Raw genomic sequence first — 114088 nt, 5'->3', positions numbered from 1 at the left:
ATAGGCTTCAAATGCTGGTTAAGTAGTTATTAAAAAGTATAACAATGAACTATATTTTGTTGTTCAACAATACAGGATTAAATAAGTTTTGTATTGTATAAAAACAGGTTTGTTGTCTGATTGGGAGAGGGGGTGGGATTAGGGAAACTTTCTGCAGGCCTTATTTTCTGCATTGCTACTTTAGACCATTCACAAGTTCTGTGGCATTTGTCCTCATCACACTAAATGTAGGTGACGTCCTCAGAGTGCAGCTGTTGAAAACACAGTGAACTGTCTTTGTGGGGTGTTTCCATTGACTTCTGTATTACTGTATGTACATGCTGCTCTGCCTTCAATGAACCCCAAATCTAAACTCATTAAATGAAAGAATATCAGATTCTTTTATTCTTCAAATGAAACAATGCCCCCCCCCACACACACCCCACTGGAGTGTTAACAGAAAATACTCCAAAGTGTATATAAAACGGAGCTAAGGTTTGCAGTAAAATCAGAGACCACCCTTCTTTTATTTCATTTACCTTTAAAAAGGCCAATAAAAACAAGTTATTAGTTTTCAGAACCAGTAAAAAAAAAGTACAGAGAACATTTAACAAAAAATTTCCAAAGGGCTGAACATTTATTCCATTTTTTGGGAGATTTACTTTCCTGCTGATTTCTCTGAAAAATGTTTTTCCACACCTCCAAAGTTCAGTTTTAGAAGCTGTAATCCCAAACACATTCAGTGATGTTGAGATCTGGACTCTGGGGCGGTCAGTCCACTGTTCTGAGAGCACCAGCAGCTTCTTAAATTTCCTTTTCTCCGTAAGGGCTTCTTGACAGCTACACATTGCACTGAAGTGTCTTCTCACAGGGGAGGATGGACGGAAACACCTGTGGATTTTTTTAGATTTAAAGCAAAAGAGTAGCTGGGCTTTCTCCTCTCTTAAAGATAAAAGCTGAGGGTGAAAGTGTTTGGTGGTCTACCAGGTCTGCTCTTCATCTTTCACAATGTTTTTCTACTCTAGTTTTGGAAATTCGTTTTTTTCCCCACTCATTTCCCTTTGGCTTTCCCTCTCCTTACGCAAGATAATCCTATCTCCTATCTTCTGAATAAATTAATAACTTGAAATTAAATAAATGGTCTCTACTTTTCCACATGACTGTAAATTATACTGAAAAATATCTGCAAAAATTATACCAAAAATTTTAAAGATAAAAACTGTACTGTGAAAGTGAAAATATGTACTGTGTCAAAATATTAAAAGTATGGAGCCAAAAATTATACTTAAACATTTACAACATATCATGGAAAACTGAATTTCCTTCACTATTCTGAAATGAGAGTTTGATGCAGTGATCATTAATAAAATGTACATATCTAAATTTTAACTTTATCATTCACTCTGCAAAAACAGCTTGTTCCCTATTCATTGTTTTTAATACAGCCCCACCCACCCACACTGAGGTTATGTGTGTTGTTTCAGCCTGGTCTGCTTTTTGAATGAGGCACAATACAGTAAAGCCAACCAGAACAGAGCTAATTTAAATATATCAGTCTTAAAGGCACATTAACAAAAAAATGCCATTTAGTTGTAGGGGAAAAGAGAGGTTTGAAAACGGTCATGTAAAAATTAATGACAGTTTTTGCCACATAAAGTGAACCTTGCATGAAAAAAATAAAACTGTAAGACATCATTTAACAACTGAAATTAAAAGTCTTCTTTGTTTGGTGGTACAAGGACTACTGAGTGGTACTAGTCCTCACACAAAGACACATTTTAATAGCTTTGGGAGATCATTTCACACTGAGTTTGGTTGAATGTTTTTAAATAAAACTAGTAAGTTAAAATGTGTGGGAATCTGACTGATTGGCAAGAAAAACAGACACAAAATCTGGCCTTCGAGATTTGTAACCAGTACTTTGAAAGTGTAAATGAAAACATAAAAAGTATGAAATGTCAATTTTGATCCAACTGGAGTAAGTACAAATATTCCAAAATAACACAAGTTCATTACTTAAATACAGTACTTAAGTACAGTTACTCAAGCCTTTTTCCAACCTTGATTATACTGTAATCAAGATTATGATTATTCTGCGTCTGGGAAACTCATACAAGGGGAAAAAAGACGATTCTGAGGATTAGAAGAAAGAACTTTTTTATATTTGTTGTGAAGCTACAAAACATTCTTGTGCTGGTGACATATTTACAATTTTTGTTGACAGTACAGTGTTGATGATAAAATTCACAGCTTTCATAAGTCTCACAAGAAAAGAAAAACAGCACACCCAAATCACAAAAGTGCAATAAATACATGCTGTATTTCTCCAATCGCCTCTGTGGAAAGACCCAGTTCTTCTTCCATCAGCACTGAAACATCCGATTTAAAAAATAATCAAAATACAACGCTCTGAAAACAAGAATCCTATTGTAAGTCTACATGAACAACAAATCATTTATGACTACCAGCATCAGTTACTGACGGTGATCCTTTTTTTTTCCTCCTCTCTTATGGTTATTTGAAGCAAGTCCTACATGATTTTCACATGATTACAATGACTGCACAGTCAACAGGAAATCAACAGATACAGAAGGTTAGATAAGTGTATTGTGTCAGAGCCTTGGATGCGACATTAAAAGAGCACCTAGTCGATCATAACGCTCGTCTCGATCGCGTCCCGCTTACGGTGTGACTTCTGAATCGCGTGCCCTCTTCCAGTTTACTAGAAAGAAACTACAGTGTAGTGTTTCCATGTAACAATTCACATTCAGTGCACATTGTTTAAAGGGTCTCGTCACATTGTTATTCCTGTTCAAACAGATGGACAATATACATTTTATAAAAAAAAGAAAAAGAAAAAAAAGAAAGGGTTTCTGAAAGACTCCAGTTTAATGGTTTAAATTGTACCATTGTTAACGGCCCCCTGGGTCAAATGTGCAGTCGTTAGCTTCATGAACTGACCAGGGATCTGGGGTTGCCTACAAATTAGACTACCACACTCAGCGTTTGGCATTAGAACTTGATCTAACCTACAATGTGTGACGGAAAAGGACAGAACAGAATGCCAACCAAGGATTAATGGGGTTCCAAGCAGCTTGGGCCTATTCTCTGAAACATCATCTAGCTAGGAGAGCCAACATCGAGCTAGGAGATGAAAAATGTAGAAAGATGCTGCATAACGCAGCTGAGAAAGCTGGTATTCATTTAAAAAATGCATTAGATATTTGGTTAAAAGTAAAGCTTCCGACTGAGTCTCCACTGGGGGCTTAATGTACAGGTCTGTAATAGTCCGCTATTTGGAATAGAAAGGTGCTGACTAGGACAGTCATTGCTGGTTTTGTCATCTATCTCAAGGTGCAAGGCAAATAACAGTGTAGTGGGGGGGGGTATTAAGAAGTGAATTTCGGAGTTCAAGGCACGTGTCCAGCTCTTTCAAAAGTCACCCAGGGAGAGCTGAGGGGTTGTAACACATACACACATGCACGCTCATGCCACTGGGTGGAGCAAATTAACCGTCAGGTGCCACATGCACGTGTGAACAACACTGGAACAAACCGAAGGTCTTTGGATTTGTCTTGTCGCATTTTTAAACGGGCTGGTGCTGATTCATGCTGTGTCAAGAATGGTTATTTATGTAATTTGCCCAACAGTGTGGCTGGAGTCTTAAAACACGTGCCGAGTGCTCATTACTGCAACCGCTCATTAGTGCTCAAAGGAGACGTGGGGAACCCACCGCCTGGATTATCACGGAGAAAAAGTTGGGTAAATTATCAGGCTGAACCAGCAGGGGGAGCTCAATTCTATGTAGTGTAGTTTCATGTACATAACTTGTAGTGAGTTTTTGTATAACATACTTCATCCTAGAGTGGTTTAGATACAAGAGATGTTTAAACATTGTAAATGAACGTAATAAATAAACATCTATAACTGTACTGTTAAGTACTAAAAACTGAGATGGGTAGGAGATACAGTAAGTGTCACTGTTAAAGGGGAATTCCGACTATTTTGCTAAATTTCTACATAATACTAGCTAAGATATAAACAAAGTCATTCAGAGTGGTTTGATGTGAAATACTGCATTCATACAGTGGGGGTGACAGAAACTAGACATCTGAAGCATTTATTGCCTCACAAAGCACCACAGAAAGCTATTATAAGAAGCAGTTATGAATAAGCTACCTGATGCACCTAAAATGCGTTTGTTTTTTTTAAACTATTCACGTAAGGAACAAATAGTTCCCAAGGGAACATATTTTTTTCAGATTTACTATTACTTTACCATGATCAAGATTACATATTAAACACAGAAGACATGTGTTTTAGGGATGCACTGAAAGTTCAGCAACTGAAACATCCCGCTCGATACACAGAACAAAATAATAGAAGCAGAAAGTCCCCACTAACATAACATCTGTAGTCACAGTTTTTGAAAGTTCTTAAAAATCCCCAAATGGCAGTGGCACATGCAAAGTGTAACTAAAAAACATAATGGAATCATTTGCCTTGGATGATCAAACATCCTCTTTTGTTGAAGACGTAATAAATTATTTTTTAATAATTTATTTGATTGTTTTTACTGTTTTATTTATTTTTAGCTTTTTTTTATCTGTGTCAGAATTTTTGGCTAGATATTCATTACGGTGCATCACTATAGCAATAACATCTGTTTGTGGATACTGCGACCCCTGGATCCTATCACCACCAATGTAAAGAAATCAGAGCTGGCAGGTTTCACTACAGTGCACCATTTCAAATCAAGCTACCCTGAATGACTGTTTTCAACTCAATAACTGAATTATGTAGAATTTTCAAAAAGTCAGTCCCTTTTAAAATTAGTGGTTAGGACCCAAAATCACATTTTGTTCTGGGCCTCACAGAAAGTGCTTCATTCAGACAAGCATTTCCCTTTGGCCAAAGCTGAAAAAGGGTCTGAATGACTGAGCATTTGCTAACATTCATAGTCGACTGGTGTCAAAACACTGACGTGTACATGTGAATGTGCAATCCCCACTTGGCTGAAAGACCAGGACTGAGCTGAACATTCAGTATGAGAATTCAGGTTGCAGCAGGGGGCATGTCAGAAAGGATAAACACAGCTATGGGTTACATAACAGGCTTGCTATGCATTATTAAGCGTTTGCAGGGGAAAGCGGGCGAGTAGCTCTGCAGCATCAAGCGCTCAAGTTCGGCTCTGACGTTTTGCCACGCCGAATGATCTCGTTCCATATTTCATTAACTGTGACATCACGGTCCTCCTCTGCAGGATGTGCGCCATGTGCCGAGACTACAGCTGCACTTCAGCCAGAAAGCTCTGTGCAGCATTTTGAATGTGTTGGGAGGAGGTGGGAATTACACAACTGATTAGGACATGATTAGCCATGAACTGGACTGGCTACTCAGCATGTTCAGAATTCTTAAAAGCAATCTGGAATAAAATAATTAAACCAAAAACAATTTCCTGGAAAAGGTCTTTGGAGTAAATCAAGCATTCTGGGTGAAAGGGAACCAAAATAATAATGAACCAAAAATCAGCTTGGTTCACAAACGTTTCTAAGGGGACACAAGAGCTCACAAATTAAGTTCAGTTCCAGGGCAAGGAGAGATGGAGACATGCATTAGGCCTTCATGTGCTCGCGAGTTACAATGTGCCATGACAGCGTTCCCCGCTCTCTGATTACTATTAAAGTGCATGAACTAGCCGAGATTCTACCTGAGAGGCTGTGGGACTAAGTGCAGTTTCTACTTAATTGCTGAGACTGTGGCCACTCGTTTATGTGCTGCGCCTTGTGGACAATCGCGTATACTTGTGCATTCATCAAAGTGAACACTGGGAACCAGCTGGCATTGATGCTGTAGCGAGTTACAACTAGCTACCCATTAGCTAGCTACATGTAAAACTGTTCTGGGCTACAGTTATTCGTACTTTCATTCATTTCTATGTCTGCTAATGTTAGCAATATTTTGTACATATCGTTAAGGTTATAAAAATAAGAGCCAATCTTCCTCTTGGCAAAAGCATGTGTGACTAGCATGTGCTTGCATGTGTTGAGACATCACTGGCAGAGCCGATTTTTCACCCACACTGACATAACCTCCAAATAGTGATTTCCAAACCCTTGTGCTATGAATCATAAAAGTACCATAAGGATCTGTATTCACATCATCGAGTTACAGTAAGCGGTCTTGTCCAATTAACAGAGCAACTGTTTTACCCTCGTCTTTTTTAAAAAATAACACACTGGTGTTTTGGAATGATCATCTACCACAAAAAATACCTAATACAGATACCAATATACAATTATTAGTAACAGAAAAACATTGCTATGAATAGCAAAAAAATAAAAAACAAAACGCTGTTGTTGGTACTAGCTAAAAAAAGGAAAACAAAAATCTACAGATTTTCAATTGAGAGCTAAAACCCAGTGTTTTAAAATGACGTTCTCCTACTGAACAGACACTTTTTTATCTGCATAATTCTTCATAATACCACCAGAGGTCAGCTTCTTCTTCAATGAAACAGCAGTTAAGACTCAGAAATACTTTAGATCCTCTATACATCGTCAGCCGGTAGGTCAGGAACGCTTATTTTTGCCCGGGTGAAGAATGCCATCTTCTCTCTAGGAATGCAGAAAAAAGGAAAGACGAACCCAAACAGAAATATAAATCTGCCTGATTATTCATAATGGATTTCAACAATCAATAAGGGCAAGATTAAAGAAACATTTCAACCGAAAGATGCTCATGAGAGTAAGCAACTAGCTTACTTTCACTGCTAGTTGGGTTAGTAATTCTGTAATGGAAAGTTAAATGATTTGGAAACGTTCTAGTGACCGACCCTGTCCTAGAGAAACTATGTACTATTAACACCTCACATTAGCATTTGTTTTTAGTGATCGGATCACGTTCAGTTGACCCTGTAAAATATCAGATGTAAACACCTAGGATGCATTATGATTGGTCATAATCGGATCACTCAAACCACATTTTAAAATGGTCAGAGATACTTATTTTCACATACAAAATCAACAAAATATGTAATTTGACCAGGGATGCTCAAACTTTTGCAAACCGCTGCATGTGTTGATTTGCTTTTTACGTATCAATGGAATCTCATCTGGTTACACTGGTTACTGTGGACGCAATTTAAGTATTTCCTGATACTATCCAATAAAAAAAATAAATAAACACATTAATACAAGGTGTAATAAAGCTTTATGTAACGTTCACCTGAAGGACTGGACTTCAGGCCCCTCTTTACGGCTCTGCCCTCGAATCTTGTGCACTTCCTTAGCTGCCGCCCGCATCATCTTCTCCACTCTTTGCTCCTGCAGTTGCTCCTCTTGAGTCTGCCAACATCAAGAAAGCACAGCACAGATGATAAACATGGACCCCAATAGAAATACTTTCACTGGATAAAAAATAGCCAGTAATTTTTAATTACTCTTCAAATGCATAATTCAAAAGTAAATTAGACAAGATCACAGCGATTCCACAACTGAATTTGATAAAGGATCGTCTCAAACATGTTACATATGCAAAATATTACTAAGTGACGATCATCTCTGTGGCTGCTATTTCTGAAGTGACCTTTCAAAAATCCTTCAGATTTTCTTGTCACTGATCCCACTGGTCCAAACACAGCAAGTTTGATCATGTGGGCTCAAATGGAGACATTTACATTGTGTTACTAACAGAAACTGCAGACATGACAAAGTCTGGGAAAAATCTTAATTACACCACCTTTAAATGGAAAGAAATGACGACACGAATTGTGTAATCTTTTAGAATGCTTTACAGATTAAAGTGTTAAGCTTCTAATGAGTAATCTGTACTGGAACACATTTTGAAAGCAACCTTCTCGACCCTGGCAGAACATTTGACTCGTTGCACACCAAGAACAGTGGGTGCCAGATATGCTGGTTGTGTATGTGCAATTGCAGTGCCTCACCTGTTTTTCGGCTTGTCTGAGCAGCAGACGAAAACGTTCATCCTCCTGTACCCAGGCAGGGAGGCTGTGCTGGCCCTGCTGCCGAGCGCTCTCCAGCTGCTCCTTCAGCTGCCGCAGCACACGCAGCTCCTCGCTCAGCCGGTTGTGACGTGTCCGTGACACTTGCAACTCCAGCTCCAGGTCCAGAGGGGTCCGCAGAACACCGTCCAGCCCACGTACCTGCATTGGAGGCTGGAGGGGGGTGGTGGGGGAGAGTGTAGGGGAGGGGGTGGACGGTGGGAGGGAGAAAAAGGCAGATCTTAGTTTTATATTTATAGACCTCAGTACACAGTTCATTTCTTTTTCATACCACAACAGCAGCATAGGGGTTTTAAGACAACCATAACAGCAGAGGGGTCTAAATAAATCAACTGACAGCTCTTAGCTTGTCTCTGAACTTTTATGCACTCTAACTTCATATGAATGGAAAACACTGTTCAGAGCTATGAGAATTTGATATGAAGATATATGATTATCCTGTGAATTACGAATGCATATTTTAATGAACTTGCCAAAAATGTTTAGAAAAAAAAAAAAATAAATAATAATATATATATATATATATATATATATATATATATATACCTATTAGCTTATGTTTCAGCTTAACAAAACCTATCAAATGTAACAGTAGTTAAGTTGTTTTTATGCCATTCAACATTTCACAACTTTCTCTGTTAGCTCAAATTTAGATGCTCAAGCCATGACTGATTCCTGTGTGTGTGCGCATGAAAGGGTGATGTTTATTACAAACAGCCAATCCAAAAAACATGAGGAGTTAACCAGCTTATTTTCCAATAAAAATGAATGCTACTATGTAAATATGCAGAAAGTAAAGCATTTATAACAATAAAAAGCATTTATAACACTAAAAAGCAAGGCTGTCACTCCTGGCGCTGTGAGAGTTGGCCCAAAATGGACCAGTGGGGTCTGCCTCCATCAGAAAACTGTCCCTGATTGGAGTTGTTTATGATATGAAATCCCGACCCTGCCACGGGGCAGCTTACACATGCAGCTTACACATGCAGTTTAAGTTGCTATAGTACTGTAACCTAGTTAAAAAGTGGCCGATCATCTCGAGACAGAAAATACAGTGGTTAAATTGAATTAACCACTGTATTTGTTACTTAACCAAGAAAGCAAGAAATCCTGCTTTATGAGACAGATCCAGACCACTGGTTTCAAGGTATTTCTACTGCAATGTGTTTTGTATGGCAAACTAGTCAAACTATTTTACTGTTTAAGGTACGTTGGCATGTCTCGGCTATAGGTACTGAATTAGCGATGCCATTTTCATCAAGCACAAATGCTTCTTTATACTTGTGCTCTCAATAAGCTTCCTTAAATTCCTTAATGAACTTCATCATCTAACAGCGCAGTCAAGAGTGAACTTGACCTTTCCAGAGTGCCTGGGAAGCCACACAGGGGGCCGGCACACCTACTTCCTCTGAGGCAGCTGGCACTTCATTAACACTGACCTTGGGTCAGTCAGGAAATGTCAGCATTAAATATTAAACTGCTGATCACATATTCACCTTCTCTTTTCGGAGAACAAAATTCTTTTGGTCTTTCAGGAAGGAAAACAGGTGTGGTGTTTCTCTGAAATAATAAAATGCCAGCTATGACTGTGCAAATTTGTACTTAAAGTCTTCAGGTTCGTAATGCAGTGGGTGTTTCATAGGAAACTGCAGTTCTGATAATTAGTGAGGAAGGTGCTGTTGGGAGGAAATGCTAATGTGACTGTGGGAAGTGTGAAGTTTATGACTTACCTTTTTAATGCGGACGCTGCGTCTCTCTGAGGCATTCCGGACGAAGGGAGACTTCTTGGACAATGTGGAGCTGTCGCTGTCACTGCGGTTAATCTAAAGAAGAACATAAACAAGAAAGCGTGAGAATACACGTATATGTTAAACTGTAACCTACTGATGTTCTGGTTCTGGAGAACTCTCGCTGGTTGTATAAAAAACTAAGTTGAAATTTTGATTAAGACTACCCTTAAGTACTTCTTAAGGTTAAGTGTGTTGCACCAAGAAGCCTTAAGGGATACTTAAGCGTTTCCATTAGTGAAACTGTCACACACCCTTATATTTTTCCTTATGTATTGAAATTCCCTTAAGTATATCCTCAAGCATAAAGTTTTTAAACTTGTCAGTTCCCAGAAAACTTCAGGTAATTTCAGGTAAGGGAAAATGCTCCGTTAACATTATTAGGCAATGTAAGAAACTTAAAAACATGGCAGAGATTTTGGAGATGTTTCAAGACGATAATGTACACACGCAAGTTCTTAGCAATAAAGACAATTCTAAGTGCTAAACAGGACTGAATGTGGACAGATCAAGTCCATCGATAAATGTACGATATCACTTGTGAGCTGTAAGACGACCTTGACTGCCACACTGTAAAATTGGTAAATACCCTTTTTTTATATATATATAATTTTTTTGGATTTTTACCCAATTTTCTCCCCAATTTAGTCATTTCCAATTCCACCTGCTAGTTAGGACTCCCCCAGTCACACAATATTACCAAAGCTAGGAGGGTGAAGGCTAACACAGGCTTCCTCCAAGACCTGTGAAAACAGCCACCTCATCTTTTCGAACTGCCACTCACGCAACGTCATTGGACAGCCAAACGTGCTCGGAGGAAAGCGCCAACCGCCAGATCTGTTACATCAGCTAACAGATGCCTGCGCTGACTAGCATCGCGTTAAGTGATGGGGGGAGAAGGAGGGGCCATCCTACCCAGCCAGAGAGAGCGAGGCCAATTGTGCTCTCTTGGACTCCCGGCTACGGATGGCTGTAGCATCACCAGGGACCGAACTCGCGATCTCCTGATGACAGGGCCAACGCTTAGACAGTTGCGCCACTCGGGAGCCTTAAATACCCATTTTTGACACATTTCCACAACTTATACTAATAATGCACGTTTGTAGTGAATGCAGAAGTAAATTTTAAAAAGTAATTTAAATTTAACATATCAATAAATAAATATTTTTTGTTGACCCTAACAAAGCATTCAGGTGTTGTGAGTTGTGAAAAATAGTATATTTTCTATATAGTTCTATATTTGACTTAACTGGCAACAGCATATTATTTTTCTTTTCTGAAATAAATAAAGGTTGTTAGCAGCCATGTAACAATTCAACATATACCTTTGTTAGAAAAGAGTTTTTCTTTTAGGCTGTTTAAGAATATACTATATGGCTTTGCTCTGCTGTAGCTGTAGAGACATCATTGCTGAACTTGGCCAAACCCAGATAGTTTGACAGAAAGGGGACTGACTGACTTGCAAAACAGCCAACCAGTGTTTCTACATGACATGCAGGAGTAGGCAAATGTAGAGCCAATCAAAAACAAGGATAAAAACATATCTGCAAGAAGCAATTTGTAAATTGCTCAATTTTTATTCATATTTGTAATGGCTATATTTAAAACCATTCAAGTTCATTTCCAGTGGAGTATATATATATGTATATGCGCACTGACCCTGCAGATATACTGGCTCTGGGGACCTGGGGAGAAGGTCTTGGAGCGGATAATAGTGTTGCCCCTCATAAAAGGATTCTGTTGGTTGATTTCAGGCCGCCGCTCCTTAGGCCGGACCACAGAGGCAGAGCTAGGTAGGCCCTCCATGCTTGTCTCCTTATTCACCTGTCACATCCAAAAGATAATCATGAATCACAGATCCTTACAACAGCATATCTTCAAAATGACTTTTTAGTAAAACTTTTTCTGAATCAGCAACTACACAAAAAGCACAGAAGATTCCGACACACATTTGGCTCAGCCTTGGCTCATTACGAAGGTTTCCCAACCCCAGGTCTGGAGCCCCCTTGTGCTGTATATTTTTGTTTTTCCTTGCTCTAATACATCTGATTTACATATATCTCACTGTAAACTCCTTCTTGAGTTGAACTAGGTGTTTCAAGGCAGGATAAACACAGAAGTATGGAGTATACAGGGGGGATCCAAGACTGGTCTTGGGAAACACCACATTAGGATACAGTAACAAACAGCAAATGTCAGCAGCTCACAGCTCTAAAGAGCTTAAATGTCTGGGCGTTTTGGTAGAAACTGTGCCATATTGTCACATGATACAGTACTGTGCAAAAGCCAGAGACCACCTTTCCATTTATAGAATTTCCATCCAAAACAGACATTAGGTACAGATTATTCATTTTTCAGTGTCAGGGAAAAAGAAGAAAACATATATTTAACAGTTAGGAGACTTGCTTGCAGTTTTTTTTTTAAAATTATGCAGAGATATTTTTCCACATTTTCTAGGTTAGTTGCATTTTCTGCTTCAAGTAATCCCAATTAATTATAGTGTTATAGTGAAAATTTCTAATTCTCCTTTTGTCTATTTTTTTTCCTCAGTAATGGCTTCTTGACAGCTACACATCCTTTCAGACCAATAGCATTGAGTAGTTTTCTCACAGCAGAAGGATGGACAGAAACACCTCTGGATTTTTGCAGATCTGAAGCAAGAGAGGAGCTTGATGAATTGCACGATTGCTACGATTCCCATTTTTTTATATTTTTTGACTACAGTTAAAAAGTGGATTATGTTATATCTAATCTCTTCAGAAATATCTCAGACATTTAGATGCACATGTGAGAAACTGCAGGGCACCTACAGTGTTTTCAGGGAAGTGCTTGTGTGAAATGTGTGCATCTTTGAAGGGGAACATAATGTCATCATCTTTTTGGTAGGACACAGCTGTAACTCACCGATCAATCAAAGATTGGGAGGACAGAAGAGTTAAAGTGTGGTAAGATGCACACAAGTAAGGAGTGAACACATCATATATAGATAGATCTGATATTATACTTAGTGTTGGAGTTTTTTGTACAATTGCCTGTTGAATATATGTTTCCTGCTTTTTTTCCCTGACACTGAAACATTTGTACTTAATGGCCATTTCGACTGGAAACACAAAAAAGTGGTTACATAACTGTAAAGGATCTAAGTGTCTGGGGAAAATGTTTTGTAAGTAAGAAAGCAAACCTTTTCTGGGATAGCTGCTGCTGGAACAGGCTGGGCCACCTCCTCTTCATCCTCCTCTTCCACTTCCCACTGGCAACCTTCAGGGTAAAACTCTTCCCCCTCAATGTCACTGCCCACCCCATCCACAAAGACGTCACCCTCCAGAGGATCTGTGTGCCTGAAAACACAGAGCACAGAATAGCAGAAAACGCATCAATCAACACATTAATCAATCTAAAAATCTCAACGAAACCCAGAGAGCGCCTAAGCCTGATAAATGGATCAACCACAGCCCGTAATAAAGCTGCACACCATTAAACATCAATCTGTCGACAATAAACCATAAAGAATCTAATGTCAAAAAAACAAATACCACAGAGGGATGAGCAAGGAAGGGCGGAGCTGTTCTTTCGCTGTAGAATGCGGCTGGGCCACATTCCTTATCTATTCGAATTCTATGCGGAAAAGAGAGACCGTTTCAGCTGCTCGGAAAGCAGGTCATGGTTTTGAGTCATGCGGGGAATTACAGGAGTTAGGCCTGCATATTTTCCGAGTGCCGTTTCTGTGGCGTGAGATTCTGGTTCAGCCAAGCAAACGTAAGTAATGGGATAAAGTCTCACTGAGTTCTGGTGTGTCTGTAATTTCAAAAATCCCTTGAAGTGTAAATCAACCAAACTTGCTCACCAAACACAGGTTGACAAACATCCTCTTCAACTGTCAAATGGTTCATTTAACACAAAACTGATCCGAAACCTTGTTCCATGCAGTCATGTTTTTTTTTCCAGGTTTAGCAGTTTTTCCAGGTTTTAAGCAGAAAGCTGTTAGCTGGCTGCATAATGACTGCAGATATGAGTTTGCTTCTAAAAATGCAGATTTCCTCTTAAAAGCACCCAGGCTTCTTTGTTATAACAGTTTTGACGGGCACACCATCTGAACCAGTCTCTTGAAGGAGGAAAGAAAAGTGAGTAAGTTTTCTTTTGGGCCACCACGCTGTGGAAGCATCCCCATGAGAGCTCAGGTATTTTGCAGTGAGGACAAGCGGAGGTGCGAGTCGAAATTCAAACCAGTCTGTCTTTGTTTGGGCTTGGGGCTTGCAGGTGAGAGACAGGATGTAGCTGTAGCACGGCCTCTCCATTGACTGATGGAGCAAGGGCCACCTCGGCTGGGGAATACACTCATTATTCCCCTTCATTCCGGACAGACTCAGAAACAACTCCTATTGCTCTCTGCGCTAAGTTGTAATGTTCCTTGCGACTCTTTAGCATCAGGCTATGCTGGACATTTCAAGGTTACTTAGCTACTAACTAAAGGCAAAATGTGATTCATCACAGAACAGTGTTTAGTTTTAATAGTAACAGAGGGCCACTCACCAGTGTTCCTCAGGTGCATTCTGTAAGTTAGCTGCGGGGTTTTCTGCGGCGCTGGGTATCGTAGTCTAAAGGTGTGATGAACAGAAATACACTGTTGTCATTGGCAACACGATAGGATTTTAAATTAATTGAGACTGGAAACTCAGAAATTGCAATATACATATATACACACAATATCAATAAAACGATGTGCATTTTGTGTGTTCATAATTTTCTTACTAAATAATTTAATAAACATATGACGTATCATATTCTACAATACCTTATTTATGTAAATACATTTTCAGCGCATTAAAATGTATTTTAGGCTTCTGATCCTTCCAAAGTCAAAAACTGTCAAGCGGTGTGACTATTCTACCATATATGCATAATAAGTAAACTATTCAAAAGGTAATTTAGGCTATTCTAAATAACATTTCATCTATTCTAAATAAATTAGTTAAAAAAATAAATTTCTGTTACATAACATGTTGAAAAACATTTGTCCATACATTCAGATTTCCCTGAATGTCATGTGGCACAGCTGACAATGGATCTTTATTCTGACATATTTACAAAAAACGAATGGGCACAGTATTGCACCATAAAGACAACCACCAAGTGACCTTCATGGTGCAGTGCTAAGGTCTGTAGGTTTTTCAATAATATTTAATATTTAACATTTAGTACAAATAATAGATTCTATACATTTTCAACAGTGGTACATAATTTTAAAATATACACGGTTTTTATTAATGGGTGGTTGCACCACTGACATTTTCTGGGAGGTAAAATCAAATTTTTTTTTTACCTTCATAGAAGCTATGAAACAAATATCAATGATTTTAATACATTCTTGCAGCTACAAAAATGCACATTATGATGTTTGTAATAAGAATTTTTCACAATGATAATGCTCAAAGCCTTATTTGTCATTGGCCTGCACGTGTCTGTATGTTTATCACCTCCTCTGGCTGTGTGGAGGTCTCTGGCTCTTTGTGCTTGCCATCCATGTCTGCAATGTACATGTAGTTGAGGAGGTTATACCACTTGGTGCACCACTGTTCTGAACAGTCCACATCAGCCAAACTTATCTGAGCACCAGCCTTGAAAAGATAAAAAGCAGAATGAGAATTAAACAGACATTTAGTCTGGTAGGATGTGGATTATACATCACTAGTCCCAAAGGTACCACTAGCTGCTCCCTTTTCATAACTTCATAATATACATGAATGCTCCATCTATGATGAAAGCATTACCCAGGTCTTACTAGTTTTCAAGTCTATCCCTAAAGCCAGATTATTTAGCACAAGATTAAATGACTGAATAACCTTTGCTCAATCCAACCAGCTCCAAACCTTGACATACAGGCGTGTAGCAGACAGCTGTGAACTGAACCTAAAGCAGACCTACCAGGCACTCCTCTCTTCCAGGCTTGCTGGTGCTGCAGACATCAATGCGCAGGGTTTTCTGTCTAAGCACGGCAGGAGAGAGCTGCACACTAAACACTTCGTTCATCTCCACTGTGTCGTGGGGCAAGGAGCCACGGGTGCGGAACAGGCAGCGAGTGGCCTCTGGGCAGGGCAGTACCACCGCCCGAACATATCTGTGGAGGCGAGAAAACGGATCTGTGCCACAGTGCACTACTCAGCCATAGGGGGTTGAAATAAAAAGCCAGAGACCTGTAAGTAGGGTGGGTCTCAGAATATAATGCAGGGCAAAGCTTTGCTGTCTATAAATGTGCAATCATTAAGATATAAAAGGAAAAAGCAATGGTTCCTGATTATTAAGAGCTCACTCATACCCCAAGGTTAATAAATTATACCCATAATTTATAACCATTTTAAGTTGATGTTTTGCTTCTGGAGTTCAAAACTAAAGCTATAAGGCTAACATCTCTAACAAGAATGAAAAGCTAAAGCCCTTTCCCTTTGTATGACTGAACGTCTCCTTTAGAGTGTTGTAGAGTAAGCTTTTAAAACATAAAACGAGACTTTTGAGAAGGAGACTTTTCTGAGAAGGAAGCTTTAGCCGAATTTATGAACTGAGGCAAATTAAACTGAATACACATACAGAGTCTGACTTAACGGGCCATTTTCACTTCATATCATACATTTTCTGTGACAGTTAGCTCTAATTAACATCAAACTCAGAAATAAAAATTCTTAATGCTGCCCTAAGTTCTGCTCATTTCAAGCGAAATAGAGCTGGCTAAGAGAACCAGAGGGACATACATGTTCTGGCTGGCAGGCAGGGAGAGGGCACTGCAGTTGGTCAGCTGAACGATGAAGACAGCAAATCGCTTCTCTTTAACTTCGTACTTCAGGCCTAATCTGATCTGAGCACAGCTGGCCGATCCTCCATCATCATACCCCAGCAGCTGCTCTGTAGGGACTCCATGCCTGTGGAGATGTTTATCAGTTGTCAGCACACCTCAGTCTCTGTGTTACTATTTACTAGTAAATTACTATTTTTTTTCCCAATAGCATTGGTTAAGCAACTGTTTATTTGTTGGTTAACAGTTAATTGGTTAACCATTTACGTCCCAAAATAATGAGTGTTTTACAATTATTAGTGGGAGAAATATGTAATGTGAATTATGAATCAGCTGATAAAAGAAGCCTGTGAGTCAAGCTTACACATAATTCTGCATTCTGTATTATTCCAACATTACAGTGTTACCTTTTCTCTAAATGTCTGATGAGGCATCACTGTAGTAGCTGTAGCGCTAAACCAGCCATCTAAAGTGCAGACACCTGAGCTGTAAGCAATTTGACCTGGTCACCTACCTTTTCTCCGAGGCCTCATACACTCCACTGTCTCCTGCCACCGATTCATCAGACACGGCTGACGTTACGCCCACCTTCTTTGAGCCGGGCCCCAAAACCTTCGTTTGCGCAATAACATCTACAGACACAAGAGGTAAAGGAGAAACATGACACTGTGTCAGCCTTCATCGTATAGGTTGGGTGTTAGGTTGCAGTGCTGAGTTCACACAGTGGACTAAGTAGTAGCGATCTGTAACTCTATCTTCCTCCTGTAGCCATTCAGAACGCTTATCTGTAGTGTCAGGTGAAGTCCTAAAACACTTTCCAGACAGCCCACACTGGCTGCAAGGAGGAGGCAGAAGGCTCAAATTTATTGATTTATTAAAAGGTGGTTGTAAATTTTAGCACCAAAAATGGCAAGACCATTGATCAATGTTCCAACATACTAACACATTTCTACTCACATTCTTATATGTTTTACTGTCTGCCTCATTCGGTCTTGTCAAGCACAATTATTGTATTTGTTGGGCTTTAAGCCTACTTTTTCACTATTGTGCACTTCTGACTGCATTGTAATTTGAAATTGTACTGCACTGTCTGTGGGTCCATGTCTTAGTTACTTGTACTTTACAGACATTGAAAATAAGCTCAGTCTTGTATGAATGCTGCCATTCCATTGAAAACTCATCGTTGTATGCAAAAGTTTGAATACCTCTGGTCAAATTACATGTTTTGTTGATTTTCTAACTAAAAATAAGTTAATACATCCTCTAGATACATTTTAAATATGCCATTTTTCGCAAATCTTAATGCACACTTCATATTTTTTTGGTGAGCTCAACATGTTGGAATAAATAAATTAATAAACAGTGTCATTGCTTTTGTACAGGCCACAAATGTATATTTTAGTTTTTTTCCTAATACGTTAAATTCAACAAATAAACACTAATTATGCATTAAAATGTGCAGAAGTTTGTTGTCTTTTGAGGATGTGTTAACTTACTTGCCGAAACTTTTGCATATGACTGTATATGGGAGGGATGACAAAGTTCTCATTGACGTATACCCTTAAAGACCAGGGGTGGGGAACACTGCTCTAAGGACCTGTCGGAGGACTAGTCTTCTTCACTCATAACTATGTACCCTACATCAGAGGTTATCCCTGGTAAGCTGGAGTCCAGCACAGTTTGGTGATTTCCCTACTCAAACACAGAACTCGGGAGTTACTTACCAAGTTTACCAACTGTGTTTGAGCAAAGAAATCAGCAAACAGTTCTAGATACCAGCTCACCAGGACCACAACTGAACAATAAGCCTAGCGTTTAAGGTGTTCATGCAGTCTACAGTTCCATTTCCTAATTTCAGCAAAATGCAACACAATCCTTATACATGGTATTAGAAGTCTATGGTTTACATTGAGGTGTAAGTATTCAAGTATTCAGACACTTTTGTTTTTTGTTATTTAATGTACTTTCAGGGCACATATCCACATCAAATTTAGACACAATGTCTTTTGACTTTGTACTTACTTATATGAACAAAAAAGTGCGTATTCATAAGAATAAGCTAAGCTATGTTTAAAAAAACAAAATTGATGTGGAAAAAGTAGTACGTTTCTTCACTCATTCATGTTTCTTTCAATGATGTACAATGCTGTAGTACTATTTGCAGAGATGCAGCCTCGTATCATGTTATTAGAATCAAATGGATAACCTTCTTTTTCCTAACATGACTGAGTTTTTTTTTTTTTTTTTTGGGTTAGTTTTGTGTGGGCTGAGGTTGTAGAGATGATCGCTGCACTGTTCACTGCTTGTTGTTCTTTGTGTAACTGTCAATCATGCTGCTTTCAGTCATGCTTCAATGCTTTTCAAGTGACTGCAGGTTTCTCTCTTACACTTCTTATCATTAGTCCTAGAGCTGGCTGCTGAATCTTGTATGGCCTACCTGTCCGGGGACGATAAGTTGTGGATGTTTAAGGTCTTTGCTAGAGCTCTGTAGTTTTTTCTATTCAAGTGTTGTTTAACAGTGCTATCCCTGAGATACTGAGAAAGCCCCTTCACCATTGATTTTTTTTTGCACATACAAACTCAAAAAACATTATGTGCGTAAATTTGAAGCAGATATATATGCATTGAAGGTATATTAAATTAGAAAAATAAAAGTGTCTGAATACTTGTTTTCCTTCACTGCGCATGTCAACAATAACAAAAAAAGGTCACAATTTCTGAGCCAATAACCTGTTGCGTAAAAATCACTAGTTCTAAATCCCAGTCCTGGAGTAGCCCTGTCCTGCATATTTCAGTGTTTTTCACATTTTTCTTCTGCTTTCACACCCACTTCAAATCAGCCAATTATTAATCAGGTGTGTTAGAGATGGGAAAACACCAAAATATGCAGGAATGGGAAACACCAAAACCATAGCTGGTAACCACTGGTGTGAACAGAGCTTTTACATACCTTTAGCAGCCTCTCCAGCAGCTGTACTGGCGTCCTGTTTAGCATCGCGGTAAGCTAGCTGTGCCAGCTGTGCTAGTTGCTGTTCCCCCTCCAGCCGCAGCTCAGCAAGCCGGGCCTGCAGCTCCAGGTCAAGGTGTGAGGCCGGGCCCGGGAAGGCCTCTCCAGCCAAGAAGGAGGCGTCGGGGACAAGTGGTGAACAGGGTGGGGAGAGCGAGGACAGAGAGGAGCGTGGCGACAGGGAGCTCATGGAGCGCGGCGTCTCAGACAGACGCGAAATCAGCATTCGCTGGCCAGGGCCCAGGTTGCCACCTGCCGGCCCAGAGGACACCTCGTTTTCATGGATGGTAGTGATAGAGCTGGAGGGCCTGTAGCTGGACGAAGCGCCCTCCTGCAGCAGTGAGTCCAGCTTGACCTGGAAATCCGGGTCATTCAGCTCAGGCTGTTCCAGGTAGATGTCGGTGAAGCTGAGCGAAGAGGATGAGCCGAGACTAGAAGTAGCCAAAGAACCTCGGCTGGAGGTGAGCGAACCACGGCTGCTGCCTGAAGAACACGACAGGTTGCTGGCTGACAGGCTGGTGGCGAGAGACAGAGAGAGAGAGACAGAGACAGAGAGAGAGAGAGAGAGAGGGAGAGAGAGGGAGAGAGAGAAACAGAGAGAGAGGAAAACAGAACAGACAAGAGCAAAGGCAGCATTAAGAAGAGCAGACTTACACTTCAACCTTCCATTTCTATTTCTGTCTGGAAATCTCATTCACCCCTCCTTCCTCACTCTTCCACCACTCTACCCTAGTTCCTCTCTCTGCAACTTCAAATGCATTCTGCTCTAAAGCAAACATGCTAATTAAAGCATGGCAGGCTCATTAACGGAATGCGCCAGGGACTCTCTCCACACTTCCATGCCTTTGATGTGCATCAGCCAGAACCAAAGAATGAATTAGGCATGATTCAAGAACAAAAAGTGGTGACAAAAGCTATTGTTAAAGTTAGTCAGCAGTGTTGGGACTCCATAATTTTACATCTTCAAAAGGCAAAAGTCTCTGGTGAGTCCTGCAAAATGCCTTTAAGCGTACTTCAGAACAAATCTGTCTCGATTACACAGCTCTTACATCATCTTACATAACACTGATATCTCATGACGTGTAATTTTGGGAGAGAAAAAATTCTGCTAATATTTAAAGGGGGTAAGAATTCACAATGAATAAAGATCACAGCAAACAGTTTAGAAACAGCTGCCAACACTGATAAACTGCACTATCAGCATTTGCATTCACAAACTACAGCATTCAAAAAATATACTGCACTACATACACACACATATATATATATATACACACACACACACACACAATGTTACCTCTTCAGTTGTGTATGTAGTGAGGAAGCCTGCCTCACCACCTCCTCCAACTCCTTCACCAGTTTGTTCCTCTTGCAATGCAGCTTCAACCTGCAGGACAAAACAAGAGTGAGAAAAAAACTTGTTTTTTTTACATCACATATTCTGTATGACATGTCTAGTGCCTTTTACAGAACTTAAATATTTCAATCAAGCATGGGCAATATGGAAACGATATAACACTGCAATACTTGAAGATATTTTTGTGATATGTATTATGATATTTGGTTTTTCTAAAGTTTGCAAACAAGTTTGAATGGACAAAATGCAGCAAAAAAAAAGAAGTCCCACTTTTTTTTAAAAGGCTATAAAAAATGTCACATGCTGACAACCAGAGATGTTCACAAGTTGCAACGCGGGTCTGAGTCAAGTCTCAAGTCTTTAGTAGAAAAATCTTGTTTTGTTACTACATGTAGAATTGCAAAAAAACATACTAAAAACCTGTCAAGTTTGACTCAGCATCAAATAACAATAGTCAAAACAACTTTAAACGTCTGGTTAGTCTGTACTTTGTGTAGCAAGTGTGCTAGCTAACTAGCATAACAACTAATCCAGTTGAAATTTTGTTAAGTTCTAAATTAATGTGATTTGTAACTTACTAAAACTTCAGCTAGATGAGCTGACAACATCAATTAAATCAGCACTAGCTAGGATACTTGGTATCCAAAGGACCTGATAGCCGACTGGTTCAAGTGGTTTCGCCTCTTTTCTTTAAAACACCACATTTGCATGTAGCACTTCATTCCTTTCATCAGACTGAAAGTTTTCATCAACATTTGAGTCCATATCGAACCTGAAGCTGCTGCAAGCTGTAGAACAGCATTGCAGTAATGGCTGTACATGACTGTATCAAAACTGACAGGGAATGTTGGTGGACCTAATTTAATCAGGTTTGTTCATGTTTTTCCCCCCTCAGGCTGAAATTTCATGAGTCTTAAGTCCGCAGTTGAGTGGCCGAGTCACAAGTCATTTAAGGGCAAGATCGAATCGACCCAGTCTACATGCAACTCAAGTTGGAGTTGCTGACTCAAGCCCCCATCTCTGCTGACAGCCAATCAGCAACTTGTTGTAAGCAGTGTATGAATTACTATACACTGGCCGCTGTTGTTTACAGGCTGTTCTTGAAGTACTGACAGCACCCATTACATAACACATAGTGCATCGTAACATAATTTACCACAATAACATGATCATGTTGCCCATATCTACTTTCAACCACCGACCATGTTTTATTTTTCCATCATTCTATGTCAGATTATATTAATTTCACTGATTTCTTTTACACTTAAAAGGCTACCCTAACAACCCTTCATGTCTGAGTGAAGTTACAGCGGAATGCCGTGGAACACAAGGGCTGGAGAAGGCGCCCATTGTGCTCAACCTACATCCCCCTGCTTCGGCAGCTCAGGTTACAGGAAGAGTGCAGATGCCAAGCTCAATGAGGATACAGTATCTAGTGTGCAGAACAAGCGCCCTGTTCAAATAACTGAGGTGGTGGGGGGGGGGTTCGGGGGGTGGCTGAGAAAAGAGTGGAGAAAAGACTAGAAAGTAAAAGTCAGAAAGAAAGATGCAGAGAGAAAGATACAGGGAACGAAAAGAGCGAGGGACAGAGTGAAAGAACGAAAGAACAAAGAGGCCTAATTGCCATTCTCACCTAGGGAACCTGAGCTGAAGACGCAGGTGTCCTCACTCTAAGGGAGCCTTAGGGAGAAAAGACGGAGTACTGGTGCCTGGCACACGTCTACAATCTTATTCCTCCTCATTAGGAAGGATCAGCCTGATATGACACTATTCATTCTGCACACTGCTAAGTGCTACTATAAACTAGTGTGGCAGAATATGAACAAAATACACTTATATTTTTTACACAGAGCAACTGCAGCACACCCGCAGTTTATTAAAAATGCTTAGTGAATCAGCAATGTTGCACAGTTAAAGACTGGTCTCCATTATTTTAACCAAAACACAGAAAACAAAAAAACACTGCAATTGGTTAGGGGTGTCATTTGTATACTGCAGTGATAGCAACACTGTTTCACAAATGTATATTCGTTGTGTATTATATATGGCACTGCTTTTTTGCACAACACAAACTTACGGTAGCTTGGCTTTCCTTTTGTCATTATTGATGGCTGTGATGTCTTACTGCGACAAGATTTGACTAAGTATGTTTTACAAGCCTTGGAAATTTTATGCTCTGCTTCCTCAAGTTGCATGTGTAGCATCCCAACTGAGTTCGGTTTTCCACAAACAGCTGCTCCACTGAATTAACCTTGGGGACTGAAAACTTACACGCTGGTTTCAAAGCACCTGACCTAACTTTGCTATAACATTTCCATGTAACATTCTACTCAAGGCAAAGCTGAGAAAGAGCAGAAAAGAATCCGACTGATTCGATTGATTTGATTCATGCTTTTTTAGCTGTCATTTAGCACTACCCCCTTTAAAAGGGCTTGCTATGATTGGCAGCCTCACCTCTCAGTTAACGCTTTGCTCTGGTTATCACGCGCAGCCTGCAGGTCCTGCTCCAGCCGCTTCTTTTCGGTCTCAATCTTCTCTGCGTCATTGGGTGCACGCTTGCATGGCTTGACGTACTGCAGCTCCTTCAATAGTTCCTCTTTCTCGTTGATGAGGATCAGCCGGTCCCGCTCAGGATCCAGCAAGCCCGGCCATGCGTCACTGTCCAATTTGGCTATCTGGACCTTAATGTTAGCAATCCTGAATGAGGGAAAGCAGAGAGATGGATGTATATATGGACAGCTAAACAGCACAGGCAAAAACATTTCTATAATTAAATAGTTTAATGAGAAAAGTGAAGCAACAGTTGTTAAAGAGACAGTACCTCCTTTTCGCCTCTTCATACTTCAAGCTCAGTCGTACCTTCTCAGCCAGTTTATTGGAGCTTGAAACAAACTAGTTCATTGGGAAGATAGAGCAGAGATGCTTAGATTTCAAAGCAAAAAACATTCCCAAGAAGCCAATCATATTTAGGGCTTTTTCCCTCCAGACATGGATTAACTGAACTCTTGGACTAAATAACATTAGTAATTCAGGGCTGCAGGGTCAATCGTATTTTTATCGTTACCATGATTCGAGTTTCTCCAATAAACACATCATTGGCTGTGATGGTGCAACAGATCAAATTCTCTGACACGTGCAGCGCCACTGTGCTGTAATTAGTTTGCCATTTAAGGGCAAGTCCAAAGCCAGTCTACAAGCAACTCACGTTGGAGTTCTGAACCATGATCTCTTGCGTGGTGAGAAAGTAACTTAACCATTTAGCTGACTGAGCTGTGTATTTGTAATTGATTGGTCAAACTCTACTCTGAACTACTAACCTGTAAAAATGTAAGTGAATCTATTAACATGATTATTCACACTCAGTGTGTAAAATATGAGAAGCAACAATGGCTACTGTGACAAAACTTGTATCACTTAAGGAGATTTTTAAGGAAATAAACACACACACATACATACATGTATACAAAGACCTAATCTGAGTCCAGGAAACTAGTTTAAGCCAGTGGTTCCCAATCTGGTACTGGACATTTTTTGTCCTGAATATATTTAATTTTTCCCCCTGCTCTGACACACCTGATCCAACTAACCACCTAATTAACATGTTCCTGAATTTAAGTGTGTGTTAGAGCAGAGAAAACACTAAAGTATGGACAGCCGGGCTACTCCAGGACTAAGACTAAAACACACAGTTTTCAAGCACAAACTAAAGGTCTTAAAAACTTTTTTAAATTACTGCACCCAAAAATGCTAATGTTGCTAAAAATGAATTAAACTTAGTACAGACTAGTAACCATTACGCTAACTTCATTTATTCATTGTTAGCCATATTAAAACTTTTTGCGGGTCAAGTGTGCCTGTAACACCCTTACTTCAGCCGGTATGTCAGTCTGGGACTCTGCATCAGAGTAGAGGCGAGGAAGGGACAGGTTCGAATTAGCCAGGGAGGGGCTACTGGCCCACAGCTCAGATTGGGAGCCATAATCCAACTGGAAGCCGTCCTTTAGCACGGCTAGTTTCTGACAATGAAAAGAGGACTTACAGTTAGCCATGAATCAGTTAGTAAAGCATCATAATAAGACATTTGTGTGAAACTGGGTCAAACTAAACCTCCTGCAAAGTGCTTGAATTACTATTTTTCTTTATAATTGACAACAAACATCTTCTAATGTAGTGTTTATTTGTAAAAACGGAGTTTCTCAGCCAATTACTGGTATATTCTAATAATATCAGACATCTGGCACCTTAAAATAACCATGTCTATTTCATTAGCAAAGACTTAAAAACAATGTGCATCTTTTACTACCCACACTGGCCTAAAAATTCTCCCTGGTCCCCTTACACAGCCATTTCTTAAGTGCTGTTCTGTACTGTAAATGCATGAACAAAGTTTTGCATTTTACAACCAACTGCACAACGTGTCACGGGATACCGAGCACAGGTAATGAAGACAGATGAGGATTATTTTCTCGCATTTGAAGTTTTGAGGACACGTCCACCACTACAAAGGCACTACAAAGAGACACGCTTACTGTGGCTAATTAGGATGTATCACTCTCATTAGCACTGTCATTTAGTAGTGTCATTTCTAGCAACTGGTTACGAAAATAAACTCCCATATCATTCAGCACTTTGAATACAGAGGAGGCTATAAATTTACAATCTTTGCAGTGTCACTCCCATCCAATTCGGAGCACTAAAGTCAGAATAATCAAATTAAGCCATAAACAGACAGAGTCTACTGAAACAGCATGAAAACTGAAAAATCCAGGACGTTTTACACAACACACACAAAGATGTCCACCAGCTTGAAGAGTAAGACTGCGGCATGCATCATTTAAGCACTGCCCACCCTTCCATATGCTATCCTCAATAGTGTGAGGGTAATGTGGAAGACAGGAGAGGAAAAATAGACAGCTTGCAAAACTCTAAGCAATTTATCAAAAGACTATGAACCAACTCAGTAATATAATGGCACACTGCTGTTCCCTCTTATGCTGCCTACCCACTAGACAAAGCAAGAACCTGAGTGGCGGATACAAATCCATGTAGATGTTGTCCACCTTGGAAATGTGTACATGGTTGAAACAGGGGCGGCGTTTATACAGCTCAATTAAAACACCCTGCATGTACCTCTCCACTACAAATGAATTTTAAAAAGTATTTTATGCCTTATCTCAAAACTATTTTAAAACAATGTCTCGGACATCAGGAATCATACGCGTAACCATTTCATGCTTTTGTTAAGAGGGTATTTTCAGATGGCGTGCAAAAGTATGACATCAGCATTCTGCTATTCCATTAGATGCCTGCAATAACTCACACTGTTAGGAGCATTCTTGCTTTAATACTGGGCACATGCTAGAGGTATAGCTATGAGAGTGTGTATACGCTTAAGTGTATGCCTCACCCTGTTCAGGCAGCCACTCTGTCTTCTCACAGTCAACAGATTACCTCACCCTAACATTCATGAACTACTTAACCATGCCACACAGCCTCAGGTACGCACTTGCAATATCCATTCTGATCACTGCAACCTCACATCCCTGTGACCATAGAGTTCTTAGCCATTTTAAATAAACCTTAAGGCTACATTCTACCTCAGATCACATCAGAACTCAAAACGCTGACATAAATATATAATATATAAACAATATATAAAGAAAATACATATTCAAAATGTTCATACTGTCTGTGTCTAATTGCAGAAGTGAAATTAAATCTACCATATACTGGTCTGGGCTCATGCCGACAAACCTGACAGCAGTGTTTATAACTCAATTTGTAAGAGGAGACACTGATTAGCATTACCTGCATGAGCTCCTGCTTCTCCTTCTCTCCAGAGCTAATGGCATCTTTAATAGTCCTGACCTCCTTCAGGATGGCCTGGGCTTCAAGCTGCTTGTAGCCATATGATGTGTTAGACACTTTATGGTCAATTCTGAGGGGAGAGAAAGAACAAAGGTAGTCTGAGCACAGATGAAGTGACATGGGAGCATGTAATATTTGCAGTTACAGCCAGGAAAAGGTCATTTTCTCCCAAATACTGTTTGCCTATGGTACGAGGTGTTGGTCATGGCACTGTGGTTCTGTACAATGTTCTTGACTTTTAGATACCTTTGGAGAATGTACTACTAAGGGTTATATTCCTGCCGGAGGTGACTTTCAAACCGATGTTGAATAAACGAAGACTTCTGTTTACCACCAGCCTCAATGCTATCATGCCTAGAAAACATGACGCCAAACACAATGGCATGTTCTTCAGTTGAGCTCCTTAAGGTTGCACAAATGAGTGACTGGCTAGCAGGTCCTTTGAGGCACAGCAATTCTAAAATACCATGTGGAAATAGAAACTCTGTGAAAGGCTGTAGTGTATATCAGGGTGCACTCCACTTAGCAACGGCAAGTGGCGGCAAACGAAGACATCAGCGCGCCGCATGAACAACAGGTCTATCCACATTCTTTAGTGCAGGGGAGAGGGAGCGGGAGCGGGAGGCAGGGGAGCGCAAGCAAGTCAACAGAACAGCCTCCAAGAGCACTTTTCATGCGCCAGCGCTGCCAGTCACGTCAACTGGGGCTTCTTAACTCAAGTTTAACAGGGCAGATGGACAAATGGTGGAAAACAGGGCTGATCTGAGCCAACAGAGAGCGTCTTCTTGAGCCTGCCTGAGACCAGACAGCTCAAAGGAGAAGTTCTGAATGTTGTTGTAATGATAAACTGAGAAAAGTGTGTCACCAAGTTGACAGTGTATACCTTTCCTTTGTGACCTCTAAACATAACAGAGCTATAAAATTTGTCTTGATGTGCTTCTGATCGCTTATTTGTAAGCTGCATTTTGCTTATTTGTTAAATGACATCTGTCAAAGTTAAACATATCTTAAGGTACGATTTGTCAGTGACTTTTTATTGCAAACTACCACATGACCATGACACATACCATATGTGGGCCCACAATTCAATTCCTCACTTCACTAACTACATAACTTACTTATTAGTTTCATTGCACCCTCTCAGAAAAAAACACAACCTTTCATGGTATATATGCCGTCACTGTGGTGCCTCAGGGGAATGTCTTCAGTAGTCTTTCGGAGCTAGATGTGATCTCTCTAAAGAGAAGGTCTGGAGACATCCATGAGAAATTTTGTGCAGTGTTAGTGATTCTACAAGGGATACCTGCCATTTTGCTGCCAAACTATGCCCAGCCTGTGAGCAGCACAGCGCCGCCTGGGGCAGCAGGGAGGACAAGGGCACAACCAAGGATACCCCCATTAGTCCTGGGATTTGAACCCATGACCTTATGGTTGCTAGCTTCCTCTCCTACCATCAGGCTACCGGCCACCTCAATTGGGTAGGAACAAACTGGGTGTGAAATTTCTAAATTAATCCAAAACTTCATGAAAGCAAAGCTCAGAGTAAGCATAGGAGAAGGCTAGGAGTTAACTCATCTATATACCACAGGGGTGTCCATGGCCGGTGTGGATGCAAGATCTCATTTCAATCAAGCTGGTGCATGCACGATCACCTGTTTGAATACTGACACCTATTGATTAAACAAGTAGAATCAGATGTGCTGCAGCCACAACAGCCCTTTGTGGACACGATTTGGACACCCTTGATACAGTGAGTTAGCATGGCTGAAAACGTCCCCCAAAAACTCCAATTAAATATGTATATGTATGGTGTGTGTGGAGATAACGTGATAAAAATAAACATTATCGCTTTTATTTGCCAATGATAGCATCTCACTAGTTATTTTGCTTGTGTTACTGATTATTTTATTTACTGTTGTGTTTATCTTCTTTTTTTTATTTTTTAAAGAGATACAAATATGCCCCTCTACCCTAAGACAGCGAATGTAATGAACCCTTAAAACTTATTTAAGGTACACAACTGGACCGTAAAGACCATGTTGTGTCTTTGAGGGTATATGTACATTGCTTATACCTTGGGGGACAAAAATGTACCTGGACATTTCTCTTTATAGTGAAGTTACCAAATAATTTAAAACAGTTACTGAATAATAAGTCTTAAAATGAATAACAAGCAGTTTAAGCGGTTAATGAAGAAACAGGCCCATGTGATAAGAGGTCCCCTCTCAGGAGGTATTTGAAAGGCAGGAATTTGCTAAACACTAGAGCAGTGAAGCGCTTGCCTCGGTGGCAATTGTGTAACAAGGTCAGGTTGCACTTACTCTTTCAGCGTTTCAAACCCCTGCTCCTTATAAAGCAGTTCCTGCCTCATACAGGCCAGATCTCTCTTCAGCTTATTCACCTGAATAAAAGAGAGTGACAGAGAAGGAAATAGGGGGAGAAACAGAAAGAGCAGGACAAGCCAGGAGAAAGAGAGTCTTTAGTGACCAGCATTAACACATTCATAACGCATTCACACGACAACTCATTTGACTGCTAAATACTGCACATTGAACATGCTCACAATATAGACTAAATCGCATCACACTGACAATAAGAGCAAAAGATGAAATGTTTAACGTGATGAGGCATTCCTTACCCGACTTTTTGCAGTTACAATCTCTGCCTTGAGAATTTCAGGGTCATATTTACTGCTTGATGAGGATCTGGAATTTACTGCACAAAAGATAAGACATCAAAGGTAATTATCTTATCAGCGCTGTCTGGTCTGTCATAGCTATGCATAAGAACTGCAGACTCAGAGAAATTCAACAACTTTTACAACTTTGGAGCCACTAGTTTCATGTCAGAGTGTTCTAGTAGGCTCACTCGCCTGTCAGTGAGGTTGAATACTGGAGCAGAATGCACATGCACAAAAGAACATGTAAGCAAATGCATCAGTGAGGCATAAAGAGATACTTCACCCAATATTGCAAACACTATGTGTAATGTAGCATGGATCAGTTAGCATCAGCCCACTTGCATAATCATAAATGGGCCACTGAAACTTTCACCAATGGCACCATCAGCATTTTGGATTTTCACAGCAATCAATGACTCAAAAAACACTGCTGACGGAAACAGGAATTCTTCAGGGAGATAAAGTGATACAGTGGCAAAAATCAATGGAATAAAAGAGTCAGGACGCACAAATCGGAACAGGCAGTTAGAATACACTTTAGGTACAACCTTGTAACACTAGAAGAGCCAGAATTCCACAGCTACCAGAAAAGCCTTAGAGGTCATTTTGACGGTTAGAATTTTACATTCTTATTTATACCACAACACAGAATACTTCCAAGACAAACACCATATGTGTCTTAAGAAATGTGTGGAAGACAAATTTCAAATTAGTTTAAAATAATGTATCAATTAATCCAAAAGTGCCAGTATTAGTAGTAGAGGACAGAGGCTTTCTATGTTGCTGTGCAGTGAAAATCTTGCTTTTTTTATTTTTACATTTTGGCTAAACCAATTGACCATCACAAGAAATGTGATAAAATGTTTATATAACCTGCTTGAAAAAAACTAATCTGTGGTCATAAAACTAATAGTATGTTATTAAAATATTTTGATATAGTTAAGTATACAGTATTAAATTAATTCATAACATCGTTCTGCAGCAAATTGCACACTGTGTGGACTGATGCATAGCTAGAAGCTAGACTATAGCTGCGCCTTAACCCGAATACTACCAAACTGAACGCGAACGCGCGCACACACACACACACACACACACACATTTTCTGAGCCGCTTATTCTTCTATGTCACGGGGGGAGCTGGAGCCTATCCTAGCGGTCATCGGGCAGAGGGCGACCAAACTGAACAGTAAGCTAGAAATAGTGCATAGTACATAGAAATAGTACATCACCATTTTTACCCTGAATTCATTTAGTGTAGTATGTATAGTACAGTATGTGCTTTGTGACGCAGTCTATGTAAGACAATGAATGCAGGGCATGTTTGACGCATGATTGCTCTCACCCTCCTCACACATATCTTAACCATCTTTAGCACCTCACTCTCTCCTAACTGCTGCTCTAGCTTTCACAATTCATCGTTGTCCAGATACAGCACCTGATTCACCATATATTTGCAGTCAGCCAAGGCTTTATAATAAATCTGATGCATGTTATAGTTGATACTGTTTGATGTATTCCATTCTGTTGCTACTGTTTTGTTCTATTTGCAATCATGCTTTTTCAATCACAGGCTTATTACATACCAAGACTTATTATTTAGTAACTACAGGGACTTTAATGCAAACTGGAGGAGCTATTCTTTGGTTATAGAAGGGCGAAATAAAATTTTGGGCCGGCCAATGGACCCTGGTCATTTAAAGGGTTAACTAAACCTTGTAAACTGTGTAACTCCTCTGGCAGCAGATTTAAATGAGCAGCGGCCTTTTTTTTGGGAGGGGGGGGTGCACAGGCCCTAACAGTTTTAGGAGTTAATCAGAAATGAATTGTCCACTGATATATCCGGAATGGGAGGACAAATTATTAACAGACTGCCGCAGAACACACACACACACACATCTTACAGCTGGTCTGTGAGGAGGACTTGTCCCTCCAGGCATCATTGAGCTGCCGATATTCTAGCTGGGCCAAGCGGAGGCGCTCCTCTTTGACCTGGTAGATCTCCTTCTGGGCGCTCAGTGCATCCTTTGCCACACTGAGGTAGTCATGCAGCATTCGCTCCTGCTCACGCTGCCACTGCGCCCGTGGGTCTTCCAGCTGAGTGCTCTCTGAGCAAGAGAGAACAGAGTTAAGCTAAAGCACACAGACATGAGGGCAAAATACTCTGCCAGTCCTAAGCATTTTAAAATACAGACCACAGGCTGTCATATTATAAATACACTCCATACATTAATCACAAAAGACTAGCAAAGATGTTCACAAGTCTTGAGTCTCTGAAGCATGAGTCAGTTATGAACTTTAGATAAGTCTCAAATGATTAGAAATTAAGATAAACATACTAGATAACTTACACTGACTGTACTGCAATGCATACTCTAGCTGTTACAGCTTTGTATTATCTGTACATTGTCTATCTGCTATCTATCTAAAGCCATCTGTAAAATACATACATTTCTATTATTATAAGAGTACTTGTCAGTTTCTGTAACCACCACATTTAGCACATGTAGTGTTCTTTAGTTGTCCAACCGACTGAAGGTTTTTCCAATCAAAATAGGGCTGTATGATATGGTCATAAAATGTGCTATTCGATAAAACTGTTGAATATCACAATGTCGTTACGAGAAATAAATTATTAAAATAAAAATTTAAATTGTGCCTCTGATGCAAGTACAGACGTTTTTAGGATGTGTAAACAGAAATCTAACTAAACTCTACTTTAAGCCAACTGCAAAATACAAAATTATAAAACCACCATTTACTATTGTGCAAAATAAAAAGAAATGAAATAGGCTACTAAGAGCTATTTACATCAGAATTGCAAGAACATCTTTTGTACGCTGAAAGGCTGAGACAGTCAGCATTACCTCACCAGCTTTTTCTAAAAAGCTTACAAATACAAAAACATTTGCCTTTTTTAATGTAAGCACACAAGAACGAATACATATTGTTTGTTTATTTACTTTTTGTGTTTAGTTATCAAGTGTGTTTTTTTTGTGACAGTAGTCATTACTGCCTCGTACACTTAAAACACGTTATGGTTAAGTTACTCACCCCCCACATGGGAGGGCAGGGTTCAATCCCAGCACAGAGAAGCAGTCATTAGGTTTCTAACGGTTTGTGCCGGCAATGTAACGACATCTCTCTGGCGCTGAGTGTATGAGGTCATTTGGTCTGTCATCGCAGCTCTTAACTGTATGTTTATCATGGAAACTCATATCATAATAACAATAAAAATTCTATTTATCATGCAGCTCTAAACCAAAGGTTATATTAAAACACTCATTATTTTAAGAAACACTGAACCTGACAGGACAGAGCTCAGAGCTGTGATAGAATGGCATTATAGTAAATGACTGCATCAGGTTTTGTGCATGCTTTTTCTCAGACTGATATTTCATGACTCTTTAGTCTAGAGTCGAGTTGTGAGGCAGTCAACAATCCAATATTGGAAATATTTTCTTCTCAGAGAAAGAGCTCATCGAAGAGAGTTTCTGATGATCATATTGTCATACAGACAGGTGGAACATAACTCAGTAGATGTAACACTTCGAAAGGCCTCTAGAATAATAAATGTGTATAGTCTGCCCCAACTCACTTGTATTATGGTCAACATAATAGGCTCCAACTTTGGGATCATAGGCCTCCTCCCAGCCCACCGGCAACTCATCTCCAATACAGTCAGCGAAGGTCAGGGGCTTGGTCTGCCTGCAAAACCACAAACACCACTCAACAGTTAGCAGTCAGGGTTGATGGATGTCCAGCACTGCTGTGTTATCACCCATGCCTGGTAATCTTCTGTATAGTGGCTGTCACTCGTAGTCGCCACTATGAAGTGTGTACGTGTGTGTGTGTGTGTGTGTGTGTGTGTGTGTATGTGTGTGTGTGTGTGTGCGAAGGGGGGAGGGGCAGCGGAAGAATGTCTGCCTATTCACCTCTAGGGTGCTTGTCGAGCACAATAGCCGGAAACTGAGGCCTGGCATTCCACAAGTCCTGCTGACCCATCGCCTGGAGGTTTCTGAGGCAACACACTGTGGGCCTCCAAGCCCAGCGCTCAGGACCACAGTGCAGCGGTGAGGACGCGCACAGAGCACCACTCACACACTTTATTGGTACTGCCTGCCAGCTACGCTAACAAAGCACACTGGCAAACCTTCAAACACAAGCTAGCACCTTGCTGGAACTTTTGGGAACAACCAGCTGGGATACTTGATAACAGTGAAATAACCTGCTCATTAAGGTTTCAATGGTATGCAGATTACTCTCTGTGGATTTGCAGGTTTGACTGAAGACGCAGGAAACAGAACAGCAGACTCAAGAAAACGTGCTTCACATGTCCTTATTAAAGAAGGCCGAGAGGAAGACGTCCTGTTCCGAGACACATAAGCTGGACGTCCGTCCCACCGCCGTCTTTTAAAGATCAGAGCATAAACTTCGTCTCCTCTGCTGACCAGTTTCTGCTCCCGCCATGTTGAACGGTATAAACTTTTGCCGAAGCCAGTTTATGAGTTCTGTGCTTTTGATATGACGCGGCGCACATGTGCAGAACGTACTTACACGTTCTGATTGGAAATGTAATCCGATACAGGCGTTTACATGGCTATTATTCTTCTTTTTAACTGATTATTTACAGGATTACCCACCTGGTTCAATTGGATAGAAATTGTATTCCGAATGGCCTCAATCAGATTAGACTATTCCAATTGAAGTGTATACATGGACGTATTCTATTCCGATTGAGCTATTAGTTGGATTATTAATGGATTATGGACATGTGAATGTGCCTAGTGTTGATCTTACATTGTTACATACTCTGATTACAATATGCCTTGCAATCTACTAAAATCAGTGATGTACCAAAATGAAAATTTCTGGCCAAAACCAAAATTCAAGAAATAACTAAAAATCAAACACTGAAAAAAGTTAATTTGCTGTCTTACTTATGCTTGTGAACAAATGCACTAAACACAAAAGCTACAAAGTAATAATGAAAATACACTCTCTCATTGATAAAATTTGCTTTTAATAGGACAAAACTGATCTGGCAATAAATAATTTACACAAAATAAACATACTGTAATTATTAAAGTATGTAAGCTACAGAATGTTCCATGAAATCTAGCATCCTCCACAATAGAGAAGTCAATAGGCAGTTGGAAATGAATTCCACTAGTTTTTGATTATACTTTGCACTTTGGCTGCCCGTCTGCATTTTTATCCATTTTTTTCTTCATTTTAAAACCAGTGGCTACAGACGCCGTTGTGCTAGCGTGGACTTTCCTTTCTCCTTCTATTGTTTTGTTGTATTTTCTGTATTGAGATCAGGATGTCATGTTTTCATGTATGATCAAATCTGTAGCGGAGAAGTTTGAGCGTCGTACCCTCACATAATAGTACACATGAATATGTACACGTCCATCACAGAAAACGCAAAATAGTTCCACATGGCCAACTTTTCCACTTTTCATCTACTACATATACATATATATATATATATATATATATATATATATATATATATATATATATATATATATATATATATATATATATACACACACACACACACACATACATACACATAGTGACTGGTTAGAGACCTACTTTGCATATTGCAAAAGTGCCAATTTCACAATGATTAACAAATGATATATTGTGCAGCTTTAGAACGAAGCTAACCACAGTGCAGTACAGTAATGTTTTTTGGAGTGGATCTTCATATTCTTGGACAAAGAAGTTCTAGTGAGCACAAGTCTCAGGCTGGTGGCAGCGATGCAATTCTACCCTCAACTTCCCATTGAGAAAGCTGCTGTACACTGGATTAGATGTAAAATGGAGGACCTTGGCTAACCCCATGTGCTCTGGAACCCAGACCACTCATCACAGCAGGGCCTTACCAGCAGGCAAGCAAACCGTCTCTCTGGTCCAAACAACATAGGAGTCCTTTAAAGTTCCAAAAGTATTAAAAAAAAAAGCACTCTTCCCAACTACCTACCATCTTGCTTTCAACACCAGTAAGTTCTGTTACTATAGCAAATGCAGCAAATTAATGATTGCCAACACAGCATGAGGTGCAAAACAGGATATTTTCCTAAGCAAACTGCCACCTAAGCATATCAAGGCCTCCACTTTGCTCAGTATTCACTATATAATACAGAGGAGAATGAATCTGGCTTCTTCCTAATCCCCTTGACTTTTGCAGCAAGTTAGGAGATGTTGTCTTCCGCCTCGGCTCAGGACTTTTAGAGAGCATGAAACTGAACCGGCTCCTTTTTCTCTTTATGAATAATGAAACGGCATGCAGAGACCCCCATGGCCTGTTCTAAATTTAACTCGGGAGAGGAGGGAAAGCATCTGAGATGCTAACAAAGAAGGAGGCTTCCTAGCAGATCCCATTATTCTATTTTTTTATTTTTTTATCTCTCCACCGCACTGATGCAGAGCTGTGATCACGGCTGGCTCGGCAGCTGGTGGGTGCTGATAGCTGGCTCCAGATCTCATTAATCTCCAGGCTCTGATAGATATACGCTGCCTGGCTGACGTCTTAAATACAGAAAGATCAAAGGCAGTAAATCAGCAAAGCCTTCTCTGATAGGCCTTTCAGTATTAGACCATGATAGTTGGATAATTGCATCAAAACAATCACTTAGTAGTAATTTAGAATAATTGTCCACAAATAGGAATTTCCATTTTCAATTAAGAATGTAAGGTTTAGGCAACAGTTACATATACCACAAAATAAGGCTTACAGGGAGCATATTAGACAACAGTTTACATGATCTACACAATTTACCCCTTACTCCAAATGCAGTTAATCAGCCAAATGCTAATTGATAAAGTTTAAGCTGCCACTTAGCTACATTAGCCAGCGCAAATCTAAAATACAATTCAAATGAGAAAGACGTTTCGAAGCAAAACTACATGATTTTGGCCAAAATAACACCATTGTTTGTTTTCATTCGGTGTGTTGTGCACCAGCTGATAAACAGAACTCCTAAGCACCACATTGTTTGTTCTGATAACCCCCCCAACTGCCATTGGTCAACATGTCTTATGCGTTCCTCTGTCACTACATGACCGCCAATAACACAGACATCTTTAAGTATTATGTTTGGCAGCAGTTCAATTCTGCTTAGTTCTTTTGTCGTTTGAAGTACGCTGGCAGCTTAATGAGGCAAACCACAGACTGGGTTAGTACTCAGATAATTGATCGATACGCCAATGTTCAAATACTGAAATCATCTCACCATGGAAAGACAAAAACATACAAGCCAGCACTTCAGTGAAAAGCAACGGTTTTGCTCATATTTGCAAGTATGTACACAAGGTTACTCTAAAACACAAGTGTATGAACGTGGGGACATGGTCAAGCACAAACTGTTAAGGATGTAACTGAGAAGGCAATGATAGCGAGGCTGTATCACGTATGTGGTAAACTAGTCTAGCTGATGTTAGCTAATCCCATAATTAATGAAAATATATTTCTCTGACAATTAACATTTTGGCACATCGGAGACAACAAAGGCTATTCAGCATCTAACATGACATATGTTTGCTCTGTAACCTCATAAGCTCATCTGAATTGGCACTTATCCAATACAAAAACCTACCAAATCTTTCAGCTGTTTTTGAGCAATAAAACATGTTTACAGTGTATTTCACTGCATGCTGCTATAACAGTGTATTTCACCAATATTAAGTACATAGCTTTACACTGTTTTTGGCCAAAGTCAGTTTCTTTACTTGGCATTGTTTTCCTTCTCCACGGTTAACCACACATCTATTCATGAACTCTAAACAGATACTCAAATATCAAAGTTAGCTGGAATGCACATCCCTACTATGGACACCACCGTGTTTTGGCTGATCAGCTACATTTTCGATAAGGGTTATGTGAGGGTTGACAATCTGCTTCTAAATCTATGGTTATCAGGTTCAGTCCTAACCATTTGATTTATTTCTAAAACATAAATATGCAAACACTGGCCACAGGCTTCTTGCCAACAATTAAATGATAATCAGTAAAATGACTGCTGCACCAAAATGAATCATGGCCATTCACCCATGACACTATTAAGTGCTTGTGCACTGCAGTCAAAGAGCTCAGAAGTTCAAGATCAAGATCAATTCCTGCACTGTGGCTAGGGGACTGCTGATGAACACCGTCCTCCTCTTGTCTCCCCAAAAGCTGCAGCAGAATAGCACAGGGAACCCCTGTGAAGTCAAACACTCAGGGCCCGTGCTCTAATGCAAACTGACAAAGCGCGCGGCCGAGTGCAAACGCGGGGCATAGCTAAACGATGAGTCAGACACTTTCATTCAGCACACTCTATAAATTCCCCGCGTCATTTATGAGGCTCCAACTAGAGTTGTGCCGCGCTCAAGGTCCAACAATAAAAGGCCACTGCACCCCTGACGACGGCCCAGCTCCTATCAGAGCAGGAGATAACATTCCATTTACCTGAGCGAATGTTTTCAGTGTGTCACGGTGAGGGAAAATAAACAATACGGCCCTGTGTGGAATGTGAGTGCTACCCAGGGAAACGCTTTGTCTTGGGCGACTTGTCAAGTTGATAATTGTTCAGCTTATAATCATTTTTCATTCAGGAGCTGTTTCATTTGTTTGGAGGTTACTGCACTGCACCACGGCATGGCTGTGTAGTCTTATCATTCTCCCTCCAAAATACTTCGGACAGAGCCAGGCACTAACTGGCACAAGAAAGGCTTAGAAGAGGAGATGAAAACCAGTACAACCCAGGTGTGCCTTACACGAGGGAGTCACTAAGCAGGAATTCGCACTGCTCTTCATTCTGGAATCCAACTGTGTTTGAAATAAAGCAACCAAAGTCTTCTTTATATGAGCAAAAGAGTTTATACATCACTGCTGCACAGTAAAATGTTTTCATATTATATTTATAGCTAAGATCCTGGAGGAGTCTTCCTGACTTTGACACAACATCCAAGATCTACTTTTGCATTCAAAATCCCCATTTTCTACAACTCACTACAGACCCACTCAGGGTACAATACTACCCTGAAAAAGAAAAATGTAGACTTCAAAAACTACACTTTCAGGAGCTCAAGCTAAGACATAAAGTCAAGTTGAACCCATAAAAATGTTTAGAAATGTGGGACGGGGCAACACATATTCAAGAAAATGCATAGCAAACATTCTAAAGCAAACTTTACTGTTTAATCACACATGACTAAGGTCAACCTCTACTTCCTCACCTCTTCAGTGGAAGCTCAAGTAAGCTAATCATAAGAGTGCTCACAACAATGCCTGAGGATGTATCAAGTCAGCCAACTAGAGCCTCTGTGGCGATGTATTTTTCCAACCACAGCAAGGAACTGTCAAATGGGACCTCATTATTATCCAAAGGAGCTACGCTTATATGTGTGTTAAAGGAGAATGCACTAATTTTTCCAAATTTCTGCATAATTCATTCAATATGATTAATCATTTCAAAACAAAGTAACAGGGTCGTCTGAAGCAAAACAGTTCACTGAAGAGGAAATTACACAAATTTCTTTACAGTTGTGGTGACAGGAATTGTAAGTCACAATGTCAACGACACAAATATAGCTATTTTATTTACAAACCAAAATGACCGGTGAATCTACGCGGTTTTTAATTTTTCTTTAGGGCCAATTTTGCCTTACAATATCTGGCATGCACCTCTTCACACTGTATTTAAAAAATATGTTTTGAGCCAGAGTTTTTTACAAAAATATCATAAAAAAGGTATCACCTAACAATCATCTGTGCAAGAACTCTCTGTGAGGTAGCTTTTAGAGGCAGTAAATACTTAGAACATTCATCTCACCGCTGTTGTGGACAGTTTCTCTAAAATGGCTAGAGATGATATAATTATATAAGTGCCAACTTAAACATGAAATTTCCATAATTATACACATTGAGGCTTCGATAGTTATCCAAAAGTCTTTTCTGCTTGTCTTTCACCACTCACTAATTCTACCCATCCAAACACAATAGCACACTGCCCAGTCTAACATTAAGTCATTATGGAGTGTTTTTATGAAATAGGATAGCAGCTTGGCACAATGCTATGGGCAGAATAATGTTTTAACTGCTGCTTAGATGCTTGTAAGCCACTGATTAACTGTCTGTGAAAAACAGTACCACATGCAAACTACCTGCCCTCTATGGTTCAACTAGACTTTGCACTTTTTAAGCATAAACTGCAATTTTGATTACTTGTTGCACTCACATGTAAACTACACAATCAGATTTTCTTTTTTTGATGGGGCAGGAATTAGTGTGCATGGAAACGTGAACAGAATGCTCCAACTGTTGCTCAGCAGGGGAACATCAGCAGTGTCTACATGGGATGTGCTGAAGAGGTGGGAGATAGGCAGACGCACTGACAGATTTAGGTCAGGATTTGAAACGTTGGTAAATTTTAATCAGCTCCTTTGATGCAAGACGGTGTGCGCAGAGCCCAAGCGTCAACGCAATGGTTTGAAAGCCTTTTTCATTCAGCATTTCTGTGCGGATCCTTGTAGTTGGTGCATGACAGCTTTGCACAGTTCAAAGGGGATTCATTCATACTGACTCCATTTTGGCAGAAACAATCTATTTTTTAATTAAAAAAAATATCAAACTGAAGTCACACAGACGTGCTGGAACTCTTACATAGAAATTAGTGAATTTAGAATGGAACAAATGAACGCTCTGCTCTGATCTCTGAAGGCCTGAGCTCCGGCTCAGCGCCGCAGCGACTGGCTCTCAGACGGACAAGTAAAATGTGCATTTAGGCTGCTATTTACCCATCCTTGTTAACGTTTGCAGAGCTGTGTGGTGCACTTTGACCTTGTTGTGCACCTTGGCATGCAGTGAAAGGGATTTGGAAGAATCAGCCATCGCTTTTGCACGCCTCTATGGGCAGCGCTCATGCAGTACTTTTAGGAATGTGTCCTAGGTACTTGTTTACAAATTTCTGCCATCTTGGTTTCCTGGCTACAGCCAAACCTGTTGCACCACACAAAAGGAGAAATATGTGGTCTGATCGCTATCATGTTCCAATTCTATGAGACGAGAGGGCAAAATCAGCGAGGGGGGCGGGGTATAGCAGTAATCCAAAACAGAAAGGAAAAATATTCAGGGTACCCCTTCTGCAAAGCTACTTTGAGTCCATGCAACATGATCTGAGCCAGTGAAGCTTGAAAATTCTCTAATAATCTTAGGCATTCCGACAAAGATTTCGTGCCAAAGTCCAAGGAGACTTAAGTTGATGGCAAAAACTGCCACTCAGTGATTAGTGCTGAAAATTCAAGACAAAATACATCACTTGTGGTTAATTTCTTACAGCACAATACTGAAAGTAACTGCACAGTAAGAAACATAGTTAAGGAAAAGGGTGGTGTGACAAGAATGTGAGTGAGTTGTAGCATGATTCATGTATGACTGGACTAGACTAGACTAGAAAACTGGTCAGCACAACTAAAATAGGTTGCAGAAGCAGTCAGGAAATTCCAAACACCAAGAAACATAAAGTGAATCTACAACACATCTGAAATCCCCAAGACGTCTCTATATAAACACATCGTAGATCACCATACCTATCCCTTGGGTCAATCCAACTGGTGGTGTGATTGATATGGTCAATGTAGTAGACCTTCCCGTCAAAATCTCGGGCTTCTTCCCAACCCTCTGGCAATGGTAACTCCTTCCTTGGCATGACCAACTAGTCTCCATGTAATATGCCCTCCAAGTCTTCTAAATGAATTTGAAGGCGAACCATGTGTTGTAGGGATCCAACGCTAAAGCAGCGCTCAAGTGCCATTAACCGACGTGGAGCGCGTCGTGTCCGAGAATCTGAGGGTAATCCATCCCGGGTCGGAGTAATCCAGTCGAGTTCCTCAGTTTCTACAGCCTACAACGGAGCATCCTCGTCCACCATGCCGCACAAGTTCCCCGCCGTAGTTCTCCTTCTTGCCGCACACTTTGCACTGCAGTTGTGCATTATAAAACAGCGAGAACTCAGTTCATGTGGATGGGCGAGATTCGGCCATAGTGCACTCGCCTAAACATTTATAACAAACTCAGCTAACCAACTTCTAAAAGCAGACTGTCCACAGAAACTTAGTGTTTTTACAGAAGAGCGGTTACGGAGTTTAAACGGAGAACCGAATTCAACTAGGAGTTCCCAGAAATTATCAAAAAATAAAAATGAAATAATACACTAAACTACATTCGCTGTTCACCCAGCAAACGCGGAGAGAAAACCCTCAGAAAAAAAACACGCTGGAGTTTTCGCTCAGTGCCCGGCCACCATCTTTAGCTAACGTTAGCGACAGCTACGTTAGCCTGCTAGCTATCTGAGGGAAGACCTCGCTGATTAGGCTCGAGAACAGTTAGCTCCCTGCTCCTCACACGAGTACGCCGCGTCTGTTCCGTCTTCTCAGTGCCTTTGACCTAATATACTGGCTCTTCAAAACGACTTCCGAAAAATTCGCCGATTTCAATCGCATGTTTTTCCTCCAGTTCCCTCTTTCCCTTTAAGTGGCTCTGCTTCTCCCTCAGTTCCCAACCAAGCTCGGTCGCTATGCTGCGGTTGGATGAATGACGTCATACAGGTGACGACCGTATTTCTCCTAATAGCGGAGCCACTTTATGGAGAAACGCTACCTGCGCACAGTTCATTCTGACCCTTCTTACTTCAGCAGACAATCATTCATTATTAAAAGAGATGCTTCTTCAAAGGTTCTTTAGGAAAGTCAATATTTCTACATAAAACCATTAGTTATACAGAGAACCATTTCATGCTTAAATGGTCCTATGCATGGTAAAACGGGTTTTCAGACTGCTGAAAATTGTGTTGTATATGTTTATGTAACCTTTTTGAAAAAAACTTCTGTGGTCCTATATCAAAAAGAACCATCTTTTTTTTTAAGCGTGTATCCTAACTGGTTCTACCTAGCACCAAAAAAACAGTGTATGATTTCTGTCAGTAGCGGAACATATTTTATACATATTTTAAAAAGCTATACATATTTTAAAAAGGTTCTTAGGCTGGCCCATAGGCTACACAGTTTAACATGATGGTTCTTCAGGGGTTCTTTGGTAAGGAAAATCATTTTAAATAGAACCCTTTGCATGCCTAAAGGTTTCTTTGCATCATGAAAGAATTTTTCAGACTGATAGAAAATGTGTTGAATTTGGTTCTATATAAAACTTTTTGAAAAGGTTCTATATAAGTGGATAAAGAAGAAACATTTATGCATTCACGTGGTTCTTTAAATGCTTACGGTTTTATATAGAACAATTGCCTTTACCCAAGAACACTTAAAGAACCGTTTTAAAGGGGAGTATAATTCAGGGGTCACTATCCACAAAGGGCCGGTCAAGCGTTCTTTAGTAAAGGCAATGGTAGAACTGTGATGACTCAATAAACCATTTGCATGGTTAAAGTTATTCTCTACGATTGGGAACTTGTTGTTAAAGAACCTTGTTAAAATGTTTCCATATAGCACCAAAAAAGGTTCCACTATTGTCATTGTTAAGTCATAAAACATTTTTGTTACTAATCCATTTTTGATAAGAGTGACTGGTTGAAATGAATTAATCTGAAATTAATGAATTAATTTCAATAGCCTGCTTCTTACTTTTTTGTTGTATTTCTGCATATTTTTTGTGGGGATATTCATTCTTTCATATTTTCAAAATAGTACAAAATAGTACAAAAAGTAATAATGGCCAAATTAAATTATGTGTTTTGTTTGTGTTAACTGTTCTTCAACAAAACATGTCATTTGACCTGGGGTGCACAAACTTTTGCATATGGCTACGTGTACAAAACTACTTATTCATCTCATTTTTACATTGTCAGTGTATTTTCCCCAGTCACTGATCTTCCTCAGGCTGTGTAGTCAGAGGTCTGAGAATTGGCCCCACTGGTCCAGTCAGTAATGCATCCCTGCATTTTCGCATTTCTGCATTTTTTGAACGCCTTTACAAGAACAAGCCAGGTCACTGCTGCCTGACTCCCACAGCAACAGTTCACTTTGTCAATTTTTTAAAAGCTAGCATCAGCAAGTCTTGTAAGAGTTCAAATAGAATCTTGTTTTCTCTGTTGAAGCAGTTTTAAAAAACAATCGTGTACATTCCCAAAGCTGAATTAAAAATGCACAACGCCCTCCGATGGAGTAAGGGGTGAACAGCTAAAGTGCCAGATGGCCACAGGCTTGTACACATCACTAGTTACTGATGAGTTGAAATGGCTGTGTTAAAACAGAATTCCACAGATTTATCAAAGTTTCTGGATAATTGAATTGCTAAGATTTAAATAAAGTTGATTACAGTGGTGATAAGAACCAGATGTCTATGGTGTTAATGTCTCTAAAAGCTACAGTTATTGCATAAACTTGGTAATTAATCAGCTGCCTGATGTCAAAGACATGGTGTACAATAGTTTTGACAGAAGATTTTGTCATGACAGAGAACTACACGCAGGTTGTTATAGGGCACTCAGGGGATGTTTGAATTTGGAACCAATGAACATCCAACAAACAAACACTACTCAAATAAGCCATCATGGAAACTATTAATCAGATCTTCAACCGGCAGAAAACAGATTTGATTGAAAAAAGGACTGTTTTATTCTGTTTGAAGGTTTTGTTGATATTTCATAATGATAGAGAAGGAGTTCAGTTTCCAGTTGCCTCAGATGGAGATGTTGCACTTGGCTGGTCTCGAGAACAACTTCCGAGTTCACCTCACCCTGAGACCGAGACAAGCCTGCGTCCAAATGATGTTGAAAATGAGACCATTAATTTACGGCTTTGAGATCAAGACTGCAACTCTACTGTGCAGGACATGATCAGTTAGAACACTACCTGAAGGATTAGTCCAGGTCATTTTCCCTCTTTGGTGAAGACACCAGCCTTTCACAATTGCTCTTCTCAAATGTTATTACTTACACTTTGTGCTTTTTAGAGTGTATTTTTTACTGACATCTGATAAGTTGGAATAAACAAAGTAGTACCACCTTTAAAAATATGATCAAAAACTATGAATACAATGATTTGTGTTTAACATTTCACATGCCGTGCTGCCCAAATCCAATTAAATGGGACTAATTATGCTCTCTTTGTAGTTGTTCAGTGATTTTTTTAAGTCCTGACGATATCCATCACATTGTGACACTACTCATCATGGTAATGATAAATACTGTTATATTGCCCCACACTATTGGACTTTCTTGCACCATCATGATGAGCTGTTTCCTAAAAACCTCCTAATGAACAGCATTATGGACTTTACCACACTGAACTCTCTCCCTGTCCCATTTATTACCAAAACACAGCACATCTGATTTAACTAATCTGCCAAATCTTCACAAGTTGAATCATGTTAGAGCAAAGAAAACAACTACACAGGCCTTTAACTCCTCTTAGTGGTCAGTCCAGTAAGGCTCTCCTGAAGTAATTAAAGGGCGGATCTCCTTATCAAATCCATCATTATTACAGCTTCAGGAAACCATTAGGCTACTCCCCACCAGGATAACAACATTCTGGCTTCATGCTCTCAGACTTCTCTCTCACTTTTTTTAGTGACCAACTCAGGCCCGTGCACAGGGGCTCAGGGGAGAAAAGGGGCAACCTGAACAAGAAGACACATATTGCGAACACTCATCAATAGAGGCAGTCTAATTGTGTTTCAGAGGAAAATAAACACAGTGCTGTGAATTTTGTCCAAAAACAAAGCCTAAAATGTTGGTGTTATTACATGAGCAGAGATTTGAACCCTCACCTCCAGCCCACAGGGATGTAACATCACCCACTACCACTGTGAAATATGCCCTGGCATTCGAGGGGTCCCACGTTGGCTGGCTGCTAACTCACTCAACATAGTGGTCCTGATGCCCCCAGGACCCCCTGTATTTCGCACCTTGCTCACTATGTTATCTAATTAAGTCAGCAAGTGATAACCCTATTTAAAAGCTACACCGAGCACTGCACACATCTGCTTTTTTTACCCTTACAGATGACATTATGTTTGGTTGCTGTTCAGCTACGTTATCAATGGAGAGCATGACTATTAGAGCTAGGCTTTTAATTTGGGCCGTAAATGTCAAAACTTGGTGAAAACATGAGGAAAACCCCCACCTCTGCGATAATGCTAACTTATGGGATTCTAGTCATTTGTTAGCTCTTAGCTACCTTTTTTGGCAGTTCTACATTAATCACAGACATCTGAAGCTGCTAAAAGACACATTCCATGTTTACTTGAAGCTTGTGATAGATATAGTAGCATATATTTTACTTTGCAGCAGTGACTCTTGCAGTAGAGAAGCCTGGTATAGAGCTGTTGCCACTGTTTTTTCCATTTCTAACAAGGTTAGGTTGTTGTGCATATTCACAGTCAGTGATGTATCTAAAACGTCCAGAATCAAAATGATTGGTTGATTCCTCTGTCACTTCTTAATTATGCTGAAGGTTAATATAATGAGACATGCTTTCTTTTCAGCTCTTTAAGTCCTAACCAATGGCAGAAATTACTTAGCTATATCCACCTAGATACCACAGAGAAAAACAATTCCTGATTGGCCAATTTTCCACTGGGCGTTTCACTAATTTTACCCTTTTGTTTCCAACCAAAACATAAAAATGAAACGAGTAGTACAGTAATAATTGCAGAGTTGAGATATAAGTATGACTCTACTGAATATAAATGGGCTGAAAGTTGCAGTTGTATGCAGTTGCCTTCTCTGAAGAAGAATGAAATTACTGAGTTACTGAGGAAAAAAAAGTTTAGTTTTCATTTTTTCAGTCTGTTAATGAGAGTTTAGAAGCGGAACTTCAGTGTTTGGCTGTTTTTAAGGAAAGGAGCCGAGCTCAGCATTAATTTTAATCCATTCTTATCAAATACCTACTATCACAGCATTCATCATAATATAAATAAAACCCTGAAACTAAATAAAAACTAAACTAAAACTATTACTTTGCAGAAAATAAAAACAAAAATAAAACTATTAGGACGAACTGAAACTAAACTGAAATCACCAAAATGAAAAACTAGATAAAAATCAAAACTACTGAAAATTTTAAAAACTATAATAACCCTGGTTGACACAGCACCATATACTGTACAACCTATAATGTGCATAACTAAATAAATAAATTAAATGCAAAGAGCAGGGGCCAACCTTTAATCCTAAAGGTTTCTAATGGTCGAAGAGTTAAGATACAGAGGTAGGTTAAAACTCACATTAGGACTTTATTTTGTGTTTGGTCACCAGCAAAACCAGCTTATGTTGTGTTTTGAATGCTGCTATGCTGGTCAACCAGCATGGCCATGTTAGGTGATCAGCTAAACCAGCATCAGACCAGCATAAACCAGCATAAACCAGCTTAGACCAGTATGGAATTCATGCTGGTCTACGTTGATCTTTCAGCAGGGATTTGAAATGAATCTCAGATCATTTGAGTGGCGCATTAATGTTAACTGTTGCCAGCAAGTCGATAACAGCTAACTTGCTAAGTTAACTAATTTAAATTAGCATACTAGCATTAGCATGTTTCTGGTGTCGTATGGGTAAGTATGTTCACTCTGTATCTGCAGCTAGGTAGACACAATAGCTAAACTGGGCCCTGTTCCCTGAAAGCAGTATTAAGATCATCCTAACTTGTACAGAGTATTCAGTGTGATGCTCGCTGTTCCATTTCACAATCATTTATGTGCTTAGATGCTTTTGGGAAACCCGGCAACGATTTGTTATTCCATATCTGAATTCTTGAAAATGAAGTCAGATATGTTCAGCGGAAAAAGTTCAACGTCGGCCGCTCGTCTTTTGAACACGAAGGCAGCAAGAATTACTAATGAAGGACAAGTTCTGCTTCCTCTTTAATCATAGATTAAAACCACTGTATGTTTTGAGCGCTGCTGGTGTTGCTGTTGGCAAAAGTGAAGTTGTTCTTGATTTCAGTGCCAAGAACCCCCTGCCCTGCACAGTTTCAAGTACCCCATTCCCAACTTCCCAGCTCATGAAGGGCTTGATAATTACCTGAACAGCTGGATCAGGTGTGTTGATACAGAGATTAGCTGGTGTCCCCAGCACTGGAACTGAAAACCACAGCAATCATTAAGATGTAAACAAAGTCATTTAGAGTGGTTTGGTGTGTTCTAGAGAAACTTACAGAGTCAGAACTGTTCACAGTGATGGTGATAGGAACCAGACGTCTGAAGAGTTTAATGCCTTTACAAGCTCCCTCACAGAAAGTTATTATATGAAATAGTTACAAATACGTTGCCTGATGTCTTGTTTTACTTTTTTGTTTTATTTTAGTGATTTTATTTTAATCCAGGAGAGGCACATGCAAAGTGTTCTAAGGTGAAATAGTATCTAGAGAAAACTTTTTTTAAGGTTTACCTCTATTTTGCCATTATCAACATTACATATAAAACTCATGTGTCGGTTCACTGGACATTTTGAATAGTAAAAAAAGGTCGGTATATTTCTCTACAATGAAACATTTGAGATCAAACTACTCTGCATGACTGCATTCAATGATTGATTTATGCAAAATTTTGAAAATTCTGTGGAATTCCCCTTTAAACGTGGCACCTACTTGACTTGTGGCACAAGCCCTTAGAAACAGAGGCATTTCAGATAATTGTTTTGATTTTTCTCGATATAATGTGTAACCCTGTTCACAACAGCATTGTGCTTGTGCACTTTGCTTAAATCGCGTGAAATTAGAATGGAAACAATAGTTTATTACGTCCCATCACTAAGTGGAACTAGTTCAAAAGAATCAGTTCAGTGAAAATGAATGGTTCACTGCAAAATTACATTTACCGTTAACATTCAAATTTAATGTAATTGATCAGCCAATACACGTTTAATGTCCAAACTTTGCTTATTCGGGTCTGCAGTGTAGCCGTGAGGCAAATACAGCAGATGTGTGTGTCCCTCAAAAAAGATCAGCCATCATACGTTCATTATGTTTCAGCTACAGTATCGCAGCTTCAGTGCAAAAAATCAAACTTTAGACATCAAAAATGTCTTTGGCTGACCGACTCCGTGCTGGGTTAAGGGAAAAGTATGTAAGATGATCTATTCAGGGCGCTATATGCCTTAATCCCACATCAAAAGAGTCGGTAAACTGAATTGAACATCTTATAATTAAAAAGCGTAGATTCTGTATATTGACACGAACATCGAACCGATTGCTTAAAGAGTCGGTTCGGTAAACTCAATCAAACGTCTCATCACCAAGTAAAAAGGTACAGTTAACCAAATCCAGCATCACATTAGTAGGTAAAAATAGTTGGTTTGGTAAACTGAATTGAACGTCTTATCAGTTGTTATAAAAGAGTCGGTTCAGTAAACTGACTTGAATGCCGCTTATTAAGAGTCGGTTCGACAGATTGATTCAGTACGATTTACCGAATCTAACATCATATCAGTAGTTAAAAACAGCCGGTTCAGTAAATTGAATCGAACGTCTCATCACTTGTTACAAAGAGTCGGTTCGGTAAACTGAATTGAACGTCTTATCACTTGTTATAAAAGAGTCGGTTCAGTAAACTGACTTGAATGTCGCTTATTAAGAGTCGGTTCGATAGATTGAATCGGTACGGTTTACCGAATCTAATATGACATCAGTAGTTAAAAAAAGACGGTTCGGTAAACTGAATTGAACGTCTTATTACTTGTTATGAAGAGTCGGTTCGTCATACTGAATCAACCTCCCTGTCGCTCTTCCTCATCACCGGTGGCCGATTCCGTCTGTAGCCACGCCCCTCCTCCAGCCTCGGCGAATCAGGGAAGCAGAACCAGACGGGCGCTCCTCAACACAAAACAAGCGAGGCGGTCACGTGTGCTGGCAACCAGGCGCCGATCTCTCAGCAGCACAGCGCGGTTCTGCCAGCGGCGGCAGCAGCAGCAGAAGCGTTCATTCCACTCAGCCTCGCCCGGCCCGCATGGTTCTGCTCCGGCACATCTCCGTCGCCCTCACCGCCGCGGTGAGCGCCGTCGGAGCCGCTCTGTTCGTGGCCGTGAATTTGTTCTACAAGAGGCGGGTATGGACGCCGGAAGACTACTACGTGTTCAAGGAGGTGGGTTGTGTTTATTTTTCTTCTGAAGTAATCTCTCTCACCGCGCCATTGAGTTTCAGTCCCTGAGGGAGATAAAAGGTGGAGGTGAACTAGCCAGAAAATAAAAGAAACTTTTTCAGTTCCACATAATGGAGGTAAACAGTGAAGATAAGCTGCGTTCTCAGTTCATGTGTTATTAAAAATGTAATTGCATGTGGAAATGGCATTTACTGAAAAGCTGCGGTCAGTGGTTGTAAAGCTGTTGCTTGTCTGAGAAGTAGCATGAGAGCAGGCTCCATTCAGCAAAAACAGGAGGAGAAACAGCTCAACAGAAATGTCTGCTTCATTTTAACCGAATGGGAGTGAAACAGTGCAGGCGAGGGATGAACACTATAGGTTATTCTTGAAGTTCAGCTGTTGCATAATGTTATGCAAAGTTTATTTCAGTGACAGATGATAATTAAAATGATGTTCATTTATCAGATGAAATGAACATTGGCAGTAAAAGTGGCTACATTTTGCAAAAGAAACTGTTTAATTCAAATAACCCTCTGAATGTAAAGTGGCCTACTTGAAATAATGCAACAAAATTATACACCAAATAATATACACAAAATAATGCACCAGTTTAATATGGTAACATGGTTTATTCTTTGTGCATACTTACAAAGAACAGCAATATTGATATAGAAGTGTGTTATGTAGGGTTGGGCAGTATGGCAAAAATATCATATCACATTACTTCAAGACATTTTCACAATACATAATATGCATCATGATATTCAATTTTTCTAAGATTTAAAAAGTTGGAACAGACAAAATCAAACCTGTAGTGCCACATATACAAATACTGTAATAATCATAATAAATCTACAACCACAGTTATTTTTAACCTTACTCAGCTGTGCTGTGCTAAATCCAATAAAACAGGCCTAATTATGCTCACTTTATAATGAAACGTAGTTATTACTGATGATATTCACAATATGCTCAGAAAACCATATTGTGAAATAATGTATCAGAACGATATATTGTAATATTGCTCACCCCTAGTGTTATAAACAATAATAAATCCACAGTAAAATGAAAAAAATACACATTCACACATGCAAATTAATGTGACACTAACGAAACGTGTAGCTAACTTTGTGAAACGGAACGCATTATTAAAAGATTTGGCATCAGAATGTCAGACTACAAAATACTCTTTATTATTACTCAACCAAACTAATCCAAGATTGCAAGGCTCTGCATGATGCACATGGCTCAGAGACCACAGAACCTACTGTACTGTAATTGCTGCTCAGCAAAACTGCTCATGTGTTAACAAAATGTGCACACCTGCATAAGAGCATCTGAGTGTCTTTTCCGCTGTTCTTCTCCCAGTTCAGTTCAACTTTCTATAGCACTTCTTTCAGCAGACATTATCTCAAAACTGCTTTGCAGAAAACAGAGTCCAGACCCCTAGTGAGCGAGCTGAGGGCAACAGTGGCAGAAAAAAAAGGAAGAAAGAAATGAAAAAAAAAGGAAGAAAGAAATGGAAGAAATCTTGAGAGTAACCAAGACCTAAAAGAAACCCCATCCTCCTCTGGGTGAAATTATTAGAGTTTACATGTAAGATTAAACAGAGGCACTCGGATCAATGAAGGCCACACACATGTGAAGCCTGTCATTAAATCTTTCCGAACTGCTGGTCTTGCAGCATTATCAAGTGCCTCAGTATGCTCAGAGGAGAATGCTAATCACTCAGCCATGCAGGCCTGATTGGCTGGTGTGTTGCTTAGTGACAGCAAGAGAGAGACCATATTATTCTTCTTTGACAGAGAGGAGACCGCCAGTTACTGTCATGGGGACTCCTGGCACTTGACTGAAAAAAAAAAACCCAGCTATTATTGTTGTTACTGTCAGCTTTGTATTGTTTCAGTGTAATTACATTGTTGTATAAAGAATTTACATTCTGTGTTGACAGGTTCAACACTGCAGTTCTGGTTTTTCAGTTTGTTTTGATGTCAACAAATGACAAATACATGACAAAAATGTAGAGTAACAAGTACAAAACTGTACACACAACTGTACACATAGCTTTCCATCAAATTCAAATCGTAGTCAGGGTTACTGCTCTTTTTAGGAAATGACTTTCAGTACAAATTCCAGGACAATATCCATGACTTATATACACAACAGCTGTTGTTCACAAATTGGCGCCTTAAACTGATACACAACTGCCAACGTCCTTAACATTAAAGTCGACAACATGATGCCTAATTGAATAAGTCATGTACTGACACACTCAAACCATTCCTCAACTAAACCAGTTTGATCACAAGTTCAAAGGGAAGTTGGGATGCTATGCAAAATGTAAATGAAAATAAAATTCAATGATTATGTAAATCATTTAAACCCTGTAATTTTTTAGTTTGAAAAATACATGACCATTTCAAATTTGATCCCAACATGTGTCAAAAAAGTTGGGACAGGGCAACATAAGACATGATAAAGTTTGTTAATTGGCAACAGGACAGTAACATGATTGGGTGTAAAAAGAGCACCCCAGAGAATCTGAGTAAAGATGGGGAGGGGTTCACCACTCTGTGAAAGACTATGCAGGCAAATAGTTCAACAATTTTAAGAATAATGAGTCTCAATGTAAAACAGAGCTTGGTGATTTCATCATGTACATTACATAATATCATTTAAAGTTTCAGAGAATTCAGAAAAATCTCTGTATGCAAAGGACAAGGTCAAAAACCTATATTGCTCTCCACACTACTTTAAGACTGACATGATTCTGCAGTGGAAACCACTGCATGGGCTCAGAAACACTTCTAAAAACCACTGTCTGTGAACACAGTCTACAGTCCAGACCTGACAGCCACTGAAAACATTTGGCGCATTATAAAACAAAAAATCCTATATCAAACAAGAATAGGAAAACATTTCACTTTCAAAACTACAGTAATTGGTCTCCTCAGTTTCCAAACACAGAGTGTTGTTAAAAGAAGAGGCGGCGCAACACAGTGGTAAACATGCACCTGTCCCAACTTTTTTGAAACATATTGCTGGGATCAAATTCACAATGGCCACATATTTTCTAAAATAAACAATATCATTTCTCAATTTCAACGTTGGATTTGTTGTCTTTGTACTATTCTCAAATAAATATAGGATTTAAGTGATTTGCACATCATATACATTTTGCACAGCATCCCAAGTTTTTTGGAAATAAGGTTGTACCAAAAGCTTGTATATGTTAATGTTGCCTTGCTGTACCAGGCATTCTGACACAGTGTCCACTTTCCACATGTGGCATTGTAGCATTCCAAACAACGATAGGTATAAATTGACACTCAAACTGAGCATTAACAGCTTAAAATATGCAAGAAAGAATATGTTAAAGTATACAATTTTGGTGGCTTTACAATTTTATAGGACTAATATTTCCAGGACAGTTTATCAATTTTCGTACTTTTCAGGTATTTCCATAACTGTATCTATACATTCGAGGTTTTCTAGGATGTGTGGGAACACTGATAGTATAATATCTCATACTACTAGAAACACAATGTGGTATTGATTTAAAGTTAAAAATCTGCTCCTATGGTATAACAGTGGCACAGTTAGCTGCTTATGAGAGGCTGACATACTCAATCAATATATATTCACATGGGGCACCTTCACCAACTGGCTATCTGTAACTTAAAGGTCAACCTATTAATTCAGTGTTATAAACTGGCCATGGCAGTGTCCCTTTTACTCTCTGTTTTGTAAGTGAAATGATTCCTTTCTTTTTTGTGTTTAAACTTTCAATTAAATGTTTATTACAAAAATGAATCTGCTTCCAACCCAACGGATTTTCTACACTTTTTCATTTAGCTGCAAATAAAAAGTAATTAGTATTGAATTAGTCTTTTGTTATCACCAGCAATAACGGCACTGAAAGGGTTAATCAATTAGCTAACTTTCTTTTTACTTGCTCCTCTTCTTATGTGAAACTGTGGTCTTAGGAGGAGGAAGAGCAGAGGGAAAGGCAGGTGTTAGTCCTTGGCTTGGACGGTGCTGGAAAGAGCAGCGTTCTGCAGGGGCTGAGTGGAGTGCCCAACAAGAGACGATGCAAACCCACCCGTGGCTTCAACTTTATCCGACTCCACACTCCTGCCTGCCAGCTGGATTTTCTAGAAAGTATGCATCAGATGCGGACTTATACATGCATATGCCATCTTCGTTAATAATTCTGCTGGCCAGCTAGTGCTGTCCTCAAACTGTCACATTATTCATGAAGTAATCAATTAAGCTGCTTTGCTCAAAGACACAAGTGTCCCTCATACTGCCATCAAAGACTCCTTTCTATAGCCGTTCTATATTTATCAAGTACTGAGCAAAGCCCCTATTTTGTGTATGGAAACAGACATCTCTTGTTCCCTTGTTAATTTGCTAATGTCAAACTTGTTTGTTTATTGACTAGAACTTTAAGGGCCAGTTACTTAGGCACAGATAAACTTGAATCCTGAATAAAGAAGTAGTTAATGGAAAACCATTGAGGACAGTGTATATTAGCCCTACTCTTGGTCTAGTCTGTATCTTATAAACAAGCTACAATCTAACCGTACAGGCTATGGAAAAAAAATATCATGTGACTGTCATGTTCTTCTTGTCAGTTGGAGGCGGTGAGGACTTGCGTGTGTACTGGGCCGATTTCCTGAGGAGAACACACATCTTGTTGTATGTAGTGGACTCCTCAGACCGAAGTCGATTCCCACTGGCTAAGGACGAGCTCCACCGTTTGCTCAGGGTTGACACTCAACTCCCAGTAGTAATCCTGGGAAACAAACAGGTGAGCAAGAGACACTGTAGATTATTTCCTAGAACTATTCTTAGTCGCCAGCACAATGGTGTACACTGAATTGCCAGTTTATTATGTACACATACCATATGCAGTATGTTTCATAAGTCAGATCCCCCTTAATTTGTTTTAATTTCAAGCCAAACAAGCCTACAGTTGTTCACTGTTGGGGGAAAAAACATATTATGTATAACACAAGATTACTGACAAGCCTCTATGACTAAATATGAAATTTTTCAGTGTTTAGTGTTTCCATTCTTTGCTTTTATTACAGCTTTTCTTTTTGGGAGACTTGCTTTCAGTTTTTCGAAGAAATCTGCGGTGATATTTTTTGTTGAGGTTTCAGCTCTGGCGTGGCTCCTTCAGTGACGCTGTTGCGCTTAGAAAGCTCAGCATCGATCACACACACACATTTACATAATACTACCATGTTGATGTCACTGTTGTGCTGATTATGGCCCACCACCCAAACTACACTATATAGACAAAAGTATTGGGACACCCCTCCTAATTGTTGAGTTCAGGTGTTTCAGCCACACCCATTGCTAACAGGTGTATAAAGGTAAGCACATAACCTTGTAGTCTCGATAAGCAAACACTGGCAGTATAATGAGTCATACTTACAAGGTCAGTGACTTTAAACATGGCACTGTCATAGGATGCCACCTCTGCCACAAGTCAGTTTGTGAAATTTCTATCCTGCTAATTTCTGTCCTGCCCCAGTCAACTGTAAGTAAAGGGTGTAAAGCACACCGCCACTGGACTCTGGTGCAGTGGAAACATTCTGTGGAGTGGTGAATCACACGTCTCTATCTGGCAGTCTGAAGGACGAGTCTGGGTTTGGCGAATGCCAGGAGAATGTTATCTGCCTGACTGCATTGTGCCAACTGTAAAGTTTGGTGGAGGAGGGATAATGATATGGGGTGTTTTTTTAGGGGTTGGCCTAGACCCCTTAGTTCCAGTGAAGGGGAATCCTAATGCTTCCTCATACCAAGACATTTTGGACAATTGTGTGCTTCCAACTTGGGAACAGGGAACAGTTTGGGGAAAGGCCTTTTTCCATTCCAGCATAACTGAGCCCCAGTGCACAAAGCAAGGCCCATAAAAGCATGGCTGGGTGAGTTTGGTGTGGAAGAACTTGACTGGCCCGCACAGAGCCCTGACCTCAACCCCGCAGAACATCTTTGGCATGAACCAACATCAGTGTCTGACCTCACAAATGCTTTTCTGGGTGAATGGGCAAAGATTCCCACAGATACACTCTAAAATCTTGTAGAAAGCTTCCCAGAAGAGTGAAAGCTGTTATAGCAGCAAAAGTGGGGACCAACTCCATATCAATACCTATGAATTTAGAATGGGATGTCATAAAAGCTTAGCGGCAGTTCTATGGTGGGCCTTTCTACTAGGCTGGTAAATTGCGCAGCAAAGGACGCACTACAGCATATAGTAATTAATGAAGTACACATTAAGAAACACTACAGGCAAGATCACCATATTGGAAATTTCTCATGCCCAGCTTAAACCTAATCCTCTAAAGTAATCCTAGTCTGTTTGTTACACTATGACTGCTCTTTGTCTTCATCGTGTTTCCTTTCAGGACAAGCCAAATGCGGTTAGCGTCCCTGAACTGCGTGACGCTCTTTCTCTGAGCTCATTGGCGGATCAGAGGAAGCTCTTCCTCCTGTCCCTCCAGCTGAGCTCTGTGGGAGCTACAGCGGCCTGCAGCCTCCAGTGTCTCCAGGATCTCCTGTTAAAACTGGCGTGAGGTCAGGGTTCAAGCAAGCTTGTGACTGTAAATACTGAGAAAGGGATCATTATCAAAGAGGAAGTCTGAGATAATGATAACGATAAAGACTCACCCGAGGTGGACTTAGTATGGAAAAAAGCACAATGCAATCAAAAGGATTGTTGGTGTACAAACACTTGCTGTGTTGCTCGTCAACACTGCAAAGCACATAAGGGTAGCATCCATGACGCCACTTAGAATATACAGTGGCTTATGTTCTGTTGTCATAAATTATTCTACCTTTATTTTTGCATAGGTTTTCCAGTTTCCAGGAGTTTGTTACAACTTGTGATAGGATATATTTTGCCTACTTCAATGACCGTAATGATTGTTTGCAATTTTAGAAAGGCGTATTGAATGTCATCCGTGCATGCATGTACTTCTGTTATTTTGGTAGTTTTTCATGTTTCTGGTTCATCATTGAATGCTTAGGTTTGCCTCAAGCATGCTGCACTGAGTTAAGCTGTAGCCAACAGTTGATACCTCAGACATCTTTGAAGTAACATTAACCTGAATGTGATATAGATTTCAGACACTGTGCACAATTGACAACAGACCCCTTTACTGTATAATCAAGGACTTGTTCTGCAAGTGATTGTTTACCGTTTCATAAGTACAGCACTGCTGACATACTGGAATATTAAAATATTGATTACATTGATATTATGAATGTTAAAGATTAACCATTGTTTAATAAATCACCAGTAAGGAGTTTAACTAGGTTAAGCCCATTAGACCATATTAGATCTATCTATAGGCATTTAGTTTACCGCTTCATAGATAACTAGGTAGGTTTTGTTAACATCTGTAGTCGTAACTGTGCTGTACTAAACCATTATGTAGACCACCAATAATGGTCACTAACAGTTTGGGTTGGAAGAAGAGTTCAGTGCCAAAATGGGGTTTTAGGCCAGATTATTTTGCAAATTTTTTATTAAGCAAAAAGTTCTAAACATAGCTTGACTGGGAGCCTTGTGACTGATGGGGTTTGCTGCAAACTTCAGACTACTGGGCTGAATTTCAGCCATAGCTGCAGTATTCCACAGGCATGAATCACAACCCATTACGCTCATGCTTATGTTATAGAGACGTTAACTTGTATTATAATTGAAACAGATATATGCCAGTTAAGAGGGGTTTACTAACAAGGATAAGAGGCAAGCAAGTGGTATATATATCTTATGTTTCAGACATTGATTGCTGTTTAAAAAAAAATGTCATTGCACATTTAAGCTGCAAGTGACTTAAAATATAAATATACCCCCTTTGCCTTGGAGCTAGTTGGGGAAATGCCTTTAGAAAATGCATTTGTATCAAATGATGTTCTGAAATACCAATTGTTTCCATTGTACTTTTATATAAAAAAAACTGGGAGTTACAAGGATAAAAGTACTTGGAACAGAATCCTTTCACAGTTACATAAGATAGGCCTAATCCATTAGGATCAGCGTTTGACAGAACAATGCAGTCTTACAAGCCCTACAACCCGATATGAACTCAGTCAACTGCAGTTATACACGTTCTGTGCTCCGGCACAATGAAATCATTCTGGATATTAAGCCAAAATGAATAAACACAGAAGGCAAAGTCTATGTATATTACACTTGTCCACATGTCTTGTAGAACAATACTATCCATAGTATGTTTGCTGCAACACAATGTTTGAAATAAAGTGTAAAATGTGATTTTTGTTGAGCACATTTTTTGTGAAAATTCTTTACAGAACACTTTTGTGTGAGAAACTGACCATATCATGGTAAGACTCCAAAATAAACTTTACATATGTAAAGTATATAACGTAGTACATATATGCACAAATCCCCCTTATCACTTCAAGAGAAGTCCAAGAATGTTACAAGCATCCGGGGTAAATGTACTGTCCATTCAGTCCATTTTTCCAGCATCTCACTACAACATTCAAGACGACTTCTCTGCTTGCAAAGATGCAATAAAGGCTTCATACTCCTTGGGATGACATCGCTTGTATGAGTCCACTTTTCCGCTTGATTTGTTTTGGCGTGTCTTGATAGTAATTCTTCTCATCTCTCGCCATTGCCTGCAAGGGCATCAACCACATTACTTATCACTAAACATGCTTCAGACTATGGCAGCATAACATTACCAATAGCAAGTACAGGCTTATTGAAGTAACAGCATCATTAGAAGACATTTTCTTACCTTGTAGTCCTCGTTGTATTCCCTAATCATATGCTGAACAAATTCTATCAAATCACTGGAGCATGTTGTTTTGTCACTGGTTGGAAGACTGGCCTCTGCTTCCATTTCTGTAAATGAGCAAATAAGACTTTGTAAATTGACCCTGGCATCAGTTCATGTATATCACTTTCTTTTCCAAGTAAATGAACTATTCATAATTGACACACTTTATTTAAGACACATCCAAAAGCACCATGATCCAAATGCTTCACTGCCTACAGGAAGAAATAAATGGCCAACAACATGTCTTATTAACTCCAGCTTTAATTATTTAGTTAAACTCTTTTAAAAATGCAAAATGTACAAAAGAAGACTAGCTGCCCGCTGTTCTTGTTTTCATATAACCCACTGAGCCTCACTTTTACATTATGTTATGCTACAAGCAATTCTGTGATTTTAAACCAGAGTTTTTACAAAATTAGATAGATTCTTTTTTCCTCTGATACCCAATCCAGCATCTTCTGCACACCTTGGCTAGATTCAGATGCTTATCGGTGCCTTCTCAGCGTTGCGCTGCCTACTGACTTACAGGCATACAAATGCTACTGGTGTTCCAATAATGTAGCCTGCCCACCTCCTCAACACTTTTCTTGTCTTTCTTTATACTCTCTTGCTTACAAGTGCACGCAATCCATTAATCAAGACCCCAGACAAGCACTTCTCTGGAATGCTAATTACCAGGCAATCAGAGTGCTTAAGGAAACCACACACAAAAAAAAAATCTCTGAGCTATAAGAAAAACAACTCTGAGCTGTTGTGGTGCTTTTGTTAACCATCCTCGTCTATTTTAGCTTGGTTAATTAGTCATGAATTTCACAAAAAGGCTGCAGCCTTTGAAGTGCTTCCCTGCGGTCATAACATTCATAGACTTAATATTTCTGGCGAGACAATACCCAGAATGACAATTACAGGAGTCTGAGTCTCACATTCAGAGACAGTTGGAACATCATACCTCTGATGACGTAGGGTTTCACTACTGCTGCTCGACCCACTGGTTCATTATTGCTCTGTAATGTAAACAAAGAAAAACTGTATGGCAACACAGTACAAAGGTATGACCACAACTGTTACATATTGTCAGGTGTTTGCAAAGCAAAGCAAAATGCATTCTTGCCTTCTTGCTGATGGGGAGCACACCTTTAACTCCTAATGACAGTCCCATATCTTGCAGATTTTGCTTGGCTGATTTCTTGTCATCCCACGCCTTTCGAATCTGAGCGCTTTAAAGATTCACAAACATGAACAAAGTCAATCAGAGTGGTCTTATGTGAAACGCTCCATTCTAGAGAAATATACCCAGTCGGGAATTGATCACAGCAGTGGTGATAGAGACCAGATTGTTTAAAGACTCAAGAAGCTATCACACAGAAAGCTATTACAGAATGACAAAGCTAAATGGTTGTGAATACACTGCCTGAAGTCTGAGACATCAATTACAATATTTTTGAGATAAGATTTTGGACTGAAATGTATGTTAAATATCAATTATATGTGGACAGATACACACGGTGCTGCAGGCCAAAATCATACCTACAGAATTTTTTTTTCCTGATTTACAACTACTTTACCACTGTTAACATTACATATAAAATAACATCCATCACACTGGGTTCTTTTGGACAGTAATTAAAATGGCTATATTTGCACTGTAGACACCGAAACTCCTGGTTCCCAGCACCACCACTGTAAAGACAATCTGAGTAAGTTTCTCTACAATGAACCATTTCATTAAATCACTTTGAATTACTTTGTTTACATCTTAACCATTTAATTATGCAGATTTTTTCAAGCAGCTGAGATTCCCCTCCAGCTATACTGAGAACTCCTGCTTTCATAAATATCCCCTCATAAAAACAATGTTAGTTTTGAAATTGTTCTAAAAGTGTACAGCCCTCTCAACTGTGAACTTGTCCCCCTCTAGCTGTGATCCACCTTGAGATCGTCGTGCATCATGGGAATTGTAGTTTTGTGACATCTACTTACTCGGCTGCAAGCGTTGCACTCTCTTACTTCTGAAACTACAAATTTACGAACCAAACTTAAATCGAAACAGTTCAAACTACTGATTTAACGTAGGTTACCTCGGTCGGTATTCTGAATAAGTAACGTTACCGAAAACGCTCAACAGTAAGCTAGTTGTTACAGCTAACTTAGCTTAGCTACCTAGCTACCGAGTCAGTGAAGTCCAACAAATATTTTATATTACGCATGTACTTAACTTACTATCTTAAACGTTGCCAAATCTATCACAGTCGTTGCGCTTCCTAGAGGCTGACAATGTTTTGTAGTATGCCAGTAACAGCATTAGAGAGCCGCTAACGTTAGCCAGCTAGCTAGCTAGGTTAGCGGGCTGGATGTCCATCCGGTTTGTTCTTACCATTCAATCATCGGCTTCTCCTTCCTCATAATCTTCTTCTTCAGTTTCTTTCTGTTTAACTTGTAATTAAACGTGTTGCGTTTGCGAGCTTTCTTGCCCATCGCTGCGAGAGTGGACGAACGAGCACAACACGTAAACGGACAGTAACACACGTGCTGTTCTCGCGAGCCGGAGAAAGCGGAAATGTCGTTTAACTACCGTGTTCTTTCTCCGCCTTCTTCTCTCAGAGAAGAGTGCAGGTGGTCTGAGCGTCGCCCTCTACACGTGGGGGGAAAAGAGAAAGAGAAACGACCACTTAAACCAGGGGTGTCAAACTCAACCACTAAATGGGCCACAGTAAAAATTCTCAGCAGATCCGCGGGCCGGCTGTGTTTTTAACATTTACTTAACATTTTGCCACGACCCGAACTGGGCACTGTTTATTAAACATACGCCAAACGGTAACAGCAAAAATAATTCTAAATAAAAATAAATTGTTTTAATGTTCTGGTTTAGGTTTTTAAAAACTGCCCATTTGCTAGAAGTAGACACCAGGCATCTTTTCTTTTTGTGTAGCTGGCCCACAGATTGTTTTTGGGGGAGGAGTTCGGAGCGCACACTATGTTGCAGTGCATGCTGGGGACTGTAGTGCATCTCAGGGTGAAACGGGATAATAAGAATGGAAAATTAAAATAATTTCGCGGACCGAATAGGATCGAATAGGTGCGCTGTGTTTGACACATGGGACTTAAACACTGAATCTTTCAGCCCAGTAGCGTATAGAGCTTTCAGAATGGGGTGGGCACATGAGAGCCAGAGTTTTTACTGAGGTGGCACACTGCAAGGAAAAAAACATTAAATTATAGTGTTACTGTCGTAACATGACATAAAAAAGTGATGCGTTGTTTTTCTCTGTACATAATTAAATCAGTCCATCATTTTCAAACGAATAAACTATTGCATCATTACAAGTACTGCCAGAAGTTAACTGAAAGACAAAACTGTGCTGATGCAACGTGTTGTATTCATGCAGGAAGAACTGATGTGTTTGAGTCAAGTAAATTAAATGCATTACTTTTGTTCAGTGCACAGCATTAATTCTTATAAAAAAACGTTTTATACAGACAGGCCACACATTTTATTCACTGAGACTGCCTTCAGTATAGGTTATACTTGGCTCTTAAGATTGGAAAGCTAGTTGTATAAGGAAAGCTATGATGTGTTTAGCTGTAAACAGTATTTAGTTAGCATGGTAAATGTTTATAGCTGACTAATTTTTCAAAGTTAACCATTGCATAGTCTGCTTCATAATGTAGCTCACAGAGCAGCTCTGCTGAAGGCCCCAGGGCACTTTCACTCACCTGTTTACTCAGCAAATTAGCCGATGGCAGCAATAAGCCATTAAATACGTCATCAGACTTTGATAACTGATGGGTAACTACCCTGATGGCTGATTTTTTGATGCTTTATTGATGATAGCTGACTGATGATGGCTGACTGTCTCACTTTCCATAACTGGGGTGGCCATAAGGGTGGCCGTGCTTCTTGCCAGGGTGGCACTGGCCACTCCTGGCTACCCCACCCCTTGGCTATGCCTCTGTTTCAGCCCTAGGCTTTTAGTGAACTAAAACCATTCTCTTTTATTTGGCAAGATATTTAAATCAAATATAAAAAGCATATCTTTTCTTTCTGCCTCAGTTCAGTGGACTTTACTGGCTGCTTTACATACAATATTGCCAAAGCAAATGCAAGATGATGGGCTATAAAATAGTACCACTGCTAAAACAAGTAGAATAAAAACGTCTTATTAAATAAAGCAGCATTTTATTAGTGAAATGCTGGGTGCCTCTGCTAATGTTATCTGCACACATACAGTGGGGTTGTGAGACCACTAGTGAAAATGCTTTTATTTTGCTTCACTGGAAAAGGCAAGACTAAAAATAATGTGACCTTTTATATAAAGGCCTCACCATGGCCAGTGTCACAAATTTGCTTGCATTTTTGAATAGTGACCTAGAAATATTGTATAATCTTGAATACTTTGTCTTCATATTAATAGTCATAACTTTTCTTTGTTTTAATAATTTCAAAATACTAAGATATTGGGCTCCATTAAGAATGGTACCTATTTACACTACAGTTAAATCATATCTGTGCATGAATTTAACATGTACAGAATGATGATGCATAAACCTACACACAGGAATTAATTGAAACAGTAGTCGATTTTGTTTTTATAGCAGACAAATTAAAGTCTTAAAAAAGGGGCACTATCGGGCAAAGATGCCCCCATAACTGGGACAAAAAGCCTGCTTCTGTTACATCAACCTGTTATCTAAGTTTAAAGAGTTTAAGGGGACCTCCACCAGTTTTTTCAAATTTTTAACATTATTAAATGGTTAACAAAACCATTCAGAGTGGTTTGGTGTGCAATGCTCCGTTCTAGAGAAACTTACAAAGTCAGAATTGTTCACAGTGAAGGTGTTAACGACCAGACGTCTGAAGAGTTTAATACCTCTGTAAACTCCCTCACAGAAAATTATTACGTGAAATGGTTAGATACATGCTGCCTGATGCCTGAGGCATTGTTTTATGGTGGTTTTGTGATAAAGTCCTAAAACGTCTTGTTAATCTGTCTATTTTAATCCATTCATGGTGGAGAGGTACATGCAGGGCGTTGTAAGGCAAAAAGGTCCCATATAAACATTTTTTTTTCAGATTTTCCACTATTTTACTCGGTGGAATTCCCCTTTAACAGAATCTAGAATTTATATGGCAAATCCTTTTCAACTATTTGCATTTTCAAAAAATGGGTTAGTAATCAAAGTACAACACTAAAAAAGTGTATTTTAAATGAATCTTTACAACCCCCTGACAATCATGTAATTTTAACAACTTTTTCATCATTATCCAATGACAGAACATCTACATCAACTGACTGTAAAAAAAGTTTCTGGTGCAATAAATATTAGAATTTCAGTGATCCAGATGAAATTTCGTAACTAGCCACATTAATAAGACCGTAGCCATCAGTACAGGTGTCGAGATTAGATTTGGTCATTTGCTCATGAGAGAAAATACAGTGGGGGACTTCTTCTCTCAAGCTGCCCCATACATTCTGTCACATTTAGTCATACACACACCTTTTCCTGTTTCTCTCTGACTTGCTCATGCATAAAATCGAGTAAAAAACAAGGCTTTTGTGAAAACAACCAGGTGAAGTTAGTGACACTGACGCTTATTCATCTGGAGCTCTAGATGGCGCTGTTCATCAAGAAAACCCATGCAAACAATACCCGACAGCGTGTCCATTATTGTCTCCACTTTATGCTGCTGTTGAAAACTAAAAACTCAATACAGCACAAACACACAGTTGGCGCGATTTGTCTTTTTTGTTTAATTGTATTTTTTTGTCCGGAGCTCTCAGGCGTGTGTGAGATTTCAGAGGCGCAGCTCCTGAGTTTCTGCAGCGCTGCTTTGTGAAGGAAATGAGGAAATAATGAATCCAGCAGCAGCAGCGCTGTGTGTGTCTGACACCAGAGCGGAGTGGATGACAGGAGAGAAAGAGAGAGAGAGAGAGAGAGAGAGAGAGAAAGAGAGAGCGCTGTTTCGGAGTCGACATGCTGCTGTCGTGTTCTGAACCTTCACGTGTAGGTGGGGTTCGCTGGTAAACAAGCCGGTAGGAACCGACCGAGCCTTTTCGGGGCGGAGAGTCGAAGAGAGAAAGAGAGAGGAGAGAGAGAGAGAGAGAGAGAGAGAGTCATTCAGGGTTCGCCTGCTCCGCCGGTGGGGGGGAGTGGGGGAGGACACACTCACTGCCAGCCCGGGCGACGAGGTTGGGCCTGCAGCCCAGGAAAACATGGAGCTCGAGAATATCGTGGCCAACACCGTTCTCCTGAAGGCGAGGGAAGGTAAGCGGAGGGCCCGACATCACGGCGTCCCTCTCTGCACTCTCTAACGGCTTCATAGCTCCTCCTGAAGGGGCTCCGCTTCGCCCGAAACGCGGGAGGCGGCGGCGGAGGAGGAGGAGGAGGAGAGGGGGGAATCCCCGAGGAAGCCTACAGGCAAAAAGACAAGGGCTCCGGTAGACAATAAATCTACCTGTTTTGCCATTTTTTGCGCGAGAATGAGTTTTTTTTCTTTTTTGTCTGTTCTGTCGTTTCGCCCGCCAAACAGCGCGCCTGCTGCTTTCTAACCTTGAACATGGCCAAGCTCGGCACAGAGGCAAAGATGGACCTGTCAGTCAGAAAATCAAACCGCAGCCACCATCCTTCAGCTGTCACTGTCCAAACCAGGCTCGAAAGATTTGAAGTATTCGCCAAAATATATGAGAATGCCTCTCCGGGAGCGTGATTTGGTCGCTAGCGCTAGCCGAGAGCAGATGTTGGTGCCGAGATAAGGCTGTGTTGTGATAGCTAGCGTTACAGTGTCGGTGGGGAAAAGGGCCAGCAGCGGCGGCGGCAGCGACAGCAGTCAACAGATGCGTCTATATTAGCCACTCGGTCCTGTGGAGATAATTCGTTTGTCATGTCCAGCAGGTGGATTACTAAATCACGGGCAAACCTGTTCGACCTTACATTTTCACTCTCCTTATTTTGGGGAACACAAATGCCCTCACAGCGTTGGTGAATCTCCACAGAACAGGCTAACGGCAGTTTGGGCTGTGGTGGTTTAGGCTAGGTAACGTTAGGTTGTTAGCATGAAGATACTAGCTATGAAACGGACCAAAAGTCTCCAGAGGAGACTTGATTTGATGTCGTTTTTTCTCCCTTGTGGTTTAAGCAGGCCTAGGTGTGCTGTTACATGTTGGCGTTGTTCGTCTTAGTTGATGAATAGTTGAGTTGGTAGTTATTACAGTAGCTATGTTGTAGAGTTCATGTGGTCGGTATGATCTGGTTTAAGCTGACAGCTCCCCTCAAGAGCTTGATGCTGTGTTGTTGCTAGCTGAGCACAAGTTAATTATCATTTCCTGCCTTTTCAGAAAATATTTTTCTGTGTGTCTTCTCCCCCCTTCATCTGCTTTCATCACATCCTCTTTCTTAACCTGCACTTATTGCGAGAATGTATTTCACAGTAACCCCGCAGTTCAGCTACTTCTGACAGCTGTACTTCGGAAAACTGTAGCCAAACAAACGAGACTGGTTTTTGAAGAGTGTTTATGTCAATGTTGGCAGTTGAACAGAAGAAAACGTTAGTAACGTTAAACTACAAAAATCTGAGCCAGTCATTACTAGAGTGAATCTCTGCACTCTTAAAAGAATGGTTCTTCACGGGTTCTTCAGTAAAGGCAATGGTTCTATTTAGAACCATGAGTTCTATATAGAGTCATTTAATGCTTAAATCTATCTTTGCATGGTGGATTAGCTCTTCAGATTGATGGAGAATGTGCTGCATATTTTTCTACAAAGAACCTTTTGGAAAACGGTTCTATATAGGACCATTTGCATGCTTAAATGGTTCTTTGCATGGTGAAATGGTTCTTCAGATTGAAGAATGTGTTGTATGTGGTTCTATATTGAGCCTTTTTGAAAATGGTTCTATGTAGCACCAAAGAGGGGTTCTGCTATTGCTGTGTTGTTAAGCTTGTAACAGTAGCATAGCTTGTAAAAGCTTGTAACAATACCTTTTTGGTTCTATATAGAACCATTTCCAATAAGGTTCTATGTGGAAACATATACAGCACATTCTCCATCAATCTGAAGCATGAAATGGTTTTATATAGAACTCATGATTCTAAATAGAACCTTTGTCTTTAGTAAAGAACCACTGATGAACCATCTTATTAAGTGTGTAGGTATTTCATGATTCCTTATTGTAGTACTTATTATACTTATTAATGACTTATTATGGTCTTTTTGTTGTTTTTGTCATTAACAACTAGTGTTTACTATGGATTTGGGCCTTTTTTTCTCATAAACATGAACACTATGACCAACTGGTGTCTGCAAATATGCGTTAGTGAGATCCTGCTTTTTATTTCTCCTTCAGACTGGGCTATGCCAAATTATCCTACTTTATACTTCATACTTTGCTCTCTGGCTGCAAGGGATTTATTTTACAGTACAAGAAACAAAACAACGATCCAAAATCCAGATTATGATGAAACAATTCTGAATCTTTCTAGAGAGAAAAATCTGTCCCCAGACATTGTTGTATATCTGTCTTCACTTATTTTCAGGAACACTTTTTGTATGGATGTAATTGAGGCTCCTTTTTGGTGCCCCTATTGTAACATGAATGACTGTACCAGGCCTACAAAGTGTGTGCTGACAGTGAGAGCCATTGTCCTTTTAAGGTGAATTTCTTAACTGCATAAACAATGGTGTCTGTATGCAATTTGCATTGTGCCCACTTCCGACAGTGATAAAAGCATGGGTTTGGTACTGCATTGGTACCATTAGAGTATCATTGCTGCCAGCCATTTTTTTGAATTGCAAATACTGAAGCGTTAGCATTGGCTTCCTGCCGGCGTCCAACATGAAAGTTGACTTTACCTAACAGATGTTTGGTTTTGAACTCTTCGTTGTTTACCCAGGTGTTTTTGGTGTGTTCCCCGTGCTTACGCTAATGCAGATAAGGGATGTGACCTGGAGTCTTACAGGAATCCTGCTCTGAAGTTTTTATATTGCCTCTCGTGTGCGTAGGGCCTAATGCTTTGCTCTTTCCAGCAGCTGCGGTGTACATTCTTATCAGATCAAAGTCACAAGGTTTCCCCATAACATCTATGAATTGTTTGTAATCTATACGTCTTCCCCTCCGCCACTGGCAGCTACTATTCTCTGAATCCTTAGTTATCTTAACCTCAAAACTGCGCCATGACTTTAAGCTCCTGGCTTCAACGAGAGCCCTCAGCTCAGCCAGTGAACCGAACAAAAGAGGAAAAATGTTTGACAGAGCCGAGGGCCATCGAGCAGAAGAGCTCCATGACCTTTTTGCGTATGCTATGTTGACAAGCGCCTTTCCTAATAACAAGGCCGCCGTGCTTCACACCTGGGCCAGTCATTCTAAGTGAGGGAGCCGGAGCTGCTCCGGTGACGTTAGCCCGAGCTGGACGTCATGCCAGCAGGACATTCTCGCGCCGAGGACACGATTCTTTTCCTGAAGCTACCCCCAGAATGAGCCTGTTGATAGAGCAGGTTCACACCTGGGGGCTATTTCACGAAGACTGATTTCCCATTTAGCCCTTCAAACTGTAAGGGCCTGTATGTGGGCTCACACTTCTTGCGTATTAGTTTCATAGTAGTGTCTGTGTGATTTATAGTTACTTAATAGTAACTTATAGTTTATAGTTATTAAACTTTGTTAAATAGTTATTCAGCTTTGTTAAATACCCACCTGGGATTTGACCACTTGTGACCTTTAGGGCTGGTTCGACTGGGCATTGCAAGTTAGTTGGGCTGATTCCGCATCAGCTTAAAACAACATAAATGGCTTTTTTTTTAAATATGCACTGCAGTTAGCACTTTGAAATAGGACTTTACTGTCTTGTCAGTTTCAAGAAGGTTACTCTGGGTTCATAAATGGTTTTATTCTGATTTTAATCAGGCTAACGCCCTCAGCTGAGGACGGAGGCTCTGTTTTGTGGCTGGTTACCAGGGGCAATGTTTATTTTGAAATTCAATACCTGTTTGTGAGTGGTAGCCAGTGTTAGCATTCCTTAGCTTAAGCCTGACTAGCCAGAAGGAAAGCAGCGTTGAGGCCCTCCACATAAGAAGTGGCCTGCAGCCTGAATCTGTCTTGATAAGTCTGCGGTTCTGGTGTGAAGGCCAACACCAGATTTATCAAAGCATTCAATGTGTGTTGAGCATATGCAGTTTACATGTACAGTTTTAATGCTGCAATCAGGTTTTGATAAACTGTAATTTGATCAAGCAATCACATTCTACCTTACACTTTCCATCAGAATGGTTTCCATTCTTTAGTAAACTAGGCCCCAAGTGTCACTAATCTTATAGGTTCTTGTAAATGTGTGACCTATACAGTAATGCACAGCATTGCTGAATATAGCTGTAGGGTGTTGATGTATTGAGTTTCATCTGTAATGTTGCTAATGTACACAGTGCACCACTTGTTCAGGTTCCCACAAATGAGTAAATTATTTATATATGCATTCAGTGCAGACAACAGTTGAATCATTGAGACGGTTTCCCTAAGGGTGAAGCAAACCCAGTGTTGTTTCTACAGCCGAGTAACAGTTAGCTTACAGTAGCTCACTAATCCTATATTTAACACCTTCCTGTCCCTACAGATGCCACAGTACCCAATAAAACCCACAATCTAAAATTAAATTAGGCCTAGAAGATGATTCAATCAGTGTATTTATCAGTGCACACATGACTCAGAGTTTGGTCTTCCAAAAGAATAACATGTACAAGGTCAGCCTCTGTGTGTGACCTTCAGATTTCATGATGTAAACCAAAATCCTGTCTGACGTTCAACATTATATAAGTTTAGAAAAGCTGCCTCTTTGATGCTAATGGTGGGCCACAGTGCTATAGTATATCCTCTGTACTTGCAATAACAACACACTGGGTTTAACAGTGTTATAGTCTAAAATGGGTAGTGTTTTATCCTTAATTTTAGCATTACCATTGTCATTTTGCTGTACATTTGATTTACATTATTTAATTATGTAAATATAGTTAAATAATTACATAATTTGTTGTGTTATAAGATACGTTTATGTTCACTTTAAACTCTGGGTTGAGAAGTCTGCACTTTCCATTTGTCTTTCAACAAAACATGACTATATATGCACACAAATAAGATATCGTTAAATTCAATTGATAGTAAAATATCTCCCCTTCTACTTCCGAACACAAAGTGTGATATCGATTGAACCTTTACAATCGACTCTTTCATCAGAATTTCTCTGCTTGTTTCAATAAGCTATGAGTGAGATAATATAAAATAACAGCATGCTATTGTTGTCACCAGCGATAACTGTAACTTCTGAGGGTTAATGTAATTTAATTAGTTACGCTGCAGCGAAGCGTGAATGCTCTGAAGCTTATTCATATGAGCCTCGCCTCTGAAGCCCACCTGTAATTTCTTAGAAATGCAATTTCTATTTCTAATCTAATAGCCTTTTGCAGCTTATATGGTTCCTGTGGCTAATTTGATCTTTGCTCTATTCCTTGGCAGGAGGGGGTGGCAACCGAAAAGGCAAGAGCAAGAAGTGGAAACAGATGCTTCAGTTCCCTCACATAAGCCTCTGTGAGGAGCTCCGCCAAACTATAGGTACACAAGCCTTTTTTGTTGTCCTCTAATTCTTGAGGTGAATGACAGTTCAAGATCTGTACTCACTACCTGACAAAACAACGGGTCACTATCCCATTTCAGTCACTTGTGAATGGAAGTGATTTAAATAACTTCATAGGCGTAGAAGAGGCTGCTACCAGTTATTCTGAGGTTTCAGTCAATTTTATACCTCTTTAAAAAAATCAGAAGGGTGAAAGATTTAATAATTCAGAACTAAAGTAGAATAAATATGTTCTAGGCCAGTTGTTACTGCAGTCATGCTAAAAAGTAGTTAAGTGTCGATTATTATTACACTCTTAATAACATGTTAATACATCAGGAATAAAGTGTTGCTGTGTTATATGGAGGTGTAGTAGGGCACCTCATTAACATCACTGACAACTTACTAATTTTACACTAAAATTTTACACTACAATTTACCAAAAAACTCTAAGTAGCAGTGCCTCAAAATGTAATTGTAGGAATTAGGGATGCACATTTATTACTAATGACTGATCGTGATTAGTCGGCAAATAACTGTTAACCGGCAAGTATAAAATCAGGTATGCGACCCATCAGAATATCAGTTATAACACTGTTCTGGTTCTGAAATCTGATTGGCTGATTGGCATGTCCTAGGCCACTGTAAAACCCATGATATATGCACATTTATGAGCACACATATAAGCTGAATTAAAATGTTCTTCATATGGGCTATGAAACGCCATGTTGATACATGAAGCCAGGCATCATCATGCATATGAAGTAACCATCCCGAAACCTTAATAAACATAACCTACATAGGAACCCTGTTTGGTTTAAACCAATAGGCTGAAATGATTATATGACCAAAAACTAAAACGTTGATAAAAACCATGGAAAAATGTAATGATGCACTATTTAAAGTTCTGTTTTCTGAAGGTCCAAGGTTATATTTATTACTCATTACTAGCCTAAGTTAAAACGAACGTAAATGCCACAACCGGGGGCTAGCTTTGACTCAGTGTGCCTCAGTAGCTCTCCATCGCCGTCCACCGCCACGTCCTTCATTACAGTTATGCCGTCTCATCTGTGGTTTTCCTCACACTGTCGCATCACACTTTCTCTCTGAGAACACTGAGGAAATAGTAATTTGTCTTATCGTTTGTGGGTGCTTGCTTTCAACGTGGTAATTTGTAATTGTGCTACCATCCTCTTGAAAAGGGGATATTTATTTTTTGATGTTATTGTGTTTTTGGCTTTGTGCTTCATTTTTAGTAGGCCTGTCTACTGGAACCAATTGCCTTTTGCTCCCCTGTAATTTTACAACATTCCTCAACTTATTCAAACAGGAACTGTTGTTTAATGGAAATGAAATAAAATGAAAATAATGTGTTTTTAACTGATTGCGTAGATTGAACATTTGTTAATTTGGCAGTTAATGGCTGTTGGTTAACAATTCACATCCCTAGTAGGGATGGAAAAATTTAGATGCAGACTGTATCATATTAAAGCAATGCTAATGAGGCTAACAGTGAATGGAAGCTATTTGCCACCAGCTAGCATGATGTCATTTCTGTAAAGCTAGTAGTATTACTTACCATTTTATTTATTGTTAGCTACCTTTTCTTCTAAGTCTAATTACTTCTCCTAGTTTCTCCTAGTTTGCAGTTAATTAATGTGTTGTGGATTGGTTTACGAGTGAGTATCTGTTTTATATAGTTGTATGTCTTGGTTCGGTTGTGTTGGGACAAAGGGCTTTTCTTCTTCATGTCTTTTTTTGGTAGTCAGGAGTTAGTACTGGCATCAAGTAAGCTCATGCAGTGACACACACACACATACACGCACACACACCGTCTCACAGAGGGTACAGTCTCTCCCTTGCTGGTTTTGCAACCTTGCAGCCTTATTGCATCCTTTGACCTCAGGAAGACGGCAACTCAGAGTGATCCGTATTTCATAAACTCCAAAATGAGTTTGTTCTACATGGTTATCACCCCTCAAAGGCTGATCTGTCTTTGCACTTGGTTGCAAAAAAATGCATTCTTCCTCTGATATTGGCAAGAGTAGCTCATGGTGGTTGAAGAAGTTTAAGAAAGATTCAGCAGAGTAGGCAACTTGAGTCTCTTGCAGTTACATAGAGAGGAAACTGTGGCCAGGCCAGAAAGAGGAAGTTGACTCTCCTGTTTGGTGTTGTTCACTTCGCCGCTTGAAAGAAAGTGAGTGACGGATCTATTTGTCGTCACAGATTTCGCCTATGGAAATGAAAGCAGATACTGTGCGCACACTCTTTCAGTGGAGTAACTTTAGCAACTTTAGCGCAGTGTGAACTGCGTGCTTGATATCTGTGAGTTCAGTGTGTTTTGAAAGTGTGTGCGTTGAGCATGCGTGATGTAGCAAGTGAGTTGTTTTCTTTTTGCTGAATCAGTTTCCTTTAGAAGTAGCACAGATGGCTTTCTCATAATAGGATGATTGCTACGTCTTTTACAATACCCCACCCCACCTCCCTCCCAAAACACTGTAGCTCAAGACTAAACGTGTGTAAAACAGTTCAGTTTGCTTTCATATTCACTGACACAGTGAGTCATATATGAGGGCTGTGTAGATAAGCATGTTCTAATCTAGAATGTGCCCCTTCAGAGGTCAAGAGCGCTTGATAAACCAAGATCGCTGAGCAGAACAGAGCGGCCCAAGGACACTTGTGGAAGAGGCCTGTTGTGTTTCACAATCATGCACTACTTCCTGACTGTTGGTGAGTCGGTCTGAATCTAGAACAAATGCAACGGGATATGCGTACATGTGCATCACCTTCAGTTCAGACTTCAGCCGGCCAAGTTCCGTAAAGTTCTAACAGATAGTTCAGAGAGGCTTACATCAGTTATCTAGAAGTATGCAGGGTTTCCATTTAAAGTTTTGCAGATTTGAAGTGAATTTCCTAAAAAAAAAGTTAGTAAAAGATGAAGTGAATGGCGTTTCCATCTGCTGCTGTTATGTGCAAATTCCTGAAGGTGTCATGACATGCTTGTGCCATATAGCACGAGACAAGAGTCTCTCTCACTATGTGTGGCATATACAATGGAGGGCTCTTCATTAGCTTTGTCAGCTGTACATGGCTGTAGTCCTAACAGTTCAGAGACGCCGGGCGGAGCGGGCAGTGGCCCATTTAATGAGGGCTGAAGTCACTGTCCCTTTTCACCATCATCGACAACCAGCAGGGCAAACAGTTCTGAGAGGACACAGTGACAAACACGTGACATTTGTTCCCACTACACCAACACTTGCTCACAAAATCTTTTTCCATCATTGATTTCCACATTTCTCCTAATTGGATAAACCAACTTTTACATATCATCCAAACATAAACTTTTTGTGATTCATGGGCTGTTTTGCTATCCAGGTATTTGCATAAAGGAGGTATATGGAAATCCTTTTATAGAGGTGTGTGTGATATGGACAGTCAGTCTTGTCTAGCATACACTGTAGGCCAAAGAAACACTGTAGGCCACAGGTTTAGAAAAAAGCTAATTTAAAAAATAAATCACATCATTTTTTTAAAAGAATAGTATGTTTCTCAAGAAAAAGTTTTGACTGAAAGTTTCCAGCAAAAGTGTACAAATGATTCTTCATCTGTTTGTTCTGGGTGATTACCTGGCAGAGGTTTATTGCAGTCCTGATCAGATCCACCTGTTTCTCACATGCTACTCCTGAAGGCTTTATTAAGTGAATCAGTAACCAGAAATGCTGGATCCTTTATAATATGTTAGAAAAAAAGTTATAACCAGGTGGCACTGATTGTGAAATGTCTGATTTTGATTCTGATTTCTATGCAGGAAAATTGAGTGATGGCTAATTTTTTTGACTGATTTTTATTAGCCTTTTTTTAAAAAACCTGAAACTCACACTGTGTGGGCTAAATGAAAAACATTAGCACATTTTTAGCACTTTCTAATAGTCAAAGTTGCAACATAAATAACATTACTCACTCTTTAATGAGCCAAACTGGCTCACATGGTTGTCAGTTACCTGTTTAAATAATATCAAATAAAGCGCTACATCCAGTGTAAAACGAACCTGGTTATTTAGTGGAGTATGTCATGTATAATTATGCTACGACCTTGTGGGGGTACAAGTGTAGCAGCAGTATTTAAATTTAGCCTGTGCACTTGCCAGCCTAACATGATGTACATCATAAAATTGCGACGCTGATCGCATGTTTAGATAAAAATCCTAATTGTGATCATGCCTCCCTAGTAAAAGTACATCACTGCAAACCAAGGGAATATTTTGGAAAAAAAAAACTATTTTAGTTTAACTATATGTCAGTAATCATTTGTTGGTTGTAGGCAAATTGACTTTAACGCTTTTGAAACTGGCTTCCATACTTTTAGACTGTCCTGTAGGTCATACAGTAACACTATTCAGTAACTTTTGAATCATTTGCTGGAACTGTGTTGGCTAAAACACTATGCCATGACCCTTTTGTAAAAAAGGGGAGTCTGTCTGGTGGGGTCTAAAAAGTCCCTATTAAGTTTAAATTCAGTCATATGATTTCCTTGGAGTTGGAGCCTAATTTGTCTCAATGTCGACATAATCAGTAGATGGGGTTTAGATGTGTATCGGCCCACTGTGAGCCGTCCACATGTCTGTCCTGTGCAAACATTGGCTCTTCATTCACTGTGAAAAGAAAAAGGTTCTTTTTTTCTTCAGATTTCTTCATCCTATTAGCTTGATATCTGACATAACTCAAGTGTATTGGTGCAGCACAGGATCAAAAGTGCATCTGTGCAGAAGGAACAGGGTGGAATTCGGGTAAGAAAGGCTTTGCAAAGTTGGTCCGACTCACTTTGCATCACAGGCTTTCCTCCAGTGAGTTACACCCATGGAGCCATTCGCTGGCCAAGAAGGGCAAATTAACTTGTCACAAGCAGGAAGTAAAAACCCAGAGCGTGTCGTTCTCAGCCCATATGGGCTGCAGGAGATAACCAGACCATGCGCTTTGCTCGCTTTGTTCACCGTAGAATCATTAGGTGGTATCTCAGGCTCACCATAGCACCAACTTGAGACCAACTCAGCCAGCAACCTCATCAAAGTCACAAGTTAACATTGAGACATCTAGAGTTTTTATAGTTTACAATTGAAATTGTTTTTCAATTTAAATTTAGTTACATAATTACGTACTGTACTGTGCACAAGTCAGAGATCTTTTATATAATATCCAGTCAAAGCGGTCAGTAAGTTGTTCATTTTTCAGGAGATATTTTTTGAGGAAATTAGATTTAAGATAATCCACTTGCATAAGAAAGCAGATTGTGTAAAGAACATGAGTGAAAAAACAGGAGGTTCCACAACTAGAACATTATGACAGATATATAGGAAATGAGACTTCTAACAACAGTGCAAGACCTGGTAGACCAACAAAGCGGTCCCAATCAGATAAACAGTACTTAAAGCTTTCATCTTTGAGAGAGGAGAAAGTCAAGCTGCACTTTTGCTTCAGATCTAAAAAACACAGATGTTTTTGTCAGTCCTTCCACTGTGAACAGACAGCTCAACACTTTGGGTCTTAAAGGATGCTGTTCCAGAGAAAGGTGTTACTGAGAAAAGCAAATGAAACAAAGAAACTGCTGGTGCAAAGTAAGTCTGCCAAAAAGAATGAAAGCTGTAATAAAGGCTAAAGGTGGGCACACTAAATACTGAAAAATTTAATATTGCAGTTATATGCAAGTTCAGGCACCCCATTCAAATTCCTCTATAGGGAACAAACATTTGCACATTTTGATCCACAATTACTCTTCATTTGCTGCATTTAACTTATTGGAAAGAATAAAACATAAAATAAGGCTCATTCAGCAGCTGTAGCACATCTTGTATTTTATGTATTATTTTTTCTAAATTGTGCACTAAAATTTCCTAAAATGGCTCATTTAACTTTGTTCCCTGTACATGAAGTTTTAACTTATTTTCACTTAGAAAATCAAGAGAACGTGTAATTTGACTGGGGGTGTTCAAAGCTTTGCATATGGCAGTATATAATTGTTGAAGCTGCTGTTTAATTTTTTGTTAAATGTATGTTTTCTGATTTTTTTCTTGACACTGAAGTATGATTAATGGCCACTTGAAACAAACGAAAGGGGGTCTCTGATTTTTGCACAGTACTGTAATCAAAACTCGAAGTTTTTTTTTGTTTTGATATCAAAAACAGTGGGGGAAAAAAGTAAAGAATGTTTCCCTAAAACAAGAGAGTAAACAAAACAATAACTTTCCATCAAAGTGAAATCGTAGTAGAAAGTCTCCTCTGTTTACAGATGTGGAATGAGTTGAAAGTTTAGAAAATAATTAATATAAATTTATAGCTTTTTTTTGCTCCTTACCGCCAGACGAACATTTTAGGGTGTGCAAAGAGCACTGATGATTGTGATCCGATCAACAAGCCTCTCGGAGCTTCATAAAACAAGGAAGGCAATTCTTCCTCCAGTTTGCCTTGACACGGTCACAGAAGGCCGCATGGTGCAGTAGCTGGTGCCATCATTCAGATCGTGGGCTTCATCTGCAGTCAGCTGAATCGCGAGTCCCGTCTGCATGCTTTATTGTGTCTCGGCGAGTGAATCATGGCAGTTGTCTGCCTTGGGAAATGCCCTCTCCGAACAGCAAATGCCCTCTCTGAAAAAACTTGACATGTTTGCAAAAAAAGAACAGAAATTAAACCAGTCAAATAAAGTCCAAACAATGTAAACATTGAGAAGATGACTATAATTTGGGAGATGGGCTGATTAGATAAAAGTGCAGCCTCAAGGCTCTTCTATATTAACTCTCACATGCCTTTCGTGTCACCCTCTTTATTCATGTCTTCATTGTTGTCGTAAAGCATTCGTGATAATGCTCCCCTTTATTATTTTTTCGCTACATATACGTCATATGAATTTCTGCACAATCACTACATTGTTACTTCCAGGTAGGATCAGTGGACTATTTTTTCCCTTTCTGGCAGAGACACTAAATCAAACAGTTCCTTCTGGACAAGGGTGTCCTTAATTAATCTAACTATGGCATGCAGCTAGAGGCTTAAATTGCGCCCCAGAGGAAGCTGCAGTGTGATGCCTGTTGCAACTGCTATTTCAAAACAAGCTATAACCGAAGTTCCATAAACTAGATTTAAGAGCATAAGAAATTGCTCGTATGTTCCCAGACTTCCCCGTAATGGCTTGATTCTTCAGAAAAGCTTTAAATGGAAGCCGCATATTCTTCTGATATTCTACTTAGTTTCAGAACCAAGAGGATTCTTGAGTGAATTCTAGATGCTTGTAGATTTTGATATCGGACCTTTTCTGAAGGTTTGGGTAGTGTTCAATGGTGTTGCCTTTCAAAAGTTGCTGAGGAAATGCTAGGAAATTCTGACCAGATTTCTGTGATCTGCAGAGATTAGGTGGACATAGTCAGCAAGTTTGGCCATCCACGTTTTTGTCCCCGAAATGATAGCAACCATGTTTCCTCTTTCTACTTTGTGCAATTACTGTACTTCAAATTATCTTCCAGTCAGGGAATCCCTACAGACTGTCATCCTCATTTAGTACAAGTTACCTAATCCAATACATAGCTGTATTATGAGACAGTGGTTTATCCACTTTTGTCCACCACTTAGGAAAGAATAGAGCTGCCATCTTAGCAGGCAATGCAGGAAACTCTGCAGCTTCCGTGTTTAAAGACAAGGAGCAAAAAAATGCTGCCTTCCACAGCACACATCCACTCCACCCCACACATAATCATCTCTGTGCATTTTTGTTGTACAAACAAGCACTTTGCTGCTAGGGATGAACACATTTTGATATGCAAATGTTTGCATTTTTCAAAGGCAGTGCATTCAAATATTGTATGACGCAAACACAGGTTCGTGTTTATGTTGTCCTTCATGTGTTGCGTGCATCTTATCTCTGTGCCTGATCGTTCAGTTGATTTTGTTATTTATCTTCATGTTTTGGGCATAATTAATTTAACATACCAACAGAAAGAGAGTGTACATTGTGTACATTTGTCATTTTTCTTTGAAAAACACGTTGCTTCACTTGAATTGCCATTTAGCTTAATGTGAAGCGCAGTATCAGCTTTTTGTGTCCCCACTTTCTCTGCAGTCGAAGAAAGTGAAAGGAAAATGAGTGAAAAAACAGGAGTTTCCAAAACTAGAGTTCAAAAACGATGAAAAGATACAGAGAAAATGGGACTATGGCAATGGGACTTGGATCGTGAAAAGCAGAAAACGCAAACAACTTCTAAGACTCAACTTTCAACGTATGGAAAAATATCTTGAAAATTTTTTTTTTGAAAAGCCAAAAGCAGAACAGAATGTATAACTGTAGCTTTATAACTGAAGCTGAATAGCATGTGCTTAATGGCAGTTTTGATTGGTAATTAAATAACGGGAGTCTCTGACTTTTACACAGCACCATAATACATAATTCATTTCATTCAAAATACAAATTCAAATTTCAAATACAAGAGTAAGTAAATAAATACTACGATAAGTTTGGATTGGGGACGTACCAATATGAGAAGCTGATATCCATGATCTTTTATGTACATCACTGCCAATAACAATACCAACTCATGACCATTTATAAACTGGTATGACTAAATTTACCAGGATTAGTATTAAGGAGAAATAAAACATTTGTTTTCTGTAGGATTACAAATGCTATACAATCAATAAAATGCAGACATTATAGCACAATAGCCCAGTGTCACCTAAACATTCTGCTGTTCTGAAATACAGTAAATGTGTCATCACATATAGGGTTTAAACATCTGTCCAATGCCAATATATATATATTTTTGCAACTATCTGCTGAAACCAATATTGATTCCAGTATTATCAAACTAGCATTCCTAGTTTGGATATCTGTATATTCGAGTAGCCATGCCTAACTCTGCTAGACAGAAAGATGGGTGGTGTTTCGTTTCCCGAACTTGTTGTAGGCAAGCCGTTGCTTGGCTCGAGGCCCACCTTTTTGCCAATTGAGCCACAATAAGACCCTCAGCATCCATGCTAGGGCCCCAGCAGCCTTCCGTCAATGCAGCTTTGTGTGCCGCTCGCTGCAACTGTTAATGAGCCTCCAATTTGGCTTCATGACATTGGTTCCTTTCCCCTCGTCGCACGTTTGACTTTATCAGAGCATTACCCCAACCAGCAGTGCAATGACAAGTCTAATATCACTCAGCGGGCCACTCGCTCCTGGAGACTTTAGCATGACGTCGACCTCGTTTGAACCCTCAAGCAGATGGCAGTGTCCCATGCAGCGCGATGTAAGGGCCGTTTGAGGTAAACGTAAAAGCATGAAATGAAGTTAATGTTGCAGAAGTCATCCAATCAGCGTAATCTGTGGATGGATTTTTTTAAAGACTGGCTTTTTGTGCGCCTGATCTTGCTGCCTCTCTCGCTTTCCCTTTCCCTTTCTTTGTCTCTCCCTCTTCTCACTCTCTCCCTTTGTCTTTCGTTCGTTCTTGATGTGTGTTTTCCTTTGATCTGCTGACTCTGCTGTATTTGTGCAGCGAGAACTACGTTATGATGTATAAAGACCTTTAGTTCACAGGGGCTCTTACCATCTCTTCTGACTGCCCTACCTTCTCAAAGCAGCCTCTGTCCCTCCATGAATGACATTGTGTTGGTGCTAACACAGTTATTTCAATGGACCATTCTGACCATGTTCTCTGTGGTGTGCTGCGAAGACCACCCTGTGAAAGAAGGACATAGATACATAGTTGAGATGGGTATTTTAAACATGTTTGGTTTTCTTTTTTTTACATAGTATTCAAGAGAAAATATTCTGTACTGTTATGAATAAACAACACTACATATAAGGTGCTGGGGGGCTTTATTTGTACCCTGTTTGTCAGCTACCTCTGAGTGTCCCATTCTTTTTTATTTTTAAATTTTTTTTTTCAATTTTCCATCCAATTTTCTTGGCCAGTTCCCACTTGCTAACCAGGTTTCCCCTTATCACACTGTGCTACCAAGCTGGGAAGGTGAAGGCTAGCACATGCTTCCTGTGAGAGACGGAAAGCACTACCGCAACTTTTTGAACTGCCGCTCGTGCTGTGTCATTGGACAGCTCAACTCGCAGGAGAGGAGAATGCTGAAATGCCATTTCTTTTAAGCTACCTAATAGACACTCCTGTTGGCTAGCATTACACTTGGTACTGAGTAGAGAGGGAGGACTATCCTAGCCACCCAGAGAGAGCAAGGCCATGGACTCGGAATCTCCGGCCAATGGAGTGAATGCTTACATGGTTGTGCCACTCGGAACCCCTTCTGTTGGCAGTATTTTTCTATGGGGATTATATAAGCTGTGAGTATGCAATTGAACATCTTTGTCAGCAATGGGTGCATCTTAAGCTAATTGAAAGGAGTGTGTAGGTCCTTTTGGATGTATGGTATGTATAGATAATAAGTATAGATTGATAGATAAAGAGATAGAGAGCGAGTAAGGCCATCGTTTACCATCAAATATTACCAGCATATTAATATAAACCCTCTTTGATTGTTTTCCTTTGGCAACATTTGTCATGATTCAGAATTATCAAAACCAAGTGATGTGTAGTTAATAATGCAGCCATGCAAAACAGCTGAAAAAGGGAAGGCTTTGGCCCAGCATTCAGTTGTGATCCTGTGCATTAATAACCATTCAAGTCCACATTAATGTGTCATAAAGTTAAAGTTAATATGCCATAAAGTTAATGTTTAAGTTAACTGCAAAGCCCAACTACAGCTATAATATGTCTATAAGGAGCTCAGTCATGCATTCGAGAAGTGATGTAAAATGTTCGTTTAAAAGCTTTGCCAGACTCTGCACTGCTTTGCTTACGTATTACTTTGATTGGGGAGCAGATTCATTCTTCAAGATATTCAACCAAAAAGTAAAAAATCAAATTCTTCAAAAAAGAAAGCACCAACCTTCTCAAAAAAGAGACAAGAGCGCTTGGCTTATTGTTTTTCTGTTTGCTGTGCAAATGAAACTAGCAGCTTCTGGTGTTTGACATTATTCACATCCTTTTTCATGAGCTGATCGCTATCTCCTGCAGAGCCCCGGTGAACAACACACCTGTGGCTGTTCTGGCTGAGCGGGAAGAAGAGCCTCGCGAGCTTTCGATGTATTTATGCGGCGCTGCTATCAATACCAGCCTCCCACACGCGGCCGCTCTAACCAAAGCAAGCCCACACACACTCCCATTTGCCTGTGTGTAAATCCTGGAGCCTGTTTGCGTCCACCTGAGCGCCGCATGCAAATCCGCCTCCAGCTGCCGCTGCCCGGCCCCTAGCTCCTCAACCTACTCTTCTTCAACCTCATCGCAGACTGCGAGCCTAGCTGACGGCTCTCCAAAGCACTGCGTCAAACACTGCTCTCACGGTGCCATGGTGATGCGGATTGTTAAAGGAGTAGTTTGGCCAAAAAATAAATATTTTACCCTCTTACCCCCAAGGTATTTAGTCAGCCAAAACATGTTTGCTTCTTTGAGTTTGCACTTGAGCTCCAAGGCTAAGCCCTTAGATAGACTTATGAGATCTCTGACCTTTGTCCATTTTTGTAGATATTGTATCAATAACAGTGTCAGAAACCACATAAACAAGTCTATTTGAAATTACTTGAAGCCCCAGCGGACTTACGTGTGTTTTCTTGCTAATTAGGTGAGTCTTGGTCCTGTGACCACACATGTACAAAGGATGTCCTATGAATAGCTTTCATGGAAAGTTTGTGGAAATTAATGGAAATTCTCCACTCTCTATGTAAACTGGGCAGTCCTAATTTTGCCCTAAACAAATTACAAGGCTAAAGTGGTTTGTCCTGCCTTCACAGCGTTAACATAACGAAGCGTTCCCCGCAGCTTTTCTCTCCGCACATCAGAGATACTTAACGAGCAAAAGCTACTACTAAGTGAAAGTTAACAACAGAGGCATCTCAATCATGCATCCTCATTTGAATATTAGGACCACGCCCAGGCAGTTCTCAGCTATGTTTTTACAGGTGCATTAGTGAAGATTCAAGATACTCAACCTCTAATGGGTTTAGTAGGTGAACTACAGCAGCCATGGAATGATGTTTTTTATTCTTTGAATCCACCCCCTATTCCTATTCAACACAAAGCACCGCTGTAGAATTGACAGTGTCCATCGGAGTTTATTTAGAGTTTACTAACATTATAAATGCACTGTCATGACTTCACTGTCTAGCGATAAGCTTGGCTGTCTATTAAAGCTATTGCCTTTCTTCATAATTTAGATATAGATGATAGATGTATGGCATTACGCTAACGCTGCTTTAGAGGAGATACTAGACATAGCCTGCATCTCATTTGAATGCATTAGGGCAGTCTTTTCATAGTTTGAACAACAGTTTCACAAAATGTTTACGACAGAGAATAGCATGAGCTGATTTATCTCAGGGTGGTTGTGCTTGCTTTCAGGAACCTAGCTAAAAGATACAAGCATCAAGTGAGGGTAACAATACTGCTCTCGTCCCGGCAGAGTATTGATTTATTCTGCTTGGCAAATTATGATGACATACCATTACATTTCAGTTAATCAGGGAGATTTTTCATCTGATCATGCTATCCAAGTACTCTCCAAATACTGCTTTGCACTTAATTCCTTATGTAAAGTGAGCCAATCAACCATTTCAACGCTTTAAACATATTGCATTTATAAATCTGTCCATGAGGAATGTCACTGATCCTGCATCAACTTTAACCCCTTCACATGTGATACTTCCATTTTTGAAAAGTGCTTCCAGTATTAGTTCTTGTTGTAACATGTTCCTTGTTGTTTTTGGCAGCATGGCTCGTGTTTTTTTTCCTTCAGTACTAGAACCTGCAGGCGCAAGTTGCTTACCGGATTCACAATGTTTTCATAGCCGAGCAGACGGGGATGCGGACAGAGTAATGTGGTGTAGGGGAGGGTCTTACAAAATCACTGACAGGGGTCAGTGTAAACACAGATAAGCACTATGACCCATAGTGCAGTTTTCTAAACGGGGTTTCTTAGGCACATAATACACTTGTTCTGATGCCATTGTTTTAAAAACATTTAAAAATACTATATCCTTGGGATGTGGTTTGAGGTGAGAATGTGATGATTTAGGCATGCAATTTGCACAGGGCTTATAAGGGAAGGATGGTGTAAATTAGAATTTTTGATGAATTATTTCCTTAAAAGTACACTCCTGACCAAGTAAGAGGGCCACTGTGTGATTAGCTGTAGTTCTGAAGCATTCGGGTTTGATTGGAAGGGAAATTCACTGAAATTCACTGGAGCTTGAGAGGCAAGTACCGACAGGCCGGGCCGTAGACTTGACGTAAACAAGTGGTTTGGCGAAGCAGTGAGTGTGCCTTTAATGCTGGGAGATGGCCTGTGGTAGGATGTTGATGATGCTGCTCGTATCCGTTTCTTTGCAGTCAAGTAATGGTCATGTCCCTGAGGTTCCCTTTACAGGGAGAGAGAGAGAGGAAGAGAGAAGAGTGCTATTGATTTTTATTGTATTCATCGACTGGCTCCAATGATATTTACTCATTTACTCTGTGAGCTTGTACGTGTGTGCCTGCCTATGTGTGTGTATATGTGCTTGCATGCATATGTGTGTGTGTGTGTTCAAATCCTCCCTTTAAAGTGCTTAGTCATTGAGTCCCATCTTGTTCCATTTTCACAGAGAAGGACTACAACAGCCTTTGTGAGAGGCAGCCAATCGGGCGCATGCTCTTTCGGCAGTTCTGCGATACCAGGCCGGAGCTGAAGCGCTGTGTCAGATTTTTGGATGCCGTGGTAAGAGGCCAACTTCTTTTTATTTTTATGTATTTCTTGTTTGTTGATATATTGGACAACATAAACAATTTGCTTTTCCTGTCAGCATTCCCTAAAAAAACCTCAGAGGATCTGGTAGGATCTGGCAAGTTTGAGAGGCTTTGGTGTTGTTATGGTTTACCATAACAACACTGATCAGTAGATCAGAAAATGTAGGATGTTGGTTATGTTGGTTTTCTAAAGAATATATGAAATGCACACTTAGCTATTAAGTGGTCAGTTAAAAATAATGGTTCCCAGCCTGGAATAATTCCTGCGTATATTGGTGTACTGCTTCAACACCCTTGATTAAAAAATCAGCTAATTAACAAGCCCTTCCTGAGCTGAGGTTGGTGTTTTAAAACACGGTTGGTGCCAGTTGTATTCAAGCAGTGATTGTCAACCCTGCTCCTGGAGATCTACCTTCCTGCAGAGTGCAGTTCCAGCCACAATCTGCTACACCTGTTCCAGCTAATTAACTTTTCCCTTGTCCTGCATTGGCGGGATCAGGTGCATTAGTGTTAGGCGGGGGGGTGCATGTTACATACAGGGTGAATCTAAACTCTGCAAGAAAGTAGACCTCCAGGAGGAGGATTCATGACCACTGTCTGTCTGCTGTGTCTGTGTTGTACCATTGATTACCATGGACAGTAATGTTGACGTGTTTCCCTGTACTTGAAAAAGAATAGAAAACCTGTTCGTGTGAAACATACGAATAATAGAAGCATTTGGGCGCTTAGGCCCTGCATTATGTACATAAACAAGATACATGATTTTGTAATGCAAATTTTAAACTACAACAGTCTGAGTCTTCAGATGACAGAGACATGAGAGAATGTCTTGCCAAAACTGTTCTTATGAAGTTCTATCCGACTTAATAACACTGGAGCAGCACCATAAAAAGTAGTTCCAGCTACTTTCATTTTTTCAGAAGTCTTCTGCTATCTGTGCATGATCAGGCAGGAGCCTGTGAAAACTCCACCCACAACACTACACTGGAAGTGTATTACCACAAAGTCTTCTCTCTGAAAAACTAATTTGACCTCTGAAAGAGCAAATTCTGCACATTTTCAGATTAATACAAAGGCTTTTGACTGAAGAAAATCTAAAAAATAAATATTTTTTTTGTACAAAAATATGTATTTTCTCATAAATTCACAGAATATAGTAACTGTTTAATGGCCTCTACTATTATTAGAGTCATTGAGTTTTCTGTCCTTTTCACAGAAGCATGCTGAAATTATTGTCTGTTGTAATTGACCCTATGCTACAGATGAGGCATGTAGAAATTGGGTTGAAAAAAAATAATCCTTTAAAATAAGAATGCCTATTCCATTTCCAGTGCCTCACTTTGGGAATAAGAGAATGCAGGGAAGGCACTGAGATGCAGTAACCTTGGCTGTTAACAGCCAGAGAGGTTGCAATCTACGTCAGCGCCCCCCTCAGCCCCCCTCCTCTTCTCTGAGTACTGGGGTGACCCGAGCAGCACTTTGTGGAGGCTTGTTGAGGTCACACTTGTGGCAGTGACTCCATTTAGTCTCTGTAGAGAAGAGAGCTACTGACTACAGTGTAGTAGAGCTGCTCCTGCTATTGGCTAAACCTGGGCCTATCTCATTCCTTTAGCACTAATGTATTTAAAAAGAGCCATACCCACTAGAATGTTACAAGTCACCTAGTTGCGCCACCAACCACAGCTTTAAGATTGGTTTGTAGAGAATTAGATTATTAACTACTAGTAGTTTTACTTCTACCATTACTAGCTTTATAGGAGACTTTAGCCCCACTGACCCCACAGACCCCATTGGTACAGACTTTTGCTCACTCCTCACTTAATATCTTAATAATAACTCAATAATGTTGTATTATTTTCCATGTAGTTACTGAATAACAAGCCTTATGATGTGGAAGACCATGAACACAAAAAACTGAAAAATATTGCTGTCATTTTATAAATTTCCAATGTTTTACTGCTTTTTTAAAGCAATTTTATATAGGTAAATCATTGTATATCACTGTACATCATATATATGCCTAAACAGTACAGTGCAAAGGTCAGAGACCACCCTTCATGTGTGTAATTTCCTGTCAAAATGGCAAATAAGTACAAGCATGTTCATTTTCCAGGAGATATGTCTGAGGAGATTAGACGTAAGATAATCCACGTACATAAAGAAAGGGAAAGTCAAAAGACCATAAGTGAAAACACAGGACTTTCCAGACTGTCCAAAACTGAAGGTCCAAAAAGTTTACAAGATATACAGAAAATGGGACTCCTGTCAACCGAGCAAGGCCTGATAGACCACCAAAACAGTCCCCATCAGATAAACAGCACTTAAAGCTTTCATCTTTGAGAGAGAGGAAAAAATAGAGCTCCACTCTTGCTTCAGATCTAAAAAAATCCACAGTTGTTTCTTTTCATCCTTTCACTGTGACAAGATAGCCAACACTATGGGTCTCACTAGTTGTGTAGATGTCAAGAAGCTGGGAGAAGGAAATAGACAAGAAAGAAGAAACAGAACAATGGACTCAGAACAGTGTACTGACCACCCCAGCATCCAAACCTCAACATCACTGAATGGAATTACTTGAATTGTGAGATGCAGAAAATGCAACCAGCTTCTAAAATTAAACTTTGGATGTGTGGAAAAATGTCCCTGCTCATCTCTTGGAAAAACTGAAATGAAATCTCCCAAAAAGAATGAAAGTTGTAATAAAGGCTAAGAGAACACAGTAAATACTGAAAAATATGAATTTATTTAGTTGTTGAGGCTTTTATGTAGTTTTCTGTTAAAGAAAAGTGAATAACTTGTACTTAAAGAGTGTTTTGACTGAAAATTAAATAAATGAAGGGTAGTACTGTAAGCATGTAAATATATTGGTGTCATGCTACCACTGACATACTGCCTTTGCATCATAAAAAGTGCTCAAGTTGAGGCCTTCTGGTTATGTCACTCCTTGAAAAACTGATTCACATGCTCTACCCATAACAGTCAAAGCCAGTCTTGGCTGTGTTTTCATCTTGGTCCAAATTCAGATATCTAGAGAGAGCTGTTACTTGCTCTGCCCTTACAGGCCACAGTACTGAGACCTCCGTGTAAATATCGTCTTTCGCTTGCACACTTCCACCCACGCGTGAACCATCGTTGCTGTTTGCTCCTCTCCAAAGGCCAAGTAGCGGCATATTTAGCCAAAGCGCGATAGCAGCAGCTCTGACTGCATTAATAAACATGTTATGAACAGTGAACAGTGTCTTGGCCTCAAATCGAGGGGCTTTCCTCACCCGCATTCAAACAGATTACCCATTGACAAAAGCCAGGCACGTATTACTCCAACAACGAGGCTCTTCAATATAATCACCCTTCTCAGTATGCTGTAGGGTTGACTTGATTTTATCTAGACAGTGCTTATATCGGAGCCTGCATCACAGACAAATCCCGCAGATCAGGAACAGCTGACTATGTTTGCTAGTGCTTTTGTCTGCTCTACATCCTTTGTCATGGTCAGACACGTTGAAGTTGCTTATTTGTCACATGTGTGAGTGACTGGGGACTAGGAAAGCAGCTGACTGGAGCTGAGCAAGGTATGAGTGTAGTTTAGATATGTGTCACTCTCCTTTAGTTAGGTTCCAAAAGAAGCCAGTCATTTTTTACCTGTTTTAAACCTTTGATATCTACAGTTAATGCAGTATTTTTGCTATACTGTTTAAAGCTGTACTTTGTAAGATTTTTTAGTTAAAATTAAAAGTAGCATTACTGAGTCAAAAGAAGAAATGCACGCTAAAAAGTGGTTTGTGTGCGCTGCTGTGAGTCTCCCTGTAAAAACTGAAATAATCATTTAAAAGTCAGAGGTGTCGGGATTTTGTGGGAGTTTTTGGACCACGTTGTAGTTCTTCACGTATTAATGCTACACACACAGGCTCTAAAAGAAGGTCCGGTTCAAGGTTTATGCAAAAGCAACATTATACTGATGAAGATATGATGACAATTATAGATCATTCACTTACGTCTTCAGAAGACGCGTCCTTCACTAAGTTTTGGCTGAGTTCTCTTTAAATACTCATATTGATTTGCTCGGGGAAAGGGTCTTAAGTGCAGCCAATGTTACAAAATGCAATGAATTACATTTACATTTGATTTACATTCTGTTTCGGCAGGTCTGAATAGCACTCCTGACTTTTTAGAAGTGACAAAAATGTGGCAAAAATCTAAAGGATGTTTTTCTTGCGCAAAACAACAACTTCCATCAAGTTCAAATAATGATAAAATATCTCCTTTTATGCTTACAAACACGAAACGTATCAGTTCACAGTGTAGACGGTTTAAGCCCTTCTTGTGCTGGTTCAGGTGTGTAGTAGAGTGTGAGAGAAAGCACAAAAATGTGCTGAGCGTGTGCTGAGGTCCCCAGGACTAGAATTGGGTTAACCCTATCAAACCACGCGTCTTGCTAGAGATCCATTTTGAGAATTTGGTGATGGCCCCTTTAACTCATTTAAATCTGCTGCCAGAGTGCACGTCCATGTTGACCAGAGTGAAATGTCTCAGCGTTTCTGTGTGCTGCCGTGTTTTTTATCACTGTAAAAAAGATGGTTGAGGCTTCCTTTATCGTTGGAAGTGCTGATATTTTTCCAAGCATACAAGCTCATTCTGATCGCAGTTCAGATTTGTAAGAGCTCATTATCAATTTGTTCAATCAGAGTAACGAAAAATGCAGCTGACTTACATTCCTGTTCATGTATTCTCAAAAATGTAGTTTGACTAAATAAAAATCTGGATTTTCAGCTAGATCACATTCTTTACATATTCAGTGAAGACAACAACAGCACTGTGAAATTGTAATTAATGGAGAAGAGTAGATTGATTGGCAAGAATAGTCACTTTTTGGCCGTAAAGAGTTAAAGCCTGACGGAGCTTTTGATGTCCTTCATAATTGTGTTCAGCTAATTGAGGAATTACTTCTGGCACATGTCCATATTTGAACACAGACAGAGAAGACTTTGGAGGGGTTTTGTAAATTGAGACATCATCTTCTTATTACATAATGAATGTATGCGTGTATGTGTGTGTGGGATTGACCATTGTAGGCTGAGTATGAAGTAACCCCGGATGAGAAGAGGAAGGAATGTGGACAGGAAGTCCTCGACAAGTATCTTAATCCAAAGGTAACGGGTCTCATGAATACGGCTTAGATAAATATCAGTTCATTTAATGGGTAATTCCACAGATTTGCTATGGAATTTCAGCTTAATTAAAGCATTAAGGAGTAAACAAAGACATTCAGAGTGGTTTGATGTGAAATGCTCCATTGTAGAGAAAGAGTTAGAAATGTTCACAGTGGTGGTGTTAGGAACCAGACGTCTGAAGAGTTTAATGCCTCTAAAAGCTCCTTCACAGAAAGTTATTACATGATGTTTTTAGAACTACGATTCCTGATGCCAGGTTTGCAGTAGTTTTGAGGGACAAATTTTGGCCTAAAACATTTTTAAATACATTCAGAGCAGAGAGATACAGGGTGAAGGACGTTCTAAGGCAAAATAATCACTAAAGCTATCTTACAGTTTCAGATGAACCACTATTTTACCAGCATCAACATTACATAACAGAACATATTATAAACACCTTCTCAGAAGACGCATGCAGGTTTTACTTTTATGAATCAATTCACTTCAAACCACTCTTAATGACTGTTTACATCTCAAAAGTACTTTGCTTTTAGACAATCTGTAATCTTTTTGTACTCGTATCTGTGTATTTATGTGTCTTTCTGTCTGCAGTCAGAGGACCATGTCCCTGAAGTGGCAGAGGAGATGATTTCTAAATGTGCAGAACGCTTGGAACAGGAGGCCTGTAAAGAACTCTTCATGGAGTGTACCAAGTGAGTCCCAGTTTCAAGCTGTAAAAAAAAACACCATATGTCCAAAAGTATCCAGATATCGATACTGAGTTTTCTGGAGTGATGAAACTCCGTCCAGTACCTTTGGGATGAGCTGGAGTGCCGTTTGTGATCCAGAACTAATCATCCAACATCAGCATCTGAACTCACTAATGCTCTTGTGGCTGGATACAATTAAATCCTCAACGCAGTGTTCCAACACCTAGTGGAAAGCTTTCCTAGAAGAGCATGGGCTTTTGAACATATGTTGTAGCTATATTTTGCAGTCAATCCGATATCAGAATTGACATTTTCACCTTGATAGCTGATGTACGTAAGTATGATTCATCACACTATTTTCTAAATTCTTGATTTCTCATATTTTTCCACCAAAACGTAGGAACTTTTGTCCACGTCTAAAACGTCTGCTGATTTTTGCCCATGTCACCATACACCAGTGGGTGGGGAAAAATAATATTAACCGATGATACACCTCTGCCTCCCACCACGTCCACCTATTGCTGAGAGAAATGCTCAGCTAGCTCAGAGACCCTCCTTAATACTGTGATTCACTTGGAAATATATCACTGTACAGAAGTAAAATGTGCTGTGATTTCCGTTGACGTACTGATATCTGTAGTACTTCTTTTAGCACATTCACATCCTTTTGGTTTCAGTGTAACCATGGGAGAGTACCTGGCTCTATAATGTTACATAAGTTGTCGGGAATGACTGTCTTGGCCTACGTTCCATTCCCCCATTCACTGAACATTATACAGATCTCACAAACATTTGTGCATCCATACAATCATTCATACAACCAATAAGTCAGGAAAAATTCTTGCAAACAATAATGAGAGCAATGGAAATAATAGATCCTGTGCTCTGCTCTAATTACCATTTTCAAGGAATGTGAAGCAAATCAAATCTGTCTGTTAGAGTCCTTTGGTCTGAGGCCTGTAGTGCAGAGTAGATGAAGAAGAGCCAAACAAATGGTACACTGCCCTCCGCAGTACCATTATAGATATAAACTACAGTTGTTAAGAGCTGTGCTCAGTAGCATCCCCACTGGCAGTATGTCCACTGACAAAACGGAAGAGTTAAGGTGGTCAGGCCTTTTAACTGTATTGGTTTTCCATTAGCATTTTAGCCTTCGTATAACTAGCTGAAATATTTAACATTGCTTCAGAAAATATGGGTAACAGTGTATTCTATTCTTCTTTTCCAGACTGATCCATGACTACCTGAGCGTGGCCCCCTTCGCAGACTACCTCGACAGCATGTTCTTCAACCGCTTCCTACAATGGAAATGGCTCGAAAGGTAGCACAGTAGGCCGTCTCCATAAGCCCACTGGACCAATATGTGCATTTTCATGTGGCTGAATCTCATGCCCTTAAATTATCTAATGCCTTACTCCACAGCACAGTGGCACCAGCCATCAGCCACAGAGGAACACATGACTTCTTGAATCACAGCCAAGTTCTCTGACCACTGAGATAGTAAATTGTTTATGCAGTTTAAACTTGATTCTTGTCAGTGGTCATGGTTTGCTATTTTCAGTTTAAAAAAAATAATAATAGTTTTGTCTCATGAGTATTTTGTACTATGGAAGTGATGCCGCTAGAAAGTTCTTTAACATCCCTGAGAATTCCTAATTATTCCTTTGAGTGCCGCAATTTATTTACGAAGCCAAGCTTATGCAAACCAGATGTGAACTTTGGCCCCCACTGTTTATTTGCATTTGTTCACAAAAATGTCTTCAACCTGAAAGTGGAAAAGCAAGACTGGACAAATTCCATCCAAAAATGATTCAGACAGAACAAAAATTATATGCTGCAATATTTTTTTTTCACCATTATGTTCCCACAAGTCCCACTAGACCACTCTGGTCCAGACTACTGCAGTGTCAGAAAGGCATAGTAAGCTATAGGGATCTATATATTTTGAAGTGATATTCCAGAAAACCTATGTGTGGCCTAAGATCCTGTTTTAATATTAAAATGACATTCACAATGTACCCATATTCCATTTAAAAAGTATGTGTGTAGCCTTTTGAACTATTAAGTATAGCTGCTCTTGTCTCTCTCTTCAACAGACAACCAATTACAAAAAACACATTCCGTCAGTACAGGGTATTGGGGAAGGGCGGGTTTGGTGAGGTGAGTTTCAGTCATCTTACGTCTTGAACATTCACTCTCTACATTGATGCTAAGATAAATAAGCTAACTATGTAATTGTGATATAAAACTAGCTTCATTAAACATTTTTCTTTTAATACTGGAAGCCATGAGATACCAGAAAGTGCTGCATATTAGCATTTCTGCTAACTGCACTGTAAGCTACAGTTTAGAGTGTAGTGATTTTGAATTGTGTAATAGCTTTATACAGTCATGGCAAAAGTTTAAACACCCTTGGTCAAATGACACGTTTTGTTAATTTTCTAAGTGAGAGTTAAGTGAACACACCCTCTGCTAGGAAATAACTTAAATATGAAATTTTTTCTGCACATTTTAGTGCACAATTACTAGTTATTTACAGAGTTTAACATATTGGGAAAAGCATAAAACATTCACTTTTCGACAGGGCACATTTTGTGTTTTATTATTTTTAATGTTTAATTTATAATAATGTTTAACTTAGTAAGTAAACAGTAATAAATCTCTCTCTCTCTCTAGATCTGTTGTTGTAGCTGTAGATTACAACTAAGAGCTAGTTAGCCAAATTATTATCACTTGTCCACAGGGCACATTTTGTGTTTTATCATTTTTAATGTTTGATTTATAATAATGTTTAATTTAGTAAGTAAACAGTAATAAAAATCTGCATTGCTAAAGTTTGTGTCTTGATTATCTAAAGTGTGTTATGCGTTTGAAGCAGTGTCCCAAACAAAGTATTAAGCCAACTTTATTGTAGTTGGATATTTGGAAACTAAACTTGCAAACCTGACCACAAAACCATCTCATTAAAAACATGTAATTTAACACAAGCCTACTTAACACAAGTGTACTTAAATAATTTAGGTTGAGTTTACACTAAACGTTAGAAACACAAAGGTTGGAAAACCCTGTAGAAGATGGCGTTAACTTTTTACTTTACACATCAACAAACGTTTGCATATGACTGTATGATACAGCTCCTTAAGTCTAAGTTTGTCCTTTTTACTCCCTGAATATTTTTTAGGGTAAGGTAAATCCCTCTACAATAGGCCTAATCTGTTACACTCCTATTGAACCACATGCAAAAACTACACTCAGATATTTCTTTGTATAGTCTAGCTAAATGTTGTCGCCTTTGTTGGTGCACTTGTACTCTTGTTTTGCGCTTTATGTTGAGAGCTTAGAAGGACTTTAATGTGCACAAAAGAGTGTTTGTGGAGAAAGTTTCCTAAGAATGGGTTCTTCATCCAGTTCCTTCTGTGCCTAAGGTCTGCGCATGCCAGGTGCGTGCCACAGGGAAGATGTATGCCTGCAAGAAGCTGGAGAAGAAAAGGATCAAAAAGAGAAAAGGCGAGTCCATGGCCCTGAATGAGAAGCAAATTCTAGAAAAGGTCAACAGTCGGTTCGTAGTAAGTATTTAGGGCTTTTTTTGTCTGACCCTAAATACACTGGTTGTTCTCACAAAGTCTCCAGTTTGGGAGATTTGTTATCTTTTGCATCTCTGTGGCTACGTCATGACTTCTTGTAAAGAAAGCGCACAGACAAGCTCATTATGCCTCTGAACTACTGAGGGAAAGCAAAAATGTCCTCGCTTTATTACTGTGGTCTGGCGAATCCCAAGAGATCATAGCTTATAATGTCATGTTATGATTTAGGACTTTTGATGTCCTTGAAAAATCTTATAAAAAAGTGAACGTTGTAAAAGTTCAGAACCCTAATTGAAGAACAAGAAAGCATTGTTATATATATTGATTTATTCTTTTGCTTTGAGAAGTTTAGTTATTTTATGGATATGGATAGCTTTTCAGCCAACCAATGCATTTTAAAGGATATACTGATTATAGCTTTGAATTTCATGTTTACATTGAAAACTGGAGCCAGACCCAAAAATAGACATATCTGTTGTAAATGAAAGAAAACATATCTAATTTAAAGGGGCAAAGAGCTCTCAGAGCATCAGGTTGTAAAGCTTCATATAGAAAGCTATGGCCAGTAATGAAATGAAAACATGGAATTTTGCGGGTTGTGTATATGATTGCAGGCTGACCCAACGCAGGCTATTTTGGGGGTTGTTTTGTTTGGCTGTTGTTCAGTTTTTTCAGGCTTCTTTAGACTTGAGATACATTTTCCCACACATTCATCAAATATATAAACCTTAACTACATTGCAGTGAGGCCTCCATGACAGTAGCCACTTTTTTTTGCTTGTTTTTTTCTTGAGGTAAGTCTCGCGTACGCCTACGAGACCAAAGATGCCCTGTGCTTGGTGCTCACACTGATGAACGGGGGAGACCTGAAGTTTCATATCTACCACATGGGGGAGGCTGGCTTTGAGGAGAAGAGAGCAGTCTTCTACGCTGCTGAGATCTGCTGTGGCCTGGAAGATCTCCACAGAGAGAGAATAGTCTACAGGTCAGCCGTGTGCTTCCGGCACTTGGCTTGTACAAATAAAGCTCAAATGGCTTATTCGATAAGGAGCTGCAGTTTGACCTGTGTCTTTTTGCTTTCTTTCTCATCAGGGATTTGAAGCCGGAGAACATATTATTGGATGACCATGGTGAGTAGTCAAAGGAGCTGTATGTTTTGAATGGTTGAGGTCTTCTATATGCCCTACAAGAGCATTTCCGGATCAGACAGTGTCTGAAGTCTGCTTCCTTAGGCTGGCTTTACACTGTGAAACTTTTAGCAACTAGTTGCATGCTGTGAGTTGCCTGCAACATCATTTCTGGGCAGTTTGACAGTTATACGAAGCAATTCAAAAACAAAGCTACACGCAACAAGCTCAACTACTCCACTAGTTAACCAGCTTGTATTTTTGATATGCCGCATCATTCTTGCTACAAAGTCATCTGTGAGATTTTACTTACAAATTTGCAGCATTTTATCATCTTTGTTTTTTCAGTTGTTATTGGGTATATATATTGAGACACTTGCAGCTGTTGTGTCTGAGTTTAAAGTGAGTTGCAGGACACTTCACATATGTATAACTGAAATTCAGTTTTATGTAGGTTTAAAGCAACTACAGTTGCGTGAATGTTTCACCGTGTAAAGCCTTAGTTTTGCAATTGAACAACAAATGGAAACTTACACGTTTCAGACAGATTTGCTTATTTGGCTTCTGGCACTGTATCACACTGATAACTGTTGTCTATTAAAATAAAAACAGGCACAATTCAGGCTCAAGATGTCTGGTACAACTTATTTTAAGGTATGTACTTTTGTCCGTTTTAGACAACAGTATGTTATACAGTGTCAGAAACCACATAAAAAAGTCTAATGGAAATAGAATTAGATGGAGTTTGAGGCAGTGATTTAGGTGTGCAGTTTGCAACTAGAAGCTTTTCTAACTTGTTAGCTGTACAAATGTGAAACTCCACTCACATTAGTGTGAAACTTGTAAAACCTAACATACTAAGACCAATGCCATCCTGTTATGCACATTACACTACGTACACATTACAGTACGTCAAGTCATTTTTTTAAATGAGACACCTGGATCTTAAAGAACTTCTTTATACAAAGACAGAATCTACATAATGTATGATGGTGCTAATACATTTAATGCTTTAAAAAACCAGTAGTAATACTTTAAAATCTATTCCTTCATTCTCCACTAGAGGGAGTAGAGTACACCACATTTTCAATCCTTGATTTTCCCAAACTCCATAAAGCGCTTTGTAGTCGTACACTGCTGACCAATAGCAGGCCAAAAGTATCACGCCTATCCTTGGCTATCATTGTGGCTGCAAAGTCCTCTCGGGGACATCGGTGAAGTTTTGTTTTTAACACTTGCTCTTCCATTTCGCTTCAGTGAGCAGCAAGTCAAGCAGGGACGCTGCTAAAAAGATGCACAGCTGCTGAAAACAGGTCCATAATGACCTCTCTGGAGGAGACCTATGAATGATGCCTATGAAAATGATTCTCCAGATAATATTGCACATAGCGATTATGTCATGGGTTTATACACATTTATTTATAAATAACGATCACATTTAAATTGGGGTTGGACAATCTAAGTGTTGTGACGAGAAGTTTGCTGTAGCATCTGTAATTACATTTAACAAGCATAATGTAAAACATTAGATGAAATTAAACAGTGGAAAAAGTAATGCACTGATTTTACTTGATTCAAATGTATATTGTCATTACATTCTTTTCAAATGTATAAATATTCAATACAATTTTGTCTCTCAGTTTACTCACTTTTGCAAATAACTGTGCTGGTGTAATATATTTTATTAATGTAGAAATTATGTGCACATTTAAATCAAATACAGTCCGTGCTTTGCTTTTTTTCAGTGTAGCCTAATACTCTCATTACTTGTGCCATAGTATTTATTACCACGTTCATCGATATGAGTGCACAGAGCACTGCTATGAAAAGAATGAGTTGAAGGAGAAAGGCAATATGGAAGATTTCATCCAATGGAACTAACAACAAACAGCAGAGTTTGTTGCATCTGAGACATAGAGGATCAAGTAAGCAATTAAAGTCAGAGTTTCTCTTTCTCTTCAGGTCACATTCGCATATCAGACTTGGGCCTGGCTGTGCATGTACCAGATGGCCAAACAATCAAAGGCCGTGTGGGCACTGTGGGCTATATGGGTAAGATTCTTGACTCTTTGAATAATGTTGAACTGACAATGTATGAATTTATTTTCAAATAATTACCCTCCAACAAATAGTATTTGACAGCCAACTAGGACTCAGCTTACAGTACTGTTCAGCAAAAGTCAGAGACCCCTCTCATTTATTGAATCGCCAGTCAAAACAGCCATTACAGTTAAGAGATTTTATGTGAGATATTCCACTTGCATAAGGAAATGGCAAGGTCAAAGGAAAAGAAGTGAAAAAAGTATTTGCAAAACTGTGCAAAACTGTCCCTGTCAGTGTGTAAGGCCTTTACCTTTGAGAGATGGGAGAAAATCAAGCTCCACTCTCGCTTCAGATCTGAAAAATCCACAGGTGTTTCTGTTCATCATTCCACTGTGAGAAGACAACTCAGTACTAGTGTCGTGGCCGAATCAACTTCAGCAAAACTTCTTTAAACAGTGGTTCCTTTGCCTGGTCCTGGGGATTGTGTTCTATCTATTTTTAAGTGTTCCTCACTCTTACACAGCTGACAACTGTTTGATAACTAGCTGATAAGCTGAATCAGGTGTGTTAGAGTAGAGCTGAGGTTCCAAACTGTCAGGCAGTGGACCATCACTGGGCCGTGGGTTGTTTTGTAGCAGGTCGTGGCAGTGAGCAGAGGAGAGTTAGTAGCCTAACTGCTGAACTCCACTATTTTATTATTACTTTTAATGTAATCAGTATTATAGTACTGTTGTTTTATTTAAGACGTCATTCTTGCTATTAAAATGTTGATAAATCATTTTTTAATATAAATATGTAGGTTTACATCACATCAGTGGAGACCATTGTCCTAGGAACAGAAACTGGCTTTAAGTATGGTATAACAGCTAATAAAGGATCAAAACTAATATTCATTTGAACTGTGTGTGTCCGTTCCAGCCCCAGAGGTGGTGAAAAATGAACGGTACACCTTCAGTCCAGACTGGTGGGCGCTGGGCTGTCTGCTATATGAGATGATCGAGGGCCAGTCTCCTTTCCAGCAGCGCAAGAAAAAAATCAAGCGAGAGGAAGTGGAACGGCTTGTCAAAGACGTGGAGGAAGAGTATTCCAGCAAGTTCTCCGAAGATGCCAAGTCCCTTTGTAAAATGGTCAGCATGTCCACCACGTTGTTCTTTTTGGCAACTTATACATATCTCTCTCAATATGCACGTAGCCAACCAGTCATGCCTATTTCACACTTTTCCCTTGATTTATTTTAGTCAGAAGTATCAGAAACACTCTGCAACAGAAAAGGAAGCTAGCGTAAGAACTCCTTATGCATCCCTGATCACCAACTCCCTATTTTAAGAAAGAAATCATGAAGCACTTCAAGCGTGTTTAGCGTGTGATTGCCAGGCCCTCATGCTGGCACGTTGCTGATTATTGTGACCTCAAAATATCAGGACTGGCAGCTAATCAGCTAGCTAGGGGTACTTTTATTCAAATCATGACTGAGACAGACTACACTTTCTAGAAAACCATCTCAAGCAGAGTGGGGCATGCAGTACACACAGCTATTCATGCTAATGAGTATTTTGATTCATAATGGTATTAATCAGAATGAACTGTGTTTTGTTTATCCCTTGAGGAAAGTGTGTTTATAACGACATATTCCTGCTGATTTTTGACCCTACAGCTGCTGGCCAAAGACCCCAATGAGAGACTTGGCTGTCAGGGAGGAGCCTCGGAGGTAAAGGCTCACGCCCTCTTTCGCTCCATCAATTTTAAGCGGCTAGAGGCTGGCATGCTGGAAGCCCCTTTCATTCCTGATGTAAGTCACGCCTGGAAATTCCAGCCTTTTAATGTGTCTAATTGTGTTTCGAAATTCATGCCGATCAACATGGAGGTTTAAAAATGTTAGAAGGTGTTAAACACAACTTGAAACATGATTTGCTAATGATTTGTGAAAAATAAGCATTTCAAAATAATAAACCTGCTGTGTAACAGTTGTGTTTGTCGACTGGCTACGGTCTGTATGATGTATGGGTGCTTTTTTGTCTGCAGCCTCAGGCCATTTACTGTAAGGACGTTCTGGACATCGAGCAGTTCTCCACCGTGAAGGGGGTAGAGCTGGAACCCAAAGACGACTCCTTCTACAGCAAAGTGTCCACAGGCAGTGTGACTATCCCCTGGCAAAATGAGGTCAGTACTGTAATCCGCTGTTCACTCGCTATAAAGTTTGATCAAATGCAGTTTCTGGAAAAAGCTGTAAAATTTCACATAAAGCCACAGGACCAAACTGCCCTATTAGTGAAGAGTTTCAAATGGAAACTCTTAAGACAGGGCGTGTTCATTTATGACAAGCTTTAAGTTTAGCTACCTAGCTAGCTAACGCTACCTTAGCTAACTCTTTATTCTAAAAACTGCAGTTGATGTATTAATATACCATTTTGTTTTACATTCTGGTGCACTCAGGGATCATGTAATAGTGCTTTGTGACTTTATAATTGCCTGAAAAATAAATACTTACCTAAATTGTTTTTCTGTAAGTTTGTTGACTGCAGTAGCAAGTGTTGGCAAAGATAGAAGAAAACCTCCAACTCAAGACATACATAGCTTGAGCTCACAAAAAACAAATGATTCTCTGTGGTACGATCACAGCCGTAAATAACTATGAGGACATCGTGGTTTGTTTCAGAAGGGTTTTTTCACTTTTCTCCATTCTTGAAACTGAATGTGAAAACCGTGCTAATCTGATAATGCGGTAGCCCACTCTGGGACGCAGCCACGGGTACCACAGGCCTATCTAATCAAATTAAGATATTTATGAATTCATGAATATTTATTATGCAATGAAATTTGATTTATTTGATTTGAGTGCTCTCATTGTATTATGGCAAATCAAAAGCTACCAAGCTCCACCTTATGTTCTCAGCCCTCCAATCACTACTTAGCAACTATCTCCCATTGCATCAAGCCTTCAGTTTGTTATCAGCATCCATCAGCATCAGGACATCAAGGTCCTTCAAAGTGTTTTAGAAGAATCAGTGTGGAAAAAGTACAAATAATGATTAAAATGTTGATGGTATAGAATCATGTAGCACAATTAGGAAATCATATATATACATCTGGCTGTATTATGTCTTATTAACTGTAGGATTAGCCTACCTTTTCCTCTTAGCTGGGGTTTGGTAGAGCCTTTTGTAATGTATATTTAAAGTATGCTTTTTCAGTGATCAGGGAGGACTGAGATGAAAAACAGACAAACAGAAAGAGAAAGAGAGAGAGAAAGAAAGGGAGAGAGAGAGAACAGACTCTTCTTTAACTCTAAATAAGAGTATTTAAATCATAATTTCATAAGTCCCAAGTATTTATCGTGGAACAGGCTGTAACACTAAGTAATAAGATTTAATGCCCAGCAGTTTGCACCTAATTTCTACTATAATACACAGGCGTTTACACCAAATGATGTGTAGAAAAACAAAGAGAGTCTTTTTGATTGCTTGACCGAAGAAAACCCCGCTATGATGGGGCCACCCACCTAGTGTGTAGTACTTTCGTTTGCTTGGAGTGGTAGGACAGATGTTGGGGGAAGCTGTAAAGATAACAGTAGGCTGTAAAATAAAAGTAAAAGCCCATTTTCATCAAGGAAGAAGTTAAGTCAACTTTGACAAACTGCCAACGGAGATAAAAACTTTAACCTAACAATCACTGGGTTATTATTTTGTATATGAAAAAAGCACATACAATCTTAATCACTTTTTTATCATTTCAGATAAAACTCTCAGCTTGTACCCTCTTTAAGTTTATAATGATGATTTTCCATTGCTTGGTATCCAAGAGAGTTAAGGAAGGCCTTAATCATAATGTATCATAATAAATGTACCAAAAGCCCTGTGTTTGATTCCCCTCAGATGATTGAGACAGAGTGTTTTAAGGAACTCAACGTGCTGAACCTGGATGGCACTCTACCCCCAGACCTGGACTGGAGAGGCCAGCCCTCACCGCCACCCAAACAGGGCCTGCTGCAGAGACTCTTTGGGAGACAGGTTTGTACTGTACATGCTACCTTCTGTAAGGTCTGTGACAAAATGAAATTTTTAAAGCATGATAGTCATATGAAAAAACATCTGAATTATTAATATGGGACAAGAAAGCACATAATCAGAAGTATGATCAGGACATTTAGCAAATATAGTATGTGTATTTTTCTAACACATACAAATGGTTAAATACATAATATGTTCACAAAGCATCTAATGAGTTCAGTGAATTCAGTAAAGGAGGAATTCTGTATATTTTCATCTAAATATGAATGTCTGGGCTGTTAACCGAATTTTTCTTTCATATGAATTTGTGTACATATTTTGAAAAACCCAAAATACCTACAATTGCTAAATGAAATGATCAGGTACTTCCAGGCAAATGGTTCCCCTTAAGCAAAATGTGTTTGTTTTTTGTTTGATTGTTTGTTTTTTGGTCAAGAAAAAATGAAGATCAAATGTAATATTCAAATTTATTGTATATTGATGGAGGAACACTATTTGTACCCTAAGGCCCCGTTTTTAGCCCCCTTTCCAGCTACTGGCATGGAAGCACAGATCTCCTGTGATCTCTAGTTTCATATAGCTAATAGGTTTCTTCTTGATATCTTACAGTCATTGTATTGGTAGAGCCCACCCCAGTGTAGGCAGAGGATTAGCTTCCATCAGATTCTAGCTTTTAGCACTGAGCTCTTTGAACACGGCCTTTTGAAAAACAGCTTTAGTGTTACTGCAGTTTAATGAAGTAGCGTGCAGTACAACTGTAGCTGAGTGTAGCATGACTACAGGTCAGTAGAATACAACTGTAGTTGAATGCAGTACACATTACAATTTAATGCAGTACTGACAAAACAAACTAATGATGTGATTTTATGCATTCAAGAATACGTTTATAACTTTGCTTGTTTTTTATATAACAAGGTACTGGTGGGATGTGGTGGTTATACAGAGAGAGAGAGGGCAAGTTTTTTTGCAAAAAAAAAAAACAAAAACAGTAAAATAATAGACTGAAGCTATACACATTTTAAGAGGTCGGAAACATTAACTGTAGCTAGCAGAGACTGTTCTAAATGGATACATTTGAATCCTCAGAGGGTGGAGACAGCCTTACCATCACAAGTGAAACTGCCAAATGTTAAAGGCAAAGCTGTCAGGAGGCTTTTCAGAGACTCAGAGAGCAGATTTTGTCATTTAAAAATGACAAAGAAAAAGAGCCGCTCTTCTTCATAGAACATCCAAATGCCTGGCATAGGCTGCAGCCATCTGCTTAGCTAGTAAAAAGTGTAAAAGGCTGGTAACGAAGATAAGAGACAGCTGTACCTGTACAAAACACCACCAAACATTGTACCCCTATGTGTAGCAATATATTTTGAATAACTGACAGTTTTTATTTATGTATTATTTTTATGTCCAAGAAAGTACTTAAAAAGACATAATATCAATTCCTCCCGTTATCCTTGTTATGCTATGTGATACTAAATGTTCGAACAGATTTAACAAATGAGATGAAGCAGAGCAAGATTTACCAGATAACAAACTGTTTTTTTAATCCCTTAACAAATGTTAATTAAGTCCTCAATCTAATAACAATGATTGCTAAATGTTAAACAGTGCTAACTAGGACAGTCGTGTAGAGCAGGTTGTACAAGCGCTAGCTTAGCTACAAGGTTAACAGCTCAATACACCACAGGAAAGATTTGACTGTTTTGCTGTCACTCCAGCAGCAGTCAGTTGACTTTGTTCACTCAGATTTGTCCTCTAAACTTGTGTCAGTAGAGTATTAGTTAGATAGAAATTAACCTGCCTTGCAGTTTATGAAGTTGTTAGGCTGCTAGCTAATCTAGTGCTTAGTACTTAGTACTATCTGACTAGAGTATGAGTGCAAGTTAACAGCTCCACACACTGCATAATAGGTTATCATGCTCAGATTTGACTCCTTATACCCTAAATTTAGGCAGTGGAGTATAAGCTACAATCAAAACTGTCCTGTGGTGTGTGAAGGTGTTACCTAGCTTAGCTAGCAGGCTAACAACGCCATACACCATATTTGTCAGTGTACTAGACAGTCGTGGAATGGAAATTTGACACTGTCACAGTGTTAAAATATTATCAGATAAAAAGTGTCAGTGTTAGTATAGTTATGTATGTAAAGGGAAGGTTAGTGGTTACAGTCACTGAGTCTATATTTGTCATGTTATACAGTGTTACAGGGATGCCAACTCTCACGCATTGGCTGTGAGATTCACACAATTCAGTTTAATCTTATGCCTTTATGCCGCACTTGTTTTTTTTAAAATAAACTTCCAGTGAATCTGAACTTTCAAAACACATTTCCCCCCATTCCTCATAAAGAAATACAATACCCAAAGTACAATTTTGCAATTGCAAAAGTTTGCTGAAAACTGTTTGGAGTGGAGTGATTGACATTGTTTGCGTTGCTTTTTGGGATCAGAAGGTCATTCCGACATTGAAAACATCTCACACAGTCATGTACCTTTGTCTTTTTGTTTGTTTTTAAAAACCTTTTTTGTTCCAATTAAATGATTATAATCTTATGATTCATTTTATAGCTGGTTGGTTTAGTTGAGTGTTTAAAATCTCTATTTATCTCTATGGAGGAAATGAATGGGATTTTTACTTCCGGAACAATTGCCTCTGAAAAAAAGTTATCACCTAACATTACTTAAATACTCTGCTGAAATGTAACCGTAGTAACATGTAGTCAACCTATGTATGGCATCCGTATTTAACATTGACTGCTCTACATGTGAAACGCTGATCTTGTATCAGTTTGCCAGCATGACATTGGAATGCCCTCGTACTTGGGCTGAACACAGTGGGCTAGCTACATGGTTGCACTTATATAATTAGTAGCCAGTGAATACTTGTGTAGATTTGATATGAACACTGAGCAACCAATAAATGATTATCATTAAGGGGAAGCTCGACGCCACCTGCCAACACCGAAGCTGCATCCAAAACTGCATACTACCATACTAAACAGTATGCCTGAAATAGTACAATATTAAAAATGTGTTCGTTAGTATAGTATGCGGAGAGTGCAAGTCTTCAGTTTTAGACAAAGCGCAAGTCTTTATAGAGTTCACTCAGTGTTAGCTAGCCTTTATAAACTACTTCTGCTGTCATGTGCTCCTAGAAAACTCTCATTAACCAGTTTGCAATTAATTATGGTTCTTCGGTGGGCATAACTCACATGAACTCACCTTTTACTTTAATAAAAAAACAGAGAACTGTGCATACAGCACCTTTCAATACTTGGTACTGATTGAAACTGAGAAAAACTACTCAAAAAAACAAAACAATGTTAAACCAAACAACAGGAGCTCACATGTTCAGTTGATTGAACAAGTAGGATGCGTGTGCTCTTGTTTAATAGGAATGAAAACCTGCAGCCACGCTGGCCTTGTAGATAAGTTAGGACAACCCCACCCTGAGCCCTGTGTAGTAGCTAAACACTGGCTTGTCAAGTTCTAAGTTTTGAAGTTTTGAAAGGATCAAAGGCCTGAGTTGGGTTAATGGCCATCATGCCTGGTTAATGGCCTAAATGCCCTGTCAGAAATGCATGATGGTAAAGGCCAAATGGCCTCGCCAACCAGTGACTAATGCTAACTTGATGATAATTGCCCAATCTTAATCTCCAGATGTGCAGACACACGGGCTTAACATGTGCTTTATGACATCCACAGGGCTGTAGGGCTGTCCAATTCTTTCATCTAGGCTGTAACGGGGATAATGCAGACTTTCTGTCAACTTCCAGAGAGCCAGCTTTGAGCACAGGCTTTAGCTGGCTTTGCTACTGGAGTTACCCAAAAATCTGGGGAAACGCACGTGATCACATAAATGAAATGAGAGGAATTCCAAAAATAATGAATAAAGTTTCTTTAAACAAGTGTTTAAACCAAAGAAGGTAATACACTATTCGTATGCAAATGTTCAGTTTTTAGTTTCAGTTTCAACCATAGAATTGAGTGAACGCCACAGAATGTAGGTCTGAAGTCTGTGACACAGAGAGGCCACGGGACCGGAGTCAGGAGATTTAGATTGTGCAGTGGTGCGCATACAGGTCAGTTAAGGGCAGGGGTCTTAGTGAATGTTCAACATAGCTGTGAACTGTCAAGGCAGAAAGGCCCGATTTGAGAAAAAAATCAGAACTGAGCGGTGAGGCATGTAACATGAACATCCTAAGACTTCATGTGTGTGTATATATATATATATATATATATATATATATATATAAATGTTTACTGTTACTGTTTTTTTAAATCATTACTTAAAGTGTCTCTCTGCTGCCCCTCAGGACTGCTGTGGAAACTGCAGCGACAGTGACGAGGAGCCCACGCGGCTGTGAGGGGTGTGTGTCCGACCCAGGCTCCTCCCCATCCAACTGAGGATCTCATTTGTTTACAATTTTTGCACATTTGTATTTTTAAGATAGCTCTATATAAACATTGGAATGTATATTTTCACTATATAGCCATGCAGTCTATATGTTATTTAAGGTCGACGAAACTAAAAGACAGCAAAAAGGGTCACGAATACCGTCCATCATTTGCAAAGTACTGCAATGACAGGTAAGTCAACACTGTTCAAGACTCAAAGCCTGACTGACCCAAATAGCCCTCTTCATGTTAAAAGCCTGTGTCATAGCCTCCTCGCGCCTTTTCTTTCTTCTTTTTTTTCTTTTTCTTTTATGGTGTTTTCTTTTTTTTTTCTTCTTTAACTGATTACTGATTCTCATAGATGTACAGTGTGTGCTCAGACATTGTTTTAAACAAGGGCGAAAGAAGGATTAAGTATGTTCACACATATTTTTATATTTATATTTTTGATTTTATTTTTCTTAATAGTAAACTTGACAATCAAATGATACCATTTGTACAAAAACCTTGGGAGGGGTTCCAAACACAGACACATGAAATGACAGAACATGTACGAATTTGAATATTTTGGCCTAAAGTCTCAAATGTATAGGGTTATTTCAGCCTGAGACACCTAGTAAACCAAAAAGGCGTGATTTGAAAGAGTTAAAGTGCATATTGTATATGTTGACAACTGCAGCCAATTGTGTCATGTTGTAAATATGCGACACTCATCTGTAAAGCCCTGAGTGTGTCTTCCTGCTAATTTCTCTTTGGATATTTGAGGAAAAATAACACATGACTAGTGTTCAAAGTGGCCCACATGTGCATGGTCAGTCTATGCATAAACCGTTTTGCATTTATAATGCATTTATCATTTTTCATTTATCACGTAGTTCTGTGATTGAAGTAATTTGTTTTATTATCAGACTATGTGCTGATAGGTCGCCACCATTGATAGGCGCATATATGGAAATCAGTTTGTTATCATAATGCATTATAGGTGTGATTATGTGGCTATGAGTAGATTTATCATGCATAATGTCATAGGCTGTTGAAAGGTTTATTGCTGCTTTTCCACATTTGGGTCAAATGAATGAAAACCAGAAAAAAATTTCTTTCACTTGCCAAAAAAAAGAAAATTACCTTTTTTACATGCATTGCCTGCAGTCAGGTTAAGTGGCTAGTTTCTAGGCTTTAACTCTGATGGCCTCTTGTAGATTTGACCTCTTGATGCACTTAAGACCAAACCACTTTAATTTTGTCCTCCATCTCCATGGAAGGTGCCTTTGATGTTTTAAGGTACTCTTGTAATTAGCATTTTTATATGGAAAATCGTGACAGACTTCATGTTATTGTTTGAGTTGGCTTCGCTCTTTGCACATACGCCCTCTTCCTTCGCTGTTGTTTTACCTCATCTGTGTCCTGTGGATGTCCATTCTTGATCCAAGACTTTTGTGTTTTTTTTGTTTTTTTTTTTGTTTTTTTTTTGAACATTTGGACAAGTTGCTACATCTCGATGCAAGAGAGATGGCTTTGAGTCCTTGGAGGCCTGACTTGAACTTTTGGCTCGACTCTTCAACCTACCTATCCATCGAAATCTGAGAACGCTTTGAAGGAGGCCCCAAACGGAATGGGCCTTTACCTCAATGGAGGCGACTTCCTGTCAATCTGCTCTATCCCTCCTCATCCCGCAGCTTACCTTTTTCCGCTCTTCTCCGATACACTCAAGTACATTCCAGTCTCTACCGTACTGTACAGTTGTAAAATTGTTTCAGAATTTTTTTTTCTGTTTTATTTAGCAATAACGGGGTTTTTAAAATCTAACTACCACATACATGTGTAAAAAGTGAACGACACCACAGAAACTAGAGCAAGACTGAACTTCATGTGACTCTTGTTGATCTGTCCCTGAGCCAGGCTTTAACACTGTGAAGGAGGAGATTTGCTAATTTCTGTCACAGTTGTATATTATTATTTTATTTTTCCTCTTACGCGATGCACTGATGTATTTCTGTTGTGTACATATTAAGTGTTCTAAGTATGTGCGGATGCCTAAATGCTGTGTGTGTGCTTGTGTGCGTGCGTGCGTGTGTGCGGATGTACGTGCGCTTATGTTTGCGCTGCATGTGCCCATATTGTTCATCATAACCACTAGCTGATGCCATTATGTTACGCCCCTATATACGTGAAAATGTTACCATGTTACTGCTGAGGGAGCTTTGGGTTTTTTTTTAGCTTTGGGGAAAGTTGAACATGTGTTAGTACTCATCATTTCACATATCTTCTACATAATTCATTTTTACCTCATCAGGAGTGAACGGAACTGAGTGCGACCAATCGAAAAGTGCTGAAAATAAAGACTCCTCCTTAAATCAGTACTTAAATGGCATGCTAGTGCTCATTTGAGTAGTCCTGAATACAACATACTGCCTTTTGATGATGTGTCATGACCTTAATTCAGCACAGCTTCAGGCTGAACAGTGTTAATGGATTGGAGACTTATAGCCACAATAAACACATGATATGATATAAAATCTGTTGCCATTTCACTGTCACTCAGAGTTGAGGAGAAATAGCTGCTGCAAAAATGAGCCCACCACTACTGTAGAACATATATACACTGTGGAACCTAAGGTGTTGTGTGTCTCCTCAACTTCTACTGATTTCTCAAAATTTCTGCATAATTAATGGTTGAGATGTAAACAGTCATACAGAGTGAAGTAAAACAGTGCATTGTAGAGAAGCTCTGATTTTCTTTATAGTGGTGCTGATGGGAACCAGGGGCCATTTCATTTTCTATGTAAACGACTAGTGAACTCACACTCCTCTGAGTTTTTTATATGTAATGTTGATAATGGTGAAATAGTGGTAAATCTGGAAAAAACAGGTTTTCTTTGGGACTTTTTTGCCTTACCCTGCATGTACCCCCCTTCCATAAATGGATTTTAAAAAAAATGTTTTCGACCAAAAGCTTATTCCAAAAACTATCATAAAACAACGTCTCAGACATCAGGCAGTGTGTTCATAACCATTTCTTGCAATACTTTCCTGTGAGGGAGCTTCTATTAGCATGAAACTTTTCAGACGTCTGGTTCCTATCACCACCACTGTAAACAATTCTGACTCTGTCAGATTCTGTAGAACAGTGCATTTAACATCAAACCACTTCTAGTGACTTTCTTTACATCTTAATGGTTTAATTAAGGAGAAATGTAGAACAATCAGTGGAATTCCCCTTTAAAATTACTGTATTAATGTCAATTACTTAATAAGCAAACCTTAATATTAATGCGACTCACTAGTAAATAAACTTTAATTTCAGTGTCAGTAATTTTGTAACTACTATAATGTAATCTTAATGTAGGTATTTTCTAGGTTAGTACAAATCCCCCAATGACTGTGTGAAAAAACAAATAGGGCCAGTAATTAAGATGCTGATGCAGTGCAGATGTTTCTAGCTATTCATCATAATGCTAAAAAGTAAACGTAAACAAAGTTATATATATTGCACACCCGAAATGCTGTAGGTATGCAGCTTTTTGAAACAGCTAGTTAAAATTTGACACCATTTCAAATGTGCCAGGAGATGAGTATTGGGAAAAAGACCGCAACTGACCATGCATGACTACTTCATGAACTTTATTCACTGCCCCATTTCAATTGTAGATAATTCATCACCACCCATCAACAAGTTTGCCAAGCGTTTATGTAAAGATACACATAGAAAATATAGGACCTTTTTATCAGGGACATACAGATTATATGATGGTATATTACTCTGCTGTGTCACTAGTATTGATTTCTTACAGCCTTACAGACGTCCCTCACAGTCAACCGTATTGATTTTTAGTTTAGTTTTTTAAAGTCCACATTTTGCCGAGGTTAACTGAACTACCATGACTCACACTATGATGTGTAACTCATTTTGTATTCTGCAATACATTGAATTGTGCTGGCCTTGCTGACCAACAATATCCAATTTTGAGTTCCATTCTTTTTTCAATGCAGTTGTCAAGTGCCACAATCAACCTTTCCCGTGAACTGTTTGCCTGTTTGAAAAAAAAAGAGGCAATTTGTTGGTTATATTGTTATGAAATGGGAAACGCCTAATGAAACCCTGTTCAATGATCACAGAGAGATGGAAATAGTGATGATGACGAAGGTGATCATGCTGAGTAAATGTGCTTTCTGATGTCAGCACTCCTCTCCCCCCTCCCCTCTGCAGTTCTTTGACCTGTCCTCCATACGTGCCTGTGAAGATTGTACAATGTGCATGGCCAATTATGCAGGCCCTCTTTGTAACACACAAACTTCTCTTTTTTGTCCCAGTTATTTGTTTCCTTTCATTTTTGTTTGTTTCTGCTAAATATTTTCAATAAATTTTTGTTTAGTTAGTCCAGTGTGCCTATCCAGCTCACTACCTCTTTTGGGAATATTTCTCGAAAGAATGTGCACGTCCTGCTCTTGCCAAGTATTTCTCAGACTGTGGCGAGCCCCCTTTTCACTCCTTATATAACCATATTTAGACAGATGGATTGTGGACATTGCATCAAACGTGACTTTCGTTAAGCAGGGATTGGACCTCAAACCTTTTCTTTGAAATTTAGAAAAATTGACCTTTAATATCTTTGCTGTTATGATGCGCTTTCTGTTTGTGAGCTTCTGCTCTCTGCATTGCATGCGTTGTAGCTGAGGCTTGCTGGAGGAGCTTGACGCTGTATGTGCAGAGAAATGTAAGAAAAAACAGAAACTGTGAGTCAATACCTCAAGGGTGAGTCAGTCAGTACGTTGACACATTTTTTAAAACAAAATTCTTGATTTCATGATATGATGGCTCTAAATATATAACACCTTCTCATGGTCACATGGCACTGATTTTCAGTTAAAGGAAACGTTTGGGGGAAAAAAACTGTAGTTGACCAGACAGGACATCCAGAGTTTTGTTCTAGAACTGCAAGGCTCATGTAGTTAGCAAGTAATGGAAGTTTGGAAGGCACCAGTTAGCAGTGGAAAACCCTCAGGGCCTTCTAGGCCTTTGCAAGAGCCTAGTGATTTCTGTGAAATTAAAAACAGTAATCTGCAATTCTTAGTTAATTTTTACTTAATAGAGTCATTGTACTTGTTGTCTTTAAACTTCTATTTATTGTAGTAAAACTCATTTCATTGTTAGGTTTTGATTGGAAAGGAAAAGGTTAATTTTTTGAAGTGGACCTTTTTGGAATATTGTCCAGCAGTGATTTTTTTCTCTGCGGTGTTTAGGTAGATAGTAAGGTCAGCCATTGGTAAGGCCTTCAGGAGCTGAACTGAAGGCCTCGCTTAGTAGATGGCCTACCAGCATAATTAGAAAGTGACAGAGGAATCAGTCAATCATGTTTTGATTTACAGTGGGTCCAGTGACCAACGTCTTGAAAAAAACATCTCTCTATAAGTTCTAGACATATCACTGCCTGTGAATGCATAATAAGGACTAACCAGTCCATGTCAGCCAGTTGTTAGAAGTGAAAAACAGCTGTGGCAGCTCTAAGCCAGAGTTCTTTACTGAAGACATTCTTCAAGGTCAATCAAAGTCAATTATATGTTAATATGTATTTTGCAACTTTTTACAACCAAAGCACGGTCTTTTACAAGCTTTGAGTGTCTGCATGTAATGGAGAATTGCTGTTAGCCTATGGCTAACATACTACTGGAATCCCATGGGGCACTTACATAAAATAGCATTATTGTAGAGGTGTTTTTTCCTTGTTTTGACAGAATTTTGATATTTGTGGGCTGGAGCGAAGGCTCAGCTCTAAACATCACAGTTCACCACTGCCAGCCAGCATCGTGCAAACTCCTCAAACTGCCAAGTTGTTAAGTGAACTCAAATAAACTTGCTTGCTAGATAGGCATATAGTTTGCACAGTGCTAATTGGAGTTCATAGACTTCCATAACTTGTTGGTTACGTTAGCCTTGTAGTTCCAGTGCTAAAGAAGCAAACGTCACCAAACATGTCTTGGCTGAGTGACTACATTTGCAGTTAATTTCCGCCAAACTACTCCTTTAATACCCAGATAATGGTTAGAACACATCGATGTAGTGTACTTAGGTTAATGCTCAAGGTGCCTGGGGGCCATTTGGGCCTTCTTCCACAGCCGTCCAAATTATGACTTGCGTTTTCTTGACGCCAGCGAGGCTGCGTCCATCAGCCGCAGACCGGCCCTGCTGTCTCACTCTCTCACACCTCGCTCTCCGCTCCAGTCCTCCCCTCTGTTGCCCGGCAACGCTCTTTAAGAGGGCTTAAAAAGAAATAAATAATGCCGCAAATAGACTCTTCTTGGGTTTTTTAACATGGAGAGGGGAGCGAGAGCGCGCCCGTCGCACAGTGCATCTGTCTCGAGCGCTCGCAATGGCCCTGAGAGAACAAACGTTGTTTGTTTGAGACAGTTTGAGATGCCAGTAAGAGAGGAAACTATTTAGCTCACCAAGGACGTTGGAGCTGTTGCTTACGTTTTTATCGGCTGCAAGGTGACTGAGATAAAATCTCCCCTCGCTGCCTTGCCTCTGTAGCTATTAACATCTTGATTGGATTCATGCTAATGATCTGTGTTTGGAGGGAAAGGCCACAGTAGGCCCGTGTTTGGATTTGCATCGGAATGAAGTGTAGGCTAGTTGTGATATTCAGTCATACATTGCATTAATGTAAACGTCAATAAGTAATTTTAGATGATGTTCTTATTGTCATGTTCATATTATGTGTTCAATTACTAACAAAAGTGACAAATAGAACATTTTTCATGACAGGCATTTTCAGTGTATTGTTAAAAAATGAGGCCTGTACAAAAGTTATGGCACATTTTTTGTTTTTTAATAATCAAATCAATAGAAATTGTGCGGTAAAAAAAATGCCCTTTGTCCCTTTAGAGGGAGTATTAACTTACTTCTACTTAGAAAATCAACAAAATGTGGTTTGATAAGGGTGTTGAGGGTGTTTTGCATTCAACTGTTCATATTTTGAAAACACCAGCTGCCCTTTACATCCAATAAAATCTTGTTACATTAAGTTAGAAAGTCTTTTCCTTTTCCTGAAAGAGCACCAATTTGGAGATATTAGATTTTGTTTCCAACCAAGATGTTATGCTGTTTCATTGGTAATGAATTGCAACTGTAACTGGTCACAATTAGACGTAGTGGAGCAGTTTTTTTTTTTCTAAATAACTACTTTTTCTTAATTATGGACTTAAGAAAAAATAGATGTTAAATTTTTAGTCAGTAGTACACTCTTAAAAAATGCTTCAAGGGTTCTTTAGTAAAGAAGATGGTTCTGTATAGACCCAGGAACTCTCAAAGAACCCTTTGCATGATTTAAGGGTTCTTGGCATCTTGAAAATGTTCTTCAGGTTGATGGAAAATGTGCATGAATGTGTTATAAATGGTTCTACATAGAATCTTTTTGAAAAGGGTTCTTCTGTTTTTACAAGCCAGGCACTGCAGAACCAATTAAAAAGTTTCTATATAGAACCATCTACAGCACATTCTCTATCAGTCTGAAGAATGCTTTCATGATGTAAAGAGCCCTTTAATCATGCAAAGGGTTCTTTGAGTGTTCATGGTTCCATATAGAATCATTTTGTTTACTAAAGAAGTGTAAAGAGTGTACTTTTCACAAATGGTCTGAAGTATCAGTCTCTTCATTCTGATGTATTCCACTACTTCCTGACATGGTGATGGTGGCAGATACTTACAGTCTTATGCAAAGGTTTGGGCCAAATGACATGTTTTGTTGCTTTTCTAAGTGAATAATACATCCTTTACAGGGAACACACACAATTACTGTTTGTTTGCTGAATTTAACATTGTGCGCTAAAATATGTCGAAAAATCTCATATATAAGTTCCCTGTAGAGGATGTGTGAACTTATTTTGACTAAGAAAATCTATTAAACGTCATTAAACTGGGTGTATTCAAACTTTTGCATTGCAGCTGTACATGCTCCAAAGTGTTCTATTCATAAACGATGAAAGCTAAACTATCCCTTCTTTTGTCAAATGATTCTGGATATGGCAAATGAGAGATTATTAGTACAGGCAGCAGAACCAGTAAGGAAGAGGCTGATGAGCAGTGTGATTTTAACAGCTGAGTTACATGCCAGCCAGTGATGAACAGATTTCAAATAATGGCAGCTCAATTACAGGCTGTAGTCTCTTGAGTCACACGGATGGTTCTGTTGAGATGCAGACAAGGTTGAGCTGGCATGTCCAAATATTCGCTTATCTGAAAATAGAGCAGCTCAGGGATGATTGAGGACAGCGTGCATGCTGCCCGTGACGCATTTTGCGCTTACCAAGAACTCAAGAGTGATACAAAGTTCTCGTATTTATCGCGCACACTCACACAGCCCTCTGGGGGGGGTATGAGTGTGGCATTTACTCGCCAACAGACAATAGCTCTTATTGTCTGGAGTGAATGACGCTGGGCCACCGATTGTATCTACTGCATTACAAGGTCGTGGAAGTTGTGTAATGTGCTAATTGTCCTGGCATGGGATCCGAACGCCCCTACTAAATCAGCTCCCAAAGTGAACAGGGGAGATGGCTTTATCTCCACAGTGTCCGCTGTAGAGCAGGAGTGTATAAATGCAGAGACGCATCAGATGGCGATTGATCTGTATCGATTTGGGAGAATTAGAATTGATTGTAACTGATTAGAATAATACCCATTACAGTATGTTGTCTTTTTTAGGCCAGAATAAATGTATTTCCCTTTTTTTTTCAAATATAAAAATCCAAAAAGAAGAAATGTGTTTAGTCACATTTCTAGCCAGTCTATTCAGTGTGTTTTGAAATTATTCTAAATCGAGCCAAAATATCCGAGTTGTGGTGACATTGATGATACATTTGAGTCGCAGATTAATGGAGCAAAGTGCTGCATTCAGAATAGACTCCCGAAATTTAATGTTCACTTTCCACAACTGGTCAATAACGACTTTTCATTCTTTCATTTTGTTTACTTTATTTCTGGGATGATGTAGCAGCGAGGCATACATGCTGTGCAATGAAGCGAAAACTTTCAAATTGAGGTGAAATTTGACATTCATGACGAATCTTTTTGTAAAGAATCATAATACCATTGAATCATTGTGAGGTCAAAGGCTTACGCTGCTTCAGAGCAGTTTGACGCTATAGTTGACGCTGCTGACATTCACTATAGTGGATTCACTATGAATGGAATGGGGAAAATAGTCCAGCCATTGGGGGAGGTCTAAGCCATTGGCAGCCAGCCAGTAACAGGCAAGTGACCTTTTGCCTTCTCTCGGAT

General features: G+C 39.5%; 4 protein-coding genes across 4 annotated transcripts; 2 read left to right on the top strand and 2 right to left on the bottom strand.

Moving 5' to 3' along the window:
- Positions 1-2119: 2119 nt before the first annotated feature.
- On the bottom strand, positions 2120-42068 carry wwc1 (WW and C2 domain containing 1). The gene is made up of 22 exons (XM_036587564.1): positions 41071-42068; positions 33086-33195; positions 31392-31595; positions 29447-29523; positions 29130-29209; positions 26749-26878; positions 24810-24956; positions 23762-23832; positions 23395-23637; positions 20881-20970; positions 19527-20098; positions 17091-17208; positions 16536-16703; positions 15715-15907; positions 15267-15407; positions 14323-14387; positions 12974-13130; positions 11452-11616; positions 9736-9828; positions 7928-8158; positions 7207-7325; positions 2120-6596 (listed from the first exon to the last, which is right to left on the bottom strand). The coding sequence occupies exons 1-22, from the start codon at positions 41187-41189 to the stop codon at positions 6530-6532; spliced, it is 3360 nt and encodes a 1119-aa protein (XP_036443457.1). The 5' UTR covers positions 41190-42068; the 3' UTR covers positions 2120-6529.
- A 7370-nt stretch (positions 42069-49438) lies between these two features.
- On the top strand, positions 49439-56711 carry arl10 (ADP-ribosylation factor-like 10). Its single transcript, XM_036588758.1, has 4 exons — positions 49439-49573; positions 53557-53731; positions 54208-54383; positions 55990-56711. Exons 1-4 carry the CDS (start codon positions 49439-49441, stop codon positions 56155-56157), a joined length of 654 nt encoding a protein of 217 aa, XP_036444651.1. The 3' UTR covers positions 56158-56711.
- Positions 56712-57515: 804 nt separating this feature from the next.
- On the bottom strand, positions 57516-60938 carry nop16 (NOP16 nucleolar protein homolog (yeast)). Its single transcript, XM_036588759.1, is given in 6 exon segments — positions 57516-58176; positions 58178-58234; positions 58357-58463; positions 59348-59402; positions 59510-59615; positions 60773-60938. Coding segments are annotated over 6 exon segments (507 nt in total). The 5' UTR covers positions 60874-60938; the 3' UTR covers positions 57516-58095.
- A 3355-nt stretch (positions 60939-64293) lies between these two features.
- Positions 64294-107171, top strand: grk6 (G protein-coupled receptor kinase 6). Its single transcript, XM_036587937.1, has 16 exons — positions 64294-64662; positions 69896-69991; positions 83659-83771; positions 88870-88947; positions 89560-89660; positions 90886-90978; positions 91754-91817; positions 93083-93223; positions 94035-94225; positions 94333-94370; positions 96330-96419; positions 97329-97537; positions 98065-98199; positions 98433-98570; positions 100283-100417; positions 104730-107171. The coding sequence occupies exons 1-16, from the start codon at positions 64611-64613 to the stop codon at positions 104778-104780; spliced, it is 1725 nt and encodes a 574-aa protein (XP_036443830.1). The 5' UTR covers positions 64294-64610; the 3' UTR covers positions 104781-107171.
- The last annotated feature ends 6917 nt before the right edge of the window (positions 107172-114088 follow it).

Source organism: Colossoma macropomum, unplaced genomic scaffold (assembly GCF_904425465.1).
Source record: "Colossoma macropomum unplaced genomic scaffold, Colossoma_macropomum, whole genome shotgun sequence".
Classification (NCBI taxonomy): Eukaryota; Metazoa; Chordata; class Actinopteri; order Characiformes; family Serrasalmidae; genus Colossoma; species Colossoma macropomum.
Note: the sequence above shows the minus strand (reverse complement) of the source record. Positions and strands in the feature narration are given on the sequence as shown.

Bases quoted from the DNA above. Each gene is read 5' to 3' on its own strand.
- arl10 (XM_036588758.1), top strand. From the start codon at position 49,439: ATGGTTCTGCTCCGGCACATCTCCGTCGCCCTCACCGCCGCGGTGAGC. The intron at 53,732-54,207 runs GTATGCATCAGA...TCTTCTTGTCAG, and splicing joins CCAGCTGGATTTTCTAGAAA to TTGGAGGCGGTGAGGACTTG. The intron at 54,384-55,989 runs GTGAGCAAGAGA...GTTTCCTTTCAG, and splicing joins TAATCCTGGGAAACAAACAG to GACAAGCCAAATGCGGTTAG.
- wwc1 (XM_036587564.1), bottom strand. From the start codon at position 41,189: ATGCCAAGGAAGGAGTTACCATTGCCAGAGGGTTGGGAAGAAGCCCGA. The intron at 29,210-29,446 runs GTAAGGAATGCC...TCTTTTATTCAG, and splicing joins TTGTAACTGCAAAAAGTCGG to GTGAATAAGCTGAAGAGAGA. The intron at 20,971-23,394 runs GTGAGGCTGCCA...TTTGTCCTGCAG, and splicing joins AGCAAAGCGTTAACTGAGAG to GTTGAAGCTGCATTGCAAGA.
- grk6 (XM_036587937.1), top strand. From the start codon at position 64,611: ATGGAGCTCGAGAATATCGTGGCCAACACCGTTCTCCTGAAGGCGAGG. The intron at 83,772-88,869 runs GTAAGAGGCCAA...TGACCATTGTAG, and splicing joins TCAGATTTTTGGATGCCGTG to GCTGAGTATGAAGTAACCCC. The intron at 93,224-94,034 runs GTAAGTATTTAG...TTTTTTCTTGAG, and splicing joins AGGTCAACAGTCGGTTCGTA to GTAAGTCTCGCGTACGCCTA.